The sequence below is a fragment of the Talpa europaea genome (assembly GCF_964194135.1).
Source record: "Talpa europaea genome assembly, chromosome: 7".
Taxonomy (NCBI): Eukaryota; Metazoa; Chordata; class Mammalia; order Eulipotyphla; family Talpidae; genus Talpa; species Talpa europaea.
In genome coordinates this window covers 116,481,356-116,623,278 of record NC_140074.1, presented here as the reverse complement: position 1 = coordinate 116,623,278, position 141,923 = coordinate 116,481,356, and the positions used below count along the sequence as shown (strand labels likewise).

The 141,923-nt window shown below is 47.0% G+C and overlaps 5 protein-coding genes across 8 annotated transcripts; 3 read left to right on the top strand and 2 right to left on the bottom strand.

The window, feature by feature from the left end:
* Positions 1-25,777: 25,777 nt before the first annotated feature.
* ATP5MC1 (ATP synthase membrane subunit c locus 1) lies at positions 25,778-29,090 on the top strand (the record flags this gene model as incomplete). Its single annotated transcript, XM_084237972.1, has 5 exons — positions 25,778-25,924; positions 26,015-26,227; positions 27,864-27,941; positions 28,259-28,437; positions 28,762-29,090. The coding sequence occupies 5 exons, from the start codon at positions 25,778-25,780 to the stop codon at positions 28,874-28,876; spliced, it is 732 nt and encodes a 243-aa protein (XP_084094098.1). The 3' UTR covers positions 28,877-29,090.
* A 6,740-nt stretch (positions 29,091-35,830) lies between these two features.
* On the top strand, positions 35,831-49,488 carry UBE2Z (ubiquitin conjugating enzyme E2 Z; the record flags this gene model as incomplete). Its single annotated transcript, XM_084236470.1, has 7 exons — positions 35,831-36,168; positions 38,170-38,242; positions 40,098-40,285; positions 42,575-42,686; positions 46,006-46,118; positions 47,729-47,819; positions 49,318-49,488. Exons 1-7 carry the CDS (start codon positions 35,846-35,848, stop codon positions 49,486-49,488), a joined length of 1,071 nt encoding a protein of 356 aa, XP_084092596.1. The 5' UTR covers positions 35,831-35,845.
* A 3,079-nt stretch (positions 49,489-52,567) lies between these two features.
* SNF8 (SNF8 subunit of ESCRT-II) lies at positions 52,568-58,157 on the bottom strand. The gene is made up of 6 exons (XM_084237382.1): positions 58,054-58,157; positions 57,134-57,238; positions 55,943-56,015; positions 54,797-54,938; positions 53,874-53,948; positions 52,568-52,885 (listed from the first exon to the last, which is right to left on the bottom strand). Exons 1-6 carry the CDS (start codon positions 58,085-58,087, stop codon positions 52,748-52,750), a joined length of 567 nt encoding a protein of 188 aa, XP_084093508.1. The 5' UTR covers positions 58,088-58,157; the 3' UTR covers positions 52,568-52,747.
* A 1,277-nt stretch (positions 58,158-59,434) lies between these two features.
* GIP (gastric inhibitory polypeptide) lies at positions 59,435-71,340 on the bottom strand (the record flags this gene model as incomplete). Its single annotated transcript, XM_084237971.1, has 6 exons — positions 59,435-59,512; positions 59,923-60,280; positions 67,803-67,904; positions 68,656-68,745; positions 69,300-69,446; positions 71,255-71,340. 6 exons carry the CDS (start codon positions 71,338-71,340, stop codon positions 59,435-59,437), a joined length of 861 nt encoding a protein of 286 aa, XP_084094097.1.
* A 21,722-nt stretch (positions 71,341-93,062) lies between these two features.
* IGF2BP1 (insulin like growth factor 2 mRNA binding protein 1) lies at positions 93,063-129,569 on the top strand (the record flags this gene model as incomplete). 4 transcript variants are annotated; one of them, XM_084237723.1, is made up of 15 exons in its annotated part: positions 93,063-93,237; positions 94,404-94,464; positions 115,826-115,874; positions 116,373-116,424; positions 118,456-118,519; positions 120,451-120,732; positions 121,531-121,665; positions 122,228-122,350; positions 123,396-123,531; positions 124,108-124,230; positions 124,601-124,717; positions 125,451-125,525; positions 126,271-126,402; positions 126,888-127,001; positions 129,477-129,569. In XM_084237723.1, the coding sequence occupies 15 exons, from the start codon at positions 93,063-93,065 to the stop codon at positions 129,567-129,569; spliced, it is 1,731 nt and encodes a 576-aa protein (XP_084093849.1). The 4 variants fall into 4 exon arrangements, with proteins under 4 accessions (XP_084093849.1, XP_084093848.1, XP_084093850.1 ...); XM_084237722.1 differs by having other exon boundaries at positions 124,598-124,717; XM_084237724.1 differs by lacking the exon at positions 125,451-125,525.
* Positions 129,570-141,923: the final 12,354 nt, after the last annotated feature.

Here is a 141,923-nt window from a genome sequence, read left to right as displayed (position 1 = left end):
CCTAATTGAACTATAAGAAGCAATTCCAATTTCTCTCCCCCCAGGGACTGAACAAATAGAAATAACTCCCAAGTAGTCAACCAGCTGGTGACTATATAAATGTGTACAAAAACTTTTTTTTTTTATTAATTTTTTTTCTTTTTTTTTTTTTATAGAGGCATGTTTTATTTATTTATTTGTTTGTTTGTTCGTTTGTTTTGTTTATACATGCACTGGGTACAGTCAGAAGCGCGGGAGGGTGAGAGAATTCACCAGAGCCAGAGCGGGGAGCAGAGCAGGCAGAAGGACCGAAGTACACTGCTAAGGGGAGCAGCGGGCGGCAGGAGAGGTCTGCGTGCCATGTGGGACCCTCCTCTGGTGGCCGGGGAGCAGCCGGGGATCGAACCAGCGCTGCAGAGGCTGCGGGCAGCTTCGCAACCCAGCGCTCAACCGCTGCGCCACCGGGGAGGCCCAAACTTTTTTTTTTTTTTTTTAAGATTTATTTATTTAGAGCCTCCCTGATGGCACAAGGGGTTAAGTCTCAGCACTATGATGCTATCAGCAGACACTGCAGCACAAATTCAATCCCCGGCCAGGGACCTGACCCACATGGCACAGCAGTCCTCTCCTCTCTTACCCACTGCTCCCCTCAGCAGTGTATTTCAGTCAATCTGCCTGTTCTGCTCCCCACTCTGTCTCTGGTGAATCCTCTCACCCCCCCCACACCTCTTGCCTGTACCCCAGTTCTTGTATGCAAAAATAAATCTTTTAAAAAAAACATTTTTTTTATTTATGCATAGACAACTGGGATGTAGGCCAGAGATGCAGGGGATGAGAGGGGGAGAGTGGGGAGCAGAACAGGCAGATCTCCTGAAATACACTGCTGAGGGGAGCAGCAGGTGAGATAGGAGAGGTCTGCTGTGCCATATGTGGGTTAGCTACCTGGTTGGGGATCGAATTCAGGGTATATTGGTGATAGTGCTATGACTTCATCCCTACATCACCAGGGAGGCCCCCCAAAACTTTTGAATGATAAGAAACATGATGTCATGAATGAGAGTGAGCCAACTATAACTTTGCATTCCTTCTGGGATTTTCCCTGATGCAGTTGGAGTTATGCCCTAGACTATGTTGTGCTAGTCACAGCTCCATACCTTCATTTCTTCTTTGATAAAATGAAAAAGAAATTCTGCTCCTCCTGTATACCATTTCATAAAGATGTCTCTTGGACTCATAAACCTTCTACCCCTTAAGAATCAGATGTTACATTAAGACTAACTCTACAATTGAAATATGATGGGAAGATGGTAATGCAGCTTTTCTGGCAGATACCCTTCCTCCATGCAAAATTTCTGTTGCTCCCCAGATAGTTCCAGTGAGGAATTACTGTTTCATTTATTTTGTACTAGTCAGCTCTTAATTAAGCACATGAATGGAGAGGAGCAGTGGTGCACATAATCCAAATGAGTGAATACCATTTTCTGGTGAATTACCCACCCCTTTGCCCCTACTACCCTGAGGGTTACCATGATTATCAACAGCAGCAGGAGCCCTTCCACAGGCTTGGTTAAAAAAAGAAAAAAAAGAGAAAAAGAAAACAGTTGAGGTGTTAATGATCCTTTTTGCTAGATGTAAAACAAAGCTGCTTTAACCACTGTTCATTATCTCCAGCTGCTCTTACGAAGGCTTTGAAGAGAAAATTATGCTCCAGGCAGCTACTACTGGTAAAGGAAACAATCATTCTTATATAATCCACTCCTCACCCCAACCTTTCCCCTCACTATCTCAATACCACCACGCATTGTATGGCTGTGAAATAACTACAAAAGATAGTAGGAAATTATGGGGCAAATAGTATTTGTATATAAATTGGGTGTTAGGATCTTTGTACTTTTTTTTTAATAGATTTGTCTTATTTTTTTTAATATTTATGTACACAAGAGCTTGGGTACAGGCAAGAGGTGTGGGGGCGTGAGAGGATTCACCAGAGACAGAGTGGGGAACAGAACAGACTGACCAAAGTACACTGCTGAGGGAGCAGCGGGCAAGTTGGGAGAGGTCTGCTGCACCATGTGGGTTGCTCCCTGGCAGGCCGGGGATCGAACTAATGCTGCAGTGGTTGCGGATAGCCTCATAGATTGCATCTTAACCCCTTGCAGCACCATGGAGGCCCAGGGTCTTTGTACTTATTATGGCAACAAGTTTTCTAATTCATTTTCTCTTAGTATACTATTAAAGTGTTTTTGCATTACCTTAGCATATTTACTGGATGGACAGTAGGGGAAAAAATCACACTGCACATGAGCGTGTGAAAGAGTGTTGAAGGAAAGCTAACCTCAAATCAGAAATACAAGAGTTGGCAAGATACCAATAAACTAAGGGCTCTAAAAGCACCTGTGGATTCAGCCCTTTTTCCTGCCCTTTTTCCTTGCTAAAATTTGGGGTGAATGAAACTGCCTTGATGTTTAAACATTACTCTCCTGTGATTCCAGTGATTTTTTTTCTACAATGGCAGTGGATTGCACTGAGCTAAGCATGCTCTAACCTGGTCTCCTAGCAACCAGTGTTGATGAGATGCAGTCCATTACCTAGGAAAAAAGCAAAATGGACTCTACATAGAGATCAAACCAAAAGAGATACCTAATTACCATGAGTTAACCAACAGTAGGCCTCAAGTTCAAGGAATTTACCCTGGCCCCAGTGCTCTCCTTAGTGGATCTCATATAAATATTAAAGTAATATATTTACATGCATGGAGAGCTTTATACTTTAGGATGTATCTCATATATTCTATGTGTATTTTCAGTAATCTTTGAAACAGCTATTACTCCCATTGGTAGATGAGTAAGTAGAGAAATTACTGTCTAAAAGTGAAAACAAGTCAAATATCCATCAGTTGATGAATGGAAAATAAGATGTAGGGTATCCATGTGCCATATCCCCAGTACAATGGGATATTATTTGGCAATAAAAACAAATGAAGTACTGGTAAGTATTACAACATGGAAAAAGCTTTAAAACATGCTAAGAAGCCAGTCACAAAACAAAACACTATATGATTCCATTTATGTAAAATGTCCCGAATAGGCAAATCTATAGCCACAAAATAGATTACTATTTCTTTAGGTCTAGGAGTTGAGGGACATGGAGAATAATTGGGGAGAGGAAGATATCAGAGAAGAAGAAATAGGTTTGAGCTGAGCAGACAACCATCATCGTAATAATATATAATATGCTGGAGGTGGGAGGATGATATTAAAAGATGAGTGGCTCTTAGGGTACAGCAAAAAAGCACAGGATAGAATACCATCCCGCAGTAAAAGGGGACAAACTGGATACATGCAGTGACTTGACTGAAGTCTACAGAGAATCATGCTAAAATGAAAGGCATTTTACATTTTTTTAAGATTTATTCATTTATGCAAGCACTGGGTACAGTCAGAAGCGCGGGAGGGTAAGAGAATTCACCAGAGTCAGAGCAGGGAGCAGAACAGACTGACGAAATACACGGCTGAGGGGAGCAGCAGGAGGCAAGAGAGGTCCCTCGCGCCACGTGGGACCATCGCCAGCAGCGGGGGAACGAACCGGTGCTGCAGAGGCTGCGGGCAGCTTCGCAACCCAGCGCTCAACCGCTGCGCCACCGGGGAGACCGATGAAAGTCATTTTAGGTCCTCCCCAGTGGCGCAGCGGTTGAGCGCTGGGTTGCGAAGCTGCCCGCAGCCTCCGCGATGCCGGTTCGATCCCCGGCTGCTCCCCGGCCACTGGAGGAGGGTCCCACATGGCGCGCAGACCTCTCCTGCCGCCCGCTGCTCCCCTCAGCAGTGTACTTCGGTCCTTCTGCCTGCTCTGCTCCCCGCTCTGGCTCTGGTGAATTCTCTCACCCTCCCGCGCTTCTGACTGTACCCAGTGCTTGTATAAACAAAACAAAACAAACAAATAAATAAATAAAACATGGCTCTTAAAAAAAAAAAAGGCATTTTAAATCACATTCTGCACTTCCCTTTTTAACACTCTGGAATTTCAAACTTATGGAAACAGTGATGGCCAAGCCTTAGGCTGAGGCAAGGAGAAGGAGAGGGAAAGTGAAAGTGGCTTAAAGGAGCCTTGTGGTGAGAGCACTGCATCTTGACTGAGGTGGTGGATGCACAAACCTACACGGGATAAGCTACATAAAACTAAACACACATGAACGAGAACAGTAAAATGGGAAGTCTGAATAAGATGGTGGGCTGTTTCAATGTCAGTCTCCTGGCTGTAGTTGTACTAAAGTTTTGCAAGAAGTTGGGGAAAACTGCATAGAGAATACAGGGGCTCCCTCTGTACTACTTTACTTTTTTTTTTTTTAAAGATTAATTTATTTATTTATACAAGCACTGGGTACAGTCAGAAGCGCAGGAGGGTGAGAGAATTCACCAGAGCCAGAGCGGGGAGCAGAGCAGGCAGAAGGACCGAAGTACACTGCTGAGGGGAGCAGCGGGCGGCAGGAGAGGTCTGCCCACCATGCGGGACCCTCCTCTGGTGGCCGGGGAGCAGCCAGGAATCGAACCGGCGCTGCAGAGGCTGTGGGCAGCTTCGCAACCCAGTGCTCAACCACTGCACCACCGGGGAGGACCTGTACTACTTTTCTTAAACTGATGTGAATTACCACAAACTTTAAAATTTAGTAGAAAAAAGGGCCTCCCTGGTGGCACAAGGGGTTAAGACGCAACCTGAGAAGCTGTCTGCAGCCACTGCAGCACAAGTTCGATACCCAGCCGGCCAGGGAGCAACCCAAATGGCACAGCAGACTTTTCCTCACTTGCCCACTGCTCCCCTCAGCAGTGCACTTCAATCTGCCTGTTCTGTTCCCCTCTCTGTCTCTGGTGAATCCTCTCACCCCACACATCTCTGGCCTGTACTCCAGTTCTTGTATGCATAAATAATTTTTTTAAAGATTTATTTATACAAGAACTGGGGTACAGGCTAGATGCACGAGAGGGTGAGAGGATTCACCAGAGACAGAGCAGGGAACAGAACAGGCAGACTGACAAAGTACACTGCTGAGGGGAGCAGCGGGTGAGACAGGAGAGGTCTGCCGCGCCATCTGGGATTCTCGCCTGCCGGCCAGGATCAAACCCACACTGCAGAGGCTGCAGACAGCTTCATGGTGTGGCATTCAATTGCCTGCGCCACCAGGGAGGCCCAATAATCTTTAAAATCTTTTTTAAAAAAATTTAGTAGAAAAAGAACAGGAACTTCAAAGAGCATGGCAAGAGGACAGGATGGTAACCATCCATCCATCCATAGGATGAGAGCATAGCGTTCCTCATGGGCATGGAGACAGGCTGGAAGAAGGGTACAGCCAGACGGGGAAGGGCCTTGCTCACCATTCTGAGGAAAAATCTGACTTGGTTCTATTAGAGGCAATAGAGACCTTTTGAGAGAATTTTTTTTTAACTAAGTTTATTTTTTTTATAGAGGCATGTTTTATTTATTTATTTATTTGTTTGTTTGTTTTGTTTATACAAGCACTGGGTACAGTCAGAAGCACGAGCGGGTGAGAGAATTCACCAGAGCCAGAGCAGGGAGCAGAGCAGGCAGAAGGACCGAAGTACACTGCTGAGGGGAGCAGCGGGCGGCAGGAGAGGTCTGCGCGCCATGTGGGACCCTCCTCCAGTGGCCGGGGAGCAGCCGGGGATCGAACCTGCACCGCAGAGGCCACGGGCAGCTTCGCAGCCCAGCACGCAACCGCTGCGCCACTGGGGAGGCCCTTGAGAGAATTTTTAATATGCGCCGTAATCTAGAGCGATCCCTGTGGTTCTAGGTTGCAGAAGCACCATGGAGAATGAATCAGGTGGTGGGGATAGCAGGCAGGGAAAGGCAGGAGTAAGAGAGACCAGTCAGGAGAGCACTGCAGGGCTCAGAAGAGAGCAGTGAGAGCCTGGGGCAGACATGGAGATGTGCAAGGGAGGGTAAACCAGCACCATTTGGTAGTCAAATGCACAGGATTTTTGTGATCAATTAAATGCCAAGGAATGACGGTGTAATTGTTTCTTAAGTTTACTGTAACAAATTATCACAAACTGAATGCCTTTAAGCAACAGAAAGTTCTCTAGATGCTGGAGCCTTTTAGAAGTTCAAAAGCAAGATGTTGGCAAGGCCACTCTCCCTCCAAGGGCCAGAGAGGACAGTCTGTTCTTTTAGTGGCTGGTGGTGTTCCTTGGCTGGTGGCATCACTCCAACCTCTGCCTCCATGGTCACAATGCCTCTTCTCAGTACGTGTCCTCAGTGTGTCTCTTAAGGACACATGTAATTTGACTTAGGAGCCACCTGTATGATGCAAGATAAGTGGTTCTCAGGCTTTGTCATAAAAGGCCCCATTCTCCAGCCAGATAAATATTCACTGGTTCTAGAAATTAACACATGGATATCTCTTCTTGGGGAGCCAACATTCAACCTACCACAGAGAGAGAGAGAAGAAAAGATGATTACGAGGATTCTGACCCAGACCGTTGAGGTAAGCGGTACAGGAGGAAGAGGAGTTCTCAAAGAGGGAATTTTTACATTTTAAGCATGTTGAGTTGGAGGAATTTGTAGGGAAAGTAAGTACCTGGACTGTCGTTTCACCAAGTGGAACCTGCATGTCATCACTCACATGGTGGGGCCCATGTTGCTGATGCACTGGGAGTGAATGAGCCGCCTGAAGAGAGTAGACAGAGGGGGACCTGAGGACCCTAAATACCATCAACTTTAGGATTAGGAAGTCATCCAAGGGAAGAAAAGTGGCAGCCTGAAGGCCAAAGGAGAAAACATCTTCAGAAAATGAGTCCTGGAGTGTCAAATGCTGGTAGGATGGAGGGGGAGAAGCCTTTGATTTGGGGAACTTAATGTTGACATGCAGAGATGCTTTTCTCCCTTTCTGAAAACCAGATTATTTGCTCATTAAAGAGTATTTGAAATGCCTGAAACAGAAAATTTAAGTCAAGTATAATTGCATCAGCTAAACACAATCCCTGTTAACATTTTAGCTAGGGGCCTCCCTGACGGCACAGGGGTTAAAGACACAGCACTATCAAGCTATCACCAGCCATTGTGGCCTTGGGTTCAATACCACAAGGTGCAGCAGACCTCTCCTGTCTCGCCCGCTGCTCCCCTCAGCAGTGTATTTCAGCAGATCGGCCTGTTCTGCTCCCTACTCTGTCTCTGGTGAATCCTCTCACCACACCCCCCCCCACCCCACACCTCTGGCCTAGACCCCAGTTCTTACATGCATAAATAAATAAATCTTAAAAAAAAAAAAAACATTTCAGCCAGTTTTTTCTATGTATGGGTGAGATTTTACTTTTTTAAAAGACCATTGTGTGTGTGCACGCGTGCTTGCATATGTATGCACATCCAAGCCAGTCTTGATTTCCAACATAAACAGCCTCTAAATCCTCTCTAAGGATCTGCTCCTCAATTCGGGAAACTGAGTTCTGGACCTTGACAAGGCCCCCCACTACGCACTGCTGGCAGGCAAGAGTGCAGGTGTGGGGATCTCTGGACCTGAGGCACTTTCCTGCACCTCCTCCCACGGAAGCTGCTGCAGAGTTTGGCCCACACAAACACCAAACACTTTCCTCTGGGTCAGTATTTCACATCTGTTGTCAAGAGTCAAATACATCTTCAACATCTCACTGGGATGTTGTTCTCTGCCCTGTCACCTCTGACCCCCTCAAGGACTCAGCCCCACAAAGAGACTCCCTACAGGCCCCCCAGGGAGGGGTAGGAGGTGGTGCTTTCTCCACTTCCTCTCCTCTCCTTTTTAATCCCGGTAACCTTTGCCTGAGTCAATAACCTCCTCCTGCAAATTAAAGGGAGAAGCCCCCTCCATCTGGAAGCCTTCTCTGCTTCCTGAACACACAGGCGCCTAGCAAATTATTGTTGCCTCATATTAAATTCTGGGACCCCTGCCTCATCCCTGCTGCCCCCTCTGCTTTTGTCATTAAATGACCAAGTCCCTAGTATCTGCCTGTAAGCTGGCGTACCTTCTGATCAGATGCCTGGCTGTCATTCTGTGCTTCTTAACCTCAGGAGCCCTGGGGGCACAGCTACATTTGAATGCCATCTGAAAATAGAAGGGGACAGGATAGTCCTTAAAGAGTAGAAACTGGGGCCTCCCCGGTGGCACAGCAGGTTGAGTGCAGCGCTGTGAAGCTGTCCGCAGCCTCTGTAGTATCGGTTTGATTCCCGGCCAGCCAGGGAGATTCCCACGTGGCAAGGCAGACCTCTCCTGTCTCGCCCGCTGCTCCCCTCAGCAGTGTACTTTGGTCCTTCTGCCTGTTCTGCTCCCTGCTCTGTCTGGTGAATTCTCTCACCCTCCCACGCCTCTGGCCTGTACCCCAATGCTTGTATAAATAAATAATAAAAATCTTTAAAAAAAAAAAAAGTCATGTTTAAAAAAATTTGTTTAATTAAAAAAAAAGAGCAGAAATTGTTTCCAGTATTGTGTTTCTGCTCCCCACCAGCAGCCAGAAAAGACATTTTCAAATTGCATTTCTATCGACTTCTGCTTATTTTGTCCCTGCAATCAGCTCCTAAGAATAGGGACAGACTCCGTTCCCTATTCCTTCCTCTCAGTGTCAATCTGACCCCAGGATTCACCATTTATTATTTAAATCCAACATAGATTGAGTTTTTACTATGAGTGACTGTCATTGTCATCCCCTTTTATAGATGAGAGAGCCAAGATTAGTGAGGATGCGGAACTGGAAAGGGTTGTACAGGCACAGGAAGCCAGCCTGGCCCAGGGTTTCAGATTATAACACTGTCCAGTGCTGGGAAACAGCACATCCAGCTGTGGGGGAAGGGATGTGGTGGTCAGGAGCCGAAGCCAAAGTTGATTTTCTCTCACCCAGTCCTTGTATCCTCCCTGCAATAAAGGTCAGAGTCCAGCAAATTCCCTGCACGTGACAATGACTCTGAAACTTTCCTGAAATAAGAATTGCTTGGCCAGGTCTTCCTGACCACTTGCCACCCCTTCGGCTGATGCTCCGTAACTCACTGTTCTCCAGTAGCCAGGTTTTCCGGGTTACCTTCCAGTCAGGGCAAGTCATGGAAATGAGGCTTAGAGATTTCCAAGCCGGGATCCAGGTCCAGGACCGGCCCTTCAGAGGGTCCATCCCTGCCACCTCACCAATCCCACCCCTCCCTCCCTTTCTTTCTTCTGGGAATTTCTGCAGCTCAGCTCCCACTGAACCAAAGAAAAGTAAGTGTTATTGATAAGCAGTGGGGAGGATTTGCGGGGGGGGGGGGAGGGGGGCGGCCCAGAAGTTACTTTTAAAACATTTACTCAGGTCCAGGAAACAGCTGTAAAATGGGACCTTGGCAATGTGGGTTCTTCGTCTGGGGTTCAGAATCCACACAGCACCCAGCCATTCCCAGAGAATCTCCCCCAGGCCTCTGCCTCCAGAAATGACCATGCCCCCAACACATGAAGACCACTCGCAGGAAGAAACCAAGGAGCTACTACTACAATTTGCTTGGGGCTTCACATTTTTGTTGCTGAGAAATTCCAGTCCCCACAAGAAACCATTAACGTTTACATGAGCCATGATTGAAGGTATCATAAGATCCCCACCTTACTGATGGCATGCCAAGACTGGGAGAGGTGAAGTAAATCACGCAGGAACAGAGCTGGCTGAATTCAGAGTTTAACTTCAGAATCCATGTGCTTAATTAGTAATAAATACATTCTCTCTCCCTATAGTTTTCCTTTCTCCAAGTGGGATAATTCCACCTCCGTACACCCATCCTTACTATTCCCTTGGACAGGAAAACTACAGTTGATCCCAGGACCTTGAATAGATTTAGATCAGGATCCAGAGCTGTTGATGGTTTCCTTTCCATCACCAGCCTCTGACCACATCCACACCAGCTGAACCGTTACCCCGCACAGCTCCATCCTTCTCAACAAAGTGGTTCCTAACCCCGCCTTAGCGGGAGGATCCGCTTAACCTTCCAGGAAAGCTCTGGCAGACCAGGGGCCCAGGTCACAAGGGAAAAAGGAGTCCTTACTTGCAAAACTGCTCTATTTGCTGATGAAAAGCCACTTCTACGGAATGCCTTTAAGGAAAAGTTATTTGGGGAAGCAGCAAGCTGTCAGTGGTTTCAATAGGAACTCAGCATTGAATTCCTGCTGAGGCAACAGTGGAGAAAATCACTCTGAACACGTCCCATGGCCGGCTTCCCCTCCTCCTCACATAGTCGCACGTGCCTCTGCACCCCTTCGATTCTCCACCTGCCTCCACACAGTAGGCCAGTGCACCTCGTGCCAGAGCCCGGACTCTGGAGCCAGGTTGTCTGGCGTAGCTTTAGTCAAGGTACTTACCCTACCTGGCCTTGGTTTCCCCAAGGTCTCCACATCAACTAAATGAATTAAAATGTGTCAAGCCTATAGGACAGTATCTGACACATTGATTATAAGCACTCAGTAAATGCTCTGCTCTGCGACTTAATTAATAGCGCTGTAAAACTGGACAGCCACTTTTGTTTATTGTTTTGGGCCACTTTGAAACCAGGTATGATGCAATGATTAAGAGCGCTGAGTTTGAAGTCAGACAGCCTCGCCCTTGAATCCAGACTTCCAGCAACTTGCTTAACCTCTCTGAACCTCAGTTTCCCTGTCTGTAAAATGAGCCTAATAATATCTGCATCTCAGGGTCTCCCTGATGGCCTAGGAGTTAAGTCTCAGCGCTATCACTGCTACAGCCTGAGTTTGAACCCCTGCCAGGGAGCTGACCCACATGGCACAGCAGACCTCTCCTGTCTGGCCCCGTTGTTCCCCTCAGCAGTGTATTTCAGTTGATCCGCCTGCTCTGCTCCCCACTCTGTCTCTGGTGAATCCTCTCACCCCCGCACCTCTGGCCTATATTCCAGTTCTTCTATGCAAAATTAAAAAATTAAATTAAAAAATAACAATAAAGGGGGATTCCTTCTTAAAAAATAGTAACGATAATAATATCTACTTCTAGAAGATTAAATGAAATGATATATTTGGGGCTTAGCATAGAGTCTGGCTGGAAGTAAGCATGTAAGTGGCTCTTGATACTATTATGATTAACTCCCTAAATTCAGTCCCTTCATGTATAAACTGGAGATGACACCGCAAGAATTCTATAAGGCCTGAAGGGCCTGCCATGTAGTTTCCTCCCTCGCCCTCCTCCTCTTTTAGGATCTTTCACTACTTACTGCCTGTGTCATGCTAACTCACCTGTCAAAACCCACCCAAAATGCTGCCTCTTCCAGGAAGCCTCCCTGGGTCCCACCCAGTACTTTAGAGTGCCCAAGTGGTTCTGACTTGAATTCAGAATCACTGAACAGAGTTCTGTGTTTATCTCCTATCTATTCCACCCATGGGCCACCCCAGAGGACATACTATACCCTTTCCTAGTCAGTATTTCCCCAGTGTGGGAAATTATGTAAATGAAATCCCACCCATCTCCCATCTTACCTTGAGATCAAGAAAGATGGTGTTTGAGGGCAGCTGTGAACTGTTATCCTCTCGAGCTTAGCTCTGGAGGCTTCGGCAAAGCAACCTGTGACTCAGCAGCTGAGTAAAAGCTCAGTGCCCTGGACCTCTGGCAAGGAGTCCAGGTTTCCGTGGACCACCCCCGTTCTGCTTACCTCCTCCAGGGATCTTTCCAAGGGCATCAAGAACCTTCACACTTCAGGAGTGCCCATACGTGTCAGCAATACTAAGTCGCAGTTACACCCACATGAAATGTACTTATACACAAACTAAGCGCAGGTGGAGCTGCAGTTGACTGGTTGGTATTTTATAGCCAATTATTTAAATATTTATGGTTTCCATTTTGCAATTTTCTTTTTTCATTTTGAAACCAATAACTTTTTTTTAATGTTTAAACATAGTCTTAGGGCTAAGCTGATGTAAGGCACAGATGAGCAGTGACTCCAGTGCTTAAATCAGCTGCGCTCCTAGCCCAGCTCCCAGAGCTTGTCAATTCCAGAGCCTTCTGGACCACACCCACCCATATATCCACCTACCTAGCCACCCATCCACCCATCCATCATCTATCTATCTATCATCTGTCATCTATACACACATACGTGTGTGTATGTGTGTATCTATAGCAAAGCTACCTAAGGTAGAAAAAGAGCTAGTAGGCAGTCTAGAGAAGCCGCGTGTGGTGTGAGACTGCCCTCTAGAGGTTGCTCCCAGAAGGTGCAGGTGCCGGGTCCCCTCTTCTGTCAGGCTAAGATCAACAACCCAGTCACTGGCATTTATTGAGTACCTGCCTATACCGGGCACGGTGGACACGCCAGGGACAAAGGGTAATACAAAGGGGGATAAAACTCATCCCCATCCTCCAGGGGGTTACCATTTTAGAGCAGCAGGTGCAGACACGTCAACACACCATTACCGTCAGGTGGTTAACATGATAGATGTGTGTGCCACATTCTATGGAACACAGAGGGGCAACAGGGGAAGGTGTCACAAGGGAAGTGACCTGTGGGGGCCATGGCGCGGGGTGCTCCCAAGTTGGAAGCAATTATGAGGTACAATTAAGCTCTGTGTGGTACACTTCACAGTCTCTCCAAGGGCTCAGATTGAGGCTAATCTCCCAGGAAATCATATCCTTGCTTCCCTTTTCCCGGCTTCCCTCATTTCTCTTCTCCCGAAGGGAGTGGTCCCACTCCGTCACTTGCACGAGCACCCTGCCCAGGCTGTGCTCCGCAGCAGGCAACCTAAGCAGTCAAGGGCATGGGAAATGGACTTACCATGACTCACTTCAAGTTGTGCTCTGAGATTTTGCATGGAGCCCCTTCTCCCAAGTAAATGTTTTGGGAAAAGTACACTGGCCCCAAACAGTAGGCCATTAAAAAGGAAGAAAAAAGGATGACGTGATTATTTCTAAGGCAAACCAATGGAGCTCTCTAGCAAATGACATTCTTAGGGGAAGCAAAGAAGGAATTTTGCCACATTTGGGCTTCCCATTGTATAAGGTGCAAGGTTGGGGCTTTATGAAAGTTAAGTCTCAGCATTTGCTGCCTGTGAAACACCTCTTTCTATCTGCCCACCATTTTAATAAATGACTTGATGTGGATTTTTTTTTGTTTGTTTTTACTTGCAAACAGAATCCCAAATAACCTGGAGATGATACCTGAATGAAGTTCATAAAACAAACCTTGAGAGAAATTGTGAACTTGGCTGAATGGGGGGAGGGTGTGAGGAAGAATATGTGACCCCAGAAAGGGAAGCTGGCAGTCTTTGTCATGTGTAGTGAAGCAGTTGGTTAAGCTATTCTCTGATGTCTCCTGATGTATCCAGTCCATGTGTCCACTGAGGTCAAGACTTCAAGTAACTTTATAGCAAAACAGAGTGTCTTGGTCATTACTTGTGGACTGCAATAAGGTGCAGCCAGAGACAAGCTACTACCCAGATATCAGGCCCAGTTGACAAAAGATGGTAAAAACTGAGATTGCTGTGGTCCCGGTCAAGAATTAGCCTTGACCACTATTATTCAACATAGTATTGGAAGTCTTAGAGTAATTAGATATGAAAAAAATAGAAGGAATTCAGATCGCAAAAGAATAAAATCATCACTACTTGCAGATCATATGATAATATACATAGAAAATCCTAAAGACTTTTTTATTTTTTTTTAAGATTTATTTATTTATTTACAAGCACTGGGTATAGTCAGAAGCGCAGGAGGGTAAGAGGACTCACCAGAGCCAGAGCAGGGAACAGAACAGCAGACTGATGAAATACACTGCTGAGTGGAGCATGGCAGGAGAGGTCTGCGCACCATGTGGGACCCTTGCTGGCGGCCGGGATCGAACCAGCGCTGCATAGGCTGTGGGCAGCTTCACAGCCCAACGCTCAACCGCTGCGCCACCAGGGGAGGCCCCCTAAAGGCTTTTTCAAAAAACTATTCAAAACAGTAAATGCAGTAAAGGGGAAGACTACAAAATCAATATACAAAAATATGTTGTGTTTCTATATGCAAACAACAAACTAAAGAGAAATAAAGAGGGGCCTCCCGGTGGCACAGCGGTTGCGAAGCTGCCCGCGGCCTCTGCGGCGCTGGTTTGATCCCCGGCTGCTCCCGGCCACCGGAGGAGGGTCCCACATGGCGCGCAGACCTCTCCTGCCGCCCGCTGCTCCCCTCAGCAGTGTACTTCGGTCCTTCTGCCTGCTCTGCTCCCCGCTCTCGCTCTGGTGAATTCTCGCACCCTCCCGCGCTTCTGACTGTACCCAGTGCATGTGTAAACAAAATGAACAAACAAACAAATAAATAAATAAATAAACATGCCTCTATTTAAAAAAAAAAAAAGAGAAATAAAGATAACAATAATTCCATTTAAAATCACATTAAAATAAGTTAAAAATTAAGTACTTTGGACTAAAAAGAGGCAAGAGATTTATGCAATGAAAGCTATATGACATTGTTAAAAGAAATAGAAGACACATAAAAAAGGAAAGATATCCCATGTGTATGGATTACAAGAATTAACATTGTTAAAAATGGCCATTTTACCCAAAGCAACATACAGATTCAATTCAGTCCCAATCAAAGTTCCAATGGTTTTCTTCAAGGAATGAAACAAACATTACTAAAATTGGTATTGAACCACAAAGAACCCCTAATAGCGTAGGTAATCCTGAGAAAAAAAGGAGGGTGAAAGTATCACAGCCCCAATTCTTTTTTTTAAAAGATTTATTTATTTATGCATACAAGAACTGGGCTACAGGGCCTCCCCGGTGGCGCAGCGGTTGAGCGCTGGGTTGCGAAGCTGCCCGCGGCCACTGCGGTGCCGGTTCGATCCCCGGCTGCTCCCAGGCCACCGGAGGAGGGTCCCACATGGCGCACAGACCTCTCCTGCCGCCCGCTGCTCCCCTCAGCAGTGTACTTCGGTCCTTCTGCCTGTTCTGCTCCCCGCTCTGGCTCTGGTGAATTCTCTCACCCTCCCGCGCTTCTGACTATACCCAGTGCTTGTATAAATAAACAAACAAATAAACAAATAAATAAATAAATAAATATCTTTAAAAAAAAAAAAAAAACTGGGCTACAGGGCCTCCCTGATGGCGCAAGTGGTTAAGCACAGCACTGTGAAGCTATCCGCAGCCTCCGCAGCACCAGTTTGATCCCCAGGCAGGGAGCTGACCCATGTGGCGCTTCAGACCTCTCCAGTCTCATTCACTGCTCCCCTCAGCAGTGTGTTTCAGTCAGTCTGCCTGTTCTGTTCCCCACTCTGTCTCTGGGGGATCCTCTCACCCCCTGCACCTCTGGGAAGAGCAAGAACGTTCCTTGTGTTCAAGCAACAGCCAGAAGGTGGGTAGAGCTGGAGCAGAGCTTGGGTGGGGGGAGTTACAAGGGAAGTCAGACCAAGTCAGGTGGAGTTTAAGACTTTGGCTTTCACTCTGAGGGAAATGGGAAGCAACTGTGGGACTTAGGGCAAAGGGGTGACAGAGTGAATTTATATCTTAAAGGAAATCTTCTGGTTGCTGGATTAGATGAGGATGGATGGTAAGGGAGCAAGTTAATGCAGGGCAAGTGTTTGGTCTGCAGCATCCTGGATTAGAAAATGATGGGAGTTAAGAAGGAACCTTAGCACTGGAGGTGTGTGAAGGTGGTCAGACCCTATGCAGATTTTGAGGGCAGAAGTAGCATGGTTTCCTGGTATTGAATGTAGAGCGCAAGAGATGCCAGCTTTATTTTATTTTTTAAAAAATTCTAAACCCCCAGGTCTCCCCAAAGTGTCTTCCATTGAGCCCCCTCTTCTGGACAAATGTGGAACTGCCTCCCTTTTTTTTTTTTAAGATTTTTTATTTATGCATACAAGAACTGAGGTGTAGGTCAGAGGTGCGGAGGGTGAGAGGATTCACAAGAAACGGAACGGGGAGCAGGATAGGCAGATCTACTGAAATACACTGCTGAGGGGAGCGGCGGGCAAGACAGGAGAGGTCTGCTGGGCCAGGGATCAAATTCATATTGCAGTGACTGGCAATAGCTTGATAGCGCTGAGACGTTAACCCCTGCACCACCAGGGAAGCCCCCTGAATGCATGGATTTTTTATTTCGTATTTAATTACATTGTGGTCAGAGAATGCGGTCTGTGTAATATTGATTCTTTGGTATTTATTGAAGCTTGCTTGTGGCTTAGTAAATGTTCAATTTTTTAAGTGCTCATGTGTGCTTGAAAAGGATGTACACTCTGTAATTGCTGATTGCAGAGTTCCACGTAAGTTCAATAAATGAAGGTAGTTAATAGCATTGTTCAAATCTCCTGATCTATAGGATTTGTCAACTAAAACAAAGATGTGTTTACTCTCCCATCATATAGTGAAGTTCTGAGTTTTGCCTTATAATTCTGTCAATTTTCAGTTTACATACATGTTATTAGCTGCATACAATTTAGAATTATACCCTCTTCGAATATAGGGGCACTAAATAAGACATCAGGGGAAAAAATAATAACAATACAAAACCAGAAAAACAAACCAACAATTATAAACCAGAGACATCTTGCAGGGGAGGAGGAGGGAGAGGGATCAGAGGGTGGGAGGGAGGAGCACAGGGGACTATGGTGAGGTGCATGGGTACAATGGTGAAGGAAATTCTATGGGGACTATACCTGAGGGTGGGGCGGGGGGAAGCAAACATTGTTTAAAAATGAACAGTGATGTAAAATATATATAAATTTTAAAAAAAGAATTATACCAGGCCTCCCCGGTGGCGCAGCAGTTAAGCGCTGGGTTGCCAAGCTGCCCGCAGCCTCTGCAGCGCCGGTTCGATCCCCGGTCCCACATGGCGCGCAGACCTCTCCTGCTGTGCCCACTGCTCCCCTCAACAGTGTATTTCGTCAGTCTGCCTGTTCTGTTCCCCGCTCTGGCTCTGGTGAATTCTCTCACCCTCCCGCACTTCTGACTGTACCCAGTGCTTGTATAAATAAATAAATAAATCTTAAAAAAAAAAAAGAATTATACACTCTTCGAATGAACCCTCTGGTTTAATAACTGTCCTTCATGTTCATTTGTCTATGCCAGGAGCCAGTGGCCATGCATTGCATCCAGTCTCCTATATGATCCCCCTTTGCATGACACTAACTTGGTGAAGGGACTAGACTAGCCATCCTACCTTCTCTTCTGGGTTTGTCTTGTAATACCAGCATGATATTAGTTAGCTTCTTCTATCACCTGAATTTGCTGTAAAATGAATGTTTGATCTAAAGACTTAATGGATTCAAGTTAGATGACCTTGAATGGATATAGGCTAGATGATATCGTATACTTATATTGCATGTCATCAGAAAACATAATATTTTGTGATACATCTATTTAGACAGCACCATTGGCCGTTAGTTCAGGGTGATTCATCCATTATAAATTTCATTTCCTGGGGTCTCCCCTGGTGGCACTGCAGTTGAGCGCTGGGCTGCTAAGCTGCCCGCAGCCTCTGCAGCACCGGTTCCATCCCTGGCTGCCAGCAAGAGTCCCACATGGGGCAACAGACCTCTCCTGCCATGCCCGCTGCTCCCCTCAGCAGTTTATTTCATCAGTCTGCCTTTTCTGTTCTCTGCTCTGGCTCTGGTGAATTCTCTCACCCTCCTGCTCTTCTGATTGTACCCAGTGCTTGTATAAATAAATAAATAAATCTTTGAAATAAATAAATAAATTACATTTCCTGTTTGTGACAACCTCTGTGGGGCCTCCCTGGTGGCTCAGGGGTTAAAGGCATAGTGCTATCAAGCTATTGCCAGCCACTGCAACAGGAGTTCAATCCCTGGCCAGGGAGATAACCCATATGGTGCAGCAGATCTCTCCTGTCTTGCCCACTGCTCCCCTCAGCAGTGTATTTCAGTCTATCTACTTGCTCTGCTCCCCATTCTGTTTCTTTTTTTTTTTTAATAGAGGCATGTTTTATTTATTTGTTTGTTTGTTTTGTTTATACATGCACTGGGTACAGTCAGAAGCGCAGGAGAGTGAGAGAATTCACCAGAGCCAGAGCGGGGTGCAGAGCAGGCAGAAGGACTGAAGTACACTGCTGAGGGGAGCAGCGGGCTGCAGGAGAGGTCCGCGCGCCATGTGGGACCCTCGCTGGCGGCCGGGATCGAACTGGTGCTGCAGAGGACACGGGCAGCTTAGCAACCCAGCGCCACCGGGGAGGCCCTCCCCATTCTGTTTCTGGTGAATCTTCTCACCCCCTGCACCTCTGGCCTATACCCCATTTCTTGTATGCATCAACAAAAAAATAATAATACAATAACTTCCAACTGACATTCCTACTTGTCCTCTTGTCTCCCCAACCTAATCTCAATATACTCTATTCTCAGAGTTATCCTTTTAAAACATAAGTCAGACTCTGGTAGTCTCCAAAACCCACTAATGGCTCATTATTTAACTTAAATTAAAAGCCACCATTTTTACTTCTAAACTTTATAAGAATTTCTTCTCTACCCCCACTGCTACCATTATCTCTGACTTCATTTCTAATGACTCATCCCATTGCTCCATCTACTCTATTCAAAGGAGTTCCTTGTTATTCTTTCTTCTGTCACAGGTTTTTTGCACTTGCTCTTCTTTCTGCCTAGAATACATACTCCTCCAAGTCTTTTTTCAAATGTTACCTTTTCAGTAAAACTTTCTGTTGTAGATAAACATTTTTTAATTTGTACTATCTTTAAATAACTTCTCTTTGTAGAATGATCTGTAGTTTCACTACAGTAGAAATGGTGGATTTTTTAAATATTAATTATCTTACTTGGGATTTGTTGAGGTTCCTAGGCCTGCAGATTTGTATAGTTCATTGGTCTAGAAATTTCTTAACCATTATATTTTCAAATATTGCCTATTGCTATTCTCTCTACTCTCCACTTCCAATATTCTAGTTCTATAGATGTTAGCTCTCATCCAGCCCTCCATGTCTCTTGACCTCCTTTTCTTATTTTTGATCTATTTCTCTGTGCTTCATTCTGAATAATTTCTGCAGACCTATTTCCAGCTTGCTAACTTTCCCTTCAGTTGTTCCTAACCTGGTTTAACCTATCCATTAACGTTTCTTCTTAATTTCAATTGCTATATTTTTCATTTTAAAAGTTCCATTATTTATTTTTGTAATTTGCAAGTTCTTTTCTATACCATCTTGATCTTTTCTTTTTTAATCTGTATGTTTTTAATCATTGTCAACATACCTGTTTTAAATAATAATAAATACTTCTGCACCACGATATGCCAAGCACTGTTCTAGACACCTTATAACTAGTAATTCATTTAATCCTCATTAACAATGTTTTATAAGGAAATGAAGGCACAGAGAAGTTAATCAACTCCCCAAGATCACCTGAATAGTAAGTAGAAATCCTAGACAAGAATCAATTGGTCTAGCTTGAAAGTCCATCTCTTAATCACTGCACTTTACTCCCTCTTTTATAATTGAGATGCCATCTGAAAATCCTGCTATCTGAAATCCTTGCTGTTGGTTATGTTAGGGGGAAAAGGATGTCCTTAAGCTAATTCCATGCAGGCTTTGTGGACTTCACCCACACCCCAGGCCAAAGCCAAAGACACTGGGAACTCCAAATCCCATCACCACCAAAGGGAAGGTGGCTGGGACTTGAGGGTGGGGTTAAGCAGCCAGGTTGGTATAAAGCCAGACACGTGGGCTTTGGAGGGTTCCCCCATTTTGACTCTCCGCCAGCTCACAGCGTCCGGCCAGCTCTGAGAGTGCTTTTTGGGTTTCCAGGTCGGCGGATCGGGTAGGACGCATTAAAGACTTTATTTCCCTATTTTCTCCCTGAGTTGTACATTTTCCTTATTTCCTTCTCCCTTGTAAATAAACCTTTTATTAACCTTTTGTGTGTGCCTGTAGTGGAGAATTAATAAGTCCCTTGTAAGCGCGTGGGTGAGGACCCACAGGCAGGAACCCGTTAAATATCGGGGCTACCCTATAACAGTTATATGTGTTGAGCCTTGTTAATTGTAGAGTGTTCCTTTATGGCAATCACTTTTCAGTTATTGTGTAAATGCTGCATGTATCTTGAAGAATTTTACATTGTTTCAGTCCCAGGACACCCCAGGTTCAGAACCACTTTTATTTTTAAAGATTCTCTTTATTTTTGCATAGAAGAACTGGGGTGCAGGCCACAGAACTCACCAGAGACATAGTGGGGAGCAGAACAGGCAGAGCTACTGAAATACACAGCTAAAGGTGTTAGGGGGAAATGATGTCCTGAGCTAATCCCATACAGGCTTTGTGGACCCCACCCCCACTCCAGACTAAAGCCATCAAGACATTGGGAAAGAGAAATCCCATCACCACCAAAGGGAAGGTGGCTGGGACCTGAGGGTGGAGTTGGGCAGCCAGGTTGGATATAAAAACCAAACACGTGGGCCTTGGGGTCTCTGGCTCGCGATCTCTCACCTCCTGGCTTCACCGCTCCTGGCTGGCGGCCAACTCTGAGAGCGCCATTTTGGGATTCCTGATCGGTGGATTGGGTAGGACTCATTTAAAACTTTGTCTCCCACTTTTCTCCCAGAGCTGTACATTTCCTCATTTCCCCTTCCCTTGTAAATAAACCTTTTATTAACCTTTCACGTGTGCCTGCAGTAGAGCATTGATAAGTCCTTTTAAGCGCGCGGGTGAGGACCCACAGTCAGGCACCCCGTTTTGTATCAGGGTTGCTCTACAACAAAGGGAGCAGCAGCAGAAACAGAAGAGGTCTGCTGTGCCATGTGGTTAGCTCCCTGGCCGGCCGGGGATCGAACTGAGACCTATGAGTTGGGCCTTTGTGGTGGTAGCGCTGAGACTCAACCCCTAGGCCACCAGGGAGGCCCTCAGAACCACTTTTAATGCCAATTCCTCAGTCTGGGCATTCCTGGATGACAGGGTATAGATTCAAATATGAAGCCAACATTAAGTATAGTCCTGTATTTACAAATTCTCAGGAAATTTTTTCCCCACCAGACAGAGAAGCATCCTTATTACCTCTCTGTGAATATGAATTTTAAAAAGAAAAGTCCCCCTTCAAAGAGGGTGGCCTTTTGAGGATCTTGGCTTTATTTGGAAATTTCAATTTCAACTTCTTATCTTGCACAGGCCCCAAGCCCTTCTGTCCCCACCAAGGATTGAAACTCAAGCCACTGAATTCCTATCACTGACCCCACTTTCGCTTTTCCTCCATATTCTCAGCCTTGGCAGCTTCAGTTTAATGTTACTTGTTTACTGCTCTGGTTTTATGTTCTCTCTTTGCTTGCAGTCCCTAAGGACTTTCCATACTTTCTTGTGAGCACAGTGATGCATTTGAAAGGCAGCATTTATCACCGTGAATCATTTCTCCCCTTCCCCCCACACCTCCTTCCAACTAACCCCCCCTCAAACACCCTCCATTTATATTTCTTCCTAATGTTGTTTCATAATATATCATCACCAGCTGGGTCATTGAGTTGAGAAGGTGTCGTTTCAGTCTGTGGGAAATTGGTGATTTGGATATAATATAGATAATATTTTCTTTTAGCTATCAAAAGCAAGATTATGCATTATATTTGTTATATTTTATGTAGCATGTTTAGGGGTCACAGCACTTTTGGTGCAGCAGTATTTCCAGAAAGGGAAGTGCCACAGTATTATTGGTGCTGCCAGTTGGCCATGGCTGATTAGCTTAAGACTGGATACATCGGGCCTCCCCGGTGGCGCAGCGGTTGAGCGCTGGGTTGCGAAGCTGCCCGCGGCCTCTGCAGCGCCGGTTCCATCCCCGGCTGCTCCCCGGCCACCGCAGGAGGGTCCCACATGGCGCGCAGACCTCTCCTGCCGCCCGCTGCTCCCCTCAGCAGTGTGCTTTGGTCCTCTGCCTGCTCTGCTCCCCGCTCTGGCTCTGGTGAATTCTCTCACCCTCCTGCACTTCTGACTGTACCCAGTGCATGTATAAACAAAACAAACGAATAAATAAATAAAAACACATGCCTCTTTAAAAAAAAAAAAAAAGACTGGATACATCAACTCTCCTCTTGCTTTTCTACGTGCTGTTCCCGCTGCCTGGAGCAGCATCCATTCTACCCCTTTCCCGTGACACGTGTAGCTGACTTAGTTTATCCTCAAAACTCAGTCCAGAGACCACCTTTTTCCTAAAGTGCTCCCTTGGTTCTGTTCATTTGGAGTTAGTCCCTCTCTTCTTTGTACTTTGCAGATAGTTTTTTTGTGGTGCTCATTAGCATAAATTTTAATTATTTATGTATTTATTTTCTTTTTTTTTATTTTTTTTTTATAGAGGCATGCTTTTTATTTATGTATTTATTTGTTTGTTTGTTTGTTTCATTTATACATGCACTGGGTACAGTCAGAAGCGCGGGAGGGTGAGAGAATTCACCAGAGCCAGAGCAGGGAGCAGAGCAGGCAGAAGGACCGAAGCACACTGCTGAGGGGAGCAGCGGGCGGCTGGAGAGGTCTGCGCGCTATGTGGGACCCTCCTCCGGTGGCCGGGGAGCAGCCGGGGATCGAACCGGCGCTGCAGAGGCTGCAGGCAGCTTCGCAACCCAGCGCTCAACCGCTGCGCCACTGGGGAAGCCCTATGTATTTATTTTCTTGCTAATTTTGAGGGGTTTTAATATTCTGACGTTTTCTTTATTTTTTTAAAGATTTATTTATTTATGTATACAAGAGCCAGGGTGTAGGCCAGAGGTGTGGGTGGCGAGAGGATTCACCAGAGACAGAGTGGGGAGCAGAACAGAACAGGCAAATTGACTGAAATACACTGCTGAGGGGAGCAGTGGGCGAGACAGGAGAGGTCTGCTGAGCCATGTGAGTCAGTTCCCTGGCCAGGGATTGAACTTGTGCTGCAGTGACTGGCGATGGCTTCATAGTGCTGATACTTAACCCCTTGTGCCGCCAGGGAGGCCCCTGAAACTTTTTCTTTATTAAAAAAATATTTATTTATATATTATTTATGCATAGAAGAACTGGGGTATAGGCTAGAGGTGTGAGCAAGTGACAAGATTCAACCAGAACCAGAGTGGGGAGCAGAACAGGTGGATTTACTGAAATACACAGGTAAGGGAAGCAATGGGCGAGACAGGAGAGGTCTACTGTGCCATGTAGGTTAGCTCCCTGGCCGGGGACTGAACTTGGGATCAAACTTGCGATTGAACTCAGGCCATAGTGGTGATAGCCTGAGGCTTAAATCCTGGGCCACCAGAGAGGCCCCTAATTTTGAGTTTCTTGAGGGTAAAAACTGGTTTTATTCATCTGTGTCCTGCCAGCATCAAGTACAATGCTCAGGGTGTTTAGTACTCAAAAATGTTCTGTTGAACTGAATTCCTAAATTAAGAGTGAGGAAATGGGCTGGAAAGAAAGGGGAGATCTGAGATAAGACTCTAAAAATGGAGAAGAGCATAAGGGACTACGATGATGGTTCATGGGTGAGCTGGTGGTGGGAATTCCATGGGGACTACACCTGAGAAAAGAAAGCAAATATCATATAAAAATGAGCAATGATGTAAAATATATATAAATAAATAATTTTTTTAAAAAAGACTAAGAAGTGAGTTCTGAGAGTCAGAAATGCCTTTGGCAAGAGGACCTGCTGATTTATAATCCACAAGCTTGCCCTTTGCCTCTGTCATCAAAAGTTTTTCTACCTACTCAGGAATTCTGAGTTTCCAGAGGTTGTCTGGCCTCCTCCAAGCCAGGAGGGTATCACCCCCAAGATGCCAGGGCTGGACTTAGGCTGCCCAGCTATCTTTCACTTGGCACAGCCTCTTCTGGGATACCAGTACTTTCTACTTCAGTAATTAATTAAAAGAGCACTTCTGCGTACACTATCTCATTTATTCCTTTCCACTATCCTGTTGAAAAAGGATTATCATCCACCCTTTTATAGATGAAGGCAGTCTTAGAGAGGCTAAGAAAGTTTCCTCCAATCACACAGACAGTAGGAAGTGACGGTGCCAAGATTTAAATCCTATTTAACTCCCAAATTCACATTCTAAACATGACACTGAACTTCCTGGTTTCCAATCAGTCACAGGATAAACCTGACAGCTTTGAACGTTTGCTCTAAGTAAAGCTATGTCACAAATCTGTATGCAGAAAAACAAAACATGTAGACAAGTCAGGGATGATCCAAATGAAACATAATTGCTCAGAGACTAGTAACAGAAGGGGCACATTCACCATACCAAGGTATGTCTGGCATTTAGCTCATATTTATTTTATAAGGTGATTTTAACTCTGTTTTACAGTGTGAAAAAGAAACAACAGGCCCCAAATGGAGTTACTTGTGCTAAGCCCAAATCCCTAAACCGAGACTTAATACCTAACCTAAGTGCAATTTCAACCTTCTCTAGGAAGGTTGAATGTCATCTTAACCAGTCAGTCTGGAATCTTCCTGTCAGCAGGAATGAGGTAATCTGCCACACAGCCCCCTTCCATTCCTCATAGCTAGGTAGCCTGAAAAAAAAAATCCTTTTTTAAAATTTCAATTTCCTACTCCTGACTTTAAATCTTTCCATTTTGTTAGCTCTTTGGAACTCTTTTCTATTTCCAGATGAGAGGCTTCCGGTTCATGAATTCCCTAATAAAATAAATTAGATCTTTAAATGGACTCAGTTGAATTTTTGTTATTTAACAACTAGTTACTTGGCTTTAGGGAGACCAGGAAGCTGATGGCAAGGCCTTCTGTTTTGGACCCAGAAAGACCTGGGTTCAAATACTTGACTTTACCTCCTAATAAATACATCACAATGGTAAAAGACATACTGTAAAATGAGGTGACCTGTAAAATGGGAATACTAATGCCTACCTGAACACTAGCTGCAGGATTAAATCATACAATGTGTGAATACCACAATACTTGCCATATTGTCCTGCCTTAATAAATAATAAATTGTAACACTAAAGAGAGATTTGATCATCTATTCAGGGGTGCACCTAGCCAGTTAAACAGTAGAGTCACACTAACCCAATTCTGTGATTTCAAAACACCACAATCTTTCCATTATACTGTGCTGGCAGGACATCTTAAGACTCCTTAATCTTGAAATGTTTTTCTAAGATCACAGACTTTCCAGATTTGTATTTTTTTTTCTGTTGAAAATTTGATACTCACAAAAAATGTAAGTCAATCTTACTACAGATCCAGAATTAGCTATTTATTTTCTCGCAATCTTTTTCTATATTTTTCACAATGCTGTATTTTACATTTTTCTTTTCTTACATCATGAAAATTTTCTCAGTATAAGATATTCTGCAAATAAACTCTTAAGAACCATTTTAAATGTCTACTTATTTCGTTAAATGGTCTAATTTATGTAACCATGTACTTGTTTCCATGTCAATAAACTGCACAGAATAAAATCTTTGCATTTCTGAGTTTTTCTCCAGGATTCCTTGTCAAAGACGATGGAGAGGTTAAAGGCTCTCAATTCCTCAAGAATTTCTGGGTCAAAGAGGATGGACCATTCAAAGCCTTTCAATAAACATTACCAAACTGCTTTCGAGGTTTTCTAATTTTCTCACCAGCAGTATAGCCAAGTGTCTGCCTTACAATAAAAAGAATTCTATTCTTCTGAAAAGTGCAAAATGTTGCACTTAAACTTCTATTTCTTTGATTAGTGTTTCCAGTGACATGTCTTCTTTAGTAAGTGGCCTGTCTCGGGATATTAAGTGCTTTATTCTTAGAATGTTTTTACAATATAAAGATATTTTCCAAAAAAAAAAAAAATCTGGTTGCTGGCCCAAAAGTGCTAAACGCCGGCCGAGGACCACGAAAGCGATCTCGCCGAGGAAACAACTTTCAAAGCCAGCGGCCGGGTTTATCCTCCATGGCGGAAACGGACCCCACAAATCACTACCGCGGGAATTGCTGCAAAGGCGTTGGCTCTCCGGGCCTTGAAGAAGGTCTCGCGGGATCTCAGACGTCCTTGGCGTTCCGATTCGACTACACATCCCAACATGCAACGCGCCCCAAGGCACGAGCGCCCAAATGAAGGCTCAGGTCCAAGGTCATGTGCCTGTACGCGTAAGGCGTCCGGTCATCTCTCCCACGCCTTTTTCTGCAGCTTCCACCTTGGTCGCCATTTTGTGCGGGAGGTTGTGGCAATTCGAGCCCCACCGACTCTATGGTCGAGCGTCTCGGGAATCGACCAATCGGAAGCCAAAGATCGGAGACAAACCCCGCCTTTACCCGCAAGGAGGCGGGACCTGCCACGAAGCGCCTGTGGAGAGAAAGGAAGAAGCTGCGGAGAACCAATAAGAAAGGAGGACTCGAGGACGTTAACCAATAGGAGTTCGGGGGGATTCCGGCCAATGAGAGTGGGGGGACCTCGGGACACGTGGGTGGGGAAGCTGAGCGCCTAGACCTAGAGCAAAAGCTGGGAGGTGAGTCAGTCACCTTGAGCGGGGCGAGCTGTCGTCTGAGCAGGGGCAGCTGGGCAGTGGGAGTGCAGGTGACTCGGGGCCGGCAGCCAGCGATCGGCCGAGGTGTGGGCTGGGCTGTGCAGAGGGTCTTGGTGCTCAGGGCCGGCAGAGGCGGCGGGCGTCCGCAGCCTTAATAATGTTAATTACCAACGGTAATGAGGGATTAAAGGTTCCGGCTGTGGGGGACCGAGGACAGCTGTTAAAATGGGCAGCTCCCTGCACGGATCTTGCCCAATATCTGCCTCCAGGCCTCCCGGGGGACCATCCTCTTGAGCAACATTTCCCTCCTGGGGCTCAGGCCTCCTGCCTTTATTTCCGATCTCTGTGACCTTCCTTTGCAGACCTGTCCCGTTGAAAGTGGTGGACTGTGGAGTTCGCTCTGTTCCTCTGACCTCTAATGCCCTCCTCAGCTGGGGCACGGTGCGAGGAAGAGCGTGGTCCAGGGAGGACGGGCGGGTGAAGGGGGACGATCGAAGGTCGCCACTATAAGCAAACAACCAGGTTGTCGACGGATTTTTTTTTTTCCTCTGCAGACTGAAAAAATGCAGACCACCGGGGCGCTGCTCATTTCTCCAGCTCTGGTAAGCTGCGGCTTTGGGGTGATCTGTAATGCTAGATGTGGAAGCCATCAATATTTAATGAATGAACTGAAAGGAGCTTGGCATGCTGATGATGTTGGCTCTCCGGAGGAGGCCGCAGGATGCGATGCAGTTAGTCCCCGTTTATTTCAGCCTGTAAACCAAGCTATCTTTGGCTTTGGAATGTCCTCAGAATATGGAACTGACCTTTACCCTCAGTCTGACTTGGCCACAGTCAGACATCCCAGTAAAGCAGTGATTCTCAATCTCGGTTGTACATAGGAATCATGGAGAGCTTTTAAAAACCCTGATGCCTAGCTGCATCCCCTGCCAATTCATCAGACCCTGGGAATGGTGGAATCTCTTTGGTTTTTAAGAATTCCTTAGGTTTTCCCAAAGTTCCACCAAATTTGAGAATCACTCCATTCTGTTTCTGGAAACATTTTAGGAAAGCCATGTTACAGGGGGCTGTGCTCCAATCCATACTCAGGGATCCTCACCAGGCTTCCTGGTCCTGGTCCACTCCAGGGTATATAGCACCGTATGTTTTAGCAAAATAAGATTTTCCCCTCTGATTCCTTTGGTTATCTGGGCCAGATCCTTCCTGTATCTGGTTTGGTAATGGGGTAGGCTTTTGTTCCATTCTAGGATACTGATTAGGGCCATCCCCATAGAAGTGAACTTTGGTACCTGGTTTTTAATGGGAAGGTTGCCACTGCTGACTACACCAAGCCTTTGGGACAGCTGTCTCTGGTGCAGGCCTGCCTGGTAGAAACAGGAATATATTAATTGACCTTTAGATGCACTGGACTTTTTCAGTTTATGATATTTGTAGTTATTTTTGATAACACTTAGTTGGTTTTTTCTTGCCTGATTTTTTGTGGGGGGAATGAGCTATCTTCTGATTTTACAGATGCGCTGCTGTACCAGGGGCCTGATCAGGCCTGTGTCTGCCTCCTTCCTGAACAGGCCAGAGATCCCATCTATACAGGTAAGGGATTGTGGGCCCTCTTCTGAATTTTCCCCAAATGGGTCTTTCAAGTTAGTGGAGTCCCTTTTAGGCCAAAGTGGGAGGAGAGTTATACAATCTGGTACTTTAATAGTTTCTAGGTACCCCAGTGTGAGCTTATTTCCCTATCCTATCTGGAAATGAACCCTAAAACTAATCTCCAGCATGCTCTGCAGTCCAAGCATTCTGTAACTTGCCAGTTTGCCAACAATTTCAGAGCTCAGGTGGGTGGGGTAAGGGGGTGGAGTCTGCCACCTGTCCTTGTGCTTTACTATCTCCTCTCTCCCTCTCTCCTCCAGCCTTCCTACAGCAGCTCCCCGCTCCAGGAGGCCAGACGGGAGTTCCAAACCAGTGTTGTCTCCCGGGACATTGACACAGCAGCCAAATTTATTGGTGCTGGTGCCGCCACAGTTGGTGTGGCTGGGTCAGGGGCTGGCATCGGGACAGTGTTTGGCAGCTTGATAATTGGTTATGCCAGGTAAGTTTAGGGATAACCTAGAGTATCTCCCACCATAAATTCCACCCTATTTGGAGAAAGCCTCAGCAAGAGGAGCTCCCTTTAGGAGCCTATTTTCCCCAGTGAGCTCTAAATTCAAATTTGTTTCCAGCCTACACTTGCCACTTAAAGTTTCTCATTTAAACATACCACATGTTGGTACTCTGTCCAGATCCCCAGGTATATGTGGGTTTCTCCCAGTTCCAGCACTCCCCACTCACCTAACCTACCTCGTCCTCCACCACCACCCGTGCCCTTACCCCGCCCGCCTTTGCCCGGGCTGGCTCCAATCTCTGTCCCTGGCAGGAATCCGTCTCTCAAGCAGCAGCTCTTCTCCTATGCCATTCTGGGCTTTGCCCTGTCCGAGGCCATGGGGCTCTTCTGTTTGATGGTCGCCTTCCTCATCCTGTTCGCCATGTGAGGCTCCGTGGGGTCACCTACCCATCCCTGCTGCTTCGACTCCTGGCCACACCCGGTGCTGGAGTGTGCTGAGCTTTACCATTAAACACAACGTTTCTCTAAACCCTGTGCCTGTGCCTCTGTCCTTTGCCCTGGGGGAGGGCCTTGGTGGAAAGGTAGGATGGGGAAGTGGGACTGGGTCAAGCATCGGTGATTAGGAAGCAGCTTGCCAGACTGTAAGAACTTGGAATGTTCTCTGTATCTCTCAGGGGAATGTGGATTTGTCTGAGCAATAACCTGTTTTTTTTTTCCCTGTATTATTAGTAGTATAATAACTTCTTGCGGAGTTTATTTTGCATCAAGCACTATATGGTGTTTTATGCTTGTTATCTCAACCTATGAATTATAAGTACATTCACAAAACCTGTTTTGCAAATGAGGGAGCTGAAGCTCAGGGAAGCAAAATAACTTGTCCAACACCATAGAGGTTTTAAGTGTCAGAATCGGAAAGTCCCCCACTCACACCAGCCTAAACCTTTAATTGCCATGCTAACCCGTCTATTCCATTTTGGCCACATAACTGAGGGGCACAGAGAGGGAAACTTAGTCTCTCCCCTGATCACCCAGGGGAGAGAAAGCTAAATTGCTAGATCTACAGCTGCTGTTCTCTCAGCCCAAGCATGAACAATCCATGGGCAGAACAAATGTAGAGGAAAAGGAGTAATCACTTATAAGAGGCACCGTTCTGTGAAAACCTTTTATCTCAACTGGTTGGAAAAGTTGTATGAAGCAGTGACACCAAGAACTTCCTTAATTAGTATGAACTCCCAGCTAAAAGGCAGCTACCAATTAGAGATGGGGCCAGGCTTCCTTCTGCCCGCATTTAATTTCACTTTGTAATGCAACTTGTAAGTTTCATTTTCATTTTCTATTGGCCTCTCTTAGACTCCTTAATAAAGTGAATGAGGAATGCAGTGCTAGTTCTTAGAGAATTGCAATCTTAGTTTTACTAGGGAGAAAAAAAAGTGTTTTCTGCGAGTGAATTGCTTGAGTGAATTGCTCAGAGAACTTCATGCAGCGTCTTCCTTGTGGTCTCAGTCAGGCACCCCTAACTGAAGGGTGGGGCTAATCACCCAGGGGAGAGAAAGCTAAACTGCTACATCTACAGCTGCTGTTCTCTCAGCCCAAGCACTAGCAATCCTTGGACAGAACAAATGTAGAGGAAAAGGAGTAATCACTTATAAGGGGCACCCGTTCTGTGAAAACCTTTTATCTCAACTGGTTGGAAAAGTTGTATGAAATAGTGACACCAAAAAGTTCCTTAATTAGTATGAACTCTGCTAAAAGGCAGCTACCAAAGAGAGATTAAAAAGAATTTTTTTTGAGTAAGAATGGTTTCAACTTACATACGATCTTAAAGCCTGGTATTTAGGTACTTAAGCACCCTCCTAGGTGCTTTGAGAAAGGCGAAGAAATCTCAGGTCCTTGCCTTCAAGGAATTTTGGCAATCAACACAGTGGGAACAATAGTGAATGATGCCTTGCATTGTGGAGAGAATGTGGGTGAAGAAGCTGTGTGCTGTGAAGGTGTAAGGAAGAGTAAGGAAGCTAATGCTTGTTGTCATAACACCACCTAACACTGGAGCACATGTAGGTCAGGCTCAGTGCTAAGCACTTTCTCAGATTACTTTCTACAACCCTGTAAAATAAGTTATTTTACAGATAAGGAAACAGGGAGGTGAGGGGCACATGGCTGGTTAGAAAAGCTGGTGTTCAAATTGCAAAACCTGCCTTCCCACCGCTGTGCTGACTCGCCTGGCTCAGTGACAAGCCCAAGCTCTACAGCAGGCCAGTGTTCCTAATTCACTCAGTCATGGTCTTTTTACTTTGGCACATTTGGCATCCTAATTCACTGTTGGGCATTATGGGATGTGAGCAGCATTAGATGCTGGTAATAACCAGCCTTCCCCAGTTCAGATGGTCAACTACCAAATATCAGATATTAACAAGTGTCTCCTGGCTTGGGGACAAAATTTCTCCCAGTTGAGAACTGGTCTACTGTAAATCTCCTCTTAGCCCTTTCTCTGTTAGTAACCCGAGGTTGTCCACAACAAGCCAGTGGTGAACTTGATGCACAGACCAGGAATCTCAGGGCCAAAAAAAAAGAATGGGACTGAGGCTGACCTGGCAGCTGAGGTATCACCAAGGGAGCAATGGATTAAGTGGTAATGCTGTTACGAAAACAGTACTGTAACCCTTTTGGGATGTCACACTGGCATCCTTGCCAGGCCACTACCTTCTGGTGGTAATCAAGGAACAGCCTCTAGGGAAGGTGGTTGCATTTTTCTTACTGTGGCATTTCAGGAACCTAGTTTTACCAGTGGATTGGTAAGAATTTCTCTTCATCATGGGTTCCAAATAGCCTTGGAATTGCTGAACTTGCAAGTCCAAATCAGCGGGGTTGGGAATGTGGTTGGTAGGCCCATGGAGCCCAAGGTCAAGGGAGAAATTCCTTTTATCCTCAACCTGGTTAGTCAGTTAAATTACCATAAAGAACAATAAGTAACCAGTGCCTTAATATTAGTTCAACATGGGACCTCCCTAGTGGCCTAGGGGTTAAGTCTCAGCGTTATCACCACTATTGCCTGAGTTGGATCACCAGCCAGGCAGCTGACCCACATGGCAGAACAGACCTCTGGGGTCTCGCCTGCTGCTCCTTTCAGCAGTGTAGTTCAGTAGATCCACTTGTTCTGCTCCTCAATCTGTCTCTGGTGAATCCTCTCACCCCCTGTACCTCTGGCCTATAGCCCAGTTCTTAAAAAAAAAAAAAAAAAAAAAAGTTCAATATGGTGGCACAGGAAAGGACTTGGGAGTCAGACAGGACAGTAAATCCCAGCCCTGCCTCTTCCTGTCTGGGAAGCTAATTATCTTCTCTGTGCCTTGATTTCCTCATCTCTTCTGTGGGGATGAGAACGATTCATGGTGGTTGTAACAACAAAATGAGATGATACAGATAGATAAATGCAAATAAATGGTAATACTGTGATATATACATATATAGTATTCAAGAAACATATGCAGTGCCTATGAAAGGGAGAGCTGTAGTGATGAGCTAACACACGTGGATTTTAAATATAACTATGAGTACTTATAATCAGAAGCTTCAAACACCCAGTCCAAGTTAAGATTTTTCCTTGTAATTCAGGAACTCAATTTTCATCTATCCCTGGCATTGAGCCCAGAAAAGGCTGGGCCCTGGAGGGAAAGGGCTGCTCCACAGGGTGGTGGGACAAGGGCCTTTGGGGAAGGGGAGAAGGATCTTCAAGCTTTATCTACTTAGAGAGGGTTGAGGCCCAGCAATGACCTGAACACCAGGACACTTGGCCTCTGTCCTTGGGTGAGGGCACTTGCCTAGTTGCCATGAGCAGGTGCTACCAAATTTTGTTGCACAAAGAGAAGTTTCAGTGAAGGACAGTGCAGTGCTGGGGAGGAGAGGTTTGGATACCAGTTCCAGGGAGAAGACCTCTCAGTTGTGTCAGCCATCCCCAGAGGGTATGGGAGCAGCTCCAGAAAATATGCTTGCACTCTGGCCACAAAGCCAGGTGTTGCCTTGAAAAAGTCAGGGAGCAGCAGGCTAAGCCATGCCCACTTATGAGGCCCCTCCCACTAGCCTCTTCCAGCTCCTTCCTCCTCCCCAGTTTAGAGGCCTCCTGGAGTTCCATTGGAGGCAATGAGCTGGTATTTAAGCAGTTGCTATCCCCTGCAGCCCTTCTGGCCTTGACTTGTACTTCTCTTTGCAAACTTGGCTCAGTCTTTTTGGAAAAAACAGGCATATCAGAGGAGGAGGAGGGGGAAGAGTCCTAAAGATCCGTGGCCAGGGGCAGCTGGCTACCGTGGCCTCACTTTGTTAACTATTTCTTCAGTAACTACTGAATGTCAGGTCCTAGAGGCACAGAATAGTTGCCTCATGCTCCCTGCCCTCTGGTAGTAACCAGACAGGTGAGTAACCAAACCACTAACATAAATGGTGTGGCTAGGTAATAAAGGCATGAGTAGTCAGCCATGAGGACCAGAGAATGGTGTCATTAGGAATGACTAATTAATAATACTATGTCTGGAGGTATTAAATCTTGGCAGAGAAAGTAATATTACAGATGAGTAAAAATAATGAGTTAATAAATTGAAACATATGCCCTGGCCAGGCGTTGTACACATTCATTATCACATCTCTTCTTAGCAACTACTATTATTTTACCAATGTCACTGATGAAATGAGTCAACTAGGATTTCTCCTGACAGAGAGAAAGGGTATTCCATGTAGAGAAACTATGTGATGAGCAATGGCCTGGAGGAGAGAAAGTACCTGGGAAAGCAAGGTGTCAAGTGTTAAGACTGTGCCTATCACCTTAAAAAACACTTCTGGAAATGTCACACTTTATCCTCAGAAAAATCCCTGAGTTAGGATGATGACCAGTCTGTGGGTGTAAAATAGATATTTGCAAAGTGGTACAAATGAAAAGCTTGAAACTCCTTCAGGATCTAAAGTGTTTTCTGTTCATTGCTACATCACTAACAGACCCTGCACTTGAAAACGGTTGGGTAGTAACAAAGAGACCCACTGAGGAATCCTCCCCCCAGTGGCCATCACTGGGCCTCTTTAGTCTAGCCAAGGGGGGAGTATGGAATAGGTTTATTTCTTTGTGTGAGGTTACCTAGAGCATTGACTTGGACCATCTTACTAAATAAGACCCAAGCAAAATTCTGTAATCTTTTAAAAATGAATAAAACATACACAACATCTAACAGGTACAAAAAGACTGTTAGCAACCAAACCATTCAGAGGCAACCACTGTTAACATTTTCTTGAAATTCTTTACAAGGTATTCAGGCATCTTTATTATAAAGTGGTAAAACATGCCAACAAAACATGAACTCTGTGTGAAATAATTATACTGATTCATTTTCTTAAAGTTAAAAAGCTAAGCTGTGCCTGGCGCTGGGCTGGATTCATAGATGAAAGAGATGTAACAGAGTTAGATAATACATGGACTGACTAGAGCCCCAAGTGTGTTGGGGGTGGGGGGGAGATGGGAACAGCAGATAACAAAGGACCATAGTTAGTACAAGGCAAAATTCAGTTAAGTGTGGGAGAGTTTCACGCTCTAACAGTATCTCATAGTGGCTAGACCCTGTTCTCTGGAGTCACATCTGGCTTAGAGTCTCAATTCTTCTCTTGCTTTCAGTATGACCCAAGGAAGGTGAGTGAAACTGTCAGCCTATTTTTCCATCCGTCAAAATGGACTAATAATAGTAGTTACTTCATAGGGTTGTTGAAAGGGATATATAAGATAAAGTATAAAAAGCACTTGGCACATAGTAAGCGCTCAATAAATATGAGCTAAAAAGCCAAAAGCTTAGCTCTCAATAAATGCTGGCCATTATCATTCAAGTCAACGGTCTCTTATTGGAAAAATCACAAAGCTCTGAAAATTCGCTTTAAAAAAAAAAAGTGGGCATCAAAATATAACCCAAAGTGAGACTATTTCTCTGATTAACTATGAATATTCATAAATGTACCAAACTAGTATGAATTTTCATACTTTGCTGCAGAAATATCACTATATTTGGTTACAGGGAATGACCCAGCCCTACTGGTAGTGTTACTCTAAACTCTGAAACACTACTGGCCCCAAGGGTTTCGGGATAAGCTTAGACTAACCCTATATCCTTGCTAGAGAGAAATGGGAGCTTTTTTTAAGATTTATTTTTATTTATGCATATAAGACCTAAGTGTAGGCTACAAAGGTTGGGGGCAGATGAAAGGTGGAGGGGGCGGGGGTGAAAGGATTCACCAGAGAGATTCAAACTTCCCCGCAGGACAAAGGCAGGCCCATTACCTAGAGCCTCCGGCTAGCTCTTGGCTAGCGTGGAGCCCTAGGGAGTAGAACAGGCATATCTACTTAAGTACATTGCTGAGGGGGGAGCAGTGTGCAAGACAGGAGACGTCTGCTGCGCCATGTGGGTTAGCGCCCAGGCCTGGGATCGAACTCAAGCCTCAGTGGCTACCAATAGCTTGAGAGCGCTGACTTTAACCCCTGCGCCACCAGGGAGACCGTGGGAGCTCTTTTTAAGAACAATTCTGTTTTTCTTAGCCCATAGTATTATTTTTCACCTTACATAGCTCAGAAAAGTCCTTCGGAATCCTCCCAGGATTTAAGCTCACAGCTCCCTGATTCCTGTATATTCAAAGCCTTGTGGGAGGAAAAAAATACCTGGCTTGGTGTCAGCACTGATTTTCCTCCTTTTACCAAGCCTCTCCAGGGCTGTTTCATTATCCCTATGGCAACGCCTAGCAACAGTGCTTGGCATTTAGTAGGCCCTTTTCAAGTACACTGAATAAACTCTAAAACGGGGTAGTTTATCATTCGCAAGTTCTGATTCCTTCCTTCCTCCTGGTCCCGCCGCAGGCACGGGGCACTGGCGGGCTGCCCTGGGCGGCTGAGGGTGCGCGAGGAGGGATGAGCTAAGCCTCTCGGGCAGGAGGGGCTGCCCCAGCCAACGCACACCCGACCCGGAGACTCTCCTCAAGCCGGACCCCCATCCTACCCCACGTGCACGACTGAGAGTCGCTCTCTTTAAGGATGGATATGGTCCTCCCTTTCAGTACTTAATACTCCGCGGACTCGGGCTCTCAACCGCGCCTCGGCGCCCCAGGACGCCCGCGCACTTCCCGCGGGACAAACGCAGGCCCAGAACCCAGCGCCGCCGGCTAGCGCCGGGCCCCGCCCGCCCTGGAGGACCGTGGGTGGACGCTCTTGCAGCGCGCCTCTCGCTGGTCGGGGCGGGGGTGGGCGGAGCCAGCGCCGCCCGTGCTGGGGAAGCGGAGGGTGGGGACACTCTGGCCCGGCTCTCGGTGGTGCGGGAGCGGGAGCGCGCAGCGGCCGCTCTGGTCGGCGGACGTGCTGCCGAGCAGTCCCGGAAGCGAAGCAGCGATGGCGGAGAGTCCGACTGAGGAGGCGGCCACGGCGACGGCGGGCGCCGGGGCGGCGGGCCCGGGGGCAAGCGGCGTCGCCGGCGTTGTGGGCGTTAGCGGCAGCGGCGGCGGGTTCGGGCCGCCTTTCCTGCCGGATGTGTGGGCGGCGGCGGCAGCGGCGGGCGGGGCCGGGGGACCGGGCAGCGGCCTGGCCCCGCTGCCGGGACTCCCGCCCTCGGCCGCTGCCCACGGGGCCGCGCTGCTCAGCCACTGGGACCCCACGCTCAGCTCGGACTGGGACGGCGAGCGGACCGCGCCGCAGTGCCTCCTCCGGATCAAGCGGTGAGCCGGGGTTTTTCCTCCCCTAGCCCCACGCTCCGCGCCGGGGCTCGGCCTTCCCCGCCCCCGCCCCCCTCCACCACCCTTCCGCGGCCTCAGCGCCTCCCTCGCGGCGGCCCGGCTCGGAGGCCCGCGTCCTGCCTGCCCGGAGCGTCGAGCCCCGAGTCCCCGCTCCACCCCCACCGCCGGCAGCTCACGCAGCAAACCCCACCTCGCGCGCCCAGGTCCGACCCCGCCCCTCGCAGCCTCCCGCGAGCCCCGGTCCTCGCCCCGGACGCCCTCCCCCCACCTCCCGCCCGAAACCCGACCCTGGCGCGCTCCAGTAACACCCCCTCCCGCCCTCCGCGCCGCCCTCTCCCCCCCCTTCCCCACCCCAGTCTTGTTAGATGCTGCCCAGAGGCCCCACCCATTGCTCGTCCCTCTCTCCCCTACCTCCGTCTCCTCCCGAGCCCCGTTTGTAACACACACCCACACACACAGCCACAGCCACACAGCTTCTTCGCGCGGCCTCTGACTCGAGGCCAGTCTTTCCTTTCATTACCGGTTTCTCGAATCCCCTCCACAAGCCTATATTGCTTCCCTCACATACCCGCAGTCTTCTCTTGAGCCACTTTTCCAGAACCCCAAAACTGTCCTTAGACCTATCCACTCTCACACCTGTTCCAGAAACTCAGATTTCCTCCCCCCAGTGTCACTCTGGTTTGCAATATGCCACTCAAGCCTATCTTCCCTGGATTTTTTGCTCTGGATCATATAGTTTACTTTTCTGAAGCAAATATAACAGTTCCAATATGAGAACAAAGGCCTGAAGTCCTTTCTGTGCTTATTTCTTGGGTGACTGATCTTAGATCATATCTTTTAGTAAATAATATTTTTGCAAAAATGCTTTGCATAGTAATGATTGCACTGGAAAGGGTAATACTTTTTAGCTGCTGTTAATCCTGAAACCTGTTTCCTAAGACCAGACTCTTCCTCCCCCATGCTCCCATCACAATCATCCTCATCTAGGTATTCTCAACCTTTCACATTCCAAATCCCTACAAATAACTCTCTACCTGCTTTTCAAGGTTTTGATAAAAATGTTAAATGGCACATTGCATGTAAAGTACCTGGCCCAGAGCCTGAACCAGGATGCCAACTCTATCAGCTTTGCCACCTCTAACTTAAGAAATCCAACCCTCCCCCTCTCTCTTACTTCTTCAGCCGTTTCAGTCTTCCAGTCCTGACACATCTTGAGTTCCACTAGTGCTACTTTGCTCTGCCATTTACACATGCTCTTTGTATCCTTACATACCCTAGCAATCCCTAGATTTTTTACTAACCAGAATGCCCTTCCTTAGACCCATATTTCCAATGGGACCATTGTAGTTTGTGACATCCAACCTAGAAATCTTCCAAAGTAGTCACTACATGTCATTTTTCAGATAGGATGTTTTCAGCAACTTCAGAGGGTCCCCTCCCCAACCTGAAGCCAACTCTACCCTGCTAGCCCCCTTGGCAAGACTACTGTTCTTGCTCCCTTCTAGCTTTCTTACTTCATATAACCCTATTGCCAACATAGTCCACTGTGTGGCTTACACAATTAGTTTTCAGTGGAGTTGATTATGCTCCCCAGTTACTAAAAATATCTTTTAGCATGCAGTTGTACCTGGTACTCTTGGAGGTAGGGAGTGACTGTATTGTCACGTGGGAGGAAGTGAGAGTAAATGGGATGTGACTTTTCCAGGGTGACATCTGATGCCATTGGGATCTCTGATTTTTTTTCCCCCCTCTTCTTGCCCTCCCCCTAAGGAAACAATACCCCTTTGATAATTTGCTCTCTGCCTGCCTGACAAGTACTCAGCTGAGCTTTCTCAGCCAACAAGACAGTGCAAACATTTGTGGTACCAAGCACCACTTTCTCAGCCCTGGTCTCATTGAGGTGATAACAGCTGTCCTGCTTAAGGGATTCCCCTTTTTTCTCTCCCTCACTCCCTCCCCCCACCTCCTCTTGGTGTTATACAGGGATATCATGTCCATTTATAAGGAGCCTCCTCCAGGAATGTTCGTTGTACCTGATACTGTTGACATGACTAAGGTATGTAACTGTGGGGGCTGGGTTATTGGGAAATTGGGCCCATAATGTTGGAAGAATCTAAAAGTATTTGATTTACATCTCTGATTATAAAAGTGAGAAACCAGACCCCAAAAGAGTAGAGGCTTGCACAGTGAGGTGGAGCAGAACCTTGAGTAGCTGTCTGTTTATTAGGGTCCCAGTGGTCCTGGTTGGCTTGGGAAATACCAGTTTACACTTATTGTCCCAGCTTCACTATTAGTAGGGCATTCACTCACTCTCAGAAGCGCTCCAGTTTGGATGATAAATTACATGGTCACCCTATCCATTGTGCCCCTAGCCCTTCCCCCTTTCCTCTGCTGTTGAACTAAGTGTGCTGCTATTAAAGTAGATGCAGAGAAAGTTGAGGATGGGGCAAGCTTGGGTGAACCGTGTTTATAAAGGACCTTGTTTAGGCTCCTATACGTGTTGCTTTTGAATATCCCTTCTACCCCAAAGACCATTTCTCTATCTTCCACATATAGGCACAGAGAACATTTAGTATGTAATGTCACATTCCTCGCAGCTTCTCTGTCATTGAATTCTCTGCCCTCAGAAGTCAGTTTATGCTTGCAGTGATATTGGGAAGAAATCAGACTTGTAATCTCGTGTTGTTTAAATGAAAAGTTCTAGTTTCACATTTCTTACAATAAATACTCAGGTTTTATATTGTTGGTATCTATTTTGTTTTTAATAATTTTCCCTTTTCATTGATTTTTTTTTTTTTCCTTTTTATGTGGTTGGAAATGTTTTTCCTGGGATATTTTGCCCTTAGTCAAGTATCAGTGTTAATATGCTAGTCCCCGGGGTCCCAGAATTGGTGCCATAATTGTACCAGTTGCGCTTTCTCTTCCAAATAACTGAAGGCTAAAAGGTAAACCTGGGTGTCGCCAGGGCAAGGTAGGGACTGTAGAGGCATTGTGTTGCAGGTCCTTTTACTTCTTTCTGTTCAAATTCTGAGCAGACTTAACTGCCTGGGTACTTTTCTAGAAGAAGAAATCTAACTGAATTAGTTCAGGTTGCCCTCCCCCCACCTTTGGGGAGGGAAATCTTGCGCAATAATCATGGCTGGAGAAGATAATTTAGCGTTCTAAGTGCTACCGCTGATTTTATCATTTAGTTATTAACCTTCAGTGTTGGAAAGTTCTGGGGATGGTCTTATGGCTCTAAGTGGCCCCTGAGTTTTCCCCATTTTTCTTTGTATCTTTGACACACCTGGTTGCTGACTGCTCCATACCCTCCACAATGGGTTTTATCCTCTGTGGAGGAAGCAGACACCTTAGGCCTCCATCACGACCCTTGGCTCTGCACTGTGACTGGCACAGGGGCTGTGACCACCCCCCCCTTTCCTCTTTTCCATCCATCTTATCTCCCCTTTGTGCCACGTACATGGAGGGTGGAATTGCATCATTAGCTGTTTATTTAACCTAGGCAAATTCAAACATGCATACTGTGTAAAAATACATTGATCTCTTAAAATTAAACATGCAAGGGTAATATTTTACAGCTGTATATTATATTTTGAACATCGGTACTCTGTCCATTTGTTACACACAACACTGTTCAGGGAAGTCCAAATGAAAACATTCTTTGGGGGAGTTTTAAGGGTGATCTTGACTAGATTCACTTTTCACCTTGGACTCTAGAGTGTAATCCCATTGTAATGGGATTTCTTAAAATTTCAGTTATTAGTATGAGAGAGCAGGCTGTTCATTCTGTATGATACGGAACATGGATGCCAAGTGAAGGTCCTGCTTTTGGCGTGGGCAGCGAGTGGAAGCCAGGAGGGGTTGGGATGGGACATCACCTCACAATTTTGAGATGGGGTTTTATTTTGCAGATTCATGCATTGATCACAGGCCCATTTGACACTCCTTATGAAGGGGGTTTCTTCCTGTTCGTGTTTCGGTGTCCGCCCGACTATCCCATCCACCCACCTCGGGTCAAACTGATGACAACGGGCAATAACACAGTGAGGTTTAACCCCAACTTCTACCGCAATGGGAAAGTCTGCTTGAGTATTCTAGGGTAAGAGGAGACTTCTAAGTGGCCAAGTTGGTTGTTAGCAAATTATTGCTCTAGGCCAGCCTTTATCAACCAGGGTTCCTCATCTGACCCACAGAACTCAGAAACTAATTGGTATGACTATTTCCTCAGTTCTCCCCAGGATGGTACAAGACTAGCATCATTCTAGATGCAAAGGAGGTTAATTCATTACATAAAACGATTACCTTAGTGAAGTGGTTCTCGCTGAGCAGTGGTAGCACCTGGGAACTTGAAGCTGTGCAGATTCTGGGCCCCACTCTAGATTTACTGTATCAGAAACTCTGGGGTTTGGACCCAATAGTCTGTCTCTTAAAAACCTTCCAGGAGGTTCTGGTGTACACTCCAGCTTGAGAACCATTTCATTAGGGCATCAAGACTTAATTCTCTCCCAAACAGGTTGAGAAAGGCTGCAGATCTGTGCCATTCAGGATTGTGGGTGTCTTATTTCTGAGTCTCAATGAGTGCTTTGGAGGCGGTGGTGGTGGTGATGATGATTGTGATATTTTAACAAGTGAATGAAAAATGTTTGAGGTTGGAAATCACATAAGATACAAAACGCAGAAGTATCGAGTACATCTGTTTCTGAGTGCTACTGAGATTTTGGTTCATGTCGTTCTCTTCTATTCCCTTTTAATTGTATTTGGGGGTTAAAAATTCAGAATGGAAATGTCTTCTAGCGTATTCTGGATTGATCATATTAGTGTGGTCTGAATTTCCCTGGGGTGGAGAAAAAAATGCAGGTTGAAGTTGAGAAAGTTGGCCAAACTGGTGGTACTGTTTTCTTTCTTCCCGTCCAACGTTTCCAGGTTTGTGTGAGGGGAAGGGCAGCTGAAACGAAGTGGAGACAAGACTTTTCTTTTTTTTAATCCCTTAAATCCAGATATAAGTTCTGTGATTGTGGCAGTAAGGAAGTCCTTTAAAGATTGTATTTCAAGAAATCTGTCATCTCATGAGGGTACATAATGGTGGGGTAGTATATATATAACCCATAGTGGTAAAGAAATTAGTTGTTGTTTCCTTACGAAATTTGTTCCTGAAAGTTTTTTGTCATAGGCTCTCATTCATTAGGCCAATATAAAATTATTTCCAGCAAACAGTAGCTCATAGTAGAAATAGGGGAGAGAGATGGTGGGGGTAAAAGTGGTAGAAGTGTGTTGGGTGGAAAGACGCTCCCCTGACATGAAAGTGTGCTATGAATCAGAGAAACTTCCCCTGTATTTGTAGTTGACTGTGTTAACTTCATCAGCCTCATTCCTTCCCTCCCTATCTAGAAAAAAATTGGGCTGGCTTACTGTCAAAAGAAATTTAATGAACAATTACCAATTGACTTGAGTCCCTGAGTTTATAAAGCCTTATGAGTGCAAGGTCTAGAGTTCTTGGCAGCAAAGCAGAGAAGAGAGGTTGAGAGGCACTGCGGAGCAAGCGCTGGTGAAGTTACTGTTACACTTACTTGGGCTTCCTGGAGTCTGGCAGGACAAGGGAAATGGCCTGTGTACTTGCACAAACCAGGTGTGGCTCAGATTGTGTTCAGCTTCCAGCATAGGTGCCCCCTCTTCAAAAAGTTGAACTAAAAACAAATGTCAAGGGCCACGTGGCCTGCTCCTCCCCCTCCACCTCCCCATACTTAACTAGATATAAAAATGAGGAGCAATTTTGATGTCTCTTGCTCAAGATGTTTCCTATATACTGTATTCAGACGTTCTACAGTCTGGAAGTACCCCTTATTCTCTTCCTGTCTTTTGGCAGAGTTCTGTAGTCTCTGGAGAATTTGTCACTCCTGGGGGCTTGATACAGAAATGAATCCCTAATTGTCACCAAATGGCCTCAGTCCCCTCTGCCTCTGTGTTCAGTGTCTCTCTCCTCACTAACTCCATCACTACCCAGACATAACAAAAAAATAAGCAAGCTCTTTGAGGTCCACTAGGTTAACATTTAGTCTGCCTTGGGAGCCGCTTCTTACTTTAGTTCTTTCATGGTGATGCTCAGTACCTGCCCTGGCTATTCTTTCTTTCATAGCCTAAAGAAAATCCCCTCAAAGTTATCTTGCTCGATTTTGCCTCTCTTCTTTTGTCCTACTTGATAAGAGGATTAGGCAGTTGGCTGATTTCTGGTGAATGAGGGTTAGAGGGAAGCTGGGGAATTCCGAATATTGATAGTGAAAGAGTTACTTCTGATGGGAGGCCAGGCCCCAGTGTTGTGCACTGGTCTTTCTGTGGCTGCCTTTCCCATCACTCTGCCTCACCCCTTTCTCCCCTCTGATGTGTTTTGCAGTACGTGGACTGGCCCTGCCTGGAGCCCAGCCCAGAGCATCTCTTCCGTGCTCATCTCCATCCAGTCCCTGATGACTGAGAACCCCTATCACAATGAACCTGGCTTTGAGCAGGTAAGGCCAGCTGGGCCCAGCTCTGGGGTATGAATTATTGGGTTTTGAGAGATCTGCTTGAGTCTTTTTTTTTTTTTTTTTTTTTTAAACCTGACTCAGCCTTTTGTATTACACTCATTGCTATAGAGGAAAAGGAGAGCAGCATTTGTGCTTCTTAATAATGAATTTTTTATTTATGAATTACAATAACTCTTAGGTTCTTTCCATTTGATTTATAGTAATCTACAGTGGGGCGGTCAGTAGAGTGAATTGGAAACTAATTCTGAGCCTGCTTTTAGGGCTGTTGCAGCCGTGGGCTCATCTGTATGCTGTGTTCTCCAAGGTGCTTCCTCGTGACTACTGCCAAGCCAGACATTCTTCTGGAGTTAGGAAGTACTGTTACCTACAGAGCTGAAGGAACTAGTCATTAGCTAGGGCAAGAATATTTTTAGTCAGTACTGTCAGAGAAAAGGGAGGAGAAAATTTACATTCTCCGAGGGTATGCTGTACCCTTGGAGGGTACAGCACTGCCAGGTTTCATGCATAGTTTCATTCAGTCCTCACAATAACTTGAAGGTAAATATTGTTATCCCCATTTTCAGAGCACTTAACTTTCATAAGGACATCACAGATCATGATGAGGACCCAGGATTTTCCCTGGATCTCATAAAGTTTCCCATTGTTCCAAAGTGCCTTCTATGTTTACTCCTCAGCGTGGGGAAAGCACCTCAGTGAGTCTGAAAAGATTAGTGTTTCAGTGATTAAAAAAACTTAATTCATTTTTAAACCATTTGGGGAGGGAGGGAGAAACTGTGGTAACACTAATATGATTCTTCTGAGCAAAGGGAAATGTCCTTTAAGAATGAAAGAAATCGGGCCTCCCTGGTAGCGCAGGGGTTAAAGACACAGTACTTTCAAGCTATTACCAGCCACTGCAACATGATTTCTATCCCCAGCCAGGGAGCAGCCCACGTGGTACAGCAGACCTCTCCTGTCTCTCCCACTGCTCCCCTCAGTAGTGTATTTCAGTAGATCCACTTGTTCTGTTCCCCACTCTCTCTTGGAATCTTCTCACCACCACCCCCACTTCTGGCCTTGTATGCATAAGTTCTTGTATGCATAAATCTTTATTTTATTTATTTTTTAAAGATTTATTTGTGCATACAAGAGCTGGGATATAGGCCAGAGGTGTTGGGGGTGAGAGGATTCACCAGAGACAGAGTGGGGAACAGAACAGGAAGATTGGGGCCTCCCCGGAGGCGCAGCGGCTGAGCGCTGGGTTGTGAAGCTGCCCGCAGCCTCTGCGGCACTGGTTCGATTCCCGGCTGCTCCCCGGCCACCGGAGGAGGGGCCCACATGACGCGCAGACCTCTCCTGCCGCCCGTTGCTCCCCTCAGCAGTGTACTTCGGTCCTTCTGCCTGCTCTGCTCCCTGTTCTGGCTCTGGTGAATTCTCTCACCCTCCCGCGCTTCTGACTGTACCCAGTGCTTGTATAAATAAATCTTTAAAAAAAAAAAAAAGAACAGGAAGATTGACCAAAGTACACTGCTGAGGGGAGCAGTAGGCAAGGCAGGAGTGGTCTGCTGCGCCATGTGAGCTGCTCTCTGGCTGTCCAGGAATCGAACTCATGCTGCAGTGGCTGCAGACAGACCCATAGGTTGCGTCCTAACCCTTGTGCCACCAGGGAGGCCCTTTTTTTTTTTTTTTTTTTTTATAAGATTTATTTTAATGCATACAAGAGCTAGGGTATAGGCCGGGTAAGACAGGAGAGGTCTGCTATGCCATGTGGGTAGCTCCCTGGCTGGGGATCGAACTCTTGTTGCAGCTGCTGCAGATAGCTTCATAGTGCTGAGATTTAACTCTTTGCGCCACCTGGGAGGCCCCCAATACTTAAATCTTTAAAAAAAAAAAATTATCCTCTTAGCCATCACTTGTAAGTAAGAGCGTAGTTGATTTCAAGTTTAGGTAGAAGTGGACCTCATCAACTAACCAGGGAGCTGATCTTTTTTTTTTTTTTTTTAAGATTTATTTATGCATACAAGAACTGGGGTATAGGCTAGTGGTGTGGGAGGTGAGAGGATTCACCAGACAGTGGGGAGTCGAACAGGCGGATCTACTGAAATACACTGCTGAGGGGAGCAGTGAGCGAGACAGGAGAGGTCTGTTGTGCATGTGGGTTGCTCCCTGGCCAGCTGGGGATCAAACTCGTGCTGCAGTGGCTGGCAATAGCTTGATAGTTCTGTCTTTAACGCCTGCTCCACCAGGGAGGCCCTCATTTCTTTCAGTAGCTTAATAGAATGTGTAGACCTTTGGGTGCCATACAACTTTTAAAATCTAAAGATCATATTGGTCCCCACTACCCTCATTTCTGTTCCCCACTGTTTTCATATGCTGTCTTTACAAAGTAGTAACTGAGAATCCTGCTTCACAAAAATAATGTCATTAAAAAGAATGTAGCACGGTTTAACTTTCAAACTGAACTCCATTGCTCAAGCTAGTAGTTCGCATTGTGTTTGACTGTGTTGAATACTGTGGTGGTTTCCTCAAAAGTTTAAAATATCCCATAGCACCCCTGTGGTTTCACACTGGTACAGCTTGGAGTAGGTGTGCAGATCATGAAGGTGCATAGCTCTTCCTGTCTGTGCTATGTTTGTATCTGAGGCCCAAGGCTCTAATTAACTGAGATTGGTAAGAGAAGCCTTGAGGAACATTAGTTCAAGGCTGGGAGACTCTCCCTTCTGTTGTCATTCACACATTTATATTAGCTTTCCTGACCAAAATTAGAGTTTTTTTCTTTTGAAAATTTCGAGTTCTGCTTCTTGTACATTCATAATAGTTGATCGATTAGATGAAAGTGGATTCCTTCAGATATGTAAAGGAGTTAACCAGGAAGGGTCCTCGTGCCTGTTAGTTTTCCAGACTGGACTTCATTGTCATTTATACCTTCAGTGTCATTTCCACCATCATTCTATGTTTGGTTATGTCTCACTTAGTCCTTGCCTAAGCGGCCTTTCATTTCAGGCTTAGGGAAGTATGGTGGATGTGGCTTGCTACTTATAGGTTGACTGACCTGTAATGGGATGGTTATTGACACACACACACACACACACATCTATATATACACACATATATATGGAGGAAGGTGGGGAGGGAGCAGGGAATAATGAGGGAGCCTCACATAATGGCTTAACTGTTCATGTGTCTGCCATACAGTAGGAAGGGTGCCCTCTCAGTTCATTGCATGGGTCATGTGTCCCTTATTAATCCTGAAGTCTCTTCGCATTAGCTTTTCTCTGCCTAAATTTTGCACTTGGGTATAAAGGTGTCTGTCACATTCCAGGAGAGACATCCAGGAGACAGCAAAAATTACAATGAATGTATTCGGCATGAGACCATCAGAGTGGCCGTCTGTGACATGATGGAAGGAAAGTGCCCCTGCCCTGAACCCCTACGGTACGTGTGGGGAGGTCCTACTCGATACTTGGTATATTCCCTTTGGAGATTTAGCTTGTTTGCACCTTTGATGGCCTTGGGGCAAAGTCCACCTTTGAGCACCAGAAGAAGACAAAGAAGGAAAGATGTGGTCTCCACCCAGGAGGAAGCTCAGAGCTCTCCCCTGTCCTTGGAAAGTGCCCACCCTGACGGACACAGTATAGCCCATGTCCTCAGGGAGGTTCCAAGATTGATGAGAACCTGCGCATACTGAAGATGTTCACCATTCTGTAGTCAAGTGAGGTGTAGAGCATTTCATAATATAATATACCCACTTCTTAGTGTTTAAGTTAATTTTTAAGTGTTAAAACCAGATGAACAAAGTTAGAATTAATGAAACAAACCCTAGGAGAATATCCAGTGAAGTTTGAAATCAGGGAAGGCTTACGGAACACAAACAAGATTGAACAAGTCATGAGTTAAAGTTGAGATTGGAATGATTAGTATTTTTTTTTTAAAGATTTATTTTTATTTATTTATATAAGCACTGGGTGGGCCTCCCCAGTGGCGCAGCGGTTGAGCGCTGGGTTGCAAAGCTGCCCGCAGCGTCTGAGGCACCGGTTCAATCCCCGGCTGCTCCCCGGCCACCAGAGGAGGGTCCCACATGGCGCGCAGACCTCTCCTGCCGCCCGCTGCTCCCCTCAGCAGTGTACTTCGGTCCTTCTGCCTGCTCTGCTCCCCGCTCTGGCTCTGGTGAATTCTCTCACCCTCCCGCGCTTCTGACTGTACCCAGTGCATGTATTAAAAAAATAAATAAATAAAGCATGCCTCTATTAAAAAAAAGAAAAGACTGTATATACAAGCACTGGGTACAGTCAGAAGCACGGGAGGGTGAGAGAATTCACCAGAGCCAGAGCGGGGAGCAGAGCAGGCATAAGGACCGAAGTACACTGCTGAGGGGAGCAGCGGGCATGGCAGGAGAGGTCTGCGCGCCATGTGGGACCCTCCTCCAGTGGCCGGGGAGCAGCCGGGGATGGAACCGGCGCTGCAGAGGCTGCGGGCAGCTTCGCAACCCAGCGCTCAACCGCTGCGCCACTGGAGAGGCCCTGATAAGTATTTTTTTTTTTTAAGATGTATTTATTCATGCATGCAAGAACTGGGGTACAGGCCAGAGGTGCGGGGGGCGGTAAGAGGATTCACCAGAGACAGAATAGGGACAGAACATGCAGACTGACAGAAATACACTGCTGAGAGGAGCAGCGGGCGAGACAGGAGAGGTCTGCTGTGCTGTGTGGGTTACCTCCCTGGCCAGCGGGGATGGGACTCCTGCTGCAGAGTTTGCGGATAGCTTCACAGTGCTGTGCTTAACCCCTTGTGCCTCCAGGGAGTCCTGGAATGATTAGTATTGATAATCCAACTTAACTGCTGAGGTGTGAGGAAAATCAGCCATGTGTAATCAGTTGTTCCTTCATCCATTTCCATTGGAAAACCTTTGTGGGAAACTAAATCAAGTCTTTGGAACTCTAGCAGTTTTAACTTGGCATTAAGGTTAGCTAGTGAAGTAGTGAAACACGGACCCCCATCCCCACACCTGCATGTTCCTAATTTATGCTTCTCTGCTTATTTTCTAGAGGGGTGATGGAGAAATCCTTCCTGGAATATTATGATTTCTATGAGGTGGCCTGCAAAGATCGCCTGCACCTCCAAGGCCAGACTATGCAGGTAATACAGCCTTTGTTGCTTACTCCAGGGCCTGATAGCAAACCATGTGAAATCCTCCCCACACAGGTGACATTCACATCTCTCCATAGAACTCAGAGTCAGGAACCTGTATCATTGAGTAGCTGAGGCCCAGAGAGGAGATTGACTACCCTGGTCCTGAGAAGCTGGTTCTCAGTTCTAGCATATGACTGTGATGGTCGCTCCTGATGAGGACCCACCCTTTGTGACCTGGGTAGTCATTTCACCCCATTGGGCCCCAGGTTCCCTGTTGGAAAAATGGGGCAAATGGTCGTTCTAACCTTTTGTTACTAGGATTCTGTGAACTGACTGTGGCGCATAGAAAGTAAGTTCTGGTCTGAAGTAGGCACTCATGAGTAGACTCTGAATTATTGTTCTTTCTAGCCTGGAGCTCCTTCCCTTCTTGGTCAGTAGTCTTTTCAAGCCCAGAACATTCAGTCCTCTCAGCATCTTACAAAAGATAAGGATTACCTATTAGCTTTCTTTTTCTGGTGTTCACAGAGAAAGAGGATTTAGGGGAACAGGTATACAGTGTTATATGTTGAACGCTTCCTATTAAAAACTAATTCTTTGCTCTACTGGGGAATGTGCTTCTGCTTCCCATAACAATGAAGAATTTAGGCTCCTTTAAAAAAAAAAGTTTCTTATTAAACCAGATTATAAATAGGCTCAAATAAACAACTTGGTTGGTAAGAATGTGAGAACCTTCCTGTCCTGAAGGACCAGTGCATGTGATTTACAGGTGGTCTTGCTTGGAAATGTGGTAAAGGAGTAAGACAGTTCAAATTTGCTCCAGCTCTCCTTGGGCTGTTGTTTCTGCCCATCCAACACCCCCACCAGCGAGAGTGAATGTCTTGTTCCCTTAGGTGCTGCTTAGAATTGGTAGTTTCTCTGGGCTTCCCGAGGACTACCCACTCACATGCCACATTTATACTCGAAGGGCAAGGTTAGTTCAGCTGAGGTCAGTTTGTTTCCTAAACCCTGTCTGGAGTGTGTAGAAGGTGACACATACACACATCAGGAAGTCTCATTGCCCGTATCCAGCATTATTTCCAGTATTCCATCTATGAAGGAAAAATAACTCGTGACAAGGCAAGGGAGAGGGAGGAGTGACATCTAGGGAGGAGAAGGTGGGGTGGGTGGAAACAGCGAACAATGAAAGAGGGACAATTTGGAAAACTGACAGCTTCAGAGTAAGTGTGGATTCAGCCCTTGGGCATCTTAACCTTCCTCCACCCTTCTGCAGTTGACTTGCTTTTGAGGAATGCAGATACCTTTTAATGTCAGCCCAAGCCAGGCCTGTCCAGGGCACTAAGCATGCCAGAGATCTTGTTGTCTGCCATTTAAAACTTCGACACCGTACTCTGTTCCATGACTCAGAAGCTGAGCTTGTATTTTACATGGTCCTAAAGCTGATCCCTCTAGAGTCAGCCAGCCAGACTTGACTCTTCCATCCGGCTTGTCTCCTTTCCCCCCACAGGACCCTTTTGGAGAGAAGCGGGGCCACTTTGACTACCAGTCCCTCTTGATGCGCCTGGGACTAATTCGCCAGAAAGTGTTGGAGAGGCTCCATAATGAGAACACGGAAATGGACTCTGATAGCAGCTCGTCTGGGACAGAGACAGACCTGCACGGGAGCCTGAGGGTTTAGACCCTGCTCCCCTCTCCCCTGCCCCCACTCGAGAGTCCCAGCAAAGTCCCTTCCCCCAACCCCAGGGTTGGAGAGGCACTGTGTATCTTCCCTCCAGACGTGGCGTGACGTCATCCCGCAAGATGGCAAGAACCAAGCAAGCTTGGATCCCAGGGTGTGGGAGTGGGGAGGCTGGTCCCCATCTGACATCCTTGGCTCTCCTTGGCTCTCGAGCTTCTGAGGCGATGTTCCTCCCATAATCAGGGGCCACGGTTACCTATGCAGGAGCACGTAGGGGAACGGCCTCTGGCAAAAACAAAACAACCAACACACCTCTCTGCAGGGCCAGCTCCTTAGGGATAAGTGGGAGGCAGCAAATCTCGGTTCCAAGAGGGAGTGTGCCCAATGATTTGTGGGGATATCTGGAAGGGAGCTTGGGGTGGGGGACTGTCTGTGACATTAAGCAGTCTGGGTGGTTATCTGTCTGTCTGCAGTCTTGAAGCAAGGCTTCCCGATACCCTTTCCTCCCTGCTTCTCTTTCCCATGGGCCAGCATAATTTTGTTTTTCCTAATTTATAGTCACTGTTCTAGACAGACCAAAGAGAAGGAACAGTGGTGGAGTCTAGGCTGCTGATGAGTAAGCTTTACCTAGCACCTGAGCACCTTTCTCCTCTGCGCCCTACCCCCCATTTCTAGATTTAAAACAAGGTAAATGTGACTGGGACTGAAACAAGGTCTTGGTAAAGCCTGCACAGGCACCGAAGATGCTGAAAATGCCATTTGTTCCCGCAATCACTGATTTGAATAAGTTCCCAACACTGGCAGCTGCTGTGTGTGTGGGGTTAGAGCCATTGCATAGAATAGTCTTAACAGATTTTCATGAATACTAGTCACAATGAGGGTATTTCCCCTGGGGGTGGGGTGCAGCGGGGAGACTGATGCTAGTCCTGTTGTATTTTGTTTGGCTGTCCTTGTGTATTTTTCACCCCTACCTGTAGTCCCTCTCCCATCACTTCAATGCCCAGGGACTTGTGGTGAGCACAGGTAGCCAATGGCAGAAGGGGGTTGGGGCTGGGACTCTGGAGACTCCCCCTCTCTCCCCAACCCTTCCCTCACAGCTGCTCTTTGTCACTGATTCTGATGGACGTTAGCCTGGCTATGTCGCTTCTCTATCTGTATTTAGCTGCAGTGATCCTTTAGCTGGTTGGCTCAGAAAAATGTGCTTTAGGTGTGCCCAGTAACACTGGGCATTGAGGGAATCCATCCTTCCCCTCTTTGATGTGTTCTCCCCATACTTTCCAGATTCTTATTGATGCGGCTCCCAGTGGGGTTTTGGTGGTCCACATGACGCAGGGCCTCAGTCAGTATCCAGCCACGTGTAAGGGAGAGGATAACTTGATGCCTGCCCTGCCCGCTGCTATGGAGGCCTCTGCTTGTAGATCATGGGACTTCCCTGGGAGGGATTGTGGGGAGGGGTTTGGGCACAAAGGAGAATGTCCTACTTGGGAGGGCAGGAAGCAAAGAACCTGGACAGGAAGTAGGCTTGGGGAACGGAAGTTCATCTTGAATACCTGATGTCTTCACATGGAGACTTAGAGAGGGACCCTGCTTCCAATTTCCCTTTTCCATTCCCAGAGCTAGTACAGGGCTTAGAAGAATGCCCTGGGTCTGTTGGTCCAGTGTTGTCTGTCATCCATTTAAGTGTTCCCACTTTCAAGTGACAATCCTCTCCTTGGCCCTGCCTTGGGCAGAGCACGTCTGGCATATGGCCTGACTTTTACGCCCTAATCTTGAGTTGAAGAAATATATGCACAGGAGTCAAAGAGATGTCTTTATATCTGACTGTACATAAATGAAGTTTTTTTTTTTCCTTTTTGGTGCAATAAAGTTTGTTTTGGCAGAAGGAGGAAGCGCCTATGGGTGTGGGAGGGTTTGTGTAAAAGAATGGAGTCATCTCAACAACCACACCTCACCTAGGCCTGAAACTGTCAGGCAGAAAGTGCTCAGTGAGTTGTCTAAAAGCCAAAAATGGGTATATGGTGTGAAGAAAAGCAGGACTACTGGTGACATGTTTTCTGCCAACCAGAATAGAAGGGTCCCTTTGAGGCTATACTCTGGCAGTCAAGGAGAGGAATGCCATCTTAGCCTCAGTTGCTTCCAAAGACCCACAGGAGATGGGGAGTGACCTATGAGGACAGACAAGATGAGCTTAAGACTATATAGATTCCCTATGAAAGGAAAGATGTCTTGGTATGAATAGACCATCGGCTTTTCAGTTCTCTGGCACTAAAGCAGCCCTCCTTTGGAGGTAATCGTTGAGACCATGACTTCCCAACTTTACACTGGCTTTCCAGCTCACCACCTTCCCCACTTGCTATAGAAGGCTCCTGAGTTTTGGTGCAGTTTTCCTCATGGTTGACCATGTGTGTAGGAAGAAATTACAACAGCCTGTACTGTGCTAAGTGGAGATAGGGAAACGCATGGCTCTGGCTTCAGCAGAGCTCAGTAAATGGCTTCAATTCCTCGCTGTGGAGTTTAGGCTGCCTACTTGACTTCTGAGGTGTATATAATACTGGGCACTGGGTAGGTGTTCAGTAAATGATTCCTGTCTTAAAGACGAGGGATGTGGTGATCATTGTAGGAGGGGAAGTTAGTAGGGAATTGGGAAAATAGTACTACATCCACTAATGGTTGGTTCCCCTCAAATTCCATTGTTCTCTTTCCTCTAGCCACTGTTTAACACTGACTGACTTCCTTCATACTCGTAATTGAGTCTGTCATAACCTGGAATCTCTACAGAGGAAGATGGAAGAGACTGAGAGTAAATATTATTTACTGGTCTATTAGGGTCTGCTGGTTTGAGATAAGAAACATAAGGGACAAGTTTGAATTAACAGCCTGTAATTTATGTGTCAGGGCTATAAAGAAACTGGACTGTCTGGCCAGGAGACAGCCTTCTTTCTAGCCCAGCTCTACCATGAACTTGTAGATGACCTGTGCAAGTCATTTTACATGTGCTCACTGTTATCTATGTTACTCAGGTTATCCTTCCTGGATAAATGAGGTTTTCTCCAATAAAGATGCAATGTGAAGGCACTTTAAAAAAATAAAATAAAATAATGGGTGAAGAATACTGGGGGAAGAAAAAAACTTGGAACTTTTTCTGGTTTTTTTTTTTGGTTTTTTTTTTTTGGTTTTTTTTACAAAGTTGTCCAGGTTTTATTCACCAACAGCTCCTCCCTCTTCTCCCTGCCTGCTGTCCCCTTCCACACTTCCAGGGTCAAGGGAGGGCTTCTCTGGCCTCCTCAGCTGTAATCTCCTGGGAGTAGAGGTCAGTGAAAAGAGCTGGCAGCCAGTAGTGGGCCTCCCCTGGAGCCTGCAGGTCCAGCCAGGCTAGCCCTTCCTTCAGCAGGTGTTCCTGGAGAGAAAAGGTAGGAAGAGACATTTAAGGAGGGGATTTCCATAGTCAAAGTAGGATAGACAATCCCCAAACCTATTTTGGCCTCAGAGGGATTTTCAACCAAAATCTATATGGGTGCCTTCACATATCTACATAATCAAAAGGAATGATCTGTTTGGCCTTAACCTTTGGCGAGCTGTGAAAAATGCCACTCAGTCGGTCACTTAACCTGCTGCTAGGGAAGAGGGTAAAGACAGTAGAGCGGGACACTGTAGAGGACTAAGACTACAGAAATATTTGCTGTGTGGCCTTGAGCAAATCACTGAGGCAAAATGGAGATCACTTTCAGCAATCTTTGCAGTTAACTTACTGGGAACAGATGTGGTAAACCTTTTTGGAACCGTTAATGGAAGGACCATGAGTATTAAAATGGACTCATTCCCTAGAGCTAGAATATGTTCTAGTTATGCCCAGTATGTTAGCCCCTCTTTACAGATAAAGTTAGTCTATAGCTATTTGCCTAGATAAGGTGTTCAAAGCCAGGGGTACTGCATTCTCATGCTGCTCCCTCTTCACAACATCAGTCTTTCACTAGTTCCATGAAATCTGTATATAGAAAACTATAATATGCAATAAAAAATAAGAATATAGATGTAATTATCATAATTAGTTCATTCCCTTCACCCTGCATGAACAGTTACTTCCAGTACAAACTGTATTAGCCAAGTGACCAGACTACGGGTCAGGAGAGTAGGTGCTGGTGACTGGCCAGTAACAATGGCAAAACCCCTGGGTTTACACACATGGCAGGCTCAGAGGCCGGCCTTTGTGAGTTCTACCTCTCAGTGCCATCTCCAGAGAAATGCTGGGGTTATTTCTAGTGGCTGCAGTAGCCTCCAAGGCAAGAGGCCAGCAGAAAGAGGCTAAAATTCTGCCTGTGTGGTCCCTTTCCACCCACCTCCTGGCCAGGGCCCATTTTCTCTGGGCCATTCCAAAAGTCACATACCAGCACTTGCCGTGCTCGCTCGGTCTCCCATTTAAGACTGGCTTTGATATCACTGACAGTCACGTAGCCATTTTTCTGAAGGAAGGAGGAATAGGAAGTGGGTTAAGAGTGCTTTCCTTTAGAGCCACCATCTGCCCGAAGAAAATCAATTTATTTGGACAGGAGAAGGAACTGCCCTGGAGCAAAGACTCAGAGTGTAGAAAAATGCTTAGAGGTCCCAGCAGAGAGAGTGACTTTCAGAGTAACAGAGACAGGGTGGGGGGATTCAGTTTGAAAAGCAAGATCCTAAAGTATTAATTCAGACTTTCTCAGAGAACTCTATATAGAGTATAACAAGGAAAGGCTGATAAGAAGGAATGATAATCACTCACTGTTCATAGACTAAAAGATTTAAATACTCAGCCTTCGTCCTGCCTCCCCTTACCCATTCCTCAATCAGTCCCCATGCCCTCTTATTTAGTTTGTTCTCCATCAAAGAATTAAGGAAACTCAACATGTCTTCCCTAAATTCATGATAAAGATTTGGAGAAAGATGGTATACTCTTAAGGCTTGCCAAGAAACAGGAGGATATAAAGAAGATTCAATATTTGTTTAGAAGAAGCCATAAAGTAATTTTAAAAAGAGATCAAAGAGTCTGTCTACCCAAGGAAAAATAGCTGCCTGCATGCCTGTCTATTCCACTAGACTGTAAGCTCCTTGAGAGCAGGAACTATATGGTACCCATCTTTATATGCCCCACAGGCTAGCCCAGGAATCTGCACTGTAGCTGCTCAATAAAGGTCTGCTAAATAAGCACAGGTCTGAGTAGTTCATCCCTTAGACATTCTCAGCAAAAGACCTGAGTGACAAAGAGAATATCAGCACTGAGCAGAATCCCCTCCCAGACCGCCCCTCATGCACCTCTCAGAAGGCACACCAGTACCTCTGCCAGCTGCAGCACCACAGTGTGATCCATATTGAGCTCAGCTGGAACGGACTGAATGAGGTAAGTGCCGCCCACAGGGATGATGCCGAAGCCAGTGCCAAGTGCCTTTAGCTTCTTGATGGCCCGGATCAGGTCGTCTCTGAGGTGAGGAAGAGCTGCTTAAAGACTACTCTTGGTAAACCAGGCCTACCTACAATACAGTTTCAGCCCTGGGCAGGATTTCCTGACAGAAGACGCAAAAAGCTGAGCCACAGGTAACAACATTTAACATTACATATTAACAAACATTTAATTAAAGGCACCAAATGGTGTTTCAACATTCACGAGAAATGGAACAGGAGTCAGGCTCTCCACTCAGGAAGCCATTCCAGTATCCAGAGGTCAAAAGTATGCCCAGGGCCTCCCCTGGTGGCGCAGTGGTTGAGCGCTGGGTTGCGAGGCTGTCCGCAGCCTCTGCGGTGCCAGTTTGATCCCCAGCCAGCGGTGGGGGTCCCACCGAAAAAAAAAAAAAAGTATGCCCACAGGAACCCATCAGGAAATATGAATGAATGAGCTGAACTTAAGAGACAATAGGGAGTAGTGTGAATTGTGGCAAAAAAGAGTGCTTATCCATTTTAAAGTGGGCAACCCAGCTGATCAGTGCCATTTGGAAATTCAAACCCAATTCTGACTTTGATTTCTTAGTTGACAATGAACTCAAGTTAGGCAAAAAGAAAACCCACAGATCAATATAGCCAGCCCACACACTGACAGCCTTTTACCTTTTTATCAAATTGAAGTCATACATCGAACCAGAAGAACCAGGTCAATATATACCCCAACTTCTGACCCCACAGCCCCTTCCCCAGCCTTTCTCAGTGCCTGTTCTACTCTTCCTTGACCTCAAATAATCAAGAGCATACAAGCTTTTAAAAAATGGCACAGAAAAGCAAAATGCTTAGATGCAAAATGTTTTCAACATTTTGTAATCTCCATTGAAAAATGAGTGTTTTTTCTGTATTTTCATTTTTCAAAATATCTTTTTTTTCCTGATCACAAGAGTGAAAATAATTTCTTCCCTAGACATGCAAGCAACATAGAGAAAAGATTTCCATTTGATTTTAAAGATTTTCTATACTCGAAGGGGTTGGAAGCAAGACCTACTGGCTGACATCCTGGGCGAATTTGCCCCTTCCTTTTAACACCTGTTGATGTAGTTCTTCCAGAGTTATCAGACCTATTGGAGATGGGAGGACAGAAAGCAAATGAAGGATTACCTTTATGGCTGACACAACAAAGGTAGTATCACCTCTAAAAAACTATAAATATTCTTGATCACAAGGCTCTTTCTATTCATAATATTTTTTTTTAAAAGATCATGTATCTTTTTTTTTAAGATTTATTTTTTTTATTTATTTATACAAGCACTGGGTACAGTCAGAAGCGCGGGAGGGTGAGAGAATTCACCAAAGCCAGAGCGGGGAGCAGAGCAGGCAGAAGGACCGAAGTACACTGCTGAGGGGAGCAGCAGGCGGCAGGAGAGGTCTGCGCGCCATATGGGACCCTCTGGTGGCCAGGGAGCAGCCGGGGATCGAACCGGTGCTGCAGAGGCCCCCGCGGGCAGCTTCGCAACCCAACGCTCATCCGCTGTGCCACCGGGGAGGCCCCAATAATTTATTTTTTTTAAAGATTTATTTATTCATACAAGAGCTGGGGTACAGGCCAGAGATGCAGGGGGTGAGAAGATTCACCAGAGACAGAGTGGGGAACAGACCAGACAGATTGACCGAAGTACACTGACAAAGTGAGTCAGGAGAGGTCTGCTGCGCCATATGGTTTTCTCCCTGGCCGGGGACTGAACTCATGCTGCAATGGCTGTGTATAGCTTCATGGTGCTAAGACTTAACCCCTTGCACCACCAGGGAGGCCCTTAAGTTGTCTTTATTCTACACACCATGCAATGTGCTTATGACCATTTTTAAGGCCATATTTTGGGGAGCACAGACAGTTAGTGTTATATTCTAGAGGGGCAGACCAGGCCTACAATCACTATAAAATTAGAGCCCAAGCACTTCAGGGCCTATTTCCTACCTCCCTACTATTTTCTGTAATGATGAGGGGCAAGATCTTTCTGGTCAGCAATCTTTGGAGAACAGAGCAATCATTCAGGTAATTTCATTTACCCTTGGCCATGGAGAACTGCCATGCATGAAGCAACTAAGATTTCTCAAGACCTCATAGCTTCTCAAGACCATGCAGTCCTACAGACGGCAGGACGAAAAAAGATCATCTTTCAGGATTTTCTCCCTCTCAGGTAAATTCAAATTCTAGTCCACATGAACTTGCCACTCTCACCTCCATTCCGGTGCTTCAGGGCCAGGCACACTTCAATAATCTGGACACCCAGTTCATAATAGAAGTCCCCCACGCCTAGCATCTCAGACCAAAATCCTTTTCCAGCTAAAAGAAAAGCAAAAGCTAGGTTACTCATCAATTTACATCTTTTCTTTCAAAGCTAACTTAAACAGCCATCCTATGGGAAATCTTCCCTGCCTCGCCTTACTGCCTTCTGCTCTAATTACAACTCAGGATCCTCAACACAATCTAACTCTTGATGGATAATTTCTGCTAAAGAACAGGTTCAGACAGTTCAAAAGGGTGGGCAATCGAAAAGCCATTTTCATCTGGCCACTAATTCTGGCTCAGAATACTATAAAAATTAGTTTCTCCTTCCAAAGCATATACTGAAATATAGTAGGACATGTGGACTAGACAAGGCTAAGGCATACCCAGTACTCAAAAATCCACTGGAGGCAATGTATTATTGACTGAAAAATGCAGGTTATAGAGTGGTGATTACAGCATAATCCCATATATGTAAAAAAAAGCGTACATACAAGAAGGTTTCTAGGAAGATAGACTTTAAACCATTAACAGTCCTTTATCTCTATGATTATGGGTTAGGAGACTTCTACTTTCTCCTTTTCTTCTTTCCCTTTTGTTGATGTGTTTTTATTTCTTAATAAAGGAGAAACATAGTCATAAAAAATTCCGCTGTAGATCAAAAGAAGATCAGCCTACTCCACAACATCCCCCATCATCCCCATCACAAGGGGCATGCAATCATCCTGCTAGGCACTCCCTAAAGACAGCATCTTCTGGATCTCCCTGCAGGCCTTTCTGAAGATACCCCAACAGTAGTAATGACAAACAGGTAAGCTGCTGTCCCTTAGGAAACCTAGGAGAACACTGGACCCCTATAGACAACGCCTTACAGGCCAGAGGATCCACCCCAATGGTGGCACACATGTCCTGGAACTGCACCCGGAACTCAGGATTCTTCCGGATCTCCTGCTTGTGCTTGCTGGCAAATTCCTCCAGGTTGGTCTTGAACATGTCCAACTGCTTTGACATCTGTCAGATGGACAAGGGGGTGGTTAGGGGCAGCCCCGCCAGGTGATAATCAAATGCCAAAAACAGGTACCTGACCCAGAAGTAGGCTATCTCCTTCAGGCCCCATTATGCTGTTTACTGTTCCCATTCTTTTTGTCCCTGTCTCTCCTTCACAGTTCTGCTGTCAGCAGAAATGAAATGCTGTAGTGTTTCCTCAATTTATTTTCACAAGTTCCTGTTGTAAAGTCAGAGTGCATCTAACAATCGATGTGCACATCTAATGTGGCGCTTCATTTTATTTTTTCCAGAATAAAATATCCAAAACATAGTTACTAAACTGAAGGAGCACATAATAATCCATTTGGCCTTAAAGTTCGGGAATTCATCATTCATGCAGTGGAAAATTTTCAGCCACTGACAGAAAGGCTAGATAGGAGAAAAAGGAAGCGTGGCATAAACTAAGTATGTAGCGGTTGTTTAATCTTTGAGTGATGGACATCCTTGGGGATTAACTCCAGGTAGAGAATTCCCAATGGAGGATGTGGGTGCAGCAGATGATATTCTAAAGCTCAATACAAATGGTTTAGAGATTTTTTTGACTTCCTATTTGTATACTCCTTTTCTTTCCCTAAATAACAGCCTATCTCTTGGTCCGACATTTCCTCATTTGCTGCATATTAGAAACTTTCCGTTGCTACTGCCGTGAGTGCGAACTTCTGAAGAGCAGAGCCTGTGTCTACTAGCTCTCCTCAACTCCAGGGCCAGTTTGCCTTGCCTCCTCCTCACCTTCACCAGTAACAACAGAATTCACCAAAGCATGTACAGAAAAGGGAAGTGTTAGAGAAGGAGTCTGCCAAAGCAATGTTTTCATGTTATTCTTAGGCATTTAAAGTAAACCTCCCGCACACATACCCTGAAGACCTAAATCAAACAGCTCCAGCATTTACTACCCATGTGACCTGGGATAAATTACTCGACACCCAAGTCTCCTCAAGTCTAAACTGGAAAGAATAAAGTTCCTGATAGGATTGTAAAGAGGAAAGAACATAATAGTGTATGTAAAGAAAATGGACAGATGCCTGGAACGCTACACGCAGGTAATCACCCAGAGACGTTAACTATCATTGTGATTAGCAAGTCACCTAAGGGATTTGAGCAGCCCAGAAATCGGAAGGACTTGCCATCTACCCTACTTAAAAGTTCAATCCAAACAGTCTTGTTTACATCAAAGGCATCCTTTCCAACCTTGGCGGGGCTCCCTTCCTACCTCGGGCCCTCTAACAGACTCACCTGCACCAGCTGGTCTTCAGCCAAGACAGTCCCTCGCTCCTTATACTTGGCCTGTCAGACAAAGAGACCAGCGTGAGTTGAGAGTGGGCGCTGCCTCATACTTCATGACTCAGCTGAAGTATGAAAAGAGGAGGGTCGTTCTTAAACAGCTTCTTAGGGAGAGGGAGGAGGAAGTTGAAGAGACTCATCTGTAGTCAAATTTGGGGGGAGGGGGAGGGGGTTGGCTGGTGGATCTGGGGGTGCTGACATTCCAAGCCACCGGAAGCAGGAGAAACTCAGTTTCCCAGGAAGGTGAAGGCTGTCAGATTCTGACGGCAGGCGAGCTGAGGATACAGAGCTCTGCTCCGCGGCTTCAGTCCCTCGCGGGTCAGGGGTGGCTGTGGATGGGCCTTCTCCCCTCACCTCAGCAAGCTTCTTCTTGGCGATGGCGCCAGCTCCCACCCCGCGGCGGTGCATCCCGCCCTGGGCCCGCGGGCCGCCCCGCAGCCGGGACCCCGGGTCTCCCCGGGTCTCCGCTTCCCGGGATCCGCCGGCAGCTCCCCAACGCGGAAGCGCGAGGCGCGCGTCAACTCCGCGCGCCGGAAGCCCGTCGCCTGCTTCCTGCCGCGGGCGGAGAGCTCCTGCGGCCCGGGGCCCAGCCGCCCCGCCTTTTGCTGGTCGCGGGGCACGACGAAACCCGATGGTCGAGAAGACGCGGATACGGGCCCCCAGCCAGCTTCGCGCTGCCCCCGGCTCACTTTCCACGCGGGCGCCTTGACCTGATCTTCCCACGACCCCCCCTCCACTCCCACCCCGGCCTCCAGCAGGTCATCCAGTGCTCTGGCCACCGAATGCGTGCAGAGTTGGACGCCGAGGGTTCCATTGTGAGCATAAAGGAGAATCCAGGCCGCTCTCATGAATTTACCTGTTGAAATCACGCAGAGATTCACACCTAGGAAGGCCTTGCGGTTAAAAACTAGAACTCGAGTTAGATGACCAAGCTCCATAGCTCAGCTCTGTAACTTCAGACAAATTCTTTGATCTTTTGTGAGAGAATAATAGCAACTCATGAGGTTATTGGGAGGATTAAGTGAGCAAATATACAACAAAGCATTTAGTGCGTGCCTGGCACATAACTACCAGTCAGTTATGACTGTTACTCATCAGATCCGCGGTGAAAAATAGTCTTCTGTATGATTGGAAAGCTCCATAGGTCATCTCGATGGCATTACCTAGTTTAACAAGGAGCTAATGGGGGATTCTTTTTTTTTTTTTAAGATTTATTTTTATTTATATGTGCAAGAACTAGTGTACAGGCCAGAAGTGCAGGAGGGACGGTGAAAGGATTTACCAGAGACAGAGTGGGGAGCATAACAGGCAGATCCACTGAAATACACTGCTGAGGGGGGAGACAAGAGAGGTCTGTTGTGCCATATGTAGGTCAGCTCCCTGGCTGGGATCGAACTCATGCTGCAGTGGCTGGCAATAGCTTGACAGCGCTGAGATTTTAACCCCTCACCACCAAGGAGACCCTAATTGGGGGATTCTTAAATCAGGGTATATTAATATCAAATTTTTGTTTAAAAAAAAACAGCAAATCTGGGCTTAATTACGTCATTTATAACAAACTGAAACAAATGATGAGGGCAGTGAGAATAGGAGAGATTCATGAAATGCTAAGAAGGTAAGATGGTAACACTGATTAAAATGGGGACAGATTGGATGGAAAGTCAGCACAATTGTTAAGTTTTCAGGCTTGATTAAGTTTTCAATTTTCTGGCAGTATTCAGAAATGGGGGACCACAAAATGAAGTTCGGGAAGTAATTAAGAGTGGTTTCGGACATGTTGAAATTGAGGTCTGTGGTACATCACAGGAGACCTAGCCAGCTGTTAATTGAATATGATGGCAAGAAGTTCTATGGTAGAAACTGAGCTAGCCTACATTTCTTCAGCAGGGAGAAAACATGTGTGTGAATAATACCAGAGAGGTTTCAAATAGAAGGAGAAAGAAAAAGGAAGGGAACAGAAATGGGTAGCTGGACATTTAGCTGTCACTTCAGACCTTGAGAGACAATGGATTCCAAGCCCGGTAAACCTGGGTGCCTGAGAATTTTGTGGAGCGCAGCATACCAGTCATGAATTGGCAGCCTGTCTCTAGATGTTTACAATAAAGAAAATAATGTTCAGTTTGTTAAAGCAGTGATTAGTTTGTGTTTTTCTGTTACTTGAAGCAGAATCTAAGGTTAATGGATGCAAGGACCAAAGTTAAGCAATCACTCAGCCTTTCATAGCCATATCTTCAGATTCACTTTCATATGTCCTCAGATATATAGCCCAGACAGCATAAGCCACCTTTGACACAAATTTACATTCTCAGACACAGATTTGTCCCTTCTTTTTTATTTATATATTTTTTAAAGACTTATTTATTGATGCATACAAGAACTGGGGTGTAGGCCAGAGGTGCAGGGGTAAAAGGATTCACCAGTGACAGTGGGGAGCAGAACAGGCAGATGTACTGAAATACACTGCTGAGAGGAGCAGCTGGGGAGACAAGAGAGGTCTGCTGCGCCATGTGTGTGAGTTGCTCCCTGGCTGGCAACAGCTTGAAAACCCTGTCTTTTAACCCCTGTGCCACCAGGGAGGCCCAGAGCACAACTTTTAATTCTCGACCTCCTGGAGGCGCTGTTGTGTGTGGTTGACATCTATTATGGTGTTATCTTAAAGGGTTTTGATGAGGCTTTAAAGATCAACATAATTTTTTCCCCAATGAGGTTGATTAAGTCTGGAGCACAATGCCTAGCCCATAGTGAGAACAGTGTGTGTGTGTGTGTGTATTTATTTATTTGTTTGTTTATTTATTTATTTGTTTATTTATTTATTTTTAAAAAACCTGATTCACTGACACCCTTCCCCCAACCCCACACACTCATATCCAAGATCCCAGAAATATGGATCCAAACTTGCCTACATAAAGAGTTCTATGGAGCATCACTAGAATATACCCTCTGAGCAGAGGTATGCTCTCAGTTGTGTGGTGCACACTGTCAGAACTCCAGCAGTTTAGAGGAGAGGAAATCAAGGAGGTCAGAGGGGAAGGAAGAGATTGCAAACTGGCAGCCCTCAGGCGAATTCAATTCTCAAAAGTTTTGTTTGGTCAGCAGAAGGCTTTAGGGGAGCTTGTCTTTTCCATTTTCACAGTCTGCATCCTCCCCATTGTCCCGCACCCTTCCCACTTTGCTCATTCATGTTATTGGCACAGTCGTCCAGCCTATCCAGTTTGCTACTCCCTGATTTTTAAACTAATACCCTTGTATTTTTAAACTGAGGAAACTGAGGCTTAAGTGTGTGAAGAAGAATGGCAAAAGTTAACTTTCATTGACCACTTACACTGTACCAGGAATTATCTTAATTAATATTTACTTCAATCCTATGAGGAAGATACTTCTTTATCTTTTTTTTTTTTTTTTTCTTCCCAGGCAAGAAACTGAGGCTCAGAGAGAGGAAAACCTGCCTAGTCACAGACCTAGTAAGGGATTTGAATCTAAGTGTGTTTAACTCTGGGCCACTGAATCGTGACTAGATCACATTTGACGTGATCACTTTTTTTTTTTTTTTGACGTGATCACTTTTGATAGAAGAGGTAATATTCAAGGCAAAGGTAGTCCCAGCTAAGGAGGAGAAACAACCTTGCCTTCTGCGAATGCAGGGCGTGGGAGAAGTCAGCAGACTGAGCTCAGGAAGGCTTGGAACACTGGAAGTTAAAGGTATAAGGTTTGGGGGCCTCCCAGCGCCGGTTCGATCCCCGGCCACCAGGTGAGGTCCCACATGGCACGCAGACCTCTCCTGCAGCCTGCTGCTCTCCTCAGCAGTGTACTTTGTCAGTCTGCCTTCTCTGCTCTCCCCTTGGCTCTGGCGAATTCTCTCACCCTCCCACGCTTCTGACTGTAGCCAGTGCTTGTATAAATAAATTTTTTTAAAAATTAAAAAAAAAGGGCCTCCCCGGTGGCGCAGCGGTTGAGCGCTGGGTTGCGAAGCTGCCCGAGGCCTCTGCGGCACCAGTTCGATCCCCAGCTGCTCCCCGGCCACCAGAGAAGGGTCCCACATGGCGCGCAGACCTCTCCTGCCGCCCGCTGCTCCCCTCAGCAGTGTACTTCGGTCCTTCTGCCTGCTCTGCTCTCCGCTCTGGCTCTGGTGAATTCTCTCACCCTCCCGCGCTTCTGACTGTACCCAGTGCATGTATAAACAGAAAGAAAGAAAGGAAGGAAGGAAGGAAGGAAGGAAGGAAGGAAGGAAGGAAGGAAGGAAGGAAGGAAGGAAGGAAGGAAGGAAGGAAGGAAGGAAGGAAGGAAGGAAGGAAGGAAGGAAGGAAGGAAGGAAGGAAGGAAGGAAGGAAGGAAGGAAGGAAGGAAGGAAGGAAGGAAGGAAGGAAGGAAGGGAGAAAACATGCCTCTATATAAAAAAAAAAAATCTTTAAAAAAAAATTAAAATTAAAAAAAAAAAGGTATTAAGTTTGGGACAAGTTTGCCCACTTCCCTTCGCCCTCTCCTCCATCACCCTAGTGTAAGCCTAGAATCCTACAGGAGCAGTCTTCCACTTCCACTTTCATCCCTGTTCATCTCAATATAATCTTCACAATCATCAGAGTGATTGTTTGGAAATGCAAATAGATCTTCTCTGATCTGTTCCTGCTTAATATTCTACCAGGACTCTCCCTTGTACTGAGGAGAAAATCCAAAAGCTCTTAAGTGTTCTGATCAGCCTCTACCTGTGTTCCTCTCCCTATTGTCCACTTTGCTACATAACAATAACATTGGCTAATATTTATTAAGGCTTCACTCGTTCTGTGTGTAGGTGTGTGTTTTAGAATGTCTTACATTTTTAATCCTTTCTTTACAGGCTATTTAGACCACTTTTGATTAAGAAAACTGGAGGAAGTTAGTAACTGCCACATGCAAACACCAGGTGGTGACATGTTTAAGTTTTCGGGAGTCCAGCTTTGCAGGGTGTCTGAATGCACTCTTGGGGGTTATCTCTACTCACTGTGGAAGCAATCATGGGAGATTTTACTCCACGGGTCACTTTTCCCCATATTTATTTGTAAACTCTCCAACATTCTTATGGTCTTCTTTACAGTTCTTAGAGTATTTCGTTAGGTCAGCCTGAAGAGGGTGGTTTGGGTTGGGGGGGTCATTCACCAGTGCTCTAAGGGACTAGATTACTCATCAGTTTTGGTGCTATCTTCCAGTTTTCAGCAGTAGTTATTGGCAAACAGACCTGCCCTTTTTCATCTGTGTTTAGGTAATAGATTTTTCTTCCTTTTTTGTTGTTGTTGTTGTTCCTTTTTTTTTTTTAAAGATTTATTTATTTATGCAAACAAGAGCTGGGGTGCAGGCAAGAGATGTGGGAAGAGAATTCACCAGAGACAGAATGGGGAGCAGAACAGGCAGATGTACTGAAATACACTGCTGAGGGGAGCAGCGGGCGAGGCAGCAGAGGTCAGCTATGACATGTGGGTCAGCTCCCTGGATGGGGATCGAACTTGTGCTGTAGTGGCTGTAGACAGCTTCATAGTGCTGCATCTTAACCCCTTGTGCCAGTAGGGAGGCCCCAGATTTTGGTTTTAAATGTGATTTTCAGTGCTAGAAAGTTGATTTCAACTATGAAGACCACTTATATAGAGGGTTGTCAAAGACGATAAGCCCTCATCAAGTCAATAAATTAGCTTCCTCAGCCTGGATGTTAGGGAAGTTTTTCATTCCACATTTGCAGATTTCTTCAAGCTCCTTTGTCAGACTTCTGCTGGCTGCCATTGTGGACCTGACACTGCTGCTTCCTTAGAATGATCCACAGTCCACCAGTCCTTTGGCCATTTTATCCTTCAAATCTCACTCAGCATAAGAGTCATTTTCTCGGTGAGGCTCTCCTGATGACCCCACTTCTTCTACATAAGGCTTCTTTACCCTCCCTAGTAGCACTCTAGTCTTTTTTTTTTTTTTAAGATTTATTTATTTAGGGCCTCCCCGGTGGCGCAGCGGTTGAGCGCTGGGTTGTGAAGCTGCCCACAGCCTCTGCAGCGCCGGTTCGATCCCCGGCTGCTCCCCGGCCACACGGGAGGAGGGTCCCACATGGCGCGCAGACCTCTCCTGCCGCCCGCTGCTCCCCTCAGCAGTGTACTTCGGTCCTTCTGCCTGTTCTGCTCCCCGCTCTGGCTCTGGTGAATTCTCTCACCCTCCCACGCTTCTGACTGTACCCAGTGCTTGTATGTATGTATGTATGTATGTATAAATAAATAAATAAAAGATTTATTTATTTATGCATACAAGAGCTGGGGTACAGGCCAGAGACCCAGGGGGGTGAGAGGATTCACCAGAGACAGAGTGGGGAACAGAACAGGCAGATTAACCGAGGTACACTGCTGAGAGGAGCAGCGGGCAAGTCAAGAGAAGTCTGCTGCGCCATGTGTGTAACTCCCTGGCCAGCCAGGGATGGAACTCATGCTGCAGAGGCTGTGGTTGCTTCATAGTCTGGTGCTTAACCCCTTGGGCCATCAGGGAGGCCCCCACTCTAGTCTTTTTTCACAAAATTTAGCATACTGGGTGCATGGGTATATTGGGTCAAAGGGGTCAGCTGTATGATGGGAGCAGAACTGGACATTTAGTGGTAAACTTAATGTAGTATAGACACACGTTGATGCACACCTGAAGCAATGTCATATGCAAGGTTAATTCGATAGAAAAATAAAAACTTAGCACACTGTGTGATTCCTAATGTGTTTGTGTGTTTAAAGATTAAAGTCCATCTTTATCACTAGACTGTAAATCCTCCAGGGATAAGGATTGTTTGCTGTGTTGCTGTTGCTGATCTCAAACAAAAAGCAACCAATGAATCAACAAAATGGGTTTATTTGGAAACAATAACAATAAGGAAATTTGGAAAGCACAGTCTCCTGGTGAGGCTGACATGCACTTTCCTAGATCAAAAGCCGGCACCCCCTTAGATAGTCTTTGGAAGGGCTGCTGCCGAGTAAAGAACATTTCTTCCACCGTGGTGGGGAAGCAACATCACTTCTGGTGGAAGGCATGTTGGGTCCTGTAGTTGCTGATTGAATGTACCTAGGAAGGTTCTTCTAGCCTCCTAACCTCATTTAAATAGGGTTTTTGTATGTTGATTTTCAAGGCGTATACCCAGTGGTTGGCACAGTTCCTGCCTATGTGAAGTTTCCAGTAAATGTTCGTAGAATAAGTGGATGAATTAACAGATGCAGGTAAGAGCCATGTCTCATTTTTAATGGGTGGCACACGCACAAACATACACTGCTAATGCTCTAGACATTTGAATAAGTATTTGACAATGGGCACAGAGATTTTATGTCAGCTTAAGCTTTATTGGTTTGGTTTCTCTTGGGTACCCGGGAGTGGGGCTATGGTGGGAGCACAGTATGTGGAGGGCACACACCAATCCTGAGCTGGCTTTGGTAAGAATCACTGAAACCTGGGGAGGGTGGAGAGAGAAGAAGAAGTGGTGGAGCTCATTATCAGCCTAGGGTCAGCAAAACCAACTTATCCCAACATGCAGCCATAGCTCACCTGATCCTATCTCCAAATTACTTTTCAAATCATAACTAATCAAACTAATTCAAGAAAGTGCAGACTGTAAGCTACCCTCCCATGGAGGCTTTCTCATACTTCATTGTTCCGGTCACACTACCTCTCCCTTCTTACCCTCTTACACTAAGCCACCCCAGGTTTGTTCCCTCAATCCTTCCCTGGCTTCCCAGCACCGAAGTCTGAGTGTGTTTTGGTTTCTTTGCCTTTGCCTTGGTATCTGTGTCTCAAGCAAGTGTCGAGTCTCACCCTTTAGGTGAATGGATCTCTCCGTGGTATTTAGCCATCCTCACTTTGGGGGCATGATAGATTGAAACACTTGCTACCTGGTGAGATGGATTCAAGAACAATTAGGACCAGTGGTGGCTACAGAGAGGGCCAACATGCCTCCAGCTATAAAGAGTCTATCACTGGGAAGGTGTCATGGCCCATGGTACCGGGGGAAAGCTGAGAATAGGGTGAATAACACAGCCCAGATGGGGAGGGGTGCTGAGGGTAGCATCTCACCTGGAGGAAACTGAGTAAGAAGTGCAAGTGGTAATTATCACTGTCAACATTGTGGAACTCTTAGTGTTCCTCACCTGTTGCTCCCAGCGCTTTCCATGGAATTATCTTAGTTACCTTCCAAAAACATGTTCAGAAAAGCTAAGTAATTTGCCAGCATGTCTTGGGTGGAGATTTAAATTTGCATCTGACCCCAAAGCTCCAGCTTATAACCACAGTGTAGAACACTTAAAACTACCCAGACCCCCACCTGAGCCTGCAGAGGTTTGCCTGTTCCACCATCCAAGCCAGCAGCTCTTGAAACAGTAAATCCTTTAACAAATCTTCATCACTCAGGTCCTTGTGTGCAGAGCTGCCAAGGAGAAAGAAAGGCCCAGGCAGCCCTTATAGTCTGATCCCTGCCTGAGGGAGTAAATACTAGGACTGGGACTGCAGGGGCAGGTTGGGGCTGAGGAGAGAAGCAACACAACAGCCTGCCTCTCAGTTATCTCAGCTTTCAAAGTTCCACCCAGATCTGGCAGGGGCTGGTGTGTGTGGAGGTGGGGGTGGTTATGGGCAAAGCCAAACAAAATTCTTGTAGGAGCGACAGACCACCACCCACCTTGATGAGACTCCCTGAATGCATTCCAAAAACCCAAAAGATTTACATTGGGAATATTCACTGGTTAGAATGACATGTTCCATAGATTCCTAACTTCCTCAGAGACAGGGTAACTGATTTCGGGGGACTGGCCTTGGGAGAGTCCTCCTGTTCCACAGTATCTTCCTGAAACTTGGCAGAGAGAGGTGGGGAAGCCAGTGCCAGAGGTCTCTTTCTCTACTGCCACTCTCCTTGACTCCGTAACAGCACACTCAGCTCTATCTTAGAAACCCTGGTGCCCAACCCCCTCCAGGACCCCACCCCCATTCCTCCCAGGCTTCTCCCTTAAGGGGCTGACCTCAGGAGGTCAATGAAGACCCCTCTTTGAACTCTGAGTGGAAGAGGATTCTTATCTGGATCCTCAGCTCTGCTTGAGGGAGGAGGGGGTCTGGTGGAGGGAACAATAAGGTGGGGGCGTGTCAGGAGGCCCCACCACTACCCTTTCCCCTGGGGGCTTACTCACCCCTGCTGTTCCCTGGCCTCCTCCTTCCTGTTAGATTGATGGGCCTGCTCCAGAGCAGGGGCCTCCCTCTGGGTGAGGTTGTGTTTCCAGCTGGTAAGATAAAGATTTGGGAGTGGGTGGGACTGGGGGAGACTCCAGATATTCTCCAGTCTAAGAAACTATGGAATCTTTTGGTACCTCAACCAGAGAAGCAGAACGGGTACCCCTTTCTCCACTGAATTTTACCACTCGTTATCCTCAGCAGCCAGTGAAAAGCTCTCCAGAATCAACCATGCTGACTAAAGACGCAGGGCAGGGAAAGAGTCTTGGCAAAGAGAAGGAAGGATGAAACAGTTGATCCTTTTCCAAAGTATAAAGGGACTACCACCAAACAGTCAATGGCAGCGGCTCAGCTCCCCTTACCTTCATCCCCAGCCCCCTGGGATCCTTTGTGAGCCCCACAATTTCCTTGGACCCCTTTCCTTAGGAGGAAAGGATTGGAAAACGGGCCTAGGGTCCTGGCCAGGGCCGCCATGCTGTCATCTAGCACACAGGGGCGTGCCTCCCGTGTGGTATTACCTGACCCACACAGCTATGCACGGCACCTGTCTGAAGACAGGAAGGCAGAGCAAGAGGAACAGGAGTGGACATGCGCAGCGACTCACTTGCTCTTCTTCCCCTTTTGTGCCAGCAGCCAGTTCACAAAGTCTTGTTGGCGGATCTTGTCCATGGCAATGCTGTAGTCACTGATAAAAGTTCCCTCAGCATACCTGGGGCTTCGAGGTTGGGGGCCACTGACCTTAGGATGGAATCTGAGGGACAGGGAGGGAGAGAGAAGACAGGGTACCATAGCAGCTGGAAAGGGGGAGGGGCTGATGAACTGTAGGCCAAGCTTGAGAACAAAGCAACCGTTTCTTGAGTTTTTATGGAGACACCCTCTTATCCTTGCCCCTTGGACTTTATCCTGGCTCGAGGACCCACTCCCTGCATCCTCAGTGTTTGTGGCTCTGACTTCCTAGCAAAAAGGGGTCTGAGAGTCCCTTGTCCCAAAGGACTGGATCACAGCTCCTCCTTTACTCCTCTTGCCCTAGTCATTGCTGATTAAGTCCTCTGGTTCGATACTAAAGATAATAAGCACCCCCATAAAGCTCTTTTTTTTAAGATTTATTTATTTATGCATACAAGAACTGGGGTGCAGGCCAGAGGCACAGGAGTGAGAGGATTCACCAGAGACAGCAGGGAGCAGAACAGGCAGATTGACTGAAATTCACTGCTGAAGGGAGCAGGGGTGAGATAGGAGAGGTCTGTGCGCCATGTGGGTCAGCTCCCTGGCCGGGGATCGAACTCGTGCTGCAGATAGCTTCATGGTGGTGACGCTTACCCTTGAGGCACCAGGGACACACACACTCCCCATCCCCCTCCCCTGCCTAAAGTTCTTGCAGTGATTCAGGTCCCTTAGAAACCCTCTAATACACATCAACTGATTTTATCCTCAGAACACCACTAGGCAGGAAGGACTATTTATAGCCACTCTTTGTGAATGAGGAAGCCAAGGTGTAGAAAGATTACTTCAGCACATAGCACAGGTGACAGATCCAGGGTTTACCCCCAGGCAGACTGGGCCCAGGTCTAGATCTTAACTTCTACATGAGGCTGCCTCTTCTGGTACATGTCTCTGACAACTCTGCCTCAAATTTACATAGCCAAAGTTCCCAGCTCGGCTTATAGCCAAGAAGGCCCCAATCTACTCAGTCAAGCCTCTCCTGTTCCCCGCAAGGCCATCAGAGCCTGTAGCTGTTCTCACTCCTAATGCCCTCTGCTCTCCCTCGTGTACTCAAGACAATTTGCAACAGGCCTAGATGGTTCTTTGTCTGGTTCCTCTTTGGTCCACATGCCCATGAAGGCAGGGTGCCTCTGTGGACCATTCCTCACATATATCCCCGGTGCCTGGCATACAGGAGGCCCTCTATAAAATTTGATGGAATGAGGACCACCCTGGTGGCGCAAGGGGTTAAGATGCAACCTATGAAGCTGTCCGCAGCCGCTGCAGCACAAGTTCGATCCCCAGCCAAGGAGCAACCCACATGGCGCAGAAGACCTCTCCTGCTCTGCCCGCTGCTCCCCTCAGCAGTGTATTTCAGTTGATCTGCCTGTTCTGTTCCCCACTCTGTCTCTGGTGAATCATGTCACCCCCCCACACCTCTGGCCTATACCCCAGTTCTTGTATGCATAAATACATACATACATACACATATACATACATACATACATACATCATTTAAAAAAATTTGATGGAATGCACGCATAGATGAACGGCTAAAGCTTTTCTTAGGAAGAGAGATGCTATCATCGCTGCAGACACTTAACTGCTGAGCGGTTCTTCCAGAGAGCTAACCACAGTGTCTCCTGTTGCAACTGCAGCTCATAACAAATATTCTTTTTCTGGTCTCTCTTTGCACCAGACAGCTGGCAGCCCCACCCCTTCCTAAACCCCCAGTTGCTTTCTTCTTGGCCTGGGGTTCCTCCTTTTCTCACCTCCCCCTTGAATCCAGAAACAACCAAGTCATTCCCCAGCCCTCCCCTCCCCTGCCCCAGTTCCCTCCCTTCCCATCTCTCCTACCTAGAGCTGCTCTCTTCCTTCTCCCCTAGGACCAGGGCCAGGAGCAGGGACGCCAGCAGCAGAGAGAAGATCTTCAGGGCCATCATTTCCAAGGGTGACTTCCTGAGCTGAGAGAGGAGAAGGGCCAGGATGAAAGGTGAGGGGCACTTCTGGGCCCTCGGAGTCATTAAGGGTTCTGAGAGCCGGAGGCACTGAGCCCTGGGAGTTGGGGTTTTCCTAAGAGGCTGGAGCAATGTTTGGAGGAGGGTGGGGGTGCTAGGCATTAGAGTTAGTGACTAGGAGGGAGTGGAGCCTGGCCAAGAGGTGACCCTGCTTTTGTTCTGTTTCATTTCTAAGTGCAGTCGGAGTGGGCCGGGCGGAGGGCAGTGGGGAGAGATCCAGGCAGAAGAACACAGTGGAGACCCGTGTGTGTGACCCCCTTCCTGGCTGCGGTGACTAGACACCACAGGCATGTGGTTGGGCAAGATTCTCGCCTTGGGGTCCTCCAAAGTTCATACCAGCCAGCTTTGCAGCTCTCAAATTGGCTGTCTGTCACCTAAATCACAGCCTCTTGCCTGGGCTGAAAAACACATATAGAACCATCCATGCTTCCCTTCTTGGTTTCACAGTCTTAGCTCAGGGACATTCTCCCTTGAGTCTGCCCCTTGGCTCATGTTACCCAATGTCTCTCCTGTAGAGAGGCAGAGCAATAAGGAACCTCCCCTCCAAGAGCTGCAAACCAAAGTTAGACATGAACCTTCTGCAGAAGTCCTTCTTTCTACCTTTGTCACCTGGGTGTTAAAGGCCCCCATACCTCCACCTTCCTGTTTCTAATAGAGAGGAACAGTGAGCTGTGAGGGTACAGAGCACCTCAGGGGTGCCAAGACCCACCTCCTCTCCAGAAGCATGTCCATCCCCCATCCCAGTTGCCCTCTTACCAGACTTCCTTCCTGGCTCTTCCTGAAGAAGGACAAGACTAGGTCTCCCCCTCCTACCTTCTGGCACTTGGGAGCCTTAAGAAGGTCTCCCCTGTCGCTCCTTTATATATGCAGGCACCAAGAGCCACTGATTAGCCTAAAAGCATCTTATCTCAAGAAATTAAGCCCACACATTACACATAATAAAGTTGCCCTTTCCACTTGAACTGTGCTAATTGGTGATTAACATTTGGGTATCTCCAACTGCAATCCGGGCCTGCCCCTAGGGGACCATAAGTGCCCCATACTTCTCCCTGCTCCTCCCTTCTGGGTGCAGGACCCAGTATTCTATCCCCCACTTCCTTTAGAGGTACCCTCAGAAAGAATGACTTTGGTGAGGGGCAGGCTTGGGACAGGGTGGATGGGGGCACTCCCACTGACAGCAGGTCACTTCTAGGTGGGTGAGTCACTTGAACCCCAGCTCTGGAAATAGTGGCCGGTTTTGGCAATGTCCCCTTTGTGATCTGGGTGGGGAGCTCCCAAAAGGCCAAGAAAGGACTGGAGAGTGAGAGGGTAAAGGGTCAAGGGAACATGGAAATGGGGGCTCCTTGTGGATAGCTGTGTAGATTGAGAACTTGCACTCAAACTGTCTCCCTGCTTAGTGACGGAGTGGAGGGATGACGCACATTTATGCCTTGAGAACTCAGGGAGAGATGGTGGAGGCTACAACTCTGTAACGATTTATGAAGAAGGCAGCTCCAGCCCCAGACTGCCTGCCTGTGTCTGCGCAGGCATCTCTTTAGACAAACCCGTCTTTTCCAAATGCAGCTCTGCCCACCTGCGGCTATGTCACTTTTTTGTCTCTTGTCTCTTTTTCTTGGTAAACTTACCCTTCTGAATAACAAACAATAAATAATAATAATAATAATAATAATAATAATAATAATGAAACAACCACAGGTCTCTCCTCAAAAGCCCTAGCTTCTATTTTTTTTTTTAAGATTTATTTATTTATGCATACAAGACCTGGGGTACAGGCAAGAGATGAAGGGAGTGACAGGATTCACCAGAGACAGAGTGGGAAACAGAACAGGCAGACTGACTGAAATACACTGCTGAGGGGAGCAGCGGGCGAGACAGGAGAGGTCTGCTGCGCCATGTGGGTTGCTCCCTGGCTGGCCGGGGATTGAACTTGTGCTGCAGAGGCTCTTGACAGCTTCATAGTGTGGTGCTTAACCCCTTGCACCACGAGGGAGGCCCAGAAGCCCTAGCTTCTAAATGAGAGTATGTGGTCCTGTCTCTGTCATCAGAATGGGGACCCCTGAGCAGGCTGGCAGACTGGAAGGCTCTCCAAGGCAGGGGCTTTATCTCGCTGATCAGACCTGGGCTTTCTGAGATCTGGGGTGTGATCCAGGGTTCTGTCTTCCCCATAGTACAGGAGCTTCCTGAGGCCAAGGGTCCTGTCTCCCCCCACCAGGCTGGAGACTCCCACAGGTGCTTCCTTTGTCTTTCTCCAAGTCCTTAGCACCCAACTGTCCACAGGCTCTTAGTCTAAAGGGGCAGGGCACAGACTGCATTTTTGGCAAACCCAAGGCCTCCTTCCCAGGCTCTCCTATCTCCACTGGCCAGGAGTACTTTGAACCATCAGCAGCCAAGTTCATGCCTATCTGCTCCAGGCCTAATAAAGGCCCCTTTCCTTTCCAGGTGAGCTCCCCAGCCAGGAGCAGCTCCAGCATGAAATTGAGTGCTTGTGTGGGATGAGATACCCGAACCAGGAGGGCAACTCACCTCTGCTTCCTAGAAACCTCGCCCACCCACCACCCATTTCTCACCATCTAGCAAAACATCTCTCTGGGCAAGCTCTCCAAATTCCATCTCCCAGCTATCAATGGGCCAGGATTAAGACACCCATCCAGATTTGACCTCTGAAGGGGATGTGGAGGCTGCATGATCACTTCCTGCTGAGCAGCACAGTTAATGGGGTCAGGAGGGTTTGTTAAAATCTGGGTAGGCTGTCTGGAGGTGGAGGATATCCACGAAGGGTGAACAGTATTTCCTGGGACCCCTAATTCTGATGCCACACCAGAGTCAAGAGTCAAGGAAGGTTTTGTGATGGGTTGGCAGCCCAGAGGCCCTGCCTGGGGCTCTGTGAATTTCTGAGGGGTGGGTTTTGCTGAAAGCCAAATTATGCTTTAAGTCCCCACCACCCCACCTCTGGGAGGGGCTCTCTCTGCAGCCCCACTCGCCATTCCCCTTTGATCTTTGACTCTCATTTCTAACAGTGAGCAGACTAGGGAGAGTGTGACCTGGGCCTCAGGGAGGGAGGTATGTGGGGACAGATCTTAGACAAGACATTAGACTCCCAGGGGGGGCCCATAGGCCTCTTCCCTGCAGGGCATACTGGGAAACCAAAGAATGGCAAAACTGGCCATGGGAAGTTTCTGGGGATCAGCAGGGCCTTGTAAACTTGACCAAAATTAATAAATCCAACTGGCAACTGGGCCAGCCCATCCATACCATAGTGAGAAGTCTGGGGTGCAGAGTCCAGGGTTATGCAGGGAGGGGAGGCTCAGGGGGTTGTAGAGATCTAATTCACTGCAGGGAATTTCCAGGACTCCAGCTGAGGGGTGAGAGAGGACACAGGGGATACGGAGACAGGAGGATGCCCCCATATGCAAAGGCTGATGACCCAGACAGGTGGAGCATTGGAGCTGGTGACGTCTGGGGGCTCACGGAAGTCAGCGTAGGGAGGGGGTGATGGGCATCACTGTCCCAAGAGAACACAGGCTCTGGCTCCCCAGCTCCCTTGGGCTTTTTTTTTTTTTTTTTAAAGATTTATTTATTTATTTATTTATTTATACAAGCACTGGGAGGGTGAGAGAATTCACCAGAGTCAGAGTGGAGAGCAGAGCAGGCAGAGTGATGAAATACACTGCTGAGGGGAGCAGCGGGCGAGACAGGAGAGGTCTGCGTGCCATGTGGGACCCTCACCTGGTGGCCGGGGATTGAATTGTTGCTGCAGAGGCTGCGGGCAGCTTTGCAACCCTCCCTTGGGTTTTGAATCAGAGTTCCAGGGTGAGAGCTGGAGCAGCCTCAGACAGAACCTTTGAGGTTCGCTGGCTCTCCCAGCTCATCCGTGGTGTCTCATCACCCCCACCCCCTCCACCAGGCCTTCAGGGCCACTGCAGACATTCCGGGCCCCAGCTCACAGCCAGGCCAGGGTGAAGCAGAGGGCTGGCAGCAGCCCCCCTGCGCCTGCTGCTGCTTTTGAATTTCACTTGGTCTTCAAGCTCACAGCTGACTCAGAGAGCAGCTCCCCTCTTACACCAGGTGGTAGATTAATCCTCCTCCCTCAGAGGAGACAAGAGGCAACATGAACCATGACAAGCTCTGCAAGTTCTGGTTTACCCTGGTTGTCAGAAGGACTACCTCCAGCTTTCCTCCCCCGTGTGGCACCAATTTAGTCATGGTCCCCAGCATTTGTGCCCACCTCCGCCCTCAGTACCACTTTGGTCCAGATAGATACTTTCCAGAAGGATCTTCGAGAAAGAATATACTAGCCTTTCTTGATCCTTTGCTGCAAGGGATCAATTTGGAAGTCCCCTCTCAGTTCTAAACTCAACCCTTTTTGGCGTTTTCAAAGGCCATATTGTCTGCTTTTGTTTGTCAAGAAAATAGCTCAGCCCTTCATAGTTGTAGACTAATCCTTGGGATAACTGCCCTGGACAGTTAGAACTGGGAAGGGGTGGCCACAAGGGAGGGAGGGAGGTTCTTCTCCCAGGGGAAGGGAAAGAATTGGTGATGTATTTAGGATAAAACGTCTGAACCTCCCAGACCCAGCATTCCTGAATGCTGGCTCCCAGGTAAGAAAGGAAATGGGGTGTGGCGGGGGTGGGGTGGGGGTGAAGTCTGCTTTCCCTTCCTTTTCTATGCACGGGGATGTGAAGACTGGAGCAGCTTCCAGAGTCCCCAGTGAATGCCCCCCAAAAACATAACCTTCATTAATTAGATTAGGGATGGAGAGAGAGAAGTGGATGGAGAGGAGGGGAGGGGAGAAGAGGGGAGAGGAGGGAGAGAAGAAGAAAGAAGAGGAGAGAAAAGGAGAGAAGAGGAGAGAGACTCAAGTCCCAGCTTCCTCCTGCCCATCTCTTATCCACTCTGAACCTTAACCTGCCCCATCTCTAAATCAGGGTCAAGACAAGGAAAGCTGTACTCTTCCTCCTAGGGAAGGGTGAGGTTGGTGTCTTGTGAACGCAAAGGCATCCTGCCAGTGTTGGCTGCAGGTATTCTCTGAACTGATCTCTGCCTCACTCTACGGGAAGAATTAAATAAGATGAAATTATAAAGCCAGGTTGACTCTGTCCAGCAGCCAGGACGTGGAAGGCTGTGGAATTCCATGTTAGGGGTGAGGACTTTGGAAACATACCTGCCTGTTCTTTAACAGCAGGGTGATGTAGAGCAACTTGATCTTTCTTTTTCTAAGATTTATATATTTATGGACCTCCCTGGTGGCGCAGCAGGTTGAGTGCAGTGCTATGAGGCTGTCTGCAGCCTCTGCAGCGTGGGTTCAATTCCCAGCCAGGCAGGAAGATAACCACATGGTGCGGCAGACCACTCCTGCCTCGCCCGCTACTCCCTTCAGCAGTGTCTTTGGTCCATCTGCCTGTTCTGCTCCTCGCTCTGTCTCTGGTGAATCCTCTCACCCTCCTGCGCCTCTGTCCTATATCCCAGTTCTTAAAAAAAAAAAAAAGATTTATTTATTTATGCATACAAGAGTTAAGGTGTAGGCCAAAGGTGCTGGTGGGTGAGAGGATTCACCAGAGAGAGTGGGGAGCAGAACAGGCAGATGTACTGAAATACACTGCTGACAGGGAGCAGCGAGGTGAGGCAGGAGAGGTCTGCTATGCGATGTGGGTTGCTCCCTAGCCGGGATCAAACTCTGATGCAGTGGCTGCAGATAGCTTCATAGGTTGCGTTTTAACCCCTTGCACTACCAGGGAGGCCCACAACTTGCTCTTTCTGTGCTTCAGTTTACCTTTCTTTAAATGGGAACTGGAATAGTTTGGACCCCAAAGAATTGATTTGGGAAACACCATACTCAGAAAATACATCATGCCACTTTGTATTTTGAGATATCGGTTATTAACAAACTACTCCAAATCTTAGCTTAAAACAACTAATACTGATTAATTTACTTATTTTAAGTATTTGTTTTTAATTCAGGTAACATTGCTTGGACGGTGATAGATACTTTCCAGAAGGATCTTTTGCCTGTATATGATTTATTTATTTATTTATTTATTTATTTATTTATTTATTTATTTATTTTTTAAAGATTTATTTATTTATACAAGCATTGGGTACAGTCAGAAGTGCGGGAGGATGAGAGGATTCACCGGAGCCAGACCGGGGAACACAACAGGCAGACTGACCATACTATGCTGAAGGGAGCAGCGGGCACGCGGCAGAAGAGATCTGCGCCATGTGGGACCCTCGCCCAGCAGCTGGAGATCGAATCGGCGCTGCAGAGGCTGCAGGCAGCTTCTCAATCCAGCACTCAACCAGTGCACCACCAGGGGAGGCCCTGCCTGTATATGATTTAGGGGCAGAGGTGCACATCTTTTCAGATGTTTGTTGTCCACACCACACCTGGCACCAAAACAGAGACTCAGGAACCTGATTCCCTTGGCGTCACCTTAGAGGTTGGCTGCTGTTGACATAGTCAACCCTAGAAGTTGCTGACCTTCATTGTCATCGTTATTGAAGATGCTCTATTCATTAAACATTTCTTTTGATTCTCATAAACTCTGGCCATTTACTATCTACTTATACTGATCTCTGTCTCCTCTGAAAGATTGGGGACTGAGATGAGTTTAGATATTGGAGACAGATAAAACAAGCAACTTCTCTATATTCCAGAGTCAAGCAGATTACAATTGTCAGAATGAGTTGCATCCCCAGAGAGTCCTTGCCAGTTAGGCAGCAAATACTGCATGGGACATATTTATACTAAAAACAAAAACAAAAACAAAACTGTTTTAAGTTATTGTTTATCCAAAATTCAAATTTGATTGAGCATACTGATATTTGCCAAATCTGGCAACCCTACCTGGAAAGCTTTTTATTATTTAAAAAATTATTTAGGGCCTCCCCGGTGGCACAGCGGTTGAGCGCTGGGTTGCGAAGCTGCCCGCAGCCTCTGAGGCGCCGGTTCGATCCCCGGCTGCTCCCCGGCCACCGGATGAGGGTCCCACATGGCGTGCAGACCTCTCCTGCCGCCCGCTGCTCCCCTCAGCAGTGTACTTCGGTCCTTCTGCCTGCTCTGCTCCCCGCTCTGGCTCTGGTGAATTCTCTCACCCTCCTGCACTTCTGACTGTACCCAGTGCATGTATAAACAAAACAAACGAATAAATAAATAAAAACACATGCCTCTTTATAAAAAATTATTTAAAAATTTTTGTAAAGATGTATTGAACAACTCATGAACCAGGCAGTATCCTGTCTAGCAAGTAGAAAGAAGCTGCTGGAAATCTTTTTAAAATCCCAATGCCTCAGTGTCATTTCCTGAGACTCCAAAGTCATTAGTCTGGATATTTTTTAAACCTTTCATTTTGAAATAATTTAAAATTTACAGAGAATTTGCAGAAATAATAAGCAAGTTCTACTATACTCCTGGATTTTAACATTTCATCACATTTGTTGATTCATTTTATTATGTATCTTCCAAACATTTGAGAGCAGATTATATACATCATGCTCCTTTGCCACTTACTGTTTCCAGATCTATTACTTAAAAACAAGGAAACTTACTTAAATGGCCACTATAAGTATAGTTCTCCAATTCAGTATATTTAACATTGATATAAGACATATTCCATTTCCTTCAATTGCCCAGTCATGTCTTTTTAGTTATTTCTTTTTTCTTTTTTTTTTTTTTAAGACTTTTTTATTTATGCATACAAGAACTGATATACAGGCCAGAGATGTGGGGGCGGGGTGTGTGTGTGTGTGTGTGTGTGTGTGTGTGTGTGAGAGAGGATTCACCAGAGACAGAGTGGGAAGAGAACAGGCAGACTGACTGAAATACACTGCTGAGGGGAGCAGTGGGCGAGACAGGAGAGGTCTGCCTTGTCATGTGGGTTGCTCCCTGGCTGGCCAGGGATCGAACTCATGCTGTCAAGGCTGCAGATTGCTTCATAGTGTGGTGCTTTAACCCCTTGCGCCACCAGGGAGGCTCTCTTTTTAGTTATTTCCCCCTCCATTATTAGATCCAGTCAGAACCGTGGATATCATTTAATTGTCATGTCTTTTTATTTTCTTTTAATCAGTTCCCAATCTTTCTTCCTCTTTTATATTACTGATATTTTAAATAGTACAGACCATTTTCTGTATATGTATATGTCCGTCTGATGTCTGCTGCAGGTTAGAGTCAAGTCATACATCCTGACCAGTGTACTAGAAAAATCAGTATGTCCTTTTCCTGGAGGAGCAAGATGTCTATCTGCCCATGACTGATGATAATTTTGATCACTCAGTCAGGTCTCCCACTGTGTAGTTACTATTTTTCTCCTTAGAATTAATAAGCGATCTACTGGGAGACACTCTATGACAATGCAAATGCCCCCTTCGGTGTCAGATTTCCTGTACTCTCAGATTTATTCAGCAACTGTTGGTGATTCTTGCTTGAACCTATCTTTATTGTGGTGATGGAAAAGGGTCATTTTCCAACTCCCCACTCCCTCTACAGTGCTGGGATTCTATTTTTCTTCTTTTTTTTATGTTTCTTTTTTTTTTAAGATTTATTTATTTTTATGCATACAAAAGCTGGGGTACAGGACAGAGGTGCAGGGGACTATTCCTTATTTGACTTATAAAAGGTAATTTATCAAAATATTCATTAGACTTTTAAAAAAATGTGTTATTAAAATATGATAGTCTAGAATAAACTTGAAAAATATTGAAGAAATCAAAAGGTTATATCAATTCCTTTTATTTTTTTTTTTTTTTTTTTTAATTTTTTTTTTTTTTTTTATAGAGGCATGCTTTATTTATTTGTTTGCTGGTTTGTTTGTTTGTTTTGTTTATACATGCACTGGGTACAGTCAGAAGCGCGGGAGGGTGAGAGAATTCACCAGAGCCAGAGCGGGGAGCAGAGCAGGCAGAAGGACCGAAGTACACTGCTGAGGGGAGCAGCGGGCGGCAGGAGAGGTCTGCGCGCCATACGGGACCCTCCTCCGGTGGCCGGGGAGCAGCCGGGGATCGAACCGGCCGCGGGCAGCTTCGCAACCCAGCGCTCAACCGCTGCGCCACCGGGGAGGCCCTATATCAATTCCTTTTAGACCCAGCCTCTTGCTTATACGGTGTCTTCTCTTGGAGTTGTACTTTATTTCATTCCCAGTTTCATCACCAGAAAACAGAACAATTCTGCTTTTGCTGTTTTGGTCAAGGACTGCTTGATCCTGAAGGTCTTGTAAGACATGAGGAGGAGCATGAACCATAATCACATGAACCACAGTGGTGGAGAGAGGAAGAGAAGGTAGCAGTGGAATTTTGAAAAACATCATCATTGAGGTATAACTGACCCATTATTAATAGAATACATTTAATTTTAAAGTCTACAACTTGGTATTTTATTTTATTATTTTTTAAAGGTTTATTTATTTATGCACACAAGAGATGGGGTGTAGGCAGGTGAGAGGATTCACCAGAGACAGAGTGGGGAGCAGAGCAGGCTGATCTACTGAATGCACTGCTAAGGGGAACAGCGGGTGAGACAGGAGAGGTCTGCTGTGCCATGTGGGTCAGCTCCCTGGCAGGGATCAAACTCCTGCTGCAGTGGCTGCCCATAGCTTGATAGCACTGAGATTTAACCCCTTGTGCCCCTGCATATTTAACTTTTAAAGAAACTGCCAGACTATTTTCCAAAGTGGTTGTAATGTTTTTGCATGCCGACTAACTGTAGGAGAGTTCCAGTTCCTCCAGTCTTCCCAGTGATTAATCTTTTAAATTTTAGTCATTGTAATAAACATAGTGGTATTTCACTGTGACTTAAATTTACATTTCTCAGATGATTAATGATACTGACTATCTTTTAATGGTGTTATTTGCCAAATATATATCTTCTTTGGTGAAGTGTCTGCTCAAATTTTCTGCCTTTTTTTTTTCTAGTGGGGGGGCGATGAGGTTATTTTATTATTATTAAGATTTGCGAGGTCTTTATCAGATATATGATTTACAAATATATCCTTCTGGTCTGTGGTTTGTCTTTTCATTCTTTTAACAGAATCTTTTGAAAAGCAGAAGTTCAAATTTTTTCAATGAAGTCCAATTTATTGATTCAGCTTTTTAATGAATCAATATCTATCTTTGCCAAGCCAAGGTCACAAAAGTTTTCTCCTAGTAGAAGTTTTATAGTTTTTTTTTTCCCCCCCCAAAGATTTATTTATTTATTTATTTATACAAGCACTGGGTACAGTCAGAGGTGCCGGAGGGTGAGAGAATTCACCAGAGCCAGAGCGGAGAGTAGAACAGAGAGAATGACGAAGTATACTGCTGAGGGGAGCAGCGGGCGGCAGGAGAGGTCTGTGTGCCATGTGGGACCCTCGCCTGGTGGCCGGGGATCAAACTGGCGCTGCAGAGGCTGCGGGCAGCTTCGCAACCCAGCGCTCAACCGCTGCGCCACCGGGGAGGCCCCTTACAGTTTTTGTAGTAGTAATTTCACAGTTTTTCATTTTACTTTTAGTATTATGTCCTAAATAATTACATTTAGATATTTGATTGAGTAAATTTTTGTATGTAGTATAGGAAGGAAAATTTTTATATGTGTGGGCTGCTTTGAGATTTTAAAAGGTCCTATTGGTGTAAAGACAAGAGTGAAGACTTGGACTCCAGATACCCTTGGGTTAGGTGCCTGGTCATGCCACCTCTCTGTAGTATAGTTGATGTAGAAGGTAGAAACAATGATACTACCTCAGGGTGCTTATCATGTTTTCCAGTATTCTTTCTACAGCTCTTTTACCTATTCTTCCAAACAAGGTGCTAGAAAGTTGGTTCTGAATAATGTTTCTAAAACCTTAGGGTGTCCAGATCCAGGGCTCTTAGAAGGAAGGTGGGTGCAGTGATATGCTTAGGATATTCTCAACCTGTTATGACATCTAATTCAAACTAGACATTTGCTCCAGGAGAGGCCATATGGGTAAATTTCAATTCTAAGTCCCCTTGCTTTTGCTGGAATTAATATAACCTCTTGCCACTTGTATATAACAGAAGCTCTACTTAGCCACTCAATAGGGAACAATTTTTTTTTATTATTTTACCAATGCATTTTTTTTTATTTTGTTTTATCCCAGTTTCTATTTTTAATGGCATTTTCTGATAGACAATTTTTTTTAAAACGTTGGGCTTGTAGAGAAATAAATACAGGCGATCTTATGTGGTGAAAATAATGGCAACCACTCACATATAGAAAGCAAGCAACATGGAGCCTGCCCTGTGGTTTCTAGTGTGTCGAAAGACATGATCCCACAGCAAGAAAATCTCAGATTGATGAGGGAGAAATGGGTTTCACGGTTAGAGGTTTCTAGTGAAGGCAAATGAAAACGAAAATGACTCAAGCATGGGAGCTGAAAGGAACAATGTTTCTGCAAAACTCAGGACAGACAGGGCAGGTGTGAATCTCAGTGCTTGCTTCCTCTTGTTTACTATGCTGGTCCTGCATTTCAGCACATACCATCTCAGTTTATTATGAATACATATATAATTAATCAGACCTTTAGCTAAAGTCAAGCCACATCCGTGATTGATCAGGGTGAGCTGCAGTTAACCCTCAACCCTGGTTGCTAATGGAAGGAGAATAGCGGATGATCCAAAACTACTCCCTATTTGACTTATAAAGAGATGATTTATTTAAATATTCATTAGACTTTAAAATTTTTTTGTTATTAAAATGTGATAGTCTAGAATAAGAATCTTGGAAAAAACAATTAAGAGGGAGAGAAATAGAGTCACTAATTCCTCAAAAACCAAAGAGGTACTGTTAATTTTTTTCAGACTTTTAATCATTTCAGTTAAATTTGATTATGAAATATTCATACTTAACAAAGAGTATAAAATTTTCACAAATAGTTTTAAAAATAATACACTACGTAACCATCACTCAGGTTAAGAACTAGAACATCCCCAGAATCTTTAAAAGGCTCCCTGAGCCTCTCCACAACCATCCTGTGCTACTTCCCAGGATGAACCACATCTGGAAATTTATTTATCATTCTTTTTCTTCTCTTTAAAGTTTTGCCTCTTCTCTTTAAAGTTTTGCCCTAAATGATATTGTTAAGTTTCTCCTGTTTTTTTGAACTTACATACCCAGAACCATGAAGTGAATATTCCTGTCTCTGAGTTTCTTCTTTTTTTTTTTTTTTAAGATTTATTTACTTTTTTATTTATGCATACAAGAACTGGGGTGCAGTCCAGAAGAGAGAGAGTGTGTGTGTGCATATTCACTAGAGACAGAGTGGGGAACAGAACAGGAGGATCTACTGAAATACACTGCTGAGGGGAGCAGCGGTGGGCAAGACAGGAGAGGGCTGCTGTGCCTTGTGGGTCAGCTCCCTGGCTGAGGATGGAATTCATGCTGCAGTGGCTGGGGAAAGCTTGATAGCGCTGAGACTTAATCCCTGTGCCACCAGGGAGGTCCTCTCTGAGTTTCTCTGATGTGCATTGTGAGAATCACCCCTGTTGGTACCCACTCCTGTACCCCGTAACTGTACTGTCATTGCTCACTAGTAGTCCCTTGCATGACTATCTCAGGCTTTCTTTATCCTTTCTCCTGCCAATAGACTTTTGTATGGTTTCTGGGCTTTGCTATTATAAATGATGCTGCACAAACATTCCTGTATGTGTCTCCAGGTGTCCGTGTGCAATAGTTTCTGCAGGGCAATTTCTACTTTTTCCACATTTTTTTTTTTAGATGTTTCTAAGCATTTGGGGTATATGAGCCCAAATACTCAGTTATGTTTTTTTTTTTTTTGAAAGATTGATTTATTTATACATACAAGAGCTGGGGTACAGGCCAGAGATGTGGGGGGCGGGTGAGCGGATTCACCTGAGACAGAGAGGGGAACAGAACAGGCAGATTGACCAAAGTTCACTGCTGAGGGGAGCAGTGGGCGAGTCAGGAGAGGTCTGCTGTGCCACGTGGGTTGTTCCCTGGCCGGCTGGGGATCAAACTCATGCTGCAGAGGTTGCGGATTGCTATATAGGTTGCATCTTAACCCCTTGTGCCACCAGGGAGGCCTCCGAATACTCAATTTTGAGATGTACATTTTTTTAAAACATCCTCAAAGTTTTTCTAAATCCTTAATTTTAATGGTTACGTAATATTTCACCTAGTGGTTGTTAAAACTTACTCAAATATTCCCCTATTTTTAAACACTTAAATAGTTAACAGTTTTTTCTTCTAGACAGTTTTTTCTTCTAGATTTTGAAAAAGTTCATTTGTTTTTGCCTTTTAAAAATCACGGTGAAATATGCAGAATATGAACTTTATAATTTTATCCCTTTCAAGTGTAAAATTCAGTGGCGATAAATACATTCACAATGTCTTGCAACCATCTCACCATCCATCTTGAGAACCTCCTTGGGCCTCCCCTGGTGGTGCAGCAGTTGAGCTCTGGGCTGTGAAGCTGCCCACAGCCTCTGCAGCGCTGGTTCGATCCCCGGCCACCGGTGAGGGTCCCACATGGCGTACAGACCTCTCCTATTGCGCCCACTGCTCCCCGAGCAGTTTATTTTGTCAGTCTGCCTGCTCTGTTCCCTGCTCTGGCTCTGGTGAATCCTCTCATCCTCCCGTGCTTCTGACTGTACCCAGTGCGTGTATAAATAAATAAATATATATATATATATTTTTTAAAGAACCTCCTCATTATCCCAAGTGGAAACTTCACACAGACTCCCCAAGCCTTCCCCATCCCTGGTAACCATCATTCTACTTTCTCTATGAATTTGGCTGTTCCAGGTATCTCATGTATGTGGAATCATATTAGCTGTCCTCTTGTACCTGGTCTGTTCTACCTAACAGAAATATTTTCAAGGTTCTTATATGTTGTATCACAATTTCCTTCCTTTTAAGACTGAATAAAAAATTTCATATACTAGATTTTTGGTAGAAAAGTTACTCAAAAGTACACTTTCTATGTCAAACAGCATGAATTTTTAAAGGTTTTTGTTGTCTTAACATTGTTCCCCCACACAGCCATCTGACGTGTTTTCTTTCACTATATTCTTGCTAGTAACAAGTATTATACATTAAAAACAAAACAAACCGTTTGCTATTTTCATGATCTCCTTAATTTTTAATATAGCCTGCTATAAAAATTGGTTTGTTCTCCTTGAGTGTTACACTTTAATGGCATAACTGTGTTTGCTAGCTGGGACATGCAAGAAATATCTGCTATGGACAAAAGGCTGTCCCAGGCATCCTGGAACTACTGGGATGGAAGGTTATCTTCTGGTGGCATACAAAGTAACAGATCTCTACATGGATAATGGAGGGCTAGTTCCCAGAAGGGAGATTTTGAGAGCTCCTGGCAGGGGTACATTGGGGCTTGCAGCTGGAGATGGTCACCCTGGTTGTGTGGCATCAAGAGAGATGGCAAAGGGATGTGCCAACTAACTCTGGTGGATGCTTGAAGTCCTGAGTTGCGAAGAATATGAGGCTGTTTGATCAGATACAAGGGATAGACTAGGATGCTCATCAGTGGATACTGAGCACAGAACATTCACAGGCACAAGCCAAGGGAGTGACAAACGCAGAGCTACCCACTTTGGTTGCTGTTCCTGACATAGACCAGTCTGCCTTATGAATGACTGCATTTACCCAGATTTCACTGATGACTGTGCTGTAGCATATTTACAAAAAGAAAAAAATAAAGAAGAAACACAGGCTGAGCAAGATGTTTCATCTGATCACACTAACCATTTCTTCTTTTCAGGTACCCTCAGAAATTAGGAGAGCTACTTACTTAATCTATATTTTTGGACACCTATCAGTACTGTGTCTGTGTTGGACTCCCTGCTAGATATTCTTTGCCCTCAAGGATTTAATGCATAAAATGCTAATAAAAATCAGTTAAAAGCAAAATGAGACCCAGAAAAATGACACAAAGAAGCAAAGATGTCTGGTAAATATTCAGACAATAAATGTTGGAAGCACAGTGGGGAGATGTAGGGGCTGAATCACCTTGGGGTTCTCCTAAAAATGTAACAATTTTTTCATTTTGGTGTATAAAAGAATTCAAGCATCTCTGCATCCTTCCCTTCTAGCCAAAAGAACAGTTTGAATGATAACAAGGTAGTGATAAAGGAAGAGGGAGAAGAAAAAGGGCAGGAATGAAGAAAAGGATAGAAAGTTTGGATAGGTGTATTGATTAAAACGAGGGAAGAAAATGGGTTGAGGGACAGAGGAGCCAGAGGATGATAAAAAGGGGAAGACGAGTAACAAAGAAAAAGAAAAATTGAAAAGAGGGTAAAGGTAAAGGGGGAGGAGGAAAGGAATTGACAGTGTCGGGAGAAGGAAGAAAAATGGAGGAACAAAAGGAGGGGGCAAGCGAAAGGGGGAGGGGGAGGGGCAGGGAGGAAGAGGAAGATAGGGAAAGATCATGAATCTCTTTTCAAAGCAATTTAGAAATCACTCTACTACTATTTGTTTACTACACACTTTATAAACACATTTTAGAAAGAAAAGAAAATCATACAATTTTATTCAATAATTTATCATATAAATGCTGATCAAATACTTTCAGGAAATGTTTAAGAATGTAAGTTGCCTTAACAGTAATTCTTTAAAAAATTGAGGGGGTTTGTGGAAGAGGTGGGTGGACCCAAAGTCTGTCTAACTTGTTAACCCATGAAAATCAAATATCACTTTTAGAATTATATGTTTAGTCAGCCAGTTTTGAAAAAAATAACACAATTAGGCTGGGTCCCTTTTCTTTGTAAAACTTTTTTGTTTTACAAAGGCAGACTGAAGTGGTTTTAGTGTTATGAAATATTAGTGATTATTTAGTGATAAATATATTAATTTTTTAAACTTAAATATATATATTTATAAAGAACTCTTAGTGGCACCACCTCTGAAGCACTCAGAAATATTTGAGACAGCTCCTGAAAAAAAAAAATCCTAAGTAGAAACAGGAGTAAAATCAATTAATCTTATCAAGGGTAAAATGTTTAGCCAAGTAGACAAAAATAATTTACTTTTCAGCTCGAAAAATTCTCTTAGTCTTAAAAAGCATAGATGTTTTGTAATGAAAATCAAATGAATTCCATGCAGTTTGATTTTGTAACTGATTCATTTTGAATTAATATCTTTTAAATACTTAAAAAGGATATGTAGATTTCAAGTACAAAATTGTCTTAGTATTGATATCTCCACTGTAAATAATATTTGGGTGTGGAGTCCCTCTTTTTGTTGCTTTACAATTTGTTTTATTTTGAAAAATAACATTTACATCCTTGTCTTTTCTTGAAGTATACAATTTTCCCCCAAATGAATGAGTGATTCATTTTGCATTTTGTACAAACTAGGGACAAAACAAAGTTGTTCATTATCTTTTAACCAAATGATTTTGGAGTGAAAAATGCAAAAGACAGGAATAGTATAGTGAGGAATGTCATTGACTACTTCTTTTACATGTGTTAATAGGGGCTAGTGTAGTGTAGCTTAATGTACTAACACATTGAATTTGGAAACATCCATTTTATAAAAGTGGATTAAATAAACAATTCCCTTCCTAATCTGAAAGTTTCTAGACTGCAAATCTGAGTCAAAACAAAAAAATTGAACAGTTTTGTCACACAGTGTAACCCATAGAAAAACAAATGCTTTTTCTAAAAGTTCTTTTTTCTTCTTTAGTCTCTTCTATCTCTGGAATAAACACTTTTCCTGTTAAGGTTTTAAGCAGTGAACATTTTTGAGTGATAATTTGAAGGAAATTTTCCTTTTCTGCTTACAATTGTCTTATATATTACAAGTTATCTTAAACACATAATTATCCTTATTTATTTGACAGTAGAAAATGCTGCATGTGTTTTTAAATTGGGACTAATTCACACTTTTTCAAAGTTTATAGGCACTTAAAGGACTACACTAAAACTTTAAGTTGCAGGAAGAAACAAAATATCCCAATTAATAACAACAACAAACAAACAACAAAACAAACAAAACCAAGCAAATAAAAGCAAATTCCTCCAAAAACTTTGAAGTCAAAGAAGCTAAATGTTAGGAAATATGAAGTTTCCTTTTTCTATATTTCATAGAAATCACACTCTTATTTTAAAATTTGATTCATTAGAAAATAAATAGAAAAATTTCATGTAAATATATTTTCCTCTTACTTGACTTCCAATTTTTGTGTTCTCTTCTGTAAAACAGGCTAAACTTTTAAAATAGCAATTCATCGATAAATATTAGATTTAAAAGGCAATATATATTCTGGGGATTTATCCAAAGGTGCGAATTTAAAAGGGAAAACAGTTATATGTCCCAGAATATCTACTCAGCACTACTGACAAAAGTAAAAAAAAATTTTTTTAATGTAACCTACATATCTAAAAAAACAAGTAATTATTCGTTTATATCTACTGGACTAAATATTAACACTTTTGCTAAGAAATGATGGTTATGAAAACTTAGGCAGCTTGGGAAAATAACATCAAGTTAAAAACTGAGATATAAAAATAAGATGATAAAATACAGAACTATAATAAATGGACAAAAATGGAATGAAATACTTAAAAATAAAATTAACTTTGTGTGACAATGATGGAATTGATATTTTCACTTTGTTTCCAATTTTAAAAAATTGTGTTTTATTTAAAAGGAAAATGGATCAGAATTCCATCTTTAAAATGGAGTAAACTTTCAGTGTTTCTGAATTCAGAGAATTGAATTCTGTAACCAGACCAAACACTTCACCAGGAAAAATGAGGGAGGAAGAGGAAGAACAAGTATAACAACAATAAAAGTAATCATTATTTAAGTAAGCAAACAATTTATCCTTCGGCTATTTTACTCTCACAAACTAAATTTAACTCTGCACTGAAGACTTATATTTTCCAAAAAAGTTGTGTAGGAAAAAAAAATACAATGTTTATTAGCTGTCTTTAATATTAAAACAACAACAAAGAAAAGGAAGATGCTAAATTCTGGCATCTCCAAACTGCCCATTCCTCTCCCTAACCTAGGAATGTGGGTCTTGACAAGACATAAAACTTCTCAAGTTAATTTTAGTGCTGGGCTGGCTCAGAGGGAAGAGATGAAGCACCAGCCACATCATTCAGTTCCCCAGCCCCAGCCTAAAATAGCCAGGTCACTGAGGCAAACTGATTTGGGGGCTACAAAGGTCTGCATATCACCCCAGCTGTCTCCTCTCTCTTGTGTTCTTGCAGCCTCTAACTATGCATAGAAGCCCTGGGGGTGAGGGGGAACAAGAATTCACTGAAACAGCTGATTTTTAAAAAGAACTAATCAGTTGCAACTTACCAATAGTTGGTACATTTTTAATTTAATAAATTTGTATTTTTTCTCTACTATCATTGTAAAACAGAAAAAACAAACCAAAAAAAAAAAAAAAAACCCAACCAAAAACAAAAACAAAAACCAAAACTGCCTTGATTCATTTCAAGTAACATTTATATCTATTATATTTTTAAATGGAAAAATTCATCCTAAAAATGAACTGAATTCGATTATGATTAAAATTTTTGCTTCCCTTTGACCAGGGTAGGGAAAAGATACAGCCATTTAGAGATCTGGATGGACTTTTATTTGGTGGTGTGTAACTTGCTTTTGTTTTAGGAATAAAGAGATAGTGTAGTGGATATATTTCCCCAGGGAAAAAAAAAACCTGAGAGATGCTTCTATTAATTCCTAAAGATTTAAATGAAATGAACAGAATTCAAAGTTTCTGGGAAGTGGAATGCCCTAGTAGTCTCTTCCTTGGACCCCAATATGACAAAAGATTTAAGGAGATTGGGGCTCCTGTTTAGCAAGGGCCAAGGCACACAACAGCCTTTCTGAGACCTTCTTTTTGCTCTTTCAGTAAAGTCCGTACAGATCACCCAGAGAAGTCCCTGGGCAACAGACCCACACATTCTGGCCAAGATATCCCCCGCCCCCACCCGCGACTCTTCATTTTCCTCTGAATTCTCTGTGCTCTGCAGTTTATGTTAGCTTGTTGCTCTTTTCAAAAATGTTTACTGAAGGCCTACTATGTGGCAGGCTCCGTTCCCAACTCTTCGGTTTGTTTTAAAATTATGTTTATGGTCAGGAGCTGACTAGGGATTAAGAGTCAGGACCGGGGGAGGGCTGGAGGAGCCGTGGGGGTGGGATGCAGATGTCTTCCTCCTTGGATAGAAAACATTTTTTTTTCTACCCAGCACTTAATAGCTTATAGTATTTAAATTTGTCGCCCCTCGGAAAGGACAAAATTCACGAAAACAAAAATCCGACAAACACGTGGCTGCTTAGAACAAAACGCGGATCTGGAGGGTGGGTTTTGAAGGTGGTGGAGATGAAGAAAGCGAGTTGGAAGCCCTCCCCCGCCCCCCATTTCTTTTCTGCGCGCGGGGAACACGGGGAGGGGGACAAAGGTGCTGCGTGGAGTCTGCAAGTCCCGACTTTGGGGACGGTCTGAAACAGCCCGGCGGAGGAGCGGTGCGCCCAGGGCGCAGTCAGTGGGCTGACTCTGCAAACAAAAAATAATACTACGGGAAAAAAAAACCCAAGGCATTCATATCGGTGTAGCCAACACGTGTTGCGGAGTCTGTCCGGGCCGCAGGCGACTGAGACAATGGGTCGGGGCCCGGGAAAGGGAGAGTGACCCCCTTCCTCACCTGCCCTCGCAGCACACGTGCCCCCCGACACAATTATTTCTCTTTCCCGAAGAACCTGGAGCCAAACTGAGCTTCCGCCCAGCTCAGGTAGCCGGGCATTACGGGGGGTCCACCCCACTCGCTCCCCGGCTCGCCGGGCGGGACGGCCCCGGGGTCCCCGGGCCGCGCTCTCCGCCCCCCCACCCCCCGGGCGCGGCCCCGGCCCCGGCCCCGGCCCCCGCCGCGGGAAACTCGTTGGCCTCGCCCGCCACGGCGCCGGGATCCCGGCTGCGCGCGGTCCGCGCGTCCCGCTCCGCGCCGCGTATCCGGGACTCCGAGGCGCGCGGCGAGCCGCCCCCTCCCCCACCGCCGAGACGGGGTGCGACCGCCCACGTGTCGCCCCTCGCCCAGTCTGGTCCGTCCCTGGGGTTCCCGGGGCCGGGGGATCCGGAGCGAGTTGGTCAAAGGCGAGGGAAGGGACCAGGGCGGATCCGCTTCCCCCTCCCCAGGAGCGGACGGGGGAGGGGCTCGCCCCCTCCCCGCCGCTCCCGCCCCTCGCTTCCCCGAGCGCGGAGCGGAAATTACCCCCTCCCCCCGCGGGTCTGACCTGGGGACGGGGGCGGGGCCTGGCGCGCGGTCCCCCGCCCTCGGCCCCTCGCGCGCCTTCCCGCCGGGATCCGAATCCTGCACCCCAAACAAAGTTCCGGGGCCCGAACCCCGCGCCGGGAAAGCGGCCGTCCACGCCCTGGGTGGGGCGGGCGCCGGGACTCCACCTGTCCGCCCCCGCCCGGAGGAGCGGGCTCTCCGCGCGGCCACTCCCTGCCGGAGACCTCCCCTCTCGGGGCGCCCGGGGCTGCTCGCGCGACCCCTCCTCTTCCTTCTCCCCCGCCCTGCCCCTGGGGTCATCTTGGGCCGGAGCCGCGCGCGTTCCCCCCCCCCCGGGCCCCCGAGACATTTTCTCGTAACAGCCGGACCCCGGGTGGGAGCCACCCTGGCTCCCGTGGGAACCCCGAAACAGGCTTTCCTGCGGATCTCGCGTTCCCAAACGCGACCCCCAAGGCTCCCCGTTTCCCAGTCCCGCGCGCGCGGGGCCCCTGGGTCCGGGATACCAGGGGCGAGGGAGTCTCACGGGGTTGGGGCCGGAAAGGCTGGGGACCCTCCCCACCGCCGTCGCCCCGTCACAACCGAGGGAAAAGGCGCCTTTCTTTTTAAATCCCTGGCTCGCGCGACCACCTCCTGAAGACCCCAGAGTCCTCGGCTTCTCTTTGTCTATCTTGGCGGTCCCCCGCCTGTCAGTCGCTGGCAGGGAACCGGGGTGGGCAAATCCCCCCTCCCACCACACGATTAAAAAATAACCGTGCATTTCACCCCTGAAGAGACGGGAGAGTCTGGCCCGACCACCCTCCCCCAGCCGGGGCGGGGGCCGCCGGGCGGGTGGGGGCGGGGCGCCCTCCCGGGGGCCAGATTCTCGCCGAGGGGGAGGGGGCAGGTAGCGCTCCGGGACGGCGCTCCGGGCTGGGGCGGTTCACCCCGAGGGTGAGTTGCGCGCCCCCCTCCCCCGCGGCGGGAGCTTGGTGGGCCCGGATTAGGCTGCGGGGCGGACGGGACCGGCGGCGTCAGGGGTCTTCCCCTGCAGGGTGGGTGGGGGCTTTCACCACGTGGCTTCGTCCTTTTTTTTTTTTCCGCTCCATTTTTTTTTTTTTCCAAGTCGATTTTATTTAGAGGCGGCGCCAGGGCGGCCGCGGAGAAACGTGACACACCAGCCCGCTCGGAGGGGTTTCGGACTGAAGGGAAGGAGCTGCGCCGCGTCCTCAGCCTCCCGCGCGCCGCGGCCACTTCTCCGGCCTCCCCAACTCCCCCGAGACCGCCGCGCGCCCGCCGGCCGCCCTTCCCGCCCCGGGCTCCGGACAACTTCAGGGGTGGGGTGGAAAGAAAGTTTGCGGCGCCTGCTGACGGCCTCCCGCCTCTCGGCCTAGGAGGCTCGCCGCGCGCACCCGCCCGCTCGGCCTTGCCAGGGACGCGTCCTGCCCGAGACCGCCACCATGAACAAGCTGTACATCGGCAACCTCAACGAGAGCGTGACCCCCGCGGACTTGGAGAAAGTGTTCGCGGAGCACAAGATCTCCTACAGCGGCCAGTTCCTGGTCAAGTCCGGCTACGCCTTCGTGGACTGCCCCGACGAGCACTGGGCGATGAAGGCCATCGAAACTTTCTCCGGTAAGAGCGCGCCCACCTCCCGAACAAAACACCGCGGAGCCCGCGAGCGGCGCGCGGAGCCCCGCGTCCCCGAGCCCGCCCGCCAACTCCGCTCCCCCAGACTCGGGGGGCCCAGCCTCCGTGCCCACCCTTCCTCGACGCCTCCGCACCCCGTGCAGAGACACTCGAGAATCCCTCGCCCCCTTCCAGCGCCCAGGAGCTGGAGCTTTAGTAAGGTGACCCTCTTTTTCCCCCCCCCCTCACCCCCCGACGGGGCGGGAACCCCCTTGGGCAGTGGTGGGGGGTCTCGACTGTGGGTCGGGCGCCTGGGCGTTATTCTCACGTCAGCCCCTCCCTATCCGCGGCTGGACGCCCCCCTCCCTTCCAGGGCAGCTGGGACACCCCCGGCTCCCCTTCCTCCGCCCTAGGCCTTTCCAGGCCCGGTAGGGCGACCCAGCTGCGTTTCCCATTTCCTGGGTTTCCGTGGGTGCTGCGGCCTTCGGGGAGGAGTGGGGGTCCCGCCTCCCGCCCAGGGCCTGGGTCTTGAGCCATTTTGATTTGAAAGTGGGGCGTGAGCCGGGTGGCGCGGCGGCGCGGCGCAGGGTCGCCATGCTGCTTCCCGAGACGCCCGGGCTGGGCCGAAAGGAGCGCGCCGCGGCCGCGAGGGTCCCTCCCTGCGGGGCCCCCCGCCGCTCCCCCAGGACCCCTCCTCCCTGCCGGCCCCGACAGGTGACCACCCCGCCGCCCCCAAGTCCCTTACCCTGGCTCGACGGAAAAAAATAAAAGTTTCATTCTGCACCCCCCCACCCCTGGTACACACTTTCGGAGACATGGGGCCCCCTTTTTCTCGCGGCCCCTTCTCCAGATATCTGGGAGCTTGTAGGCGGCCGGCTCACACAAACGCCCCCGCACCTCTCCCTAATCAGGCTCCCAGCGCGATCCACAATTCAGATAGCCTCGGTGAGAAAACAAAACAAAAATTAAGGTATAATAATGAATTTATAGATTTCCACCTTTCCGGTAGCGACTTTTTTCCCTGCCGGCTTCGGAACCCGTTGCCTGGATTCCCAGGAAAGGTCTCAAACCCCAGGAACTCCTGAATTACCCTAATACCGTCTTTTTCCTTCTTTTCTCCCACCCCCTTCAAGCTCTCATATTGTCTTTTTTTTTTTCCTTTTAATTTTTAGGGAAAGTGGAATTACAAGGAAAACGCCTAGAGATTGAACACTCGGTCCCCAAAAAACAAAGGTAGGAAAGAGCTCTTGGGGGGGGGGCAGGGGACGCTGAGGGCCAGTCTTAGGGGTCCATAGAGTCTCCAGTGGAAGAAACCCTTTGCTGGCCTTCCTACCCCCAACTCCGGATGTTGGGGGCAGGGAGGGAAGGTTGGCTAAGATCTTGTAATGGGTGGTTTACAGCTTGTAAAAAAATAAGCTAGTGCTGGGGGGGTGTGCTAAGAGATGTGACTTGGAGAAGTGTAGGAAAAAATCAATAGGGGAGAAACCTTGTGGAGTTTGTTCAAGGTGTGTGGGGCCATTTTTGTACGGCAGCATGTAAATCTTTGAAGAGTTCAAACTCCTGGACATTTCTGCAACTTCCTAGCAGTCTTCCTTTTCTTTTTTCTCTTTTTCCTCATCCATCCCTCATAATTCTTACATGGACTTGGGGAGTGTCTTTCTAGACTCCCTAGAGGAAATGGAATGAGTTCCTACCTCCCAAAGAATCCTCTCACACTTGTGCTTTATTTATATTCCTGCAACCCGCAAGGACATTATTTTTTTTTTTCCATCCCTACTCCAAGCCCTCACATGGCCTGGTTCCCCACAAATAGATTTTCCAAAGAATATGCTTTGGCTGTACTATCCTTTCTGAGCCCCCAAGCCCCCACTCCTTCAGTCCATTGTTACAAGGGGACCATCTGGGGTGAGAGCTTTGTGTTCAGGCTGTGAGCTGGGGCTCTTTGGAGGGTCTACAACTCTTTGGATGAATGGTGTGTGTGTGTGTGTGTGTTTTCATGTTTCAGTACCTTTCTGGTACCTCTATCATGTTATCTACAAATCTGATTTCATGTTGTATTTCAAATCTTTAATTGAACTCTGGCAGGGAAGAATAATGGCAGAGTCTTTCTGATTTTTCAAGTGGTATTTTAAACATATTGACAGTGCAGAGTTTTCTCTCCTGTTCAATCTCCAGTAAATCTTTGATCTTATCCCACCCCCCTTTCTTCATTTCAACTGGTAACTTGCTACATGCATTTCAGAATAGTCTTTGGCTTTTTCTGGGGGGAAGGATTGGGGTGGGTGGTTGTGCTCTTTTGGGGAGTAAGGATCTGGAAAGTTTCATGGGAGATAAAAATCTGTGCAGTGGTTTAGCTTGAGATAGTTCAGTAACTTGGAACTATTGTATCTATAGATGATCAATATGGCTTGTAACTATGTTTATAGAGCTTGTGATTTAATCTCAAGGGTTTGAAATACTCTTATTGGAAAGGCAATTAGAGTTAGGAGTCAAGCAGCAGTAAAATTGGAAGGAAGGACAGAAGTCTTATTATTTTGAAACATTTTCTAGAGATGGGAATAACAGAATCATACAAACATATACTGACACCACAGTAGATTTAATGAGAAGATTGTAGAGACTTGAATCGAAAACTTCAGTGTTTGAAACATATTGATGAGAAATAACCCAGAGTGGAATTCTGAAATATGTGGAAATTTTTTCTTGTGCTCTTCTGGATGGTTTAAATTTTAAAGGGAAGAAGGGGAAAAGTAAGAGAAAAAGCAAAATGTGATGAAATGGAACCCCAAACATTTGTATTTTAATTTTCATGGTGCTCTGTATTTATGGATCTTTTTAAAAACCATCTGCTTGCTTTCAAGTCATTTCTAGGCTTCTTGTTCCCTCCAAAATGCATTACCGAGGGCTCTTTTGAGTTGGGAAGGGGTGGGGTTTGTGAGAAGAGTGGGTACAAAATCTTCCTTTACACACCCATATTAAATTAGATCTTTTGTGTTCTCTCCCTTCCTGAAATCATTTTGGAGCACAAACATTGAGTCAGTTGTGCTCAGTTTTATTTTATTTTTGGGGTGGTGGTGGTGGTAAGGCACTTCATTTTTCTAGAATGAATCAATTTTTGAAGTTTTAGAATTTAAAAAAAAGTTTGTTTTCATGAAGTTAGTTTTGCTCTATCATTTTGTGTTCTTTGAGGCAGCCTGTTGTGGTATGTGTTTTTAGTTATGTCTGAAAAATACTTATTCAGTTGGTTCGTTACTGGCTTTTCAATCTTTTGACTATAGATTAGGGACAAGTTTATTAACTGATATATTTTAAGCAAAATGAGCAGATTATATATATTGTGTATGTGTACTCTCCTGTGTTTTCACTCTTTAAAATAGGGCTCTGATTCACTAGGTTTCATTCAAGTGAATTAAGATTTTAAAGATTTCTAAAAGATTCATAAAAATAGGACAATCTCAGTGTTTCCTGGGATGTGGTGTTTTTGTTTTTAAGAGGGGAAATCTCAAAAGAGAAAATTATCAGTTACCTGAGCAACCCTGATTTTGGAAGTATTATATTTTGTTTTAACTTTGTATCTACTTCAGACATATAATTTGTACCTTACTAAGTACCCAAGAAATCTGAACAGTGTATAAATTGAAAACAAATTAATTTTAATTTTTCAAATGAATGACACTAATTCCTGAGGTCACCTTCCCTAGCCCCCTCACTAAGTGTTGGAATTTTGGTTAACATTTTGGACTTTTTTTTTTTGTTTTGAGAATTTGTGTATATTCATTGTCAGTGGGACAAAGGAGAAAAACTAAAAGCTTTTAAAATAAAACAGTGGGAGCAAGGATTTGAATATATGTTTTATTTTGAGAGACTTAAGGGTAGTTCAGGTAAAAGGTGTACGTCTTAAGACTTGTTTACTTTAGGAAATGACTTGCTTTTTAAGAGAATTAAACTTTTGTTTCATTTGCCACTGTATGCCTTTTTTCTGGAGGAATGTGACCTAAAGATAGCATACCTACTGTCAAACTGGTGTCATCAGAATAAAAGTTGTTTGCTGTTAAAAAAAATGAAGAGATATATTGCATTTCTCTAAGTGAAATGTGTTCAAGTTAAAGACTTGGGTTTTTTAGGCTGGCTTATGGTTGTTTCTTAAGTTCACTTAAAATGATGTGGACTAATAATTTTTTTCCTTAAATTTCCAAGTATTAAAAACCAAGCCAATGTGTGAGAACTCTCAGGACAAAGTGTTCAAACTATATTAAAGTTGCAGTTTAATATTCTAAAGCCAGCAACTTTCAAAATCTTTGCAAAGGGATGTCCTGTAAATAGCAAAAATATTTCTAATTTTAAATGATTCCTGGAGGCTCTAAAATAACTAGATCACTAAATGTCAAAAGAAGCAAAAAGTTTGCTTTCAGGAATTGGTTTGCTTTTAGTGAAAATTGTTCTAAGGCACTGAAAATGAATTGGGTGTACTACAAAAAAAACAAGGAGTGGGTGTCTTAAACAGCCAAGGAGTATAATAAATATTGGAGAATTTTTAGGCACTTTCAGTGGTTGTGATTGAAAGAGAAAACTGACTTGTAGTCAATAAATAAGTCTGAAGTAGAAACAGCTTATGACATTTGGAGTAAAAGGCTTTTTATTATAGTTTTTGACTTTAAATAAGTAAAAATGTTGATTCTTAAATGTTTCTGTACTGTTTGGAGGAGGATAGGAAATCAGGATTCCTTCTCTTCATTTTCATTTCCACCTAGAAATTAAACTTCACAGACTCATAAATTAAGTTTTCTTTGTTGCTAGACAAATCCTTAACTTGATGTCACTAGTGTTTCAAGATGACTTTTGTAAGCCCTGTGGTGTTTGTGCCTTGCAAGAGTGGTGGGTTACCACAGCCCCTTATTTTCTGACCCACAGTAGAAAGATGATATTTGCTCCAGTGGTTTCCCAGATGGAGAACTTTTTAGTAAAGAGGGGAAGAATTATAATTCTCATCACTAATTTATTCAAAGTATAGTTAACTGTTCCAAATGTAAAGTTTTAATGGCACCATTTTTGGTGGGAAAAGAGCAAAACATTCTTGTAATTATGTTTGGAGATGAAATGCATGACATTAGTAATTGGAAGATACTTGATTCAAAGGTTCTGGGCTTCTAATCTTTTAAAATTACCTTAATGTATGTTATTTGGATCTACTTTATGTGTTTGGATATTTTTAAGACTTTTATTTTGGGGGTTTATTTTATACTTTAATGTGTAACAGCCAGTTGACAAAGATATCATTGAGATGGACTGATGAGTATACAATTTAAGACTTTAAAAAAGTTCAGATCTGGTTTAGTTGAGTGAAAAGGGGGAGAGCACGTGTTAGTTGTAGGGGTTTAAGAATTTTTCGTTGAAGGGATCTGTATTGGATTATACCTGTGTTGGTTTTTGGGGTGGTAGTAATAATGTTGGCCTTAGAATCAGTGTATAAACCGAAGGCTTTTGAAGAACAGGCATTTTTGCCAGCTGTTAAAATTTAAACGTAGTCTTGTTCGCTCCCCATCCTATTAAAAGATTTTTAAAATATGGCTAATGTCTTCCAGAAAGTGCAGCTTAGATTTTGGGGATGGGGGTGTTAGGGAGAGAAAAGGGGAGGAAAAAAGCAGCAGGGGAGACTGGAGAAATCAGACGAGTTAGTCCTGGATTGGAAATTCCAGACAGGGAAAAAGAGAGAGAGAGAGAGAGAGAGAGAGAGAGAGAGAGAGAGAGAGAGAGAGAGATGGGGGTTGGGGTGGATTTCCCGCTTCGCTTTTAAAGAGGAGAGCGGCTGGAGGCGCACAGCGACCCACGGAGAGGAGGGGGTGGCAGACGCCGTTTCCTAGACGGATGGTAGATTCGGCAGATTCGACGAAGGACAGGCTATTTTTGCTTTCCTTCCCTTCCCCTTTTCAAAAAACAGAGAAAGTCGCCGGGCGCTGGAGGCGCTTCCTGGAGAGCCCGCGCCGGCCCTGCTGCCCCAGCCCCTCCCCGCCCGCCGCCCCCCACCCCGGCCGCGCAACCTCCGCGCCCGCTCCGCGCCGGGCCCCCGCCTTCTTCCTTTGAACAAGCCCCTGCCCGAGAACATCCGCAGGCCTGGGTCTCTGAGGAAGGCTTCCTTTCCCAGAGTCCAAGACCCCAGGCTGGGGCGCCCCTGCAAACAGCTTCACCTTAGCTCTGGGAACCCCCAGGCCCCAAATCTCCCTGCGGCTTCCCCACGTGGAGAGTCCCCCTCCTGCGCCTGCTGGGGCGCAGACCTCTGCAGAAGCCCCCCCCCCCCCCCCCCCCCCCCCCCCCCCCCGGCTGTCTTAAGAACTCTCCATTCATTCTAAGGCAGAAGCAGAAAAGCCGGTGGGGGCAAATAAAGTGAAGAGGCTGAGAGAGGAAGGGTGGGTAAAGGAAAGGAGGGTGAGAGAGGTGGAGAGAAAATGGAGGTGCAGGTCGTCCTTGCCTTTTCCCAGGGGCTGAGGCACCTTGGCCATAGGGCAGAGACTTGAAGAGTCAACAGTGTGAGATCATCTGTAATCTTGAGAAATGGACTGTCCCCATGTCCCCAAGGCTGGCTGAAACAAAAACAAGGGGAGTAAGAGTAACCAGAGGGTCTGTGGTGGGTTTTGTGCATGCTGTAAAAAATTAAACTAGTGTTCCAGTTGGCCAATGGCTAGACTTTGAAGCCTTCCTCAGGGTAGCTCCAGGGTTTGAGTCCATGTTAATATCACATTTGCACCCATTTCCACTGTGCAGAGCACATTTCTTCCCCTTCCCACACCTTTTTAAATGCTCGTCCAAACAAAAGCAAGCAAAGATTTTGTTCTCACAGAATCATGCACCAGAGAAAGTCCATGCTCATTACCTTTTTGACAAAAATTTGATTTGGCTAGAAAATGGTGGTCCAGGAGAGGAAGTGCCTGTGATAACTCACTCCATTGCAAGGACACACAACAGGGGTGTTCAGCTCCCTGTTTGGTAACTTCACTCAAATAAAACTTGGGGAGCGGCTCAGATTTTGTTCAGAGGGGGACAGTTTTTTAGTGGGTGGGAAGGAATCATCCTACTATTGGAAAAGCAGTCAGCTTTGTAAGCCCTTCTTGTATTTGCAGCACAGTAGGTGTACAAGAAATTGCTGAGGTATGAAGGGACAGCCAGCTTGAACAAGCTTTCACCCTAAACACAGACAGCTTGAAATAAATGTGTTGGTTATGGGTAAAACCCTCAGGAGAAAAGTAGGTCCTGATGTCATGGCTTTAAAATCCGATTGCAAAACACCTAAATGGAATTGCATACAGAACAAATGCCACCAGACGGCCCCCTGTTCCAGGGGCCCAGGGTTTGATGTGCTTGTCTCAATGGCAGGGCCATGGAGCACGCTAGCCATCATTGAGCTGCTTTTTGAATGAAGTAAAAAACAGCTGGGTGATTCAAAGGTGTTGGGGACTGGATTGTCCAGATATTTTCAAGATCCCTCAGCACAAGTCTGACTCTTAGTGCCATCTCGGTGGCATATAAAGGACCTGGCAGGATGGGTGGGAATTATGCTCACACTTCAGAAAAGGGATGTGGACAAAATCTTAGAAGGCAGACATGGAGGCTTCCTCTTCATTTTCTCTCTCCATGTCTCTCCACCATGTCTGTTCCTTGGAGTGTAGTCAATCCTCACATCTTTTTTTACGAAAAGAGGATTAAGGAAAACTTCAGTGTTTCAGTTAAAAAATTAGCCCTTCATTCAGATGTTTTGGCCACTTGAAATGGAAAATGTTAAGTCTGAGTGAAATTTGATTGGATAGTTTAGTTTAGTTGATTGGATTTAGTTAGAATCTTTACGAGGAGAAATCAGAGAATCCGAAATAAAAAAAAATTGTTGTGTATAAAGGTTGTTTACGGGGTCTGAGTTCTTTGGCAATAGGAGCTGAAGATGAATCATTTGGAATTCTTGAGGCTCAAGGAGGGAGGAAGCTCTGTAGGTGACGTCTCAGGACCTATCCTGGGTCACTCCTACCCTCCAGCAGAGTGGAGGAAAGGTCTCGCCAGTAAAAAGTTCAGTGTTTAAACAAGAAACTGAAGTCAGGCACTCACTGGGGAACTGGAAAAGTTCCTTAACCTCCATAAGCCTCAGTTTCTGTTACTGTAAACTGATGCTGTTACCCATCAGTTGTTGTTAATTATTTGTTTAAGGTATGTGCCTCTTGCTGCCTGTCTTTGGGCGGTTGAGTGGCAGTCGGGGACATCTATCTAGGGCAGTAGGTTAGGGTTTTTAAGTACCTTAGTGAGTTGGGTTTGTGTTTTATATGGACAGCGATGGTGAGCCATACCAGGGGGCTTTGTGTGTAGGCTGCCTTGATAACTATTTGCATCCTGAAAGGAAAAGGTCACCTTTAGGGTGGGGGGAGGGACATGAAACTCACCAGGGTGACCTCCCAGAGTCCCTAGTATGTTGTAACCACCACCGCATCTCTTATCCTCTGAGCCAAAGGCTTGGAGAGATGGGGAAAGCACAGTGGAGACTGAGGACTGTCCTGAGAATGCCAGCTTCTGAGCTTAAATTTCACATTTCAGGCTGCTGTCATAGTTTACATAGGGTAGTAACACGAGTGGGGGAACCACCCAAATCCTGGAGATGGGGGAAGGTGTAAGGATTCAGAATGAAGGAGACATTGTGAGCCCTCTTGGGTCTCAGGAAGGAAGAAACAAGAGCGCTTTCCTATCTGATGGGGAATGGGCAGGTTTTCCTTAACATCCTGCTCTTGGGAAGCTAACCCCGTGGACCTTCGGGGTCTCTGGACGCCTGGGAAGTAGCTGTATCCACTGCCCTCTTCCTGTGCCCTCTTGGAGGGCAGAGCCACTGTGGCTTCCCTTTTTCTTCTTGGTCCCCTGGTCTGGAAACAGTCCGCAGAGATGTGCTCAGAACTTACCTACTGGTCCACTTCCTCCCTTCAGCCCTCCCTGTTAAAGGGTGCACATCTGCTCAGCCCCTCAGCCCCTTCCAACATCTCAGCCCAGGAAGTGAAGAGTGAACTTTTTCTTAGTGGGGTGAGGAGGGGAAGGGCTTCCAATCCGGAGGTGGTTTTAGCCATTTAATAGGCTTGTGACTTTAATCAGTTACTATAAAGGGTTTTACAATTACTTTATGCGGAATGATGTGTGTTTGTCTCTTTTCTGGAGTAGCATTTGGGATTGCTTGGGGCTTGTCAACTTTCCATTTAGGTACTCTGAGGAGGAGAAAATGAGGGGAGACAGGAACTAAAGTGGGGGCTGTTGGATGGAGTAAACTTGTTAAGGATATCTACTCAGTTAGAAATATTTATTCTACTTCCTCCTCCAGGTCTTTAAATGGCTTGGGAGGAGAAGTCCAACTGTAACAGAGAACAGTTGCTTTGGCAGGATTTAGAGACAGAGCCTTAAATTAAAGGGCAAAGATGATCCTACACAGACATGGCTTTTGGTGACTGCAACCAGTGTTGGGAGCAGGGACTAGACATAATGGGATGTTGGCTGAGAAGGCCCCAGGGTTCGAACAGGAGAGTACTTTATTCATTCCTCTTATAGAGTGTCCCGTCCAGCAACTTCTTACTTAATGTAAAAAAAGGGGAAATTTGTTGCCTGCAGAGGTTTTTCCTCTGCTTATTACTGAGACAGATGCTGACTTTTAGAATAAGGTGGAATGGTATCTGTCCAGAATAAACTGGGGGTCAGCAGGGGTGGAATAAACTGATCTTCACAAGTATCCTCTTATCTCTGTGAGATCATTTTTCTTTCCTATCCTTGGCTCTCACTGATTTGATGGAGTAGTTTCCTTATAAACCAACAAGAAAAAGGAATGCAGTCTGTCCAGGTCCTTGTATAATGCCCCATGGTCAGCGATTTCATAGAGAGAGTATGTGTGTGTGTGTGTGTGTGTGTGTGTGTGTGTGTTCTTTGCCATTCAATCATTTAGCCATTTCTAGGGGGATGGAGGTGTTAAAGATATATGTTTATAACCAAAAATTCCACACAAGAAAATATTTAACAAGACTGGTTTGCTGCAAATTTAGTACCTCTAATCGTGCATTCATTCCTGTGTGTGTGCATTCATCCACTCATTTTATTTAGTCAGTTTATTATGGCATGGCATGTCTTTTGTGAGGTACTAGAAATACAATGAGGGAGAAAATGTAATTTATCAGGTAGTTTTTCTCCAGCAGCTTGTAGATTTTTCACTTTATCTCTTACCTTGGCATTGGAAAAAATTATTTTCAATGTGGTAAAACACATGTGAAATTTACTATTGTAACCATCTCCAAGAGTGCATACAGTTCAGTGGTACTGAGAACACAACATGCACTTTGTTGTGCAACCATCTTTATTTTGCAAGACTGAAACTCTACCCATTAAACAGTAACCTCCCAGTCCCACCCCCACCCCATATTTAAGCCACTGACAGTGGGGCTTTTTCCTTGGTGGTCACTTCCTCCACTATAAAATGATAGTCTTTGCCTGGCTATGGAATGTAAATTTTTATTGTTTTTATTTAGTATTATTGGGTCTTTTAAGGGTGGGGAAGGGAGACATAGGGGCTGAGAGGGAGCTGCCCTAAAGGGGTAGAAAGTAAGATCCCTGCCCTGTGCCTGCAGCATTTTCACTTTATATCCTGGAAGGGCTGGGGGAGGTCACGAGATAATGTGCTGAAGTGGGAGGCACACAACCTCAGGAATTAAACAGGATGGAGGCTTTGAGCTAAGCTGTAGTTTGGAGCCTAGGCAGAAACAGGAGTGGATTAAGGAGAGCATTGTGGACTGACAGATGTTTGTGGGAAGGCAAGTCATCTTAAAGAGGGGTGGCATTCCACTGGGGAGAGCTCTCAGGTCTACAGGACCGAAGTGCCTGCTTATTGCGTCTTTGCTCCAGAACATTGTGCAAGGCGATGAGGGGCCTCTCTACATTATTTGGGGGAAGCATTCGTTGAGTTTCTTGTTCAGAGCTTTAGGCCATCAGGCCCCTGATCTCCTAAGAACCCTGCGAATATTACCTTCTACAGAAGAAGAAACTGAACCTCTGAGTGGGTCAAGTAACTTCACTAAGCTCACACATTGGATCAACAGTAATGCTGTGATTCAGACCCAGACCTTGCTACCCCAAGTCTGAGATTTCTTAGAGGAAACAGGCCATTCTCTAACAGAAGTTGAGTCATACCTTGAGTTTTTTTTGGGGGTGGGGGTGGGGGATGGGAGGTGAGCAAATAAAAACATGCCCAACATTAATTTCTTCCTACTCTGAGCCTTCTTCCCAGGTGTTTCAAACCTGCTGTGCATTTTGTTTTCCTCTCACCATGGAGAGTGTTCAAGCAATTGTGAGTGCTTAAGAAACAAAATTCTCCACTTGTTTGGGCAACTTAAATGAGAGAAGGGAATTCTCTGGGAAGGAAACTCATGGAGAGGGAGGTCCATGTGAGGAAGGACTTGAGCTGGGTGAGAATTCAGGCGTTGCTCTCAGCCTGTCCTTTCTTCAGATGTGGAAACCGTAGGACCTGGGCTCAGTTTCTTTTCCTGGGCTTTGTTTCCTCCTCTCCAGAAACCCCATGAAATTAGCTGGATAAGTGTTTTTGTGTTCTAAGATCTTCCATCCTTTGGCACTCTGGTAGGCACCCAGACTGGAAGCCTTTGGCTGATTCTCCCCCAACCCCCCCTTCCTTTTGTTTGGGTTCAACCCTGGGGAAAATGGGAGCTTGGGGGGAAGGGCAAGAATTGAGTCGCTTCCCTTCCCATCCCCCCTCCTGGCAGGAAGGCACAAAGAGTTGACCTTTGTTACATGCCTACCAGAATCATAATTCATAGTACATACATGTTTTGGCGGAGGGAGAACCCGGTTACCCTTTATTCCTGTCAAGCAGGAGCAGGCTTGGGGCATCGTGACCCTTCTGGCTGGCGTCACCTTGGGCTAGTCACTTAATCTCTGAGCCTGGTTTTTGAACTACAGAATGAAATAAAAATCTTCTCAATTGGCTCTGGTTGTTTAGAGGCGCAAATCAACCTAATGTTACTCTAGGTTCATGGGCGAGTGTGAGGAAGTACTTCGAAAACTCTATAAAGTGCTGTAAAAATATGAGTTATTAATAAGATTGTTATTTGATAACACCCCAAAAGGGCAGACAAAGAAGGTTGTTCTCGCCCCCAGACAAATGCCCTGGTGTGACTCTTGAGTTCTAACTTGAATGTAGAGACTCCCGGAGTGATGTGGGGACCTGCCCTGGGAGGAGGGTCTTTTCTCTGCAGGCCCGGAAGGCCCCTTAGTTCCATGCCCCACTCCATCCCACTCCCAGGCCTCAGTTCCTGCCTTCTCAGTGGGAGGCCTCCCCAGCCCTGTCCTGCCTCCTCCCGCAGCCCAGCCGAGGTCTCTAAGGAATGCCGCCTCCCGGGCCATTTTCTCCCCTCCAGCTTCTGCGGCCCCACTGCCAGCCCCCTCCCGGCCCCCTACCCCCAACTGGCTCCCACTTAAATGCTTGCAGGCCTGTTTGCAGGCGGGAAGCCCCCTCCCCCACAGGACCACCTCAGTCACAGCCCTGACCACAGGGAGGTCGGGTCTGGATTTACTAAAGGACCCCGGGGGGAGCCTGCCCCTCGCTGGTTGCCTGGCTCGCGGATGGGGTCGGGTTTCGTCCGGTGGATCTGGAGAGGGAGACAAAGGGCAAAGTCCTGGTCCCCACCCCCACCCGGCAAGCCCCCGGCGCGGGTCCCCTCCTCCTCCGGGCTCTGTGCGGGTAGCTGAGGGCCCCTTGGGCTGGGTGGGACCCGGACAGAGCAGTAGGGGTACACAGAGGCTCCTGGCCGCAGAACATTCTAGACTGTGCCGAGTCCTGCTGAAGAGGAGAGCCTCAGGGCATTCCCTGACCTCCTGCTTGGCTCTGCCACCGTGGCCCACCCAGGGGCAGGGGTGGGAGGTTGAGGGCTCCATTTTCCCTGGGTTAGGTGAGGGACTGGGGAAAGGGGTCGCCATGTGGGACATAGGCCCGGCCGACGCCACCCGGCCGCTCAGCTGCTCAGATCTTCTCAATTGCTGGTTCTTGAGGACTCCCCTCCTCCCCCCAGCTGCTGCCAGCCCTCCCCCACCCTCAGCTGCTGCCGCCCTTCCCAGGCACCTCTTTTTCTCCTCAGTTGCCCTGCCTGCTCTGCTTCCCACTGCCCTCCACAGTGAAAGGCCCTGCGGTTGGTCTAGGTCTCCTTGACTGCTAGAGACCTGGCCCCCATGCTGCTGGCCAGGGGTGCCCCAGCTGTCCTGGAAGGCGCTTTTCCATCTTCAGGACAGAATACCAGGACTTAGGAGCAAGACCTCTACAGAGAGGGTGTTTTGCTTCTGCCCCAAAGCTAGGGCAGAACTCAGGATGGGCATCCAGGTTGAGGACAGAGCTGGTGTGATTAAGAACCATCCCATTAGGAAGAAACAAACTCGGGTTTCCTGAAGTTTCTGACCTCCAACAGGTCTTTGTTGGCAACTGGAGGGGGAGCCGCTGAATCCCTCGAGGTCTCTAACCTCAAGTTAGAGACACTCAACCCGGACTTCTATTTATAATAGTATAAATTTGTTTTTTCAGTGAATACTGGGGTAAATTATCATCCTTTCATAGGAAACAATAACAATTTCAAGAATTTCTCCAACTCTCAGTGTAAGGGAGTGCAGAAGGCTGATTTCTTTTTGGGGGTGTTTGCTTTTATTTTGCTCCTGAGACCTTGGCCTCAAAATCTTTGCACCACATTGGGCATTCCTTCCTGAGGACTCTCCATTTCTGAGGCATGCCTTTTCCATTGAGAGGCAGCTCCATCCTCAGCCAGTCCTCTGGGCCCCAGAGTGCTAGAGCTTTGGCTCTTAAGCTTTCTGGAAGGATGCCGCCATCTCCACTGGGGGGTAAGAGCTACCCACCATCTCCAGTGAGGCTGGGGCAGAAAATGGTATTTCTAGAGTGTGCCCCCCCCCCCGCCCCGCCCCGGAGAACTACCACTGTGAGCCTGAGGAGGGTGGTGAGCAATGTCATCCCCCCCTTAATCTCTTCCCCACACCATTTCTACCTCCACTGATAAGGCTGCACTGCTCATATAAGTCATCTCTTTTCCATTTGTCCCCACATTTTAGGTTTTGTCTTTACACTCCCCAATCCTCAGATACTTTCTTCCCATTTTTCTCTGTGTAGTTCACATGGCCGGGCTCAGTTCCAGGAACCCCTCAGGTGACAGAGCCAGATTCCAGGCAGAGAAAGCAAGGTGCAGTGAGGGAGTGGCAGCTGGCCCGAGCCTACTTGGAATTGTCTGGAAACAAAGTCAGCTCCAACTCCTCTGTCTAAAAATCTCCTGTTTCGGTTTCCTCTGGCCCTGCCCAAATGAGCAAGAAAAAGACGAGCACTCTCTTGTCAAACCATTCATTTCTGTGATGAGGAAAACCGGCAGTGAGTTCATCCTTGAGGCTTACTTGCTCTGTAATGCTAGTTAGTACCACCCCCCACCCCCCATCACTTCTTTGCTTCCCTGCCTACCCCAAATTTAGGTGAAATTTTGCAAGACAAAAATTTTGGGTGACTGCCCTTCTAGCCTGCTAACAAATCTCTCTGACAGTCATTCAGCCGTATTATAGTGCAGTTAGCTCTTCTGCAAGTTAAATCTTATGCCCAAATTGGAGCCGCATGCAGTGAGAGCCAGTTGGCGTGCACTTAACCATACAGAATATGGGCATTTTTCCTGCTGCTGACATCGGGGCTCTACAAGCTTCCGTGTTAACACTTGTCAGAGTGAAAGCAGTGAGCTTTGGTGAAATGAGCGTAAACCTGCCTAGGAGGGGAGTTCTATTCCTACCTCAAGTTGTCAAGCCTTTATCCTTTCTCTGAGCCTCAGTTTCTCCAATTTAGAATGTGGGTGACTGTTTAGGACCCTCTTTGGCTAGGGGCTTACCCCTCTCCTGCCTCAACCCCTTTCATCCCTCCGCATGGGAATCTGACTTCCTTCATTCGGACTTCTGATGCCGGTTAGCATGTGTATGTCTGTCCCTGTGCGTGTGTCCTTGTCATGTGAGAAGCCTAGCAATGCCCTTCCTCCTCCTTGACTCCAGGTAGGCCAGGAAGCTTATTCACGGGTACAAGAACAAATAGGGCTCAGACCAGAATCTGTCCTGGAGGACTCCCTCCCTCCTGCTGGTCCCCAGTGCTAGCGCATGAGTCAGCACACGTGTGAACGTGTGCGTGTGCCACATGGATTTCAGAGACCTTGTTCGCCGGACCGCGGATCCTTCCCAAGGGTGTCCCCTGCCTTCCAGTCCCCTCTGCACTCAGGATTCTCATTAGTGGTGATGTCTGCTCTGCCTGGTCCTGCACCTCCCAGTAGGGCAGTGTTTCCTTTGGACGGACCTTAACCCTGCCCATCAGCCCGCCCGCCCGCCTGTCTGACTGCCTTGCCTCTGGATCAGCCTGGCACGGTGCCCAGGGCACTGAGCCAGCTCCTGCTCCCCTCCCCAGCCCCGCCCCTTTTCTCAGCTACTACCCTGCCAGGAGCGTGCCAGGCCCGCCCCCTTCAGAAGCTTTCCTGGACAATTATTTTTTTCTCCACCTCTCTATCCTAGAGGGATGAGGAAGCAGGGTGGGGAAGAAGGACCATGGAAAGGCAGAGGTTGGCACTTGAAGAATATCTTTTTTTAAAAAAGATTTATTTATTTATGCATACAAGAGCTGGGGTACAGGCCAGAGATGTATGGGGTGAGAGGACTCACCAAAGACAGAGTGGGGAGCAGAACAGGCAGACTGACTGAAACACACTGCTGAGGGGAGCAGCAGGCGAGACAGGTCCGCTTCGCCATGTGGGTTGCTCCCTGGCCAGCTGGGGATCGAACTTGTGCTGTAGAGGCTGTGATTGCCCCATAGTGTGGTGCTTAAATCCTGGCGCCACCAGGGAGGCCCTGGAGGATATCTTTTACGTGTGACTTCCAGCTAGGAGAAAACAACTAGGAAGTGGGCCTATAAGCTTTGGGAGGTTGAGGGTGCTTCTACTCCAGTGTCCGCTGCATGGGGTCTTGCTGGAGCCCATTAGGATCACCCACTGCTGAGGGGAGGGAGACCCTCCACCACTCCTGTTAACATTCTCATCACCTTCTCCCACCCTAAACCAAACTGGAATCCCTTGCTGGCCTGTGAGCTCCATGAGACAGGAGGCATGCCTGCCTTCTCCATAGCCCTTCACATGGCACAGTGCCAGCCTTGCCAGCAGATTCCATGGAGCAACATACAAGTTTATACTTTTTAATAGCCACATTTTAAAAAATGAGTGAAATTAATTAAAAATTAACCCAAAAGATTGTCAGTTCAACATGCAGCCAATATGAACAATTAGTGGGAGATTTTAGTTGGGGGTGTGGGTGGGTGCGTGGGCACACACACACAGGATTGTGCACATGCACACTAATAAGTCTCAGAAACTTGGTGTGTGGTTTATTTAACACATAGGGCCTCTTATTCAGAGGCAGTTTTCATTGGGAACATTTGATTTGTATTTAGAGTTTACAAAATTTACAGATGAAAATTTAGATTATGTAAACACTGACAATTTAAAAATTCACTTCCCATTATTAGTAGCCACTTACTTTTCAAGTGATCAGTGGCTACTGTGGTGTGGACAGCACAGGCCAGTGCGTAACAAGTGGCAAAATCTGGAACCAGTGGTTGGTGGCAGCGGTACTCCAGAAACTTAGAGAAGAGTCATGGTAACCAGCCTCTGCATGCTGATTAAAAATTGGGTATAATGTCTCTCTGCAGGCTGGAAACTCCTTTGTTGCTCACTCTTTCCAACATCAAGTATTCACCCCAATCTCATTCCCCAGGCAGCCTCACTTTTTCTAATGTCCTTGGGCTAGTTTCTTCAAAGCTTTGAGGAGATGCCTGTGGGCTTGAGTGAAGATTGGGGCCTGCCTTAATGGGATGAAGTTATATGTGTAGATGTAGGGGGGGAGGTGTCTTAACTTTGAGCTCGTGGATGGATTCCAGTCTTCGTTAATTCCTGAAATCTTGAAATGTTTGCATTTTCTGGAGGAGAGTTTTCTTGCTTTCATCATGTTCCAAAAAAGAAAAAAAGTTAACACTTATTTAGTCCATTAAGGCAAAAAAAAAAGTCTTTAAGAAAGTGTTTCCCTTGAGATAGACAGGGTGGTCTCTATCTGGGGACAGAGACTGTAACTTGGACTGATCCTAATTCTTGTTTCCCAGATGTGAAAAACTGAGGTTCAGACAGTTGAAAGCTTGACCTGCCAAAGACCACACAGTGAGCCTGCTGGTCAGAGAAGCGTAACCTGGGGGAGGGGGAGGTGAGGCCTCTAATCTGGAGATCCGTTGTTTAATCCTAGTTCTCTGCTGGAGTTGAAAGTCCAGGTTTGACTTGACTCACAGTGGGGGCCTCTGGGGATTGGGGCCCCAGTTTGACAAGGTTTCCTAGACCCACTGCTGTGGCCTCCCCACCGTGCCTCACCTGCTTTAAAGGAACGCCCTCTTCTGGAGAGGGGTGGGGTCATCTACGAGATTGAAGATTAAGGCACCCTCCCCTCTGGCTATAAGGGTGGAAGGAGGAAGGAACGGGTTTGCAGAAGATTGGAAAAAACCTTCCCCAGGGTTCCGATGTTCCGCCTCCTTTCACTCTTCCCTGTGTATGTTCTGCCCTCCAAGGCCAGTCCCCCTTCTGAGGAGGGTCCTCCCTCTGTCGGACCCAGGCCTGTATTTCCTGCCTTCCCCCTCACAAGGCCTGGACTCTTGCCAGTAAAACACCAGTAGGAAAGGAAAACCTCATTAGTTTTGAGACCCAATAATTTGGAACCTGAGATGACTCCAAAGTCTGGGTGAAGTAGAATTTTTTTTTTATGGTTAAGTATCTCAGTGGATTTCCCTCCCCATGCCTGTCCCTCGTTGTCCCCTCCCCTTCTCTCTTCCTCTTAATCTCTGAGTCTTCATACCTTGTTTGTTGAATTTATGGAATTATCATAGAATTTAAAAAACATAATCACTTGAAAAAACTTTTATTATGGAAAAACTATAAAATGGAGTGAATAATTTCATAAACCCGCATACACATTACCTAGCTTTAACCTTCATTCCTACCCCTTCCTAATTATTTGAAGCAAATCCTAGACATGTCGTTTTTACTCAACGTTCTTAGTGTTTCTAAAATAGAAGAACTTAATGAAATCACTAAGTTTTAGAAATGAACAATAATAACTGTCTCTAGTCAATGTTCAGCAGCCGTGGGATCACTTTTCAACTATGGAAAAAGAAGTTACCAGCATAGAACGTTTGAGGTGGGATACATGGACTTTCTGAGAGCAGAGCCCACACAGCAGGCTCACTGTTCACTAGGTTATGTGAGTTCTAAATATTTAATTTGTCCTCAAGCCCAACTTGACTATATTTTGGCAAAGGTCTTTTGTCTTCTTTATGTCATCAAAAAGAAAGTTCCAGGGACAGGGCAAAGAGCCTGGAGTCTGACCAGCTTGGGGTCAAATCCTGACTTTGACTCTCAGTGACTGTGTGACTCTGGGAAGATGCTCCTACCCCCCTCCCTTCGCCCCCCCCCCCCCCCCAATAAAGCTGCCGTGGAGTTATCTGGTCCTAGTCCCAGGAGGCTTCCAGTAAGTAGGGCCTGGATCTCAGTTTGGGGCCTTTCAATGGTGGTGGGCTACTTTCCCATTCTGTCTTAAGTCAGTGACACTGCTCTGAAAAGGTGAAAAGTACAAGAGCTTCCTGCCCAGGGATACCTCCCAGCCACCCCCGCTCCCAGCGTGTCCCCATCCGGGTGCCCATTCCTGTGCTTCCTGACTCTCTGGTTTGCCTGTTTAACTCCTTAGGCGATTGCAGGAATGCTTCTCTCTCTGGTCTCTCCTGGAATCCACCTTCCCCAAGTTTGGGAAGAAGGGTCACTTGGGTCTTGTGGTCCTCATGACCGCTGCTGGTCCCCGGCAGTGCTAGAGATGGGGGCCCCAGTCCCCATCAAGCCATCAAGCCTGGGTACAGGCTTGATAGCTTGTTACAGGCTTGGTAACTGTGGGTTGGGGCAGGGGGGGAGGTCAGAAGCCTCGGGATGTTGGCACCCAGGGAAGTAATTTGGTTGGTGCAACCATTGCCTTTATTGCCTGAGGCTGTGAGCTTAACAGGTTTATCTGCTACAGAGCCTGGGTGGGGTGGCGGTTCCTGAACCCTTAGGAATCCTCTTGCCTTTTCTGAACAATGGGTATTAGCGTTTAGTGCTCCAGGCTCTGCTTATGTTGCCCTATTGCCTGCAGGGCAAAGGCACTGTTGAACTTCACAGTGGAAGCTGATCCTGGGGGTGGAGTGGGCCTGGTCTCCATACTGGACCATAACCCCTGTGTTGTCCTGGGAGGTTGGGTAAGGGAAGCGGGCCTGCCTCTGGGCAGTGGTTCTGCCCTCTGCTTGCCCCAGCAGTGTGGTCGTTGCAACATTGTCAGCATCGTACTGAGCTGCTCATTGTCAGTCTGCCTCTTCCCATGCTTGTCAGGACCCCAGTAGGCTTCTGGGGACCCTGGATCAGCCATCATTGCTTCCTCCAATAGCAGGTACACCCTGACTCATGCTATCAGTTTTCCAAGGAGGGAACTAAGGTACAGAGATGCAGTCAGGCTGCTCTTGGCTTCCATGTGGATCCCCCAAGCATCAGCACATGGCCCTAGCCCAGCCTTCACTGGCCTTCCATAAATACTTGTGGGGTGAATGAGCAACCCAGGCGTCCTAGGAAGGGAGTACTGGGTACACACCCCAACATTGCCCCATGTACTTTGGGCCTGAGCTAAATTAGGTAGCACCATACTTAATAGAAACCAGACCAGGCGCTAAAACACAAAGACTCTTCCTGGCTTCTGTTGTGTTTCTGTCAGGGTTGGGGGCTTTGCAGAAAAGGGGTTTGGAGGCCTGGAGGGGCCTGGAGAGGGTTCCCAGGATTGGGTGTGTGCGCACTAGAGGGGTGAATGCGTCTCTGCCTGTTGGGTGGGGGAGGGCTGCCGGGAGGCCTTTTCTTTCATTGGTTGGGTGGCCCTGCCCTCCCCCCTCCCACTCCTGGAACATTCCAGACATTCCAGACTGCCATTGCTTTCAGGATATGGATTAACATCCCTAGTAGAGATTTGATTTCACCACTGCTATGGCCCCCTCCCCAACCCTCCCAATCCTGAAAAGCCCCTCAAGCCTCCCTCAGACTGAGAGTTTGGAGTAGGAGGAGGGTGATTTTGACCTTTGACTGGAGATTATACCAAAGACCATCTTGAAAGCTCTTCTGATCAAGCCTCTCCTGCATTGGGGCTGGGTTGCTTTAGGCCCTTACTGGTTTGAATACTCAGGCAGGCAGTCTCCACCTCCCTGCCCTTCACAAGTGTTGGCTTGATGGAGGGCCTTAGCTTGGGCCAACCTTTCTATTTGAATTAAGCTAGATCAGTGTTTCTAGTCTTAGAGAGTTGCAGTCACCTTTTCAACTCTCCATTAGTTTGACTTTTATTCCATGGGGTTCTTGTATTTCCTCCACTCATTTGGTCACCGTATGAGTTCTACGGGAACTCCCTCACGCAAGGCCAGGTGCAATGGGGCTCCCTCTTGACCATAATTTCTCTTAAAGAGAAGGTGGCATGGTTTGGGGTCAGGACCCAGAACTGGCCTCCCACTTCTAATCCCTCCCGCTGTGTCTGACACCTTAAATCAGGTCGACAAGGCGACCAGAGAACCATGGGCAAACATTTTGTTTAGCAGCCATCCTCTTCCCTAAGTTATTTCATCTCAGGAAAAAGATTTCCTTTCCTGAAGAATTAGCATTCCTTCCCTGGCGCCTACATGTTTTCAACACCCCTGTCCTTTAGCTTGGCAAGAGCTAATCTGGGCCCCATGACCCAGGAATACTGAGGGCGGGCAAGATACGAGAGGTCTGCTGTGCCATGTGGGTAGCTCCCTGACCAGGGATCGAACTTGTGATGCAGTGGCTGCCTATAGCTTCATAATGCTCAGGCTTAACCCCTTGTGCCACCAGGTTGGTCCTTTATTTATTTATTTTTAAAGATTTGTTTATTTATTTATTTATTTATACAAGCACTGGGTACAGTCAGAAGCACGGGAGGGTGAGAGAATTCACCAGAGCCAGAGCAGGGAGCAGAGCAGGCAGAAGGACCGAAGTACACTGCTGAGGGGGGCAGCAGGCGGCAGGGGAGAACTGCTGCCATGTGGGACCCTCCTCTGGTAGCCAGGGAGCAGCCGGGGATCGAACCGGCGCTGCAGAGGCTGCGGGCAGTTCGCAACCCAGCATTCAACCACTGCGCCATTGGGGAGGCCCCAGGTTGGTCCTTTAAAAGCTTTTTAAACCCAGGGATTAGGTCATTGATTTAGGTGAGCAGCTACCTGGGAATCAGCCTGGAACCTGAAAGATTACCCGTGGAAGATTATGTTTTTAAGAGGCTTTTGAAAGATGGGAAGGAGAAAGTATCGATAACTGGGAGGAGTGAAGGAGATCATGGTGTGTGAATCAACCCCAATTTAGCATTCCCTTACGTTGTGTTTTAGTGTCATTAAACTCTTAAGTACTTACTCCAAGCCCTTTGCTGCTAAGCTCTTTATAATAATGTCTAACATCACCTTATGCTACCCCGTGAATAGCTATTACCACTGTTTTTACAAAGTTGGAAACTGAGCTTCAAAGAAGTTAAATAATCTTTTTAAGATCAGTGCTAGTAAGTGGAGCCCAGGATTAAATGCAGATCTGTACAAAGCCCTCACTGATGTTCTGCCATCCTGCTGTAACTTGTTTTCATGTCTCCCCAAGCAGACAGTGAGCACCTTGAGGCCAGGCACTTTTTCTGTTTATCTGCTGTGTGTCCCGTCCCCCCCATCCCCCAATCTCGAGCAAAGTCCAGAAAGAAGTAGGCAGTAGGTGAATTGATAATGTCTTGTTTAGCTTTGTAATCCCAGTGCTTGCCATATAGCGGGTGGTAATAGGTGATTTCTTTTTCTTCTTTTTTTTTTTAGTTTTTTTAAAAAAAATATTTATTTATTTATTTATTTATACAAGCACTGGGTTCAGTCAGAAGCGCGGGAGGGCGAGAGAACTCACCAGAGCCAGAGCGGGGAGCAGAGCAGGCAGAAGGACCGAAGTACACTGCTGAGGGGAGCAGCGGGCGGCAGGAGAGGTCTGCGCGCCATGTGGGATCCTCCTCCGTTGGCCGGGAGGATCGAACAGGCGCTGCAGAGGCTGGGGGCAGCTTCGCAATCCAGAACTCAACCGCTGCGCCACCGGGGAGGCCCCAATAGGTGATTTCTGATTCAAAGAAATAGTGAGAAACCTAAGTGGTGAGACAAACAGATGTGATTTTTAGGGATTTAGGTTACCTTAGTGCTTAGGGTATCTGATTCTTGGTCCTGTGACAGCTGCAACAGTAATTTTGCTCTCTCAAGTGGGACACCCCTGCCTTTTCTCACTACTCTGACCTTTAGACTTGGGTGTTGGGCTAGAAGGTAAGGAGCGACACATTGGGACAGGGGCTAGAAACAGCGATGACACAGGGCCCTAAAGCGTCCATAACTGCACTAATCCTATCCCTCTAATTTCAGGAGTCGGAAAATTCAGATTCGAAATATTCCACCACAGCTTCGATGGGAAGTAAGTGATTGGGGGAAACTCTGAATGACTTGGGGTAGTGAAGACTGCAAAGTTGGGACTCCCCAGTTGGGAGAGGTAGTTGACCCTGGAAGACTAGGTGAGGGGAGGTGGGTGGGTGAGGGCTCATTCTTTACCCAGGACGCTACTAGTGTTAGCCCTTGTGTTCTCTCTATGATGAGAGATACCAGGGAGATGGGAAGGATATTCCCTGAGCCCCAAACTTAGTTCTGGCAGAAGATGATTTAGTTGACTCATTCTGCTTCTAAAAGGTCCCTTAAATGCAGAGCTTAAATACTTCTGCAGAGATAACCCCAGCAGCTTGTCATCAGCATTAATACCCCAGAAAGGGCAAACAGAACCAGTAATAACACAAGGTCCACACCTAAACCTACGCCTGCTCGGTGCCCCCAGTGCTTTGGGGAGAGGGTTCCGAGGCTGGCCTTGTGATGGTTCCTGGGATGCTCATTATAGCCTCCCCTGTTCTCCATGCTCCCTTAGGTACTGGACAGCCTGCTTGCTCAGTATGGTACAGTAGAGAACTGCGAGCAAGGTAAGACTGGGAGGAGGTGGAGGGGTGGCTATGGAGAGGTCAGGGGTCAGCTTCATCTTTCATTGCCACATCTCCCAGGCATATCAAAAGAAGACAGAATGGTATTATGATGGGGGAAATATATTGGAATGGGACCTAGACATGGAGTCCGAGTTAGCCTTGCTGTCCAGCAGGAGACTTGAACAAAGTCACCCATTCCTAATCCGGGGTCTCCAGCCTCTGAGGGACCAACCAAGGTAGAAAGAGAGATCTGGAAGTTCTGGAGATTGGTCAGGAATGGAAATTGTTCATTTAGTCTGATTCTTCATTCTGGTCTTGAGTACCTACCTAGCACATTAGAAGCACTAATGGTCAGCTATGTTTTTGGTCAATTTTAAAAACAAAGGAATTACTGCTTAGTTACTCCAGATTGAAGGGCAGATTCAAGAGTGGGCCCTTAAAAAGAAATAATCAGAAAGAAATGGTACATCACAAGAAGTTTGCTATGATTTTTGAAATTTCTCCATTGCTTTATAGATTATTTTTAGAGGAAATGAGATTAAGATAGGGAGTAATTTTGGTTGGATGCCTATAGCACTTGGTTATTCGGTGGACAAAACACTACTTTGAGTTTGTAAACCTTCAAGAAACCTAGATAATCTAACCCTGTAGCTAGCTTTTTATCGTAAATGCCAGGACACAAGTGGACGTGCTGATAACCATTGCCCAGTACTGACCGCTCACATCTTACAAATGACTCAGTCACTTCTGGACAAACAGAGCAAGATTTAAGATGTGGCTTGTGGAGCTCTGCTGGGAGGCCCAGCAGGAGTCAGCACTGGTTTAAATCTGTCTCAGGCTCTTTGGGGCGCCACCACACCGTGTCTGCAGGGCTGTCTGCTACCTGGAGCAAACAGAACCTTTTGTTGCACAATAGAGAAAATTTTCAAGTCTTCCCAAATGTTCACTTTCTCAGTAAAGTGCCTTCTAATGTTCTGTAGCATTTGCTTGTTTTTTATGCTCAGTTTTGTCTCCCCTAGTAATACTAGAGTGTAAGCTCTGTGAAGGTAGTGGTGTTGCCGATTTCATCACTGCTATATTTCCATTTCACTGGAAGATTATTCTTGCAGAATCTTCCTCATCATTGAGCAGGAAGAAGGTGCTGCTGGAGGCCAGAAGGGCACCGAGTGATTTGCACTGAGCTCTTGGGCCAGGTGGCTTCTCCATGTTGTGGGAACAGAGACTTGTTCTTTGTTATCTTTCACCCTAGGGCTGAGCAGGCCCAGGGGCCCCTCAGTCACTAGAGAGTGATGCATAGGAGATGGTTAATTTTTTTAATTTAAAGTGAGAAGTAGGTGCCCAGTTGGCAATTCTAATATCCAACCCTGTAGGAAAGACTGAGTGTCAAATGGAAATCAAAAGTTCGATCATAATCAGAGCTGGGGACCTCCATGGGCTCAAGTTGGTGTCATGAACCTGTGATGTACAGTCAGGAAATCCTCTCCTTCAAAACCTGGACGCTCTGTTCCCCAGCCTCTGCCCCCCAGCCACGATCCATTTAGCCAGATCACAGTCTGCTTCATAACCGCTTGGTTAGTATATTGAGGATACCCGAAAAAAAATGAATTTGGGTGTCCCCACACCTACACACCATCTCATAGAATGTTTGCTTTCTATAAATTGGTAACCTCACTCAGTGTGTGATTTTTAACTCGTTTAACTTTCCAAGTGTAAATTTGCCTTCCAGTGGGGTGTGTATGTTAGCCTTGCTGAATAACTGCTGATAAGTTGACTGTACCTTCTGTATACCCAGCTCTTGGGGCAGGGGCTGGGTGAGGAAATCAAAGGGAGACATAAAGGGAAAATGCAAAGAGGTTAATTTGGATTTTAAAGGAATTCTGGTGAAAGGGGTCTAAAAGGAAATGTTTTGCCCAGGATTCCCTTTTGGATGTCATAACATCACGGAAGGATAGGCTTTTTTTAATACTCGGATTTGTTGTGGCAACTCCAAACCTTACCACTCTGACCCTGCCCTCTGTTTTACTTCCCCAGTGAACACGGAAAGCGAGACTGCAGTGGTGAATGTGACCTATTCCAACAGGGAACAGACCAGGCAGTGAGTGGGCAGGGAAGGGAAGTGGGCTGGGAAGGGTGTGTGTGTCGGAGGGGGGTGGGCACTGGAAGTTGGGGTCTCTGTTTCCACAGCTGTGAGGCCCCCCCTGGTTCCGCTATTGTCTAGTCAGCCTCAGACTTGGTTCAGGGGTCTCAGAAACTCCTTGGGATGGATGGCAAATACCTGAAGGGGCAGAACTCCTGAGGGAAAGTGGGAAATCCTGAGCAGGAGAAAAGTTGAGTTTCTGATAGATTTCTAGTGGCTGGGGACTTGCTGGCCACTTCGCTATGTTTATGGCGCCATCTAGTGATAGTGAGGAGGAGCCACAAGACTTTTAACAAGCAAGTGGGTGTTAGGATGCGACGGGGGCAGGCCAGGTTCTCCGCAGCCGGCTCTTTGAGTCTATCACATCCATCACTCCTTGCCGCTTAATCCTTTGGTGGCGCAGTTACACTTCTCACCTGTTGGTACCAACTGACTGTACATTTAAATGCATTTTACGCATTTCTTCTATATCCATTTCACCATGTTCATAGACTTTTGCCACATTTTCTTTTCATGACTTTCATGCTTCTTCCATGTGCTTCCACTGTCCTGTTTGTTTCCTCCCATCTAGGGGTGCAGTACACACAATTCTACCACTCAGTTTTCTTGTAGATGTCTCCGGAGCTCAGAGTTGTCTGGAGGTTTCTACTGCCCCTTGTGGTCACACTTACCCATTTTCAGCCCAGCTGAAAAAGCTTGCTCACCCCACAACTTGCTGCTGTTGCCCAATTTGTTGCCCAATTAGTGTTTCCAACCTGAGTCAGCCTTGGGAGTGGGTGGCCCTGCCCCTCCCTCCGTCTCACTCACACTGCTCTCCCCGCCCCAGGGCACTTAAATCCGCTTGGAGTGGTAAGCAGACTGCAATGTCTCCCATTCTCACTTCTTTTAACATACTTTTCCTTAACAAGATGTCAGACTCTAGGTGTAAAAACCACAACTCTTACTGCCTGCCTCCATGTGCTTTCCATATGAATTCTTTAAGGCAAGTTGTTTGGCTGAAACTGATAGGCTGGTCCCCAAATCTCCCCCAATCCTCACAGATCATTTATATTTACATCATTACATTTGCATTTTTTGATATCTTGGAAATAAAGGTGTTTTTAAGTTTCTTTTTTTTTTTTTAAGATTTTTATTTATTTATTTATACAAGCACTGGGTACAGTCAGAAGCGCGGGAGGGTGAGAGAATTCACCAGAGCCAGAGCGGGGAGCAGAGCAGGCAGAAGGACCGAAGTACACTGCTGAGGGGAGCAGCGGGCGGCAGGAGAGGTCTGCGCGCCATGTGGGACCCTCCTCCGGTGGCCGGGGAGCAGCCGGGGATCGAACCGGTGCTGCAGAGGCTGCGGGCAGCTTCGCAACCCAGCGCTCAACCGCTGCGCCACCGGGGAGGCCCTAAGTTTCTTTTTTTAAAGGATTTTTAAAAAAGATTTATTTATGCATACAAGAACTGGGGTACAGGCCAGAGATGTGGGGCTGAGAGGATTCACCAGAGACCGAGTGGGGAACAGAACAGGCAGACTAAGTGAAATATACTGCTGAGGGGAGTAGCAGGCAGACAGGAAAGGTCTGCTGCACCATGTGGGTCAGCTCCCTGGCTGGGGATCTAACTTGTGCTGCAGTGGCTGGCAATAGCTTGGTAGTGGTGAGACTTAACCCCTGCGCCACCAGGGAGGCTCTGTTTTTAGTTTAAGTCCTTTATTTTGGTGGTCTTGAGAGTTTTGGTCAAACCCAGTGACTGTTCTTGGAAGTGTGGTCCCGCCCTCGCCCCACTGCTGGGGCCATTCGCAGAGCCCTTTCGTGTTGTAGCCCAGTGGAGCCTGTCCCTTGCAGAGAGTGTTGGGTGTGATGGGCGTAGATTGAAGTGACCAGTAGCCTCTTCTTCTATCCCAGAGCCATCATGAAGCTGAACGGTCATCAGCTAGAGAACCATGCCTTGAAGGTCTCCTACATTCCCGACGAGCAGATAGCACAGGGGCCTGAGAATGGACGCCGAGGAGGCTTTGGCTCTCGGGGTCAGCCCCGCCAGGGCTCACCCGTGGCAGCGGGGGCCCCAGCCAAGCAGCAGCAAGTGGACATTCCTCTACGGCTCCTTGTGCCCACACAGTATGTGGGCGCCATCATTGGCAAGGAGGGCGCCACCATCCGCAACATCACAAAACAGACCCAGTCCAAGTGAGCTTGGCTGCTGGGGAAGGGAGGCAGGAGCTTGGAGGCAGCAATTGGTGCTGGGAGGCGGGTGATTTAGAAGCACACCAAGGGGCATAGACATGTCCCTCTTGGGGACATGCTGCCAGAAACGGGTTACTTCCCCTGTCCACTCAGGGAGCATTGATGCTAGTGGCGGCTCCTGGTTTGGAGGTGGGCAGGCTGGGAGTAGAATGGGCCTGGGCTGCCCTCTGCAGTGGCAGCGGCTGGGCCTTGTCAGTAAGAAGGGGCCTGAGATTTCTCATAGAAAGTCTCGCTGAGCAGCTCCGGTCTTGGTGAATCACCTGCTGCTCAGTGCTCTTGATTTCAGCACTGCTGTTGGTTGCTCAAGCCTGGCCCAAGACTGGCCGAGGAACGGGGCATGGTCACTCACCATCCCAATTCCAGCACAGCCACTGCTCTCCAGTCTCAATGGCTGACCAGTGTACTCTGTCGGAAAGAAAAGAGCCATTATATCGTTATTAATTTGGGACATTGCATTTTCCCTTTTATTGCCCCTTCAAGGGGGAAATACAGAATTTGAGGGGGAATGCAGCTTCCAAGCATCTGATCTGCAGCCCTGTACTCCCGCCTTTCTCAACCACTGCCGATAGAGGCAGGAAGCTGGTCGTATTTCCCAGCCCTTTATCAGCTTTTGCCAATTCTGCGTTGAACCTTTTCCAAGGAGACCAGACTCTGCATTTGGTTGAGGAGAGGTGGGGGAAGCCAGAATTTGCGTCTCGTTCTGGAAGAATAACCACCCCGTCCTTGTCCTGGGGTTCTTAGGATAGATGTGCACAGGAAGGAGAACGCCGGTGCGGCCGAGAAGGCCATCAGTGTCCATTCTACCCCCGAGGGTTGCTCTTCCGCCTGCAAGATGATCCTGGAGATTATGCATAAGGAGGCAAAGGACACCAAAACGTAAGGCTTCAGCTGTTTTGGGGGACTTACCTCTCCCACACCAGCACATGTTTTTTAATGACACTGTAGGAGACATTGGCGTACAAAAGCTTATAAACGGAATCAAAACCCTCCTTACTCCCCTTTCCTTGTATGCTCCCCTAGAAATTCTGTGCACTCACAGGTGTGTGCGTGTGTGTGTGTGCGCACGTGCATGCGTTCATGTACACTTGAGCACAAATAAGATCACAGGGAATTTTTTTTCTTTACCTTCATTCATTAATACATACTGACCTACCTCATTCTTTTCCTGGATGCGTAGAATTCTACATTGAAGTATGTAGTTGGGAATACAATGTGCATCTATCTGTAAAACCACAATTAAGATAGCAAGCAAATCCATAGCTCTCATTACCCGAGCCCCTTGGCACCCATCCCCACTTGCTATTGAAACAAACACCCGTTGATTTCCTTAGTCTTTCAAAACACACCTGTCTTGTGGTCTGTCCTGGAACCCCCACCCTCTCGTGGCCCACTGCTAAGGAGCTTAGTCTAACTTCACGCCTTCCCCTGTCTTCCTAAGGGCTGACGAGGTCCCCCTGAAGATCCTAGCCCACAATAACTTTGTGGGGCGTCTCATTGGAAAGGAAGGACGCAACTTGAAGAAGGTGGAGCAGGACACTGAGACGAAAATCACCATCTCCTCGTAAGGGACTCTCCAAGTGTCTCTGTTACTGAGTGAGGTGCCCAGGGGCCCAGCACCAATAGCGTTTGTTTGTTTGTTTGTTTGTTTGTTTATTTATAAGATTTCTTTATTTACACAAGCACTGGGTATAGTCAGAAGCGCGGGAGGGTGAGAGAATTCACCAGAGCCAGAGCGGGGAGCAGAGCAGGCAGAAGGACCAAAGTACACTGCTGAGGGGAGCAGCGGGCGGCAGGAGAGGTCTGCGCGCCATGTGGGACCCTCCTCCGGTGGCCGGGGAGCAGCCGGGAAGCAGCCAGGAATAGAACCATAGAACCGGTGCTGCAGAGGCTGCGGGCAACTTCGCAACCCAGCGCTCAACCGCTGCGCCACCGGGGAGGCCCCCACCAATAGTATTTAATCCCTGCACCTTAACACCTGCTGGCCGCGCTCTCTCCCCATTGAAGGGGCATAATAACAGAAGCAGTAAAGAGCATTTGACCCACTCAGTGAGGCCTGGCCCTCCCTTCCCCACTGCCATGCAGGTGGGAGGGCTGCTGTGCCCTTAGTCCTCTGCCCTCCACATAGCACCATGGCATCTCAGGAGAGCTTACAAGCGGTGCCAGGACATTGGGGTTTTACTTGCTGAGAAGTGGAAGAACCTCTGTCCGTTTCTGAGGACAGAGCATGTGCTCTCTGTGGTGGGCAGCCTCTCTGGGAGGGACTAGATGAGGGTGGGCTTGTGCCTCTGAGCCTGGTGTGGTGCCACTTCATTTCACAGCGACTGGCTGTGGCTCGTTCCATGAAAGCCCAGGAGATGGAGTGTCCTTGGGAAATGGCCAGTCACAGACTTCCTTGCTTGGCTGGTCACAAAACCCTCTTTGGGTTTGTCGCTAATAGAAGGGTTTCAGTAGCCTGTTCCTGTCTGCCTGCTCTTCACTCCCTGCCTGATATAAACTAAAGCTCAGGAACAGGGAGCCGTTCACCGAAACAGCCTGCAGAAAGTGGGGCCGCTGGGCCCCGGTCCAGGACTGTCAGTGAAAGGTTGGCATGCCCCTCTGTCCCCCAGGCTACAGGACCTCACTCTCTACAACCCCGAGAGGACCATCACTGTGAAGGGGGCCATCGAAAACTGCTGCAGGGCTGAGCAGGAGATCATGAAGAAAGTTCGTGAAGCCTATGAGAATGACGTGGCTGCCATGAGTGTGAGTGCCAGCACCCCCGTGGTCCCCGCTGTTTCTGAGCCGGGCACCCCCTGCACCATGGGGCTTTGGGGTTCGACTTTGCTCTTGGCCCTAAACTCATCGGAAAAGGGTCATTGAATTAGTGGTTTTTTGGTCTGATTCTTGGGGTAGGTCTAATTCATGGGCTTCAAAGGTCTGTGGTCCTTTTTATTTTGATCTGATTGTTAAAGGGTATGAGGGTGTGGAATCTGTGACCAGAAAGGTGAGTCCCAGAAGTCAAATGGGGTGGGGGTCTGACCCACTAGGCCTTTTCTTAGACTGTTGTGCTGTAGGGTTATACACAAGATTGTTAAGAGTCTGTCGCCGTGTCTTCCAGAGTGGGCTGAACAGTTGGGGAAGGAAGGACCTGTGAAGGTTTAAACTGGTTCGCTTCTGTGGTTGGAGTTCCTTGTGTTTAGTTTTGTGAGAATGTTGTGTGAAGGGCAACTCTACATCATAAGACCAAAGGGTTCTGTAAAAGTGCTTTCCTGGGGCCACACATGAGGAACCAGCAGGCCTATCAGGTGAACTGACCACCTCCTTACCTTCCTTCCACAGCTGCAGTCTCATCTCATCCCTGGCCTGAATTTGGCCGCAGTGGGCCTTTTCCCAGCCTCATCCAGTGCAGTCCCGCCGCCTCCCAGCAGCGTCACGGGAGCTGCTCCCTACAGCTCCTTTATGGTAGGTGCAAGATCTTACTGCTGGTGGCCCCTGGGCCCTGCAATGGCCCCCGTAGGGTCCAACTCTGCGGGAGCCTGCTGCTTGGGGGCTTGCAGAAAGGGAAGAGGGAGGCTGTAAATGCCCCACCAGTTCCCAGCCACCAGTGCCCACACTTCAGAACCTCTGCCCTGTGGCCCGGGCTGCAGGCACAGTCTTCTCTTGCTCTGTGCTGCAGGGGGATAGGGGTTGCGTGGGAGTACATAGAAATCCCCGCTCCCCTTAACCCTACTGGGAAGTAAGAGAGCTTGTAGCCCTTTTGAAGATGCATGGCAGGGGAGCAGGGGTCTGTGCCATTGACCCATGGTGATAACACTTCTTGCCCTGGCAGCAGGCTCCGGAGCAGGAGATGGTGCAGGTCTTCATTCCTGCCCAGGCGGTGGGTGCCATTATCGGCAAGAAGGGGCAGCACATCAAACAGCTCTCTCGTTTCGCCAGTGCCTCCATCAAGGTATCTGCTCTGTCTCCTTCCAGTTCCCGAATGGGACAACACTCTGCTTCTGCCCCACTGCTCTCGTTTTGTTCCCAGATGGCTAATGTTGGAGCCTTTCCTCCTGTGGAACCAGCCCTTCCTTTTGACCTGGTCTTTGTGGCATGTCTTGCATGTTTCTGGACTAGGGAGCTTGGTTCCGGCACAGACTGACTTGGTCCAAATTCAGCCCCTCAGCTGTGGGACCCGAGCTCAGTGTCTTGACAGCAGAGTGGCCGTGACACTATGAAGTGGTGCAGCACAAGCCCCTGGCTCTGTCTGCTGGGCACAGCGCTTGCTCACAAACGTTAGATGTTCTTTGATCTTCCTGGCCCCGGGGACCAGTGAAGGGAGGAGGGAGAATCTGTCTTGCCCTTTAAACCTCCCAAGTCCAAATGCCTATGTTTTGGTGGTCTTGAGGGTTTTGGTCACACACAGGACTGTTCTTTAAGTGTGTCACTGCCCTAAGCCCGTCGGTCATCTCATCTGTCTCCCCTCCCTCAGCAGGACTGCACTGAAACCTCCCCAGGGACTTGGTGGGGGGGGGGTCTACTTAGAAAATGTCCCATCATGGTGGGGGGCAGTGACCCTAAGGTGCAGGGAGTTTGGTTTTCCCTTGCCGGTTCCCCAGAGTTCTGTGGTGGAAGTGAGGGTGGTCTGCAGGCCGTCCAGGAGACCCAGCCTCCTCTCTGACCAGCTCTTTGCTCTGTTACAGATCGCTCCCCCAGAAACTCCTGATTCCAAAGTTCGTATGGTCATCATCACTGGACCCCCAGAGGCCCAATTCAAGGTTCTGATCTCTATTGTTTGTCCCCAGTGGATAACGGAGGATAAAGGTTGGGTGGGCATGCAAATCCATGCTGCATGTGAAAACTTGCCTGCGGGGTAGGGACTGCTGACTGCTTCCTGCTGCACCGAATGTCATTGCTGTTGACACCCCTTCCCTCTTCATTTTCTGATGGTCAACAGTTTTTGGTCTCCCTCAGTTTTTAAACAAGATCTTTGATGCCAAATTTCCGACTCTCCTTTATATCCCTACAGCATCCCTGGGTTCTGGAACTTCTGGTCACATAGCCAAAGAGCTAGTAATGCAGTCTGACCAAGGATGGGGTGGACAGTAGGGACCACACTCCAGGCTGCTGTGGAGTGTCCACAGCTCCTGCCCCCCTGAGTAACTGCCATGCAGGGGCTTGTATTGCTGGTCACTGCCATCTGCAGAGAGATGTAGTCACTTTGTGCCCCACAGGTCAGGCTTGTAGCTGACAGATTATACACCGGGGAAGTTTAGGTCATTGATTCTACCCAGTATTACAAAGGAGGAGAAGAGAGGTGATTGTCAGGTTAACTCTGTTGACTTTTTTATACCCCCTGTCCCCCCAGCTTAGATGGTTGAGCCTTCTAGGGTGGGGCTACCTGGGAGACAGAAGAGCACAGGGAGTTTGGGGCCCACAGTTGTGTTTGCTTTGATTCCTTTATGTTTCACATACATAGACGTGCGTGTGAGCTGCTAGTTAGCAATGACCTTCTCTTTTCAGGCACAGGGAAGAATTTATGGAAAGCTCAAGGAGGAGAATTTCTTTGGACCTAAGGAAGAAGTGAAGCTAGAGACCCATATCCGGGTACCAGCCTCAGCAGCTGGCCGGGTCATTGGCAAAGGTGGCAAAACAGTGAGTCACGAAGGCCAGGTTGAAGTTCTAGACCTCAGTCCTCCCAACAGCACTGTCCTGGCCCCTCCTCCCCTGCCCTTCTCAAACATGGGACTCTCAGGTGGCCCACTGGCTTGAGTCTGCTCCCTAGAGCAGAATCAGCTCCTGGCTCCTCTAGTTTCTACCTGCTAGTCACCTGCCTCCTTCCAACCAGTCCCACCCGTGTTTTCTTTTTAATTTTTGCATAGAAGAGCTGGGGTGTAGGCCAGAGGTGTGGGTGGTGAGAGGATTCACCAGAGACAGAGTGGGGAGCAGAACAGGCGATTTACTGAAATACACTGCTGAGGGGAGCAGCAGGTAAGGAAGGAGAGGTCTGCTCTGCCATGTGCGTTAGCCCGCCTGGCTGGGGATTGGATTCAGGTTGCGGTGATAGCACTGAGCCTTAACTCCTTGGCCACCCATGATTTCTTGACAGCACCCTGAAATCCCCCTCTTTCACCCCCCAGGTGAATGAGTTGCAGAATTTGACAGCAGCTGAGGTGGTAGTGCCAAGAGACCAGACCCCTGATGAGAACGACCAGGTCATCGTCAAGATCATCGGGCATTTCTATGCCAGCCAGGTACACAGGGACTCCCCTGAGCATGGGAAGGTGATAGGAGCTCAGCCATCGGAGAAGCAAGACTGCAGAGGTGTAACTTTCATGACCTTGCCCTCTGCCTGCCTCGGGCAGGGTGGCACTGCCAGGTGTAGGAGTGGGACACGTGTGCTTGATTCCCTCCTAGCCCGTGTCAGGGAAGTGATGTGACAGCTTGGATTATAGCACACATCATGTATGACAGCAGGGACATACATTCACAGTCTGCTCTGTTGTCTTACCTTAGCCCTTCCCTCGCCCTTTTGCACTGGATAAGGAAGGAAATGGGTATCGCCCACCACCCAGCCTTGTTCATGGACTAATAACAGTAACACCCTAGATTGCCTTTTTCTTTTATCTTTTTTTAAAGATTTATTTATGCATGTATGCAAGAACTGGGATACAGACCAGAGGTGTGGCGGGTGAGAGGATTCACTGGAGACAGGATGGGGGGAGTAGAACAGGCAGATTGAGACACACTGGTGAGAGGAGCAGCGGGCAAGTCAGGATAGGTCTGCTGCGTCATGTGGGTAGCTGGGGAATGAATTCGTGCTGCAGTGGCTGCAGACAGCTTCAAAGGTTGCGTCTTAACCACTTGTGCCACCAGGGAGGCCCCCTCGATTGCCTTTTTCTAAGACAGTCCCTTTCCAAGAATGATGCTCCATCGGGTTCCTGTTCTTCCACCCTGTCGTTTCCCATTCCTTGCCCCGCAGGCCTGTGCTGCCCCCAGTGAGCCTGTCTGCACTGCCCAGTGTTGGCACTGATCCAGAGCCTGCCAAAGAGGAAGGGCATCAGGCTCAAAATTTTCTGATCCCTCACACATCGGAGAAAAGATGATTGAATGCTCGGGGGGTTTTCCTAAAATCCCTCTGTGTTGGCACAGAAGGTGCCGACTGATTTAAGTCCCTTCCATCCACGGCAGATCAGCAGTCACAGCCGACTTAACGGTCCTTTGGGGCTGCTCAGGTAGTCAAGGGCAAAACAGGAATGCAGGATCCTGGCTTTTGGCTCCATGTGTATTGAGGACACCAAGAAAATGGGTGTGGGAACTGAACTGAACCCCATGGCCTTTCTGCTCTGTGACTTTGCAAACAACTTTATTAACCTTTTGAGAAGCGATCAAAAGTCCCAGTAACAGCTAAGATTTTTTTTTAAGATTTACTTGTTTGTTTGTTTATACATACAAGCACTAGGTACAGTCAGAAGTGCGGGAGGGTGAGAGAATTCACCTGAGCCAGAGCCGGGAACAGAACAAGCAGACTGACGAAATACACTGCTGAGGGGAGCAGCAGGCGCCACAGGCGAGGTCTGCGCGCCATGTGGGACCCTCGCCAGTGGCTGGCGCTGTAGAGGCTGCGGGCAGCTTCGCAGCCCAGCGCTCAACTGCTGCACCGCCAGAGGAGGCCCAGCTAAGATTTATGAGTGTCTCTGAGACACTAGTGCTGTTCTGTGAGGCTTACCTTTCCTAGTTCATTTAATCCCCACGACAACTGCATGTTACAGACGAGGAACGTGAAGATTAAGAGGTAAATGATATACTCAAAGATGCAATAGCAGGATGTATTCAGTGCTGCAGTGGGGCAATTTTAATGGACCAGAACAAGGAATTAAAGAAAACTACATAAAACATCAAGTATGAGACTAACAGTAGGAGCTCATATTTATTCTACATTCTTCCCCAGCCTAGAAGCTCCTTTTGCACTTGATTTTGCTTATAAAGCAAGATCATCTTAGGGAAGTAAACTATGAAGAAGTAAAGACACTGATTCTTCAGTGGCACTTTGTCAGACGTCACAGTGGAGCAGTACTGTTTCCCCATCTCCGGGCACTTTATCTCTCCCCTCTCCTGCCACTGGAGGAGGGTCCCACATGGTGCGCAGACCTCTCCTGCCACCCGCTGCTCCCCTCAGCAGTGTACTTTGTCAGTCTGCCTGTTCTGTTTCCCGCTCTGGCTCTGGTGAATTCTCTCACCCTCCCACGCTTCTAACTGTACCCAGTGCTTGTATACATAAATAAAGAAAGAAAGAAAGACACCGCTGAGGGGAGCAGCCGGTGAGACAGGAGAGCTCTGCTGGGCGATGTGGGTCAGCTTTCTGGCTGGGGATTGAATTCAGGCCGCGGTGATAGGGCTGAGACTTAACCCGGGCCACCAGGGAGATCCAGAGTTCCTTTTTTGTATCAGTAGCGTGTCAGCTTGGTCCAGTTGACGTTCTGAATTCAGAGTTCATACTGCTGTTTCTTCCGTCTCTCCTCCCACACTAGCTTTGTAACCTAGTGGGTGCAGAAGGCAGAGAAAATTAAGGCACTTCTGGCCCTCAGTCTGCCCCTGGTCTCTCTTCTAAGTTCCAGGTGACCTGCTCTTTTGGTTGCCAGTCTGGGTCCTGGTGGCCTCCCACTCGGTGTTCAGGCTCTCCTTGCCTTTGGAGTCCTCACTCTCCCTCTTGCTTGTTCTTTCCACAGATGGCTCAGAGGAAGATCCGAGACATCCTAGCTCAAGTCAAACAGCTGCACCAAAAGGGACAGAGTAACCAGGCCCAGGCGCGGAGGAAGTGACCGGCCCCTTCCCATCGAGTTGATTCAAGGACAACGGGCTGAAATTGAGAGCGCGTTCTCCCCATCAGGCCTGAGAATGAGTGGGAATCAGGGACGCGGGCCGAGATGCAGATCAGGTTTGCCCACTTGCTTGAGAAAGATGTTCCAGTGAGGAACCCTGATCTCTTGGCCTCAAACACCCAACCAATTGGCTCAACACTGCCTCCCCCTCAGGGCATCACCTTGGAAATTCTAGCTCAGGGTGCTTTTAAACGTGGATTGTTAAAATAAGTGAGTTCTACAGGTCCCATTGAGAGAGGGTGGGTCAGACCCCCATTGGGAAGAGAAATAAAATTTCCTTCAGGTTTTTAAAACATGCAGAAGGTGTTTTAATCAGCCTCAAAGGATGGTTTGCTTCTTGACCCTAAATTTCTTCCAGCCTTCTATTGGTTTATTGGTTAAATACCTTCATTCTCTTGCCCCAACATAACCTTTACGTAGTCACACTAATTATTTTCTCTTTACTGTTAACCAGAAAAAGTGGGAACCAATGCATGGCTTTGCTTGATATTAACTCAAAGGGAGAAGACACATCAGTATTTGTAATTCAATTCCAATCCCTCCCTCACCAACCAATAGGACTATCAAGAGTAAAGAATAGGGAAGAAATGGGGAGATGATTAAAATTCTAGTAATCCACGTTTAAAAGAAGTGCCCTCGTGGCTGATCTGTCTCAGATCACCATTTGAAAAATTGGCACAAGAAATTTCCCCCACTCTGTTGGGGCTTTCCCACCAAGATTCCCCTGCCTCCTTCACATCCCTTGAACCATGTAGGTCCCATGTCATGTCCAGGCGCACATGGGTGGTACTGAATGCTCAGCGGGATAGGGGCTCACCACTGTACTGTCCCTGATTCCCATCATTCTCAGGCAGATTTTATATTTTTTTAAAGTCTATTTTAATGATTGGATATGAGCACTGGGAAGGGGGCATAACTCCCCTTGATAAAGTCTCTGTTCCATGGAGGACTTGAGTGGCCCCAAAGGCTGCCACTATGCCCTCAACCCAGCCCATGTGCTCCCCAAAGGGCTGGTTTCCCAGAGGCAGAGGTTGCGGGGCGCTCCCCCCCACGGCACTGTTCCCTTGGTGGTGGTGGGATGTGGAACCCAACCCTGAACTCTCTGTAAAGCTGAAGCCCACCATCTGGCATTTATTATGAATATTCAGTAAATTAGAGAGTATATGCTTCTATGTGTATCTAAAGGCATATTTAACTGATGGCTTCTGCCTCCATGAATTATTGGCATGATGAAAGGTGTGCCTAGAAAACAAAATTCAAAATACCAGCAATATTATGCACAAAGGAGTACACTTAATTTATTAATTTACCAGGCTCAACAAGTGCAGGCCTTGGGGAAGACGGTGGCCATTAGTTAGAGGCTAGCCCTCCCCTCCTAACGCCCTGATGGCCGATGCATATTACCAGGTGGTGCACTTTAGCTCCCTTGGACAATGCTATCAAGTGTGCTGGGAAGGAAGGGAGGCCTCCCTGCATGCAGAGGAGCCGGTGCTGAGCCCCTTCCTCCCAACATTGCAACAACAACTAGATAACCGTGACGTGTGGGCGGAGCCAGTCAGGTGATGCTGTGCGCCAAGTAAACTACCTCAAGGTATGAAGTTACCTCAGCAATTACTTTCCTTTTGTTCCCCCCACCTTTTTTTTTTTAATCTTTTTTTTTTCTTTGAGGCTTGCTGATATTTTATATAAAAAAGAAGAGAAGTAAGAGAAGCTGATAGTCTTGAATATTTTATTTTTTTAATGAAAAGAAAAAAATGAGAAAGTTATGTTGCATAATTTCTTACAGCATGAGCCAGTGTAACCCTTTAAATGCTTTATGGAGAACAGACCCCGTGGGACTGGGCTGGGAGGCTGGGGTGGAGAGGGAAGGTCCGATTTTGAGAGAGCCTGGACAAGGCTCTGATCTGATTTTCAGATTCCTGAGCCTCCCCTGAAAACTCCTGCCTAGGGGGATTAGCAGGTCTAGGGCTGCTGAGGGTCCCCGGCAAAACAATTCTCTAACAACCAGCCAGGGTCCCCCCCCCCCCCGGGTTAAAGGGCATTCCACTCAGTTTCCCTCACCAGTGGTGCTGTTGAGATATTTAAAGTATTGCCTCCGTTTTATCGAGGAGAGAAATAATAACTTAAAAATATACCCTTAAAAAAAAAACTTTTCTTTCTCTGTCTAAAAAATATGGGAGCCAAGATTCTGTTCGTGGAAGAGACAAAGCCACCTTCTCACCCTCAGAGAGTCCACCAAGTTTGGTACTGCAATGCCTCTTTTTTTGATTGTTTCCTTTCAGTTCTGTCTTGGTGTTCTTTTCGGTCTGTATCAGCAGACCAGGGGCAAGAGGTCCTCAGCTGACCCGCCCCCCTCCTGTCTGCAGATTGATCTGATGGATTCTGAGAGTGGGCCCAAACTTAGGGAATTATTGGTTTAGGGTGGTGGGTGGCAAGGAGGGCCAGGGGATATGGGAGCATGACTGAGGACAGATGGACTCTTACCTGGTTCATGTCTTATCCCTTTCTTACCATGATGTTCCTTTGTGGCCCCAGAACTGTCTGCCCAAGAAAGGAGGAAGCAGGAAAGCTTTTAGGGGTCATATCAGGCCACTGTAATTCAGCTTCCCACCTGATCTCACCACAAAAAAAGGGTCTCCCAACTTCCAGCTCTGGCTCTATATGCTTTGTCCCTAAATGAAGCAGGTAACATTCAGACATTGGCCATTTAGTGATTGAATGAAGGTGAATTTCCAGCAGCAAGCATGCTTTGAAAACTGGTTCAAACTACCATCAAAAAAACCCCACAGTACCTGAAAGGTGATTGTTGCAGTGTTCGGTTTCCTTGGGATCCTGCTCCTTTCACACCTTAAGCCCACATCCTTTTCCTTTGGCTGATGCAGCTCCCGAGGAGACCAGGAGGTGTGGTGAGGGATTTTACTTGGATTAGGCACGGCTCTTTCATCCGATGTGCCCAGCAGGAGAATCGGGAGAGTTGTGCTAGCAGAGCGCAGAAGGAATATGGTTTGATGGTTAAAGTTTAGCGGAGAAAAGGACCTGCCTTGGTGGGTCCGTCTTCGGCCGGAGGCTGGGTCGCTGGGCAGTTTCTTGCCCTCTGCTAGATACCTCCATTTCCCCATCCTTGATGAGATGAGAAACTAATGTCAAAAGCACTTGGGAGATACGAAGTGAGAAAAGTGACGTTTCAGAAACCACATCTGTGCTCTGAGATGTGTGTGTGCTGCATTTATATTTTTAAGAAAGGACCATCTCTTAGGATATATTTTTTAATTCTGTGGAAAACATAAAAAGCCAAAATGGTTGATTCACTGACTTTGAAGCTGCATCTGACAGTTACACCCCAGTGGCTTTAATCCCCTCTAGGGTCTGGTGGCCTTTTGCAGTTGGGGCTGTGGACTCAGCTCCTATAAAGGGCTTCTGGGTAGGAGCGAGCCATTATTAGGAACAGGGAGTTTTTGTCACCCTCTGCTCTTCTCTCCTCCTCCGGTCCTTATCAGTCTTCTCCTTTCCCTTAGCTCCGCTCCTGGGGGAAGTTGGGAGCTATTTTCTTAGATATGCCTCACCAATGGCAGGAAAGGCCCCACGAAGAACCCAGAGAAAACTGGAGGAGAACCCTCCAGTTGGTTCTCTGCGGATGTTTTCCTCTGTGCCAAAGACAGACAGAGGATGAGAGGCCGTTTTTCTGAAGCAAAGCAATAGCCATCTTTCTCCACACACTTGGGCTGTCTGAGAGGAGGCCCCTGGGGAAAGCGTGAGCTTAAAGACAAGTCCCCTTCCTTTCCAGGCTCCTGGGGGACTTGGGGTGTACTTGGCCAGGGGATAGGGAGCTGAGAAAGGGGTCTGTTGGCTCCTGGTTGCACTTTGGGGAAGGAGGGGAAGTTTGGGGCTCCTCCCTGTGGGACTGGTCCCCTGCTCCCACTGCAGAGATAGCGCGCGAGTTCCCTTCAGGCCTGGCAGACCGGCAGCGAGGAGGGGCCTCAGTTAACTCTCAAGGGTGCCTTCCCCTCCTCCCACCTCAGACATACCCTCTGCCAAACCGGGAACCACAGTGCTGTGTAACTACCTCACAGAGCCCCGAGGGACTGCTGAGCTTCTGAGCTTGTAGGAAGCTGGCTCCTCTCGTCAACCCTTTCCTCCCTTCGCTCATCCAGGGGTGGGGGTCTCCCTTCTCTCCCCTCCCCCCAGTGTTCATGGGGAGATCCTAGTGGCTTTGACATTCGCACCGCGCAACTGTTTTACCTGTTTGTTGGGAGAAGGAAAATAGCACAGCCTGACATGGTAATTGCAGAAAGATGGAAGAAGATTCCTCATCAGTGCCGGGGGATGGAAAGCCTTTCCCTTCCAGCATGACTTAGATGCAGAACATTTCTCTTGTATTCAGACTTAGAGTAACACCAGCTGAATTCTTTCCTTTGGATACGCAAGGCTTCTCTGTCGGTACAGGACTGGGAGGAGGCCTGATAACCGAAGGTGTATCTCGAGGGTGAGGGCCAGAGCCTGGCCTTGGCCCTCGGCCCTGTGCACCTCCTTGGGCACAGTTAGATGGCGCCATACCCGGCGCTTTGGTGTGGTTGAATCCGGACTGACAAGACAAAAGAGGTTTTTTTTTTTTCTGAAATGAAATAGCAGGAAGCTCCTTGGGAGTATGCATTTTGAGTAACCACAGTGATGGATGCTACGAGTATAGATGGATTAACTACCTCAGTCCTTACAGTAAGATTGGAACCAAGGGCCCGGGACTCGTGCATGCGGGTGTGAACCCGGCCAGGAGAAGTGAGTTGAGGCTTGTGCCACAGAAGGTTTGTCTTTGAGGAACAGGCAGGCCTGATCCCCCACTCATACTGATTGGGTTGGGAGGGCTGGCCATTCGGTCTCCCCCCTTTCTGCCTTCCTTGCCGTGGGATCCCTTGTTTCACTTCTTCCCCTCCAGCATGCCCCCCTCTCTCCTGCTCTAGCGTTGTTGGACCAGAGGCTGAAGAGGGGGCTGGCTGGAGGTGAATCTGGGGGTTGGCTTGGAATCCATCACTCAGCCCCCCAAGTCAAATCTTAGGAAGCAAGATCTAAGACCTCTTCAACAGGGTTTTGAGGTGCTCTGCCTCCCCTGTACCCCTTTTTCAGTCTTCATGGGCACAGTTGGCTGTAGAAGAGGCGGAGCAGGAACCTTTGTCCTGGGAGAGTGGGTCCTCCGCCTCTCAGGCTGTCTTTGTAGTTGGGGAGTTCCACTGGGCGGTCCCAGCCCCTCCCCACCCTCTATTGGACCTCCTCATAGACGCCCCATTTCACTTTTGTTTTATCTACCTCTTAGCAAGACAATAGAGATAAATTAGGTAGTGGCAACTCCACTTGCTTAGGTTAGGGGGGGGAAAAAGATTTCTTTTTCCAAAGGAAAAAAAAAAATATTACCTTAAAAATACTTTCCAAAAAATTTTAAAAACCAAAAAAAAAAAAATTAAAAAAAAGAGACATTTTCCAGTGACCACTGGATTGTTTTAATTCCCCAAACTTTTCTTTTTTTCCCCCATAAATAAGTCTCACTTTTGGGCGATTTTTTTCCACTTGTTGAAGATAATGGGCTGTTCAGACAGGTACAGCTTTCACAGTCTGCCCCAGCCTTGTCCCCACCCTCGCCCCATTCAGGCCCCGCTACCTTCCAGCCAGGGGACTTCAGTCACCCTTACCAAGAAGTAAGGCTTTGTGTCGGGATGTTAAGTCTTGACTCACTGTTCCCCTTTTTAGGGAGCTGGGGGCCACCTATAACGTTCCTGTGTTCGTTTTATATAACCCTCATCTGTGTAAAGGTGTTCAAAATGAATTTCAGCAGATAATGAGTTAGCCTAAGGAATAAATTAGCTCTACCACCATTTGCATTCTCCCCTTTCTCCAGCATCTTGATCCTGGTCTCAGAAGCCAGCACAAGTCAAATGCATTCCCCTCCCCTGAGGCAAAGCAGGTGGTCTTCAGTCCTGAGTTGTCAAGTACTCTCAGGACAGGGAAAAATGTTATTTTTATGAACGGGAATTGTGGTGGGGGTGAGGGGCTTGTGATGATGCTATATGCCCCCTTCTGTAATTGCAGCCACTTTGAAAATTGTACTTTGCTGGAAATCCTCCAGCCGCCACCACTCGGTGTCAATGTCCCCTCACTCCAGTCTGCTGTCTGGGGGGGGGGGGGGGGGGCGGGCGGCTGGCTCCGACTTCGGGAGTTTCTTTTGCTGGATGAGCACTCCAGCTTTCTTTCCCGGGAAGGTTGTTTCAACCACAAACCACTTCATTTCTGTTTGAATTTCAAAATAAAAGGAAACTTCTATTGAAAGTCGAGTGTGTCTGTGTCTCGGGGTGTTCTGGGTCCGGGAGCTGGGATGCACAGACCTTCTGGGACTCAATCTCCATCATGAGAGCTCTAGCTCCCAGGGAGCTGAGTCACACAGGTGCAAAGGAGGCAATTTTTTACCCTTAGGGACAGAAACAAGGTGACATTTCAATGGGACCTTGCTCCTAATTTCCATGTTGCATTAGGGCCTCCACTCTAAAAGACACAAGATGGCGGTGCAGGGGGTGGCAATTGGTATGGGAATGGTGAGGGTGAGTGGTTCTGGTGGATACCTGACCTGAGAAGAGCCCTGTAGATGGCACCTATTTCTGGGTTTCTTGAGAAGGTACCATTTTTTGTGAGCCTGTCCTTTCCTACTTAATTTTTTGAAGGCCAGATTGGCGGAGGCACAACTTCATGTGACACAACCTGGACTCCAGCTCTCCTGCCTCTTGGTCCAGCCCTGGCTGCTGTAGCATCCACCAGGTGACGTCGTGCTCCTGGCAGTGCCATGGTGACAGGAACACTCAGTTATCTACCAAGTGGATGGATATGCTCTTGCAAGTTATGTGTAAAAGGAACACACCAAGAACTGTCCCTCCCGCTCAGGCTCTGTGATGGCCCTGGATGCTGAGCAGATGAGTGCCATCTTTACTTACACAGGGGATGGTGGAGAATTTTGCGGACAATGGTCTCTCCTTCCCCACCCTGTCTACATCCTCTGCCACGTCCCCCTCTCCCCCAGTCCAGTCTTGTTAGAGAAAGTTCAAAAGTGAAACTGAATTAAGGCAATTAAGCTAGATTTGGGGCTGCTGTTAATTTGTGCCTACCCAAATAGGCAAATATTGGTATGTGAATTTCAAGTCTTGGAAGCTTCATAGAAACGAGGGCTACTATTTGCTCCTTGCTTTGTTACAGAAAGAATTAAGGTGACTGAAAGACGGGAATGAAACCCTATGGCTATTTTACTAATAGTGGCCATTTATGCAGTTAACATACGCTGCTTATGTTTAAGCCTTAAAGACCTTAACATGATGGGTTATAATTATTTAACACTGAAAGTCTCATTTTGTAGATGGAGAAACTGAAGATCAGAGGGGCTATGTTAACTGAAATCACGATAGACATTTAATTCTAGAACAGCTAGCCAATATTTCTGCAAGCAATGTCTTGAATGGTACCTGTGAAGCAAGAGTGATGCTCCCATTTTGGCTACAGGTTTGTTAACACATTCTCTCCCCCACCCTTCCTTATAGCTTAGTAAAGATAGTTAACACCCCAGTTATTTGGTTTTTTAAAGAGACTTATGTATGCATACAAGAACTGGGGAAAAGATCAAAGGTGGGGTGGGGGATGAGAGGATTCACCCCCCCCCCCCAGTCTTAGATTGAAATTATGCGGCAGTGGCTGCAGATAGCTTCATTAGTGCTGCGTCTTAACTAACCCTTGCGCCACCAGGGAAGCTCCAAAATCCCAGTTATTTGTGCTTCTGTCTGGGGTTGTGAGATAATTCTTGGTGAGCAAGATCAAAACCAATTCTAGTCTATTCACTTATGATAATGGCTGGGTTTGGTCAATGGGAAGGTGGAGGTGATAGTTCCAAGCCCTGGCTTCTGGCACCTGGCCAGAATTCTAGTGGTGAGGGACCTGGGAAAAGGCTTGATGGATGCCAAAAGCCTTTCTGACTTGGCACACCTGTCCGGCCACCGCTGTCCTCCTAAGGAGCTGACCTTTTGGCATGTCTTGCTCATAAAAGCTCCTTTCCTCTGGCAAAAGCTATGATCCTGCCCTTGCTTGCCCCACTCATCACTTATCCTTCTAAATCTGTTACTGAAGGACTCCCTGATCTGGAATCTGGCAGTCACTAATAGTGGGACCTCCCCATAGCCGTCCCTTATGTGTGTGGCTTTCCTCCAGGGCCCGCTGTCTGATAGCCAAATTCCAGTTGTAATTGATTATACTAACATCGACTCCTTTTCTATTGCATTGAATCTGGTCTATATTGCCATCTCCTGGAAGATGTGTTTTTCATTATCTCATGCATAACAACCATTCCAAATTGCCTGGGTGTGTCTTTGGTGTTTTTCCCATTGTGAATTGGCCTGTTTTCCCAGCCCAGGCCAATACTTTGCTGTTCTGCACACTGCCAAATTTATAAAAATTATTTTCTTACATCATGGGTATCTTGCCATAGTTATTGCTCCCCTTAGGTGTGGCCCTCCCACCAATAATCCACCTGCACATCACCCCAGTGTCTCTTCCCCCTCTCCGATTACCCCTATTCCTCCCTGCTGCAAGATGTAGATCAATGGTTGGCCCACGGGCCTTGTTTTTTTCCTGGAATCTTTTCATTTTCCTGGGCAAGGACAATAGCAGACCAGGCTGCTCTAATCCCCAGGTGCAACTGTGAGGCAGGTAGCAAGGCAGAGTAGTTCAGGAAACTCTTGTAGGGCAGGTGTGTGGAATGGTTCTCTGGACTCTGATCCGGGAGCTTTCTGTGGTGTGGGAGACTGTCCTGTTTTGTCCAGGCCAATGTGGTCTCTGGGTTCCTTGCCTCCTCCTCCGCACTGGTTGTACCATCCATTCCAGTGACTGTGATGCTACTGCTTCTGAGTCTTAAAATTCTGGTGAGAATTCTGCTCCACGCCAATGTCCACACACTGCTGTTTTTTTGGGGTTTTTTTTTTGGGGGGGGGGGTTATTTATTTATTTATTTGATAGAGGCATGTTTTATTTGTTTGTTTTGTTTATACATGCATTGGGTACAGTCAGAAGCGCGGGAGGGTGAGAGAATTCACCAGAGCCAGAGCGGGGAGCAGAGCAGGCAGAAGGACCGAAGTACACTGCTGAGGGGAGCAGCGGGCGGCAGGAGAGGTCTGCGTGCCATGTGGGACCCTCCTCCGGTGGCCGGGGAGCAGCCGGGGATTGAACCGGCGCTGCAGAGACTGCGGGCAGCTTCGCAACACAGCGCTCAACCGCTGCGCCACAGGGGAGGCCCGGTTTTTGTTTTTTTTTAAAGATCTGTTTGTTTAGGCATACAAGAGCTGGAGTACAGGCCAGAGTTGGGGGTGGGAGGGTAGGGATGAGAGGATTCACCAGAGACAGAGTGGGAAACAGAACAGGCAGACTGAAATACACTGCTGAGAGGAGCAGCGGGCGAGGCAGGAGAGGTCTACTGGACCATGTGGATTGCTCCCTGGCCAGCCGGGATAGAACTCATGCTGCAGAGGCTGCAGATTGCTTCATAGTGTGGTACTTAACCCCTTGCGCCACTTGGGAGATCCCTGCCTTTTTTTTTTAAGATTTATTTATTTATGCATATAAGAACTGGGGTACAGGGCCTCCCCGGTTGAGTGCTGGGTTGTGAAGCTGCCCGAAGCCTCTGCAGTGCCGGTTTGATCCCTGGCCGCCGGGTGAGGGTCCCACATGGCGAGCGGACCTCACCTGCCGCCCGCTGCTCCCCTCAGCAGTGTACGTCAGTCTGCCTGCTCTGCTCTCCGCTCTGACTTTGGTGAATTCTCTCACCCTCCCGTGCTTCTATAAATAAATAATTTTAAAAAAATGGGGTACAAGTCAGAGGTGTGGGGGATGAGAGGACTCACCAGAGACAGAGTGGGGAGCAGAACAGGCAGATTGAATGAAATACACTGCTGGTGATCGAACTTGGGCTGCCGTGACTGCGGATAGCTTCATAGGTTGCATCTTAATCCCTTGCACCACCAGGGAGGTCCTACACTCCAGCTTCTGTATGCATAAAACAAAAACAAAAGGCTTGCAGTGGAGAGGAAAAAAAAAAGATAAAAATAACTTTGCAAGTTTGCAAGTGAAGGTTCCCATCTATTCATTGTATGAGTTGTCGGCCAAAAAAAAAGTAACTAGTATTGAAGTGTGTCACACCTTTTAATTGTGAATGTGCATAAGTGTTTCACCCTAATGCTGTTCCATTGTTTGGCAAGTTAAAGGCCTCATTCTTAGTGGCCTTAGGTGCCTGCCTGCTCAAGTAACCAGAACAGATAAGCCCCAACAAAACTCAGAGACTTAGTCAAGTGTCCTGAAACAATGAATTTCTCTCCCAGACAAGAAATAATTTACATTCTTTTAAGTAATAAACTCTATGTTCTTAATCTGATACGTGTTAACTCTTGGTCAGAGTTGGACAAAGTTGATCTATTCATTTTACTGTAAATGTGGTCATATTAATTTCCAGGGCGGCCATAGAAATGAGGCCTGAAATTCAAGAGCATAATGACCTTATGACCCACAATTCGGACCTGGAGGGGAGCCTCACACACTGATTGGGGTGTTAATGAATCAGTTACCATGGGTGAGAATTAGAGCCCAGCAAGAGAGTACAAGAGGGTAGCCCACCATCAAATCTGTGTGGCTTCTCACTGCAGTGAGGGCCAGGCCACGCAGCTATATGTCAGGAAGAGAACACTGACACTGGACCTCCCTGACCTAGGGGTTAAGTCTCAGCACAATCACCATTTCGGTCTAAGTTCGATCCACGGCCAGGGAGCTGACGCACATGGCGCAGCAGACCTCTCCTGTCTCCCCCGCTGCTCCCCTCAGCAGTGTATTTCAGTCAATCAGCCTTTTCTGCTCCCCGCTCTGTCTGGTGAGTCCTCTCACCCCCCTGCACCTCTGGCCTGTACCCCAGTTCTTGTATGCACAAATAAAATTAAATCTAAAAAATAAAAGAACATTGATACTGATGAGCGCTGTGGTCTCTGACACAGGGATCTTAGCTCCAGGTGGCATGTCATCTCTCCATCTGGCGTGGCAGGCCTCTTTATAGCCAGTAATTCAAGTTCATGTCTGTAAAGGGTAGTTAGTTCGGGAGTTATCTTAGTTCTCCCTCACGCTTTTTTTTTTTTTTTTCAAGTTTGACTTTATTTATGCATACACGAACTTGGGTGTAGACAGATGTGCAGGGGGTGAGAGGATTCACCAGAGACAGTAGGGAACAGAACAGGCAGACTGACTAAAATACACTGCTGAGGGGAGCAGCGGGCGAGGCAGGAGAGGTCTGCTGCGCCACGTGGGTAGCTCCCTGGCCGGGGATCAAACTCATGCCGCAGTGGCTGCTGATACCTTAAAGGTGCTGAGACTTTAACCCCTGCGCCACCAGGGAGGCCCCTCCTTCATACTTTTTCATGGACGGGTCACACAAATTAGAAAAATATCAGTAACAAACTACATTAGCTTGGAATCATAAAGATGGAATAATTTAGAAATAAAATATAGATGACATAGCTATGAAAAAGGGCCAAAACCACTGCTGTGGATGGAACTATGGGGTCAGTGCCAGAAGGGAACATAACTCAGAAAATAGAAATTGTTAGAAGGGGTTTCAAAATGTAATAATGAGCATTTTATTGTTTGAGAGGTATAGGAGTCTGAGTTAATATTTATGGTCATAAATACTGACTGACCACTGAGAATTTATGATCATAGATATCAACTAAGTCACAGGATTATTGATGACTTTCCTTGAACAGTCTTTCTCTTCTGCTTTATCAGTTTAAAATGACCCAGCGTATTCATCAGCGATGAAGGCACCGATGCTATCAGCAGCCTCAGGAGACTACGGCAAACTCTCAGGAAGGAGTCCTGCCACTATTCTTGGCTCAGGCCCCACCACATACCCCTCTGGGTTCTTCTAGATGACAATCAGAAAAGCATCAGACAGATTGATAAGGGAAAAAGCCAAAATAAAGTTTAATAATATGGATATCTCCTTCATATATGGGAATAACTTGCCCGTGTGACTTGAGATGCCATCCTAAATAACTTAGCTAACAGAAGGAATTGGGGGGTGGGGGGAGTGAAGGAAGGGAAGGTTAGGGAGGTGATCAAGAAGGTAGGTAGACAAAGTTATGCAGAATAAGTTTTGCCTTCCCAGCAAAAGGTGATAAGGAGATTAGGTCTTCCCCTACAAACCCTCACAGAAGTTTACAGGTAAACTTTTTTATTTTTTTTTTG

What these genes read in the sequence shown, in the direction of transcription:
- SNF8 (XM_084237382.1), bottom strand. Translation starts at nt 58,087, where the DNA reads ATGTGTGCCACCATTGGGGTGGATCCTCTGGCCT. An exon ending in TTCGCCCAGGATGTCAGCCA is followed by an intron (nt 54,939 to 55,942) that starts GTAGGTCTTGCT and finishes TCCTCACCTCAG; the next exon opens with AGACGACCTGATCCGGGCCA. An exon ending in AGCGAGCACGGCAAGTGCTG is followed by an intron (nt 52,886 to 53,873) that starts GTATGTGACTTT and finishes TTTTCTCTCCAG; the next exon opens with GAACACCTGCTGAAGGAAGG.